The sequence below is a fragment of the Lutra lutra genome, chromosome 8 (assembly GCF_902655055.1).
Source record: "Lutra lutra chromosome 8, mLutLut1.2, whole genome shotgun sequence".
Taxonomy (NCBI): domain Eukaryota; kingdom Metazoa; phylum Chordata; class Mammalia; order Carnivora; family Mustelidae; genus Lutra; species Lutra lutra.
In genome coordinates this window covers 137,718,945-137,862,154 of record NC_062285.1, presented here as the reverse complement: position 1 = coordinate 137,862,154, position 143,210 = coordinate 137,718,945, and the positions used below count along the sequence as shown (strand labels likewise).

General features: G+C 47.0%; 3 protein-coding genes and 1 pseudogene across 3 annotated transcripts in view; all 4 read right to left on the bottom strand.

Annotated features, from left to right (window-relative positions):
- The window catches only part of SREBF2 (sterol regulatory element binding transcription factor 2), a 61,060-nt gene extending 19,566 nt beyond the window's left edge, over nt 1-41,494 (bottom strand). The window contains exons 1-11 of the mRNA XM_047740100.1: nt 41,240-41,494; nt 15,641-16,099; nt 14,513-14,694; nt 13,682-13,828; nt 11,801-12,022; nt 10,709-10,823; nt 10,304-10,485; nt 8,019-8,211; nt 7,217-7,398; nt 4,632-4,911; nt 1,910-2,079 (exon numbers count right to left, since the gene is read on the bottom strand). Of these exons, the coding sequence (XP_047596056.1) occupies nt 1,910-2,079; nt 4,632-4,911; nt 7,217-7,398; nt 8,019-8,211; nt 10,304-10,485; nt 10,709-10,823; nt 11,801-12,022; nt 13,682-13,828; nt 14,513-14,694; nt 15,641-16,099; nt 41,240-41,327 (2,220 nt within the window). The 5' untranslated portion in view covers nt 41,328-41,494. The remainder of the gene's footprint in view (nt 1-1,909; nt 2,080-4,631; nt 4,912-7,216; nt 7,399-8,018; nt 8,212-10,303; nt 10,486-10,708; nt 10,824-11,800; nt 12,023-13,681; nt 13,829-14,512; nt 14,695-15,640; nt 16,100-41,239) is intronic.
- A 3,103-nt stretch (nt 41,495-44,597) lies between these two features.
- CCDC134 (coiled-coil domain containing 134) lies at nt 44,598-59,938 on the bottom strand. Its single transcript, XM_047742230.1, has 7 exons — nt 59,788-59,938; nt 57,957-58,075; nt 56,994-57,115; nt 56,711-56,795; nt 54,514-54,695; nt 54,145-54,216; nt 44,598-47,024 (listed from the first exon to the last, which is right to left on the bottom strand). Exons 2-7 carry the CDS (start codon nt 58,057-58,059, stop codon nt 46,899-46,901), a joined length of 690 nt encoding a protein of 229 aa, XP_047598186.1. The 5' UTR covers nt 58,060-58,075; nt 59,788-59,938; the 3' UTR covers nt 44,598-46,898.
- Nucleotides 59,939-60,977: 1,039 nt separating this feature from the next.
- Nucleotides 60,978-139,709, bottom strand: MEI1 (meiotic double-stranded break formation protein 1). The gene is made up of 31 exons (XM_047742229.1): nt 139,539-139,709; nt 135,750-135,873; nt 134,890-134,940; nt 132,753-132,826; nt 131,290-131,395; nt 130,554-130,757; nt 128,795-128,925; nt 123,495-123,609; nt 122,457-122,573; nt 121,202-121,301; nt 120,945-121,079; nt 117,193-117,307; nt 116,217-116,308; nt 115,221-115,362; nt 112,154-112,265; nt 109,923-109,983; nt 108,818-108,915; nt 105,620-105,788; nt 99,333-99,480; nt 90,968-91,243; nt 84,463-84,628; nt 83,029-83,133; nt 81,227-81,337; nt 80,538-80,698; nt 76,877-76,958; nt 76,515-76,690; nt 64,630-64,711; nt 64,068-64,174; nt 62,220-62,351; nt 61,922-62,031; nt 60,978-61,169 (listed from the first exon to the last, which is right to left on the bottom strand). Exons 1-31 carry the CDS (start codon nt 139,707-139,709, stop codon nt 61,124-61,126), a joined length of 3,819 nt encoding a protein of 1,272 aa, XP_047598185.1. The 3' UTR covers nt 60,978-61,123.
- LOC125107282 (chromobox protein homolog 3-like) lies at nt 94,274-95,031 on the bottom strand (annotated as a pseudogene).
- Nucleotides 139,710-143,210: the final 3,501 nt, after the last annotated feature.

The window sequence follows — 143,210 nt, the reverse complement described above, 5'->3', positions numbered from 1 at the left end:
TTCTGGGGGTAATGGGAAGTTCTACTTCTTCTTTTTTAAAAAGATTTTATTTTATTTTATTTTTTAAGATTTTATTTATTTATTTGACAGACAGAGATCACAAGTAGACAGAGAAGCAGGCAGAGAGAGAGGAAAGGAAACAGGCTCCCCGGCGAGCAGAGAGCCCGATTCGGGGCTCGATCCCAGGACCCTGGGATTATGACCTGAGCCAAAGGCAGAGGCTTAACCCACTGAGCCACCCAAGTGCCCCTAAAAATTTTATTTTTAAGTGATCTCCATACCCAACGTGGGGCTCGAACTCACAACCCTGAGATCAAAAGTTGTGTCTTCCACTGACTGAGCCAGTCAGGGGCCCTGCAAGTCCTACTTGTTGATTGGGGCAGTTGTTACATGGGTGAGTTCACTCTGCGACAATCCAACAAGCTGTACATTAAAATGTATACATTTTTCTATATATGAATTGTTATCTCGATGCAATTAATGTCTTCAAAACACTTTTTGGGGGCAGAGAAGTTAAAAGTGTGATGACATCGGCCCAGAGCACCAGGACAAACAAATGGGACAGGGAAGTGGCCTTAGCCGATGTCTTCTGCTCTCAGCCTCGACTGGCCTTGCCCAGAAATGCCACTTTGCCTTCCGCTAACACTGGGTCAAGAGCAGCGTGCTCTCTGGGCAGCCGAGTGAGCCCCAGCCTTGCACTCACCCATGGTTCTTAAGGCCTGTTCCTTGTCTGGATGCCCTGCCAGCCTGGCTGCTCCCTGAGAACAGGGCGGACACACTGCACAGCACTGCACTTCCACTCCAGCAAACACCTGGTCTGGAGCAGGGCCTCGGTAACATTTGCTGAATGAACATCTTTTTTTTTTTTAAAGATTTTATTTATTTATTTGACAGAGAGAGAGATCACAAGTAGACAGAGAGGCAGGCAGAGAGAGAGAGAGAGAGAGAGAGAAGCAGGCTCCCCGCTGAGCAGAGATCCAGACGTGGGGCTCGATCCCAGGACCATGAGACCACGACCCGAGCCAAAGGCAGAGGCTTAACCCACTGAGCCACCCAGGCACCCCCTGAATGAACATCTTATCTAACTAAGGTCGCTGAAATAGAGTTGAGACACAGAAAGTACATGGGGCTTTCCTGTGTCCTCTGTCACCTAGACAAGGGTGACACATTTCAGGAAACATCAGCGTCCCCAAAGGGCACGTTCCTATTCATCAGCTCATCAGTGTCACGACTGAGCTACAGCAACAAATGGAGATGTGATCGCTCTCTGCTGAACACAGCGCATGTACTCAGCAGCCTACTCAAAGCAGGCACCGAACAAAACGTCTCTTTCTGCTGGAGTAAGAGGAAGCCCGAGGTCAGCAGATGTGGGGAACCAGCTGATAACAAGGACTGTGAACTCCCAAGGCTGGCCCCATGCCGAGCACAATGCTGGCGCCTGATAATAGCTGTTCCTGCCCCGGGTCTGACCTGAGCTCCTTGAAGACGTGCACTGTTTTCCGTTTCTGGACTGAGAGTAATAGAAGATACGCACTAACTACATTTTGTGTGAATAAAAACACCAGGAGACACAACCATAAAAATCTCAGTAATTTTTACGACCACTCGAAGAACAGAAGGGTCATATATTTAACCCCCTAGAATGTGGGTCACTGTCTCACTGAATCCGTCCTATTTCAGGCACTGAAATGTCCTGCTTGTGCTTATAAGGGCCAGGAGGGGTTTTGTTATCTTGTGGGCCTGCTTTGTTTCGTGCCTCAAATTTGTGAAAAGACCCACTGACTCAGTACCTACCCGTCTAGGTAGTCGGCCCCCGAAGGCAGGGCCCACACCTGTTTCTGCATCTTAGCTCCTGGCCGGGAAGGCGCGCCTCGCACTGGTCTGCAGGAGGGAGCTGCAGGGTACTCACCGCCAGGAAGCCTAGCTTGCCCCCACACCGGGTCTTGAGCCCCATGGCGGCCGTCAGATGGATCTCAACCAACGTGCTCGGCGGGATTTTCTCTTCTGCGCATTCGGCCAAGTTCACGGCGCACAAAGCCATGTGTACATCAGAGCAGGCAGACCCTGCAGGAAGCTTCCCTGTGGCAGGCAGAAACAGACGCTGAGTTGACAGATTCCTCCAAACCAAGCTTTTTTTCTGTGTTCTCCAGTGTAATCAGAGCAAGAGCACAAGGACTAGAGAAAGTATTTGAACTCTGTCATTGGATGCTCCCGGCTCGGATGCTAGGCTCTGTGAGCGAGGAGCTGTGTGTTCCTTTCTACCTCACAGGCTATTGGGGCCGAGAGGAAATGCACGTCAAGTGCCTCACATGTGGCCCACGGGCTGTTTACAGGTGGTTATAGGGGCCTCAGAGGTAGGTACTGCGATACTTTCCAGACACAACCATGTTCTGGGAAACATCTTGCGTCTCCAAACATGGAGAAAGGTAATAAAAATTGAAAAAACAAGAAAAAAAAAATGATGTGAATTTATTTTCATTGTAAAAGAACGCATAATATCTAAGTACACCCCTTTTGGAGGAGTAAGTAACAAAATGGCAATGACGTTGGACACATCTTGGGTTAGCAGTGGAAGGCCAGGAAGGCTTCCTACACACTCCGTGTGAGGGCTGCAGTTATGTGGTGTGACCCTGAAGTCAGGGGCAGAAGTGTCCCTGTGTGGGCAATGAGGGCCCATCAAGGCCATGAGGCTGTCACACTGTTGCTCGCTTTGGTCCTTGCTACAGGGCTGGGCGTGGGCCAGGACAAGCCAGCTTTGCTCAGGGAGGCTATGCTTCAGGGGGACCCATGTCAACGGTCCAGACAGTGGCCGAGCCAGGCCCCCTGACCTCGTCAGCCCCACATTCTTCATCCAGGGCCACCCTGCCTCCCCCATCTTTCTATTAGTTCCTACACTTTGTTCTGCATGGACATCAGGTGTTGCTCTCTCCCAGGAGACACCATCTGGCTTTCTCTCTTCAGGGGAGGGAAGGTGGAGGGCAATGACAGGACCAGGTTTTAGTCACTTGTCCTTTCAGTGCCTTGAATAAAGCCAGGCCCACAGAGCACTCAGCAAATGTTCAAGGGAATGAGTGATCCACCCCAGGTGGAATTCTCCAGAACAAGACAGCTGGGAGGACGAAGCCTCTGGAGCAGAGACCTGGGAGGGAGCTGGTTCCATCCCCTGAGCGTACTCTGAGAGGGGAGAGAAGAACAAAGCCGGGTCTGCAGATAGGGACCCGCTGCCAGAACTCTACCATGATCCCAGGTGTTAAAACCCCATGGCTGGCCCCACGGTCTCATCTCCCATTCACTCCACGCCTGGGGCCTGCTAGCTCCCCGTTTCTGGGCCAAAGCTCCCTCACCAGGGCATTTCCACCACCTTCCTGTTACCACACCCCACTGCTGCTTTCTGACCTTCAGCGGTTATCCCCGTAGCAACCTCCCTTCTTGAGCCCTGATTTCGCTCCCCCAGCACCAAACCTCTCAGGCAGCCTTCGCCTGATTCCTGCCCCTGGCCTGCCCATGATATGTGATGTTTTTCTGGGTTCCTTGAGGTTCCCCTTCCAAAGGCCTCTCATCAGCAGCCTCGGCTTTCATTCTCACTAAAGGACAAAGACCAAGCCACCTTCTCGGGCCACAGGTCCAGCTCGCCCACCGCCATGCATCATTTCCCTCCAGTTCTCACAGGCAAGTGTCCAAAACGAAACTCTTCCCTTCTCCCTAGAAAACTGCTCTCCAGCCTTTTCCCCTCACCTTTGCTGGCAGCAACACCATTCCCCCAGACTCTCAAGCAAGAAACCGGGAAACCGTCTTCACCGCTCTTTTCATGACCCTCATGTCCACAGGGCCCCCAATTCTTGTCAACGAGAGCTTCTGCTCTCTCTCCGCCTGTTCTCCCACCCCTCTCATCTCCAGCTGCATCTGCTCTCATCTGGCCTCCATGACGCCAGCCTTCATCCTCTACCTTCTACCTGCCATCAGAGCGAATCTGCTCACTTCAGAATCTGATGGTGTCATCACTGTCTGGCTCCTGTCACCGCTGCCCCCCGCCCCTTGCCCGGCTGGCTCTAAGACCACCAAGCTCTTCTTCTCAAGAGTCATCCCGCTGCCTGGAAGGCACACCCCCTTCCACGTGGCTGGAGAACCATCCTGTCATGCAAAGCTGAGACTTTCCAGAAAGCCTTTCCTGAAACCCTCAATAGTAACCCCCACCCTGCAACTGAAACCGGGGCCTTCTGCTACCTCCACCACCCAAAATCGGAACTCACTTGCAGACCTGCCTGCCAGGTATCAGGGCAGGAGTTTGCCGAATGAAATGGATGACATTTCACTGCATCTACGGTGACATCCGTTTTAAGTCTATTATTAATTTAAGTACCACTAAGGAAAAAACAGAGCCAACTCAGACACACCATCCACTGTGTGAAGGACACGGCCCAAGTGTACAGAGGTTAATGTGAAAACGCATGTGCCTTAAACCGATGAGCTATGGTAACGAGCCACGTCTGCAGCCACAGATGTGGGAGGTCTGTCTGGGTGTTCTAGGAGAGCAGCATGAAAAGGGCTTTGGCCGGGGCAGGGAGCAGGCAAACCAGGCCAGGGTGGGGAGACGGCCTGGGGGCCTGCCAGGCAGGGGCGGCCCCCCTCACCTGTGATGTGCAGCTGGTGCAGCCTGTGGTAGGCCAGGGCCGCGTCCCGGGCGCTGGCCTTCGCTTCGTCCTCGAAGCCCGCCGCGGTGGCCGGAGGGGCGGCCCGCCGGCGCTGGAAGACCTTCCTCAGCAGCCAGCGCACCAGGCGCAGCTTCTGTAGGCTGTAGCGAATCACGTTCCAGGAGAGGCTGCAGGCCAGGTCCAGGCGAGACGTGGGCAGGGCCCGGCCCAGCACCGACAGGCAGGTCTGCAGGTTGGCCGCGGCTGCTGCAAAATCCCCCTGTAAGGCAGCAAGTGGAGCGGGGGGGGGGGGGGGGGGGGGGAATTGTTCACTGCGATCTTGCTGCGGCCTTTTCATTTTGCTTTCTTTTTTTATTTTTTAAAGATGTTCTTATTTATTTTAGAGAGGGGGGCAGGGACAGAGGGAGTGAGTCTTCAGCAGACGCTCTCTGCTGAATGCCGAGAGGCAGGCTCGATGCAGTGTCTTGTCTCACGACCCTGAGCCCATGACCGGAGCCGAAACCGAGGGTCAGACACCTAGCCGACTGCACCACAAAAACTTTTACTTTCCCTTCACTCCCTAGATGATCAGAGTAACACATGATCACTGAAGAGTCTGGGAAAATTCAGAAAGCAATGAAAAGGTAAGAAGAAATCACCTGTAACCTTACCTCCCATGGTTACTGACATTTTCATGTATTTTCTCCTGGCCTTTTTACTAAATTGGGATTATACTGTGGTCTATCCTTGAGCAAACACTATTGAGAATTTCCTACAGTAGCTTTTTTTTTTTTTTTTAAGATTTTTAAAAATTTATTTATTTGACAGACAAAGATCACAAGTAGGCAGAGAGGCAGGCAGAGAGAGGAGGGGAAGCAGGTTCCCTGCTGAGCAGAGAGCCCGATGCGGGGCTCGATCCCAGGACCCTGGGATCATGACCTGAGCCGAAGGCAGAGGCTTTAACCCACTGAGCCACCCAGGCGCCCCTCCCACAGTAGTTTTACACATAAGATGAGAAGATGGATTTAAATGATGATCTTTCAGGCTTATGTGACTTTTTAGGCTTTTCGGTTCTCAAAGTGTGGTTCCTGGGGACCAGCAGCATCAGCCCCTGGGATCTTGCTGGAAATGCAAATCCTTGGTGCTCTAGCCCCACTCTCCCCACACCTGCTGAATCAGAAGCTCTGGGGTTCTGATCACCTCCAGGTAATTCCGTTGCCTGCTTAAGTCTGAGAGCCACCGTCTTAGACAAACACCTGGCTACACGACCAGAACCAAGGATCTCGATAAACTACTCTATGCCAACCTGAGAGGGTCCAATGGAGAGTCTGTGGGCCTGAAGTGAAGGTCTCTCTCTCATGACCAGCAACCAGAAGGAAACCGTCCTCTCCCTTCTCCTGTCCTGCAGTGGGCACAGCTGCACTTCCTTCTGGCATCATCACAGGTAGTGGGATCGATCGGTACAAGGGGAGCACCCCTCTCTGGCTGATGGGCGGGTTCCAGATGCACCTCAACCCTGCCCCCGGCCCCTTCTCACTCCCAGGACCCTCTCACTGTACTTCTGAGCAGCACAGCTCAGACAGAGGCCACCACAGCTCCAGCCTCCCCTACCCCGGAGTCAATGCCAAGTCACTTCCACTTCACGTCCTATCTTCAACATTTCCTGAATCAGTCTTTCCTTTTAATTCCAGGCTCTCACCGCCTCTGATCCAGTCTATCCCAAGAGCCCCTAACTTGCTTCCATGCCCCTTCCCGCAACCCATCCTTCCTGCAGCTGCCAAAATGACAATCATGAAACACAGACCTGAACATGCCTCTAGGATATACATCTTGGAATGCGGTTTTTCTGGGAACAGGCCTGCTTCAGGCGGTCGGCCTCCAACAACCACACCTATAGTCCAGGAGCCACAGCTCTCGGCCTGGCTGGCAGCTCCAGGCACTGCAACCCACCACCACCAGCCCATGGGAGAGTCGGCCCATGGTATACTGCAGCTGAGGACTGTTCCCGCTCTTGTTCCTGAGACGTGACCTTGAACTCTTCCTTCGATGCTGTGAGATGCCCCAGAATCCTTCCCATAAACTTTCAGCTAATCTCCCTGCTCAAAAACCTTCCTGGTTCTCCAGAGAATTGGGGAAAAAAAAGCCCCAGATCAGTTACTAGTCAACGATCTCTCCAATTTGGGCCCAAGATACATGACCAGCTTTAGCCCTCATCTGTCCCAAATGTATCCTATACTCCAGACATACCTGTCTACCTGCTGGTCCCCAAGGAGTCCCATCTACTCATGACCTCTCCACCTGGAAGGTCATCCCTGCCCCAACCGCTCGGCTCAAGCCCCAGGTTCCCTTGCCCAACTCGTCCCTTCTGCCGCAGCTCCCAGAACACTCTCCTCTTCCTCTGTGATAACACACACCACAGGTTATCTTGTGACCGTGGAATCATTCGCACACAGGGGTCCTCTCCTCTGCTGCCCTGTGACCAGCAGGGGCAAGGTCCTTTCCTGCCGCCCACAAGCATCCGCCCCAGCACTTCACACACCAGGGTGCTCGGCAGAAGTCGCTGAGTTATTAGCTGCAGACCTTACCCTGGCGAGGTCCAGATCTGCCTGCTTCCGGTGTCTCCAGAAGGTGACCGAAGGGCGTGAATGGGGCCGGATCACCGGTTCCCCGTGGACCAGCAGCTTCACGAAGACGCTCAGGACGATCACACCATTTACCAGCCATAAGAGGAGTGTTGGCATCATCCAGTCAAACCAGCCTCCAGAACCTGAAGAGGCATGCCTCAGCGGAGCCCACGAGAGCAGTCCGAGGGGACAGCAGGCCCCCCAACTGACCCCCGCATCTAACAGGTTAGAGCCCTCCACCTCATTTTCAGAAGCGTGGAGAACAAGATGGCTTCATTTAGTAACAGTGTCTGAACGCTTTCCATAGGATTAAGACATAACCTTATTCTGCACCCCAGGCAAATTTGGGACAGTTCTGTAGCCTAAATAGGAACCCTGTAGCCCTTGTCACTATGGAGCCAGGAGCCACAGCTAGATAGCAAAGATGACAAAAATCCTTGTTAGTCAAGGTGGGGTGAGACCATCGGTTTTAAGACTTGGGCAAAAATGCCACATCCTCCTTCAAACAGGGACACCTTCCCTCCCCAGATCCCCAAGCCCAATGGTAACAGCAGCGTGGGTTCCTGATTTCTTTTGTTCTTACTGACTGAACTCGGGCTTGCCCTGTTACTTCCAAAATGTGACTTATGCCAATCCCTGGCAGGCCTGGTACAAAAGCCCTCTGGGACCCGGTGCACAAGCCGAGCAGAGTGCACACACGGGGCCTGTCCCCTGCTGCAGCAGCCCACCTGTGCTTGGGGGATACAACGGGCCCTCTACCTACCTGACTCAAGGGACAGGATGCTGCGGCCGGAGCCTGAGTACGGGTGCTGGTCAGAGCCGTGGGCCCCTCCCCACTGCAGCAGGGCGGTCAGGGGGTTGAAGGAGAGGCAGAGGAAGGTGAGGACACACAGCAGAATTCGAGAGCGGTCCACCATGCCCAGTGCTACTGGCGGAGAGTCCGGCTCATCCTTGACCTTCAAAGCAGGGCCGAGAGGTTGGAATGAATACTGTGTGGGGTTTTACAGCATTTTACTTTTATATGTACTGGAGTCAGACTGCGAGATTTAAATTAAAGACTACGAAGTCAGACAGGAAGAGAGCAGGAGGCAAGGAAGAAGCCCACAGCTCTTCGGCTGCTTCTCAAACACTGGCACACTCGTCCTCTTGCCACCTGGGACAAGAACATGTTCTGAAGACCAAAGGCACAGGAGTCCTGCTCATAAAATAGAGCACACAAGAGAATATTTTGCATGGTTCTGTATAATTCCACAACAGGCAAGCTAATCTAATCTAAACAACAGAAAGCAGATCAGTAGTTGTCTGACGCTGGAGAGGGATGCGGGAACTACCAGCCATGGTGTACGAAGGAGCTTTGTGGAGATGGAAATGTTCTATATCTTGATTATAGTGACAGTTACATAAGCGAACTCTTCATACTGTACGCTAGTGCCTTATGCTACTATAAAACAGCTGCTTTATCTAAGCATGTAAATTCAGCATCAACAGGGGCACCTGGGTGGCTCAGTGGGTTAGGCGTCTGCCTTCGGCTCGGGTCATGATCCCTGAGACCTGGAATGGAGCCCCACATCAGGCTCCCTGCTGAGTGGGGAGTCTGCTTCCCCCTCTGCACTTCACCTTGCTCATGCTCTCTCTCTCAAAAAAATAAACAAAAATCTTTAAAAATAAATAAATAAACATCAGTAGAACTAATTACAGACCATACAACTGGGGCGCCTGGGTGGCTCAGACGGTTAAGCATCTGCCTTTGGCTAGGTCATGGTCCCAGGGTCCTGGATTTGAGCTCCACATGGGGCTCTCTGCTAAATGGGGAGCCTGCTTCCCCCTCTCCTTCTGCCCCTCTCTCCCCACCCTACCTGCTTGTGCTCTTTCTCTCAAATAAATAAAATCTTAAAAAAAAAGACCATACAACTTCAGTATGAGTCTATTTACAGGACTTTGCCTACTGTAAAACTGTAACACTGCTTTTTTTCCCCTCCCCGTCTTACAGAGGGAGGAATGGAGGCAGGAGCCCTGCCTGCCTAGGGAGCCGCCCACAGAGAGGCAGGGAGGAAGCCTGGGACCAGGTCTCCTCCAACTCTCAGTGCATACATACCACACCACTCTTTTTCACTATTTATTTTTAAGGATTTTATTTATTTGAGAGAGAGGAGAGAGAGAATGAGCCATGGGGAGGGGCAGAAAGAAAGAGTCTCCCTGTTTAGCAGGGAGCCCGATGAGGGGCTTGATCCCAAGACTCCAAGGTCATGACCTGAGCTGAAAGGCAGATGCTTAACCAACTGAGCCACTAGGTGCCCCTCCTTTTCAACATTTTAAAGCCATCTGAAAATTTCTTCTGATGACAGATGCCTAGCTAATTCAATGTATATGTCACATGGCCTTCTGTTACCAAACAGAATCACATTTATAAAGTACTTCAAGAATAGAGCTTCCTCAGTAAAATTAGGTACATGATACTCCAAACAGTATGACCCAAAACAGGCTAGAAGGGAAGTCTGCACTTTCAAAATGGGAACTTGCCAGTAGACTCCACCAGTTCCGAGGGCTAGTTCATTAGGCTCGAGCCTCTTTTGGCTAATTCCATTAAACCACAATCGCCAGGGGCTTTCTTGGACAATTAATGGCCCTTGGTTGGAATGTTACTTGTCAGGCTGCAAATTGTAATCATTTCCAGAAGAGGACCCAGAGGCAGCCTTGCCCTATACCGACTCAACCACCTCAAACAACAGTCTTGCCAGGTCCGCTCCGAACGAGGGATGTAACGAGGCGCTGCAGGCAGCGCAACAGCTGCTGTGCGTTCCCGTTCTGGATTTGGCCCCTACTCCTCTCAGACGGGCTCCTGCACCAAGGACCACTTAAACTGGACTACACTGAACCAGTTAAGTGGAATTTGTGGGGGACGCAGCAGGACCTAACGTCACAGAATTCTTATTCTCCTTCCCTGGTCCTCTCAACGCCTGGCCTGGCCCCCCCTTGGCAGCGTCTCCACAGTTCAGCTGGGAGAGATGGGAGAGATTCCAGGGATCAGAGGATTTCAAAAGCTCATACCTTTGCATCATCCAACAAAGGGCTTCCTGGCTCTGAGTCGATGGAGTAAGGGGAGAAGCCAGCTTGGGACCCCGAGTCAGAGGCCGGAGGGGACATCAGAAGGACATTCTGATTAAAGTCATCGATCTTCAGCTCCACGTCATTGTCCACCAGGCTGCCTAGGTCGATGCCCTTCAGGAGCTCTGCAAAGAAAACCGCATCTAGCAAATGGTCTGTTTCTCCAGAGCCCCCCCACCCCGCGCTGGTGCCTAGGCCAGGGCTGGGCTGGGGGAGGGGCCCACGGTCCTTTTTCCCATTTCACCCCTGAAGGCGCCTTGTACACGGCCTTGGGCCCTCCGCAGGGCCCAGCACAGGACTTCTACAAGCAGAAGGTCTGATAACCCTTCTTCCGATGAGCACACTCACTGTTTTTTTGATTCGCCAGCTTCAACACCATGTTCTCCTGGCGCAGTTTATGATTGACCTGCTGCAAGTACTTGATGTAGTCGATGGCCTTCCTCAGGACGCCAGACTTGTGCATCTGGGAAGGAAGGTGAGTGAAAACACAGTGAGAGGGCTGAGGCCCAGAGCCTGTGGGTGAAAGCAGGGCTCCGGGCTGCGGTGCCGGCTCGCTCACGGGTTAGCTGTGCGACCCAAGACAAGTCACTCAGGATCTCTGAACCCTGCTTTCCTTGTCCTTAAAATGGGGATAATGATGATATATGAGTCACAGGGGTGCAGTGAGGGCAAAATGAAATAATACTTGTACAGAGAGTAGCCCCCCTCCCCAGTCTGGGGCACAGTGACACTGGAAATACAGATTAGCTAGTACTCCTCTTAGAATAATCCTAGAACCAAAACAAACTTTAAAGAAAGCAAACAACAAAAATACCAGAGCACTGTTGGCTAACTATCTTAAGGAAAGTTCAATTAGCACATTTCCGGTCTATAGGCTAATAAGGAAAAAAAATTGTCTTCCAAAATAGAGATGATGAAGATAAACAGATAACAGGTTAAAAAAAAAATCTATGTGACAGAAGATAAATTCACTGAAATACCTGAAACAATGAACAATCTATTCCCTCTATTTGCTGCTGGTTAAAGACCTAATCTCCATCTTCTCTCGTCCCTAAAAAGGTAGAACTATTGCTAACCACTCGCGAACACAACTAAACCTGTGTCAGCAACGCCACCAGCCGACTCCAAGGTACACCCAGCCCCGCACCTGGCCGCCATCTTGCAGCACAGATCCCTCCGCTTGTGCTACTGGAACCTGTGGTCACTGCAGAGCAAAGGTCCAGGCAGGCTGCTGCCTTACCAACCCCCACCAGTTCCCTTATGTTGGTTAGTATTTTATAATCTTGGATAAAAAAACAAAACCCAAGACGCTTTAGTAAGAAAGCACCTCTAACCATCCTTACGTTCATTCACTTGGACGTGGGTTCTCCTAAATTCCTATGGCAAAGACAGAGAGAGGGGAGGTGATGGCACATGAAATGGTCGCTGCTCGGCACCCACCTTGGCATCTGTCCCCATGACCAGGTCCTTCAACTCGATGATTTTGTCATTGATAGAGGAGCGGTACCGCTTCTCGATGATGTTGTGGGTCGTTCGCCTTTCTCCTTCTTTGGGGGGCTCCAGTTGCTTGACTCCCCCAGGTACCTGCTTAATGGGCACTTTCTCTTGCCCCATCATCACAGGCATTGTGGTCAAAATGGTCCCATTGCTGCCCACCAGAGTCTAGAACAGGCAGAGACACAGGGCAGAATTACCCTGGGGCTAGTTGGAGTAAAGCAATCCCAGAACAGAGACCTGCTGGCCTTGGCCTTGTGCCATTGCCTGGTCTGACACTCTTCGTGGCTGAACCAAATCAGGCCCCACGAAGCCTCAGGAGCCACGGTATCTGAGCTCCTACACCTCCTTCAGAACCACTGTCAACAAATCACACCACAATGGGATTAACGTGGATAAGTATGTTTTAACCTTTGATCTAAGGACACCAGAAACAAATCATAGGATTCCTGTTTTGCTGGCAAACCATGAGCCACCTGTGAACTCACGTACACTGCACCGTATCATTCTGGCCTCAAGGAAAGCCTTCTCCTGGTGCAGGATCTATCTTTTCCTCTCACATGACAGTGAAGTCACTTGCTGTATTTCCTTATATAATTTGGCTATCAAAAAGCACAAGGGCAGAAGGGCTAGAGCCATTCCAGTAAACAGGCCAACTGTAGAGGCTCCCCCTTTTCTCCTCAAATCTGCTCTCTCCCCGTTTCTATTTTTACCAATTTTAGTTTTATTTTCTTCAATAAATGGCCTCAATATCCAAATGGCCAGTGAACTTCATTAACCATTAAAAAATAATTCTCACATAATAAAAAGCACACATTTTAAGTGTATAGCTTGATGCATTTTTTTAAAAAAGATTTTATTTATTTATTTGACAGAGAGAGAGAGATCACAAGTAGGCAAAGAGGCAGGCAGAGAGTGGGGGGGAAGCAGGCTCCCTGCTGAGCAGAGAGCCCGACTCGGGGCTCGACCCCAGGGCCCTGAGATCATGACCTGAGCTGAAGGCAGAGGCTTAACCCACTGAGCCACCCAGGCGCCCCAACTTGATGCATTTTTACGTATGGATATCACGTGTGTAACCAAGACAACCCAGACCAAGACACAGACCATTTCTATCCCCTTAGAAAGCTCGCTGGTACCTCTTCCCAGTCCACCTACCCCTTCCCCCACTTGTGATCGCTGCTCTGACCTCTAACACCACAGCTTAGTTCTGCCTCTTCTCGAACTTCATGTACCGGCATCCCCAGCGTGAGCTCCTCTGGGACAGGCATCTTTTGCTCAACGTACTATTTCTGAGGTTCGGCAGTTGTATGTAGCAATGGTTCATTTTGGACACGTTGTTTCCACTTTTTGGCTTTTATGAATAAAGCTTAGTCTCGAATTCTGATCACCTCTCACTCTCTCGGACTCTTTTGCTACAAGCCGCTGAAGTGGCTGTGACCCTGCAGCCCAAGGACGGGGCCTTCCCTGTCCCTCGCCTTGCAGCCCCTCCTTTCCTGGTGGGCCTGGGCTCCTTCAGAAGCCAAACCCCCATCAGTGGGACCTAGAGGCAGACAGCCCTGGGTGAAGCCGTTACCCAGGAACCAGGGATACTCTGCTACTCCTCTCTCCTCCCTCAGAGTCCCCAGTACTCCCACATTACATGCACTGATGGTACTTCTCAAGGGGGGAAAAAAAACCTAAAAGGGGGCGGTATTTGCAATCTGACACATTCCACAGGGGTTCTGCCCCTGCCCATTCTGTAGAGGTTTTGTTAACATCTCTGGGGCCCAACACCTCCAAGAGAGGAGGGGATGGAGGGGGGAGGGCAGGAAGGCAGGCGGCTCTTACTGGTACTTGAAGGGCAGCTGTCTGGATGGGGGTGGTGAGGGCGGTGAGGGCTGGGTTCTGGACCGCGGCCATGACAGGGCTGCCATCTGTCTTTAGTGTGGTCAAAACAAGGGAATCTGTCTTGATGATCTGAGGCTGTACCAGGACCTGGATGGAGAATGAAGAAAAGGAGAAAGGAAGGCAGTATTATTTTCCTATTTTGCCTTAGCTTCTTACTACACAGACTCCCTCCAGGAAAGAATGAAAAAAAAAATATAACATTTTCCTCAAACCGAGAACACAGCTTGACAGCGGGGTTGAGAGGGAGAAGGAGTAGAGCTGAAGGGTCTTAGGTTTTAAGACTGGAAGGGTTCGAGAAAAGCAATGCCAGGGCCTGGCAGGAGCAGAGTTGGGGGGGCGGAGACAGAGGACAGGAAGGGGGGGTTCTGATTTTGGACAAACTCAGGAAAGCCAGGAACATGGCTGAGAAGCAGAAAGGAAAAAACCTGGATTTTTTTTTTCCCCAAAGATAAGTGACCTTGTTAGTAACTACAGTCCACTATAATAAGTGACTTATAAACATCTTGGCACATCTCCTTCCAGTTTTATGCCCGTTCTGTGTGTCACTAGAATAAACCACCTCCACTGACTGAGTCTGCGCGAGGGCCAGCGTATATCCACAGAGGCGGTCTCAGCCAGGTCTCCACACCCGGCTCAGGGGTGCCTCCCAGGCACCCCAAATGCTGCTCCCTTACATGCTGCTGTTCCTTCGTAGTATGCAGACCACCTCTTCGACCAAAGGCCAGCTCCCAGCCTCTACCTGGGCCTCCCGACTTCTCAGCGGCCACCTACCGGGACCTGCTGCACCTGGGGGGCGGCGACCGTCTGCACCGTGGCCGGGGCGAGTGTCTGCAGTGTGCCGTTGGCCGTCTGTGTCAGCACCCGCTGGGCCTGCACTGTCTGCACCTGCTGCTGGATGGTGACCGGCTGCACCTGGGAGGATGTCACTAGGCTCTGGACTTGAGGCTGAAGAACTTGGGAGAAGAGGAGGGAAAAGTCACACGGAGGAGAAATGCACGGTCACCGCAGCTGCAGCAACAAGTGGGGGGGGGCGCCCCAGAGCGGTCCCGACTCCCCACCTGCTGCTGAAGAAGACGTGCACAGCCGTTTGCAGGCTGGTCTAGATAACAAGAACATTCCATGAGGGCTGCATCAATTTCTGAGGGAACGGGAACAGATTGTTTTATTACTCTGAGTGCTGGGGTGCAGGTGCAGGGAGTTAATCGGCCAATGACCGCACCCAGCAAGGGAATTCAGAATCCAAGGAACCTACAATCGTACCAAGCTTCACTCCTTCTCATGGAAGGAAGAGAAAGCGCACTCTGGGATGACCGACTCCGCTTTGCTGCCTTTCTGCAGCCCCAAAGCCCTCAGCAGCGCACTAGAGAACCGTCAGATCCCTTGAACTTCCAAGTATCCCGCCCAGGGCTCCCGGCCACACGGGCACGGGGTGTAACAGGACACGGAGGGTCACTCGCACGCACTGAGGCCCGCGCGAGGCCTGCTGTGCAGAGCCAGAGCCCGAGCCCCTGCTCTAAGTCACATTCTCTGCGGTGGCTGCTCAGGAGATGTTTGCTGAATGAATGGTTCTCCAGCTCCAGGCGCCAGGATTTGGTGTTTGGGTAAGTCTCTGGACTCATTTCACTCAAGCCTCTAGCCCTAGTTACCAGTGCGGCCCTGTGTCTACTCTGCTCGTTAGACGCTTCCACCAAGGGTCCTCGAAGCAGGCATGACGGATACTAGGGTGTCTGAGGACACATAGAGTGTGAACTATTCCTGTCCTTGCCGCCAGTGACCCCAAACTCATTCAGACTCGGTCATCCCTGAAGAGGGCAGAACCCTTGACCTCAGAAGCGTCTGCAAACTGGCCCAGAAACTTCTGAAGCAACCAGTCACTCTGCTCTCTGACTTCTGAATCACCTTGGAAGCTGGTGGCTGCGTTCTGGTACAGCAAAGGCTGCTGGATGATCCTGGTCTGGGGAGCGGTGCTGAATGTCGGGGTGATCATCACTGTCTGCGGCGGCAGCTGCGCGGGGGGCGGCGGCGGGGGCTGGGGGCGAGGCTGGAGCACAGGAGCGGCCCGAGGCGGGGTGGGCACCGTGCTGGGGGGGACCTTGACTTGCAGGGCTGGCGCCTGGGGGGAGGCGGCCGAGGGAGAGAAGGCGGGTAAAGGGACCTGGCTGAAGGACCGCTGCTGCATGGAGGGGTCCCCCGCTCCGGCCCCCCCATTGCTGCTGCTGCCGCCACTGTTGCTGCCCCCGCTGCCTCCGCCACCGCCGCCGCCACCACCACCACCACCACCGGGGAAGGAGCTACACAGCTGCTCTGAGAACAAGTCAGGGAACTCTCCAACTTGATTGCTGACGAACTGCAGCATCTCTGTGAATAAACAAAAAGGAGTAATTTTATTGCCATACAAAAGATCTATTAACGTCCAAATTTGCTTAAGAAATGGAGGCATGCAAAGCAAAAAGCATTCCTGGGACCAGAGCAGAAGTGGGTCAGGAAACCCTCTTGGACCTCTCAGGAGGCAACGAATGGGCTTAGACGGCCAAGGGACAAAGGCACAGGACTTCCCGTCTCTGAAATTCTCTCCCCACCCTACTTCTAGGCCCTTTCCACCAACTTTCCTGATTATATCAGGCCAAACAGAAGCTCCCTCTGTGCCAGGTGAGTATTGCTTTTAGAGGTTACTGCCCGTCTCATTTCACAACTGGGGACCGTGGGGTGGAAAGCGGGAATTGCTGAGTTCAGCAGCCTCAGGTGTGAGGCCACCTCCAGTCTCAGCACTGCTCCCCCGGACAGAGCCCGAGTGCAGGGGTCAGGAGGGTCTGGCTGCAAAGTCGTGCCAGACCCCAATCCGCTCTCAGCCCAGCAGCATTCCTTGCCCCCGGCCTTCTCTCCAAAAAGGACACAGCCCTGGGCACTGCTGGTACCAGCAGGAACACTCAAGGATGATGAAGCTGATGGCCTCCGAGTTAGGCACTTTAGGGGTGGAGTGGATGGAAACATAACTGGGGGCGCCTGGGTGGCTCAGTGGGTTGGGCCACTGCCTTCGGCTCAGGTCATGATCCCAGGTCCTGGGTTTGAGCCCCACATCGGGCTTTCTGCTCAGCAGGGAGCCTGCTTCCTCCTCTCTCTCTGCCTGCCTCTCTGCCTACTTGTGATTTCTCTCTGTCAAATAAATAAATAAAAATCTTAAAAAAAAAAAAAAAAAGAAACATAACTGAAGCCCAGAACAGGGAAATAACTTGTCCAAGGTCCTCCAGCTCATCAGGACACAGCGAGGATCAGAACCAGTTCTCTGTCTCCCAGGTGAACGTTCTCCCACAGGGCACTCACTGCCGGAAGGCTGGGCCAGAGCCCCCATGCTTTAGCCCCCACTCTGGCCCTCTTCGGGCTGGGCCCTTCTCTCTGAGCAAGGAGTCTGTGGGACCAGAGGGATGTGTCCACCTGGAGACCATGGCCCCCTTCTAGATTATGTTCCAAGTAGCTGGGGCCCTAAGTCCCTAGCCCAAAGGCCTCAAGCCTGCCTCCAGGGCCTCTTCCCCTACTTCATCCTCCCTGAAATTTACCAAAACCCAACTTAATCCACAACTAAAACTCATCTCTCATGACTCCTGCCTCCCCACAGAGCTGGTCCCCATCCGAAGTCTGGGGCCTCGGCTGTGTGCCAGCTATTTTCAGACCTATGGTTCTTCATGTTGCTTCCATGACTTCCCCTTTCCTAATACATTCCCAAGAAGCTACTGCTTGTTCCCAAAGTGTACACCCTCCTCCTTAGCTAAACATTCAAGGAAACACGATGCTCTGACTTAACCACCAAAATACCCCAAACGAAAAAGAAATACCAACTCTTCTCATTCCCCCAAACCTCCACCACCAAGTCCCTCCCACCCTCCCAGGTCCCTAACACTGTGTGTGTGTGTGTGTGTGTGTGTGTGTGTGTGCGCGCGCGCGCGCGCGCACTAATGGGTCTGGGCTATGAAGAGCCTTAGGTCAGGCAAACAGAAAGCTCCTAGGGACTTTCATGGGGCGGCTGAAGCTCAGCAGTTAGTACTTCCAGCGTTTGATCAGTTCAACCCGCTGGCAAAATGGCATCCTGTCAGATGAAGGATTACACTGTGCGGCAGTATTATTTACCAACACCTCAACACTGCTGTGTCCCCCTGACACTCAGCCTGCTGTGTGTGGGAAGGAGAAATGGGCACATTGCCACAAATACTGTTAACTGGGACCCAGCAACTCCTTGTGCGTGATTAAACTAAGAAACGTCCTTAAAATCAGCACAGAATTTCCACAAAACACACTTTACTGCTGACACAGTCCAAGCACAACAAAAGATTTATAAAAACTTTTAAGGAAATGCTTAAGAGAAACCGAAGAATCTGTTGAGCTTTCCAGAATTCCCATAAAGTTCTTACTCTGGGGGATCAACACAGAGGCCGGCTTTGTGAGCCCAAAAAACATCACTCCCTGATTGACTGTTTCAATCCATGGAAAGCTAAGGAGGGCACAAGGCAACAGAGGCCAGAGACTTGGCAGACAGGGCACAGACTTTGGCACCAGCTGGGTCTCAAGGTGCCACCGACACAGCTGTGTGAACGTGAGCAAGTCACCTCTCACACCCTGGTTTCCTCACCAGGGAAGGCTGCCTTAAGAACACGTGGCTTCTTTGTTGTGGGGATTGATACAGTCATTTGTGCAGAGTGCTTGGTGAGAGGCGGACCTTTATAAAGGTCGCCGTTAGTGGTCATTCCGGAGCACCGAGCTCCTGGGCACTTGGCTCCACTTATCTCGCTGGTCGAGTGTTCTCCAAAACCTTTCTTGGAGAAAGACATGGGCTGGCACAGAGAAATAACCAGCAGAGGTCACAAAGCTTGTTCACAAAGCAGGTTAAGAGTGTGTAGGCAGATGGGATGCGGTGGCTTAAATTAAAAAAATAAATCCTTTCCAACCCACACATGACAAGCTCCAGCGGTGTTATCTGCAGCCAGGCGGAGAGGCATGGGGCTGAGCGGCGCAGAGGGGCCCCTTAAGACCAAGCATTTGAAGGAAGAAGTAATGGGAAGAGGCTCCCTGAGCCCCTGCTCCAGCAGGGCACTCTGGGCCTTCCCGGGACCCCATCTGGTCTGCAGTGACAGAGGAGGGGACGCCCTGCCAGCCAGAACGAGGCCAGGAGAACTGGGGCGCGGAAAGCCCACCCTGGGTGCAGTTTTGCTCTAACGCTCCACGCCACGCCCCGTGGGAGAATCCTAATGTCTGTGTTTGCTGCTCTAATCACTGGAGTGCCACAATGACACCGGCTCTCATTTCCGCCGGGGGCCATGAAACCCAGAAAAGAGAGGCGTGGGAGAAGGCACAGGTTTTGTGGGGCTTTGAAAATGAAGTTCCAGATCCTGCACGACAAGCTGCGGTCCCTAGAGTGGAAGGCCAGACTCGGGCCTCCTGGGAGGCCCCTAGGCCTGCAAACCTGAGCTTACCTGGCAGGGTGCTCCCAGCGGTTACCTTCCCCAAACGGGCCACAGTCCCATTTTTTAGCTGCTGCTTAAAGTAAGGGATAAGTCTGCTAAATAAAGTAAGTTGGGCCCCAAGAAACTACACTTGGGTTTTGAGCTCTTTAAAAGCTCAAGTTCATAGCCCAAATCAGAGGCTGTGGCTGTCACCTGTGCACTGCAGCCATCCAGAGCCTCATCCAGAGAGACCCCAAGTTCATGTGCACTTCGCGGAGCTTGCAACCACCAAGCACTTTGCCTGGCGCAGCTAGCGCATTCACCTGAGAGTAAGGTGACCCAAAACCTGGGCAGATTAATTCTGGCCAGGATACAGAGTCTAAAGGCCCAAATGAGGTAACACAGTCTCCAAACTGCATAGTCAGTCAGGCAACAATCCTTCACTGGGCATCTGCTACCTAGCCCAGATAGGCTCTAAGAGACGTCACAAAGGTCATTTATTCTTCTTAGATTTTGTATTTTGTTACTGCCTTGTGTCAGATAATGTTCTAAAATAACTTTCTTTTTTTAAAATCATAAAAGTCACACTATGGAAAAAATTTAGAAAAAAGTTAAAGGAAAAAAAAATCTGCAATTCCACCTCCCTGAGACATCTACTGTCGATGTTTCGATGTGTCCTTCCTAAGAGCAAGGCTTGCTTGCACGCGCAGGTGCACATGTGTAAGGACAGTTTTACAAAAGTGGGATCGCACTGAAGATGCTCTGTTGCACCCTGCCCCCCTTATTCAGTAAGACATGGGAAGTGTTCCGTGTCAGCCATTACGGCTACGACAGCGTTCTCTGGGAGAGTCCCAAGTATGCATCGTAACATGTGGTACTGACACCCTAGAATTTCACCACTTAGTGATGACAAATGGCTATTTTCCATTTTTTAGCATTAACAACTTTTCTTTTCTTTTCTTTTTTAGATTTATTTATGGAGGGGAGAGAGGGATGGAGAATCTCAAGCAGCATGGAGCCCGACGTGGGGCTCGATCTCACAACCCTGAGGTCATGAGCCAAAAGCAGAAGTTGGACGCTTAACCGACTGCGCCGCCCAGGTGCCCCCAGTGTTAACAACTCTTAGAAAAATCTTTTCCCATTGATCTGATGATTGGGATAAACTTCTAGAAATTGATGGCGGGGTCAAAGGACAGGTTTATGTGCTTCAGGGAGGCTATAACAATCTATGCTTTTCCCCACAGCATTTCCCCACATCTGTTTCTGTCATTCAGATGGTGGGGAAAGAATGACATCAAACTGTTTTGGCTTGCACGAATGAGCGCTAAATGAGGCTGGATGTCTCCCTGCCCATTTTACTGGCCATTTGTATTTCTCCCTTTGTAAACTGCCTGCCCTTGACCTTTGTGCATTTTTCTATAGGGCTACTTGTTTCTTTTTACTGATCCGAAAAAATTTCATACACTGTGGGTATAACCTCCTTATATATGTGCAAATGTCTGCCACAATGTTATTCTTTTTTATTGATGTACAGCTGACATACCATCCACTTTATTTTTCTTTAAATTTGTTGAGAAAAAAGAGGGGCACGTGGGTGGCTCAGTCAGTTAAGTTCAGGCTCAGGTCAAGATCTCAGGGTCCTGGGATGAAGCACCACCCCCAAAATCAGGCTCCCTGCTCAGTGGGGAGTTTCTCCTTCTCCTTCTGTTCCCCTGCCTTTCCCTTGCGCCCTGCTCCTGTGTGCTCTTCTCTCTTAATCTCTCTCAAATAAATAAATAAAATCTTTAAAAAGACAAAGTTGCTGAGAAAAAAAAATGGCACGGGGTTAAATTATCATGCCCTAGCCCTATAACTTAAAGTTTTACTTCTCTGGGCCACAGTTTTCTCACCTATAAAACGAGGCTGAAATTACACCCACCTGGCGGGGACGCTGAGAGCGCGCGTGCACGGACTCTAAGGCACAGGGCCTGGCCCTCGGGAATGCCTAGTGCATGCTATTCATGGCAGGGTTTTTTGACAGTTTTGCTTGGACTCTTGTTTTGAAAATCTGAATTTGTTCCAGTGCATTTGGATTTATCAGGGAACAATTTGGGCCTATCGTGAATTCTGTGTTTACTTATGCATGAGAGAAACACTAGAAAATGCAAAAACATTCCCAGCTGAAATGAGCCACACAGGAGTACACGAAATGAGCAAAGGCGCACACCTCAAACATCCGCCAGCTTCGTCAGCTCACTGCACGTGTTACGAACCATAACCATCCACATCGGGACCAGAACTTTCCATTGGACTGTAGACTGCCCTCCGCCCATCACTACACAGGAGCTCGAATACTAACGCCCACTTCCACAAGCAAACCTCAGATCTTTTTTAAGGTAAGGGGTCCTATCTGTTGTGGTATTTCTGTGTTTCTTACCCACTAAGTATCTGTAAAACTGAGCTGTTTTATTAGGTTCTTAGCTTCCAGTCTTTTTATTTTCTTTTTGTTACCGCTGAAGATTTTGAGTGTTGTCACCCAAATCCCACTTCCCTCACACGCTGTGGTTTGCATTACATGATTTTGCTCAGTGTGGGGATTTTTAGGAACGGATACGTTGCATTACAGCAGAACAGCCTATACACAAATGCTAATACTGTGTAATGAAATTATATGGTTTTTGTGTTACAATGAAAAGGTCCCGCATCCCCAAGATTAGGATATTCACCTAAACCTTCTTCATGGAGTGTTGTTTATTTAATCTTGCCCTACATCAGACCTGCCCAACAACATAAGAACACTGAATAAATGTGGTATGTGATGTCTGTAGGCTGCTGGGAATCAGAGGGACCACAACCACTGACTGAGAGGGAGATAAGCACAAAAGTTTATTCCCAACAAGCAAGCTTCTTAAAAAACAAGTATCCTGGGGGAAAAAAGAAAGAAACAAGTATCCTGAATTCAAGCTGATGATCCTATCTTCCCTCCTTCCTTCCTACCTTTCTCTAGGATTTGTTTTTTCTAATAATTAAAAAAGAAAAAATCAAATGCAGACTAGTATAAAACCTGAGTGTCAACAGTGAGATAACTTTTCTTTTCTCCACCATTTTGCTATGTGTAATCCCCGCTGCTTTCTCAGGACCTGAAAAATGAGTTACCCCCCCCCTCAGGTCACCAGAAGAGCAGTTCAGAAGCTGGGCTGTCAACTACACCCTTCTGCGTAGAAACCCTGAAATGCAAGACTGTAAAGAGCATAGGGACAATAGTTAAGAGGCAAACTGGTGCCTAAAACCAATCCAAACACCAGGGGGCCCATTTGCTAAGAAGCTCATAGCACAGGGATAGCATCATGTACTTTGAGGGAATTCTGGGTCACCTTCTTGGGGGACAGGGAGTCCGGAGGAGGGCTGAATGACACCGGATGGCAAACTAGTGACTCAGGCATCCTATGTTTTAGGCGAGGGATGAGTAAACTCTTTTTACTTACAAAGAAACCACAAAGGAAAATTGGGCAGGGAGGTGGAGGTTCTCAAACATTTGTGTTGCATAACACACACTTATGTATCACTGCATATATCAAGTATTACATAATGAGCTAGATGAAAATTAAGAGAAAAAGAAAGCACAAAAGGAAGCGAAGTCATTCTCAAATGGCATTCTTGTCTGCTCTGTTTGGCTCTCTCCCTGTCTGCCCGGCTGGCTGTTAGGGGCAGCCTCAGAGTCCCAGCTGAGCTGGCCAGTCCTGCCTCCTATGTTCGGCACAGCTGGTCCCCAGAGCAGCTCCCAGTTTCAACCAGGACAATGATCTTCAGCACGACCTTCAACTGCTCTTTCTGTTTCTTTCCTCTGCCAGAAGTTTACTATGAACTTCTGGCAGGTCTCCTTTCACGGTATCAGAGTTTCCTTGCTTAATTTCCATACTCCGCCTTGATTTCAACCGCAACCTCCTACCCAGTAACAACTGTCTTCTTCGAGTATCTTGTTGGTCCAACAGTCTTTCAAATCAAATCAAATCTCTAAAACACAAGCGACAAAGCTTCCTACCGATTGCTCCCTCCCACTCCAAGGGATTTCACTTCCCACTCACCTTAGCTCATCATTCACCTGGGGAAAATACCCACACCCTTTTCTGCACATGTCTTTGGCAGGGTTAGGGAACAGAGCCTTCTCTGTGACTCCCATGCCCCACCTTTTCTGCTCTTTACCACCCTCTCTTCCCGTCTGAATTTCACAATTCCATTTCAAAACCACTTAAGGATTACTCTCAACCGGCTTCTCTACCTCAGATCCAGACATCTTTGAGCTCTTGAAACCAGCTGTGATTTATTTGTTTAGAAAAATTATCTGAGGGGAGCCTGGTGGCTCAGCTGGTTAAGCATCCCACTCTTGGTGTCAGCTCAGATCTCAGGGTGGTGAGACTGAGCCCTGCCTCTGCACTGGGCGTGGGGCTTGCTTATAAGTCTCTCTCTCTCTCTCTCTCTGCCGCCCCACTCCCAAACGACACCAGCACACACTCTCTTAAAAAAAAAAAAAAAAGAGAGAGAGAGAAGAAAAAGAAAAAGGGGGGCGGGAAGGAAAATTATCTGAAACTTAAAAATAAGGCAAAAAAAAAATGTCCTTTTAGAGTCATACTAGAGGTAGCCATGTCTATCCTGACTACATCAAGGTCATCTGATGCTCTAGAAACATAAATTTGTCTGACTTTTATTTACCACAGATTAGACCCACATTCTGTAAAGTTAGATGTTCATGTAATAGAAAACTGGTAAGCTGTGAACAATTTTAAAAAAGATAAACTCGAAGGCTTTATTTTTATTGCCCTGTAAGACAGTAACCAGTTTTGCAACTAAATTTGCAATCTTATTCCTGCATCCTTTTTTTAAAAACTACATAAATATCTCCTTTACCTTTTCCTTTGACCCAGCTTTGTCATCCTGATGGTTTTTTCACTAATAATGTTAATAAATCTCTGATATGTGCTGATGATGTCTTAGTATAAGAGTAGGTTTCTCACATATAAACATTTTTAGTTTGCCACATTAAATATAGTAAGTTATATTTTTGAAAATTTTTTTGATATTTTGTAATTCACAAGTGCATGGACAAAATCTTCCACTCCCCTGTACCTCTTCAACCATTAACCACTCTGGCAGTTTAAAAAACTGGCATCAATTCCCTGAAGTGCTCCCCAAAGCAACTTTCACGCAATCTGTCAAAATGGCAACTAGAAGGGACATATCACCTCACAATGGGACAAGATATTTTTGAAATCCAGGTTATCCTGGAAAATCTGGACAAATCTGCAATTTCTGTAAAGCTTCTACTTTTGGTGAAGTGGGTGTGTAAATGCAAAAGGATTTAAGCGTGTTGAGCACCCACTGTGTGCTGGCCTAGAGAGATGATAAAAAAAACTCCTTGACCTCAGTGAGTTAGTGAAAGTGACATAATCACAGCAGCAAGGAGGACACAGGGCAGGTGTAAGTGGAACAGCTTCCTGAGGGAGCTAGACTGAAGGCTGATGGGCACCCAAAGTGAATTCTAGGCCCAGGGAATCTCACAAGCCCAGGCTTGGAAGCATAGAGCTAGCACAGCGGGCTGCTGAAGCGATGGGCAACTGGCAGGACCCCGGGCTGGGCAGGTAGTCAGGGTCAAATCATGTCAGGTTGTATAGCTCATGATAATGAACCTGGTCTTTCTCCTTATCAAAGAAGGAAATGCCGTAGCAAGTAGTCCAACAATGCTCTAGGAAGGGGAGCCTCTCTGGCCCAGTAGTTGCTCCTGCTGGTTTGTACAGGGGAGTCTGCTGGCCTCCCCAGAACCCCACGACATCACGAACACATTAAGTATTCTGAGCACAGACCTAAGACTGAATTCTGACTTGTGAGGATAATATCAAAATAGCTGAAACAAAACTTGGAGAGCTTCATCAACTGATGAAGAGAATCAGAATGCTGATTCAAGAAAAGTTCTGGTTGGGGTGCCTGGGAGGCTCCATGGGTTAAGCCTCTGCCTTCAGCTCAGGTCATGATCTCAGGGTCCTGGGATCGAGCCCCGTATCGGGCTCTCTGCTCAGTGGGGAGCCTGCTTCCCCCTCCATCTCTGCCTACTTGTGATCTCTCTCTCTCAAATAAATAGATAAAATCTTAAAAAAAAAAAAAAAGAAAGAAAAAAGGAAATGTAAAGTTCTGGTTATATACAAGGTTCTAGAAAATGGTCCACACTGGGAAATAGGCCACCTCTGAGGACTATGTGAAGGACGTGTGGCCAAGAATCATAGTAAGGGAGAAAAGCAGGATGTCAAAGCTAAACCAAGAACTAACTAGAAGGCCAAACAGAAAGGGGATTCCCAAGTATATTTCAAAGAGAACTGGCTGAAGAAAACCGGGCTACCAGATTAGCAATGCCGGGCCATGAATCTAGTAATGCAACTGCTGTGCAGCCTTTGGAAAAGAAATCTCCCTGAGACTCAGTTTCCTGTAGATATGTGAATGATCCAAACTCTGATATGTGTATATATCACACACACACACGTATGTGTATACACACATATACACATTTTATAAATATTCAAGTCCATATACGTATGAATATGTCCAGAACATTAAAAAGTATTTGATTCTTTCATAGTGTTTTTTTTAACCATAACAAATATGAAAGGGCATCATCTCCAGGTTAGATTCTAATTTAACCCTTGAATAAAAGCCAGTGGTCACTATTGATTTTTTTTTTTAAAGATTTATTTGAGAAGGAGAGAGTGAGCATGAGTGGGAGGGGCTGAGGGAGAGAAACTTAAGCGGACTCCAAGCTGAGCACAGAGCCCAATGTGGGGCTCGATCTCACCACGCTGAGATCAGGACGCGAGCCAAAACCAAGGGTGGGATGCTTAACTGACTGTGCCACCCAGGCACTAAACCACCATTGATGTTGAAAAACAAAAATAACTCAGTGATGAAGCTAATAAACTTATTTTCTAATCAGAGATCACATTTATGTATTATTTAAAAGTACACAGGTTGTTATGACTAAAATTACTTTCACAGTGATTCTAGGTGGACAACATAATAACAGCTCTCACTGACAGTTACTTAGTACTTTATATAAACCCTAAGACCAGTATTACTCCTTTGCTTATTAATAAATGAGGAAAATAAGATTCAAAGAAATTAAATTACTTGCCTGAGTCCCCTCATAAGATTACAAAGTGGCTGAACCGAGATGTGATTTGAGATCAGATTTTGGTTTATCTGAATCTCTCCTCTATGCATACTATTTTCCCTATAAAACAACATTTCCTGGATTTTACATTTGTGCTCATCACAACTTGGGAGAGAGATGCGAGAGAGACCTGGAGTGACAATAAAGTAAGGAGAATTGAGGGGTGTGGTATAGAGGGGGGTGCTTATGTAATCCACCTCATTATTTCCAATATTAAGTTCAATGTTAATGGAAGATTAATCTCAGGGTAAGCACGCATGTAACTGACTCACTGGGGCAACAGGGGAGAGATATTTTTGCCTGCCTATTTGTATTCTGTGAGCATTCCTTCCTACTCAAATGATTACATTTATTCTCCAAATGAGACTTTCTGCCTTGGTAAGATGCTTTTTCTAGAAGTCTCTCTCTCTTTTGAAAAATACAAAACAAATAAAGACACGTCAGTTAAGACATGCATTCGACAAACATTAACTGAGTTTGTTATGCACCAAACACAAAATTAAAAGCCTTCAAGAGGTACATGTTTTTTTTCTTTTTTTTTTTTAAGATTTTATTTATTTATTTGACAGAGATCACAGGTAGGCAGAGAGGCAAGCAGAGAGAGAGGAGGAAGCAGGCTCCCTGCTGAGCAGAGAGCCCGATGCGGGGCTCGATCCCAGGACTCCGGGATCATGACCCGAGCTGAAGGCAGAGGCTTCAACCCACTGAGCCACCCTGGCGCCCCAAGAATCTTTTGTAGTTGATTTTTACTACTATTTATCTCCTGTTTGTGTGTGAGTACATATTTATACGCAAAGTTTAAACATTTTTTTCCCCACTGGAGAAGAACCCTATTAGCACTGCCCCCCAGTTGTTCTCGCCTGCACGTGCCCACATACCGTGGTATGTGAACCTTCCACTCACCCTGGGAGGTAGCAGTTCAGCTACTCTTTGAAAAAAGAGTTAGGGGGCGCCTGGGTGGCTCAGTGGGTTAAGCTGCTGCCTTCTGCTCAGGTCATGATCTCAGAGTCCTGGGATCAAGCCCCGAATCGGGCTCTGTGCTCAGCAGGGAGCCTGCTTCCTCCTCTCTCTCTCTCTCTCTCTCTCTGCCTGCCTCTCTGCCTGCTTGTGATCTCTGTCTGTCAAATAAATAAATAAATAAATCTTTAAAAAAAAAAAAAAAGAGTTAGTGTGTGTAAAGTGCGGAGAATGGTGCGACATAAAAGTTTGTGAAAAGTGGTGGTGGTTACACAGGAAGAAATAAGTTCAAGTCCAAGGAGAGGATGGCCTGCACATGGTCACAGGCAGGTGGCTGAGCGAGTGGCAGTCTCCCCTTCCTCTTCCCAAGCCTGTGCTCTTCTCACAAGTGCCCTGCCCCAGAAGTCCCCGAAAACCACCGTGCGGGCCTTCCTCTCCGGAATTTCCTCCCTGCGCACGCCCAGCCTCCGGCCCGGGCTCAGAATCCTGCAGTTAGCAACCAGGTTCGACACCATGCAAGCGCCCCACCGTGGGTCCCAGGCAGTCCTCACTCAACACCGAGTTAGAGGCATCAGACTGCTGGCACCCCACTTTTGAAAGGCTGTTCCTCTTATTCCACCTATTACTTTTCAACGCCTGCTCTTAGGAAGAGGTTAAGAAGAGACTTTGAGAACCATTAAGAAGAAAAAACCTGAGCCAATTAGTGGCAGCGCTAATAAAAATAGTATCTAATTGTTAACATTTACTAAACTCTTACTAGTTGTCCGCAGTTGTGTTAAGCACTTTGCACAGATTCCCTCAGTTAATCTCCACAACACTTTGACACCATTATCACCTCCACTTCACAGACAAGGTAAATGAGGCACAGAGAGGTTAAGCTGCTTGTCCAACGTCACCGAGTCAGGTGGTGGAGCTGGAATCTGAGGTCAAGTTCTCAGCCACCACGCCGCACAGATGCGTTGGTTCTATTACTGAAGGGAGTTCACCAGACAGACCCCCCCCCCCGCAGCCGGCAGATGCTCCGTAAGTGCCTCACTCAGGAATGAGAGCCAACACCCCCCACTGAGAAGGGGAAGGACTGTCAGCTCTGGTCTTCCTGCATTTCCGCCTAGTCACCTGCTCTTCTCTGCACCGCAAGGCAGGGCTTTCCCTCTCCTGGAGAGACTGAAAGGTGAGCAAGATGGAGAGTGAGACTCCCAGGAACCCATCCCGCACCGTCCTGTTCTGGAAGACAAGGGCATCACACTTCACAGCGCCAAATGACCAGTGGCCACAAAATCAGGCGCAAGCAGAACCACCCTCCCGACTCTCCCAGGTGCAGAGTCTCCGTAGCAGGGGATCTCAACCCTGCTCAGTCCTAAAGCCAGCCAGGCAGAGGTGAAAGACCCCAGTAACCCACCATCCCATCCTTCCGCTCACGGCCACCCTCAAAGCTCCCTAAGACTAAGGACAAAACAAATACTTGGAAAGCAGGTTATTAAGTCATGCTACCAACACCACCTCCCATCCCCCACCCCCGCACCTGCACCACACCTGTGGGTTGCCCTGCTAGGCGCTGGAGGCCACTGAGCACCTCGCCTGGGACCCGGCCCAGAGCCAGGACTCAAAAGGGCTGGTTCCCCTCCCACCCCCTAGTCTCACAGCGAAGACGGAGAAAGCCAACCAACTCCCATCCGGTGGGATAAGGGCAAGAATGACCAAGCGCCGCACAAAGAAAGGGCCGTCAGGGAGTAGAGACAGGACTGATCCGTGCTGGAAGGCAGTGGACGAAGGGTTTTAAGAATCAGAGAGAAGGAAGGTTATTGCGGGCAAAGGAAACGGGCTGAACAAAACCACAGCACCAGGGAACGCCCTGCAAGCAGCTGCAATGGAGAGAGTATGAACAGCAGGGACAGATGCTGCTGCTTACAATCAAGCTGGGAAAGGCCTCAAGGGCACCCTAAGGCATTTGGCTCTTCTTGTGGAGGCCAAGGGAGGCACAGAAAATGTAGTGGACATTTGCCACTTTTGTTGTTCGTCTGTCATCTGGCTGCTCCTCCCCCCAGCACCCTGATATTCCTTGTGGAGAATCCCCACTGGGTGGTCTTGGTGGGAGGTCAGGCTTCCTGCCAGTCAGCCTGGATTCACGAAGACCCCCAACCAGGGGCATGGCTCTTGCCACGGAAAGCAGCAGGGTCCTCCCCCAGCAGCCCCTGGGCTCGCCTCAGCTGAGCTCTGCGGCGGAGCATCCCTTGGTTCTGGCCAGTTTTCCAAGCTTGGCTCTGTAGCTTTTCTGGTCAGTCCATGTGCCACTGCCCTCCCAGTAAACTCTTCCGTTCATGCTAGCCAGAGGCAGTTTCCGCTGCTTATCACCAAGACTCCGGCCAGATTGAGAGCACACAGACGCAGCAGAGCGAGAGACCCGATCAAAACCGCCTTTGAGAAAGATAACGAACAACAGTTATCAGGATGGTAGCCTGCCAACCCCACACGCCCAAGCGCTTTTCGCTTTTCGAAAGGGCTGTTCCCTGAGCCTGGAACGTGACTCCTCTCTCCCTCCCCCTTAGCTGTAAGAGCCCAGCTCGCAAGGTGCCTCCACAAGAAACCTTCTCTGATCCCACCACTCCACTCCTTAGGTGCCCCTCCTGGATGCCACCCCAGAACTGTGGGTTCTCAGACACTTCGCCGTTTGAGGACCTCAGTCCTCTACTGTACTCTGGCCACGTTGAATCACATGTTCCCAGAACACGCCAAATTATTCCCAACTCTGCTCCGATTCTGTCAAAAATGAACACCCTGACACTTTTCCTTCCTAAAGTTCTATTCACTCATCCTTCACATCTTGGCTCAAATGCTAAAGTCCCTGTGAAGATATCGCTAATTCCCTTCGCCAGTGCTCAAAAAAACCTTGGAGTTTGTCTCTCGGCCACGGCCTCTGCTGCATTTCACTTTGTAAATCCGGCTGTTCGGAGGTCAGCTCCCTGAAAGGGGACAGTTTCCTTCATATCCAATACCCCAAAGAATCTAACACTGCTGTGAATATAGTGGATACTCATTCGTGCTGAACTGGTCTGAACAAGTTTTAAAAAAGTTGTTATTTAGGGGCGCCTGGGTGGCTCAGTGGGTTAAGCCGCTGCCTTCGGCTCAGGTCATGATCTCGGAGTCCTGGGATCGAGCCCCGCATCGGGCTCTCTGCTCTCTCGGGGAGCCTGCTTCCTCCTCTCTCTCTGCCTGCCTCTCTGCCTGCTTGTGATCTCTCTGTCAAGTTTAAAAAAAAAAAAAAGTTGTTATTTATTTATTTGACAGACAGAGATCACAAGTAGGCAGAGAGGCAGGCAGAGAGAGAGGAAGGGAAGCAGGCTCCCTGCTGAGCAGAGAGCCCGATGCGGGGCTCGATCCCAGGACCCTGGAATTGACCTGAGCTGAAAGCAGAGGCTTTAACCCACTGAGCCACCCAGGCGCCCCTAAAAAGTTGTTTCAAAATTTTTAAAGACTTCTGACCAGAGCAGGGTCTCCTAAGACAGGCTTCCTGAGTCAGGATACCTCCCACCTCATTCCCACAGGGAAGGAAAGAGTATGGGCACCCACGTTAGAAGGCCCAAATTCAACTCCCGACTCCCATCAGCATGGGAAACCTTGGGCAATTCATTTTATCTGTTTCAGTGTCTCACCTGCAAAATGGGAATAAAAAGCAAGCATCTACCTCACAGCACTGTCAGGAAGACAAATGTACCCAATGGACTTTTGTAAATTACAAGGCTTCACCATAAATTTCACACTTAGCCAGAAGCATGGTCTCCCCCCGTTGCTGTGGGACGGTAAAGGCCCCAGGCGAGCGAACATCAGTTTAACAAGGCAGCTCTACATCTGGTCCACAGCCGGATTTTCACCACTGGTCCAAACCAGACTCTGAACCCAACAGACCAGTTCCACCTGCCAGATCCGGAAGCCAGATTATAAGGGACATTCTGACACATATTCTTTAGCAATTCCAAAGGGCCTAAGTGCTGCAGAAAGGGCTGTGCTTTTCCACTTTTCAAGCCAGTCAATGGTTTAGGATTTCTAAACACAGGTTCCCCAGGGAGCCTTACCTGGAGGCCCCAGTCTCTGGGATCCTGCTACTCTTTAAAAAATTCCACAATGGCCCCCCCCCCCCCTCAAATCCACAATGTCAACCAAGTTTAACCCTTGAATCCTGTGGTGCGAAAATGGAACATTTTACCCTGTACTCTATGACTGCTCCTTTGTGTCCCGCCCACCACACCTACAAAAGCCCTTTCAAAAGGAAGAAATAAACATTTCAAAACTGTATTACAAAAAAAGCCCTTTGGTCCTAAGAGTCAACTTGAGAAGTGAAGTTCCTCTTTCATTCTCAGATACAGTCAAAAGGGCATGTCAGTTCCTGTCCTCTTCCTTTTATGTGCTTTGTTCACTTCTTGCGACACCTGTGACGTAGACATCTCCAGTCCCTACCTTATAGCAGAAACTAAGGCTCAGAGAAGTGCTGCAGGACCCGGGGGAAGTCACTTGAAGTTCAAGTCCACAGCAGACCCCTCATGATAAACACATGTCCCTACATGTGTCCCTGAGCAGAGGATCCAGGGTCTCTCTGGCCTTCGTCCACCACACCAGCTTGTGTTTGCAACCAGGAAGTTCACTGACATCAGACAGAGATGTAGCACAAGATACAGGAAAAGTACACAGGTTTTGGAGTTAGACATGTCTGGAGTGAGGTCACCATTCTCTCACTTACAAACTGTGTAATCTGGGCCTCAGTTTCTTGTCTGTAGCACACCACAGAACTGGGAGGAAGGATTAAAAGCAAAACCACATTAGGAGGCAATGTAGGGCAAGGGCCCAACACACTAGCTTGCTTACCCCACCAGTGCTGTAACCAGACCCCGGCATAACACAGGTCCTGTAAAGACCTCAACTGCATGCCTGCCTAGACACAGCGACTGCAAAACCTGGTGAAGGACAGAAAAGTAAAGGCCACCGTGGGGACAGTCAATAACTAATACAGAAAAAGATGAGTCACATTATCCTAGAGAACACCAATGACTTTTAAAGTTCAAAGGAAGGTAATATGAGAACGGAGCTATTCAGAACAAAGGGTACTCCCTAAAATGTCCGCTGATTTTGGTGAAAAGTAGTCTTAAGAGAATTACAGCGAAAGCAAGCAACTTCCAGAACACCGTTTATAGTGATGGAAAGCCCCCAAAATGTTTTCTAAGAGGACACACTTAAATTTCAGGGCTCCATGGGCTGCCACCGTGAAGCTACATTAAAGAGAGCCCAGACAGAGGAGAGAGTCCCAGCGAAACAACGTAAAACAAGAAATCATTTTACAAGTGCCTCAAAGTGGAAAGCTGAAAATAAGGAACTGCTCCACATTAAGGAGCATTTTTTAATAGGAGGCTCCATGCTAGGCATGGAGTCCAACACGGGGGCCCAAACCCAGAACCCTGAGATCAAGACCCGAGCTGAGACCAAGTGTCGGACGCTCAACAGACTGAGGCACCCAGGCACCCCAAGGAGCAATTTTAAAAGAAAAGAGAGCAAGCAAACCCGATGAAGGATCACTCCAAGAGACCGAAAGTGGCAGAGTTCACAAGCACGAGGGTCCTGGACAAGCCAAGGGAACATCTGAGACCCAGGAGGTGATCATTCAGAAAGCTGGTCACTACCCACAGACTGTCCAGTGGTCTCGAATACAGAAAAGTCAAGTGAGGCACGGCGAGGCTGGGACAAAGGGGTCTACATGTGTGTATTACCGGGAGTGGAGGGAGTGGCATGAGCTTTGAAATGGCACGTTTGGCAAAGGCAGGCGGAATAAAGGGACCAGAGTTCTAGACTCTGCCAGGACACTGAGGGGAATCAGGCCCTCTTCCACACACTGGTAGTGGTGTAAATTGGTATATCCACTGTGGACAGCAGCTTCCTTGGATTTCTCAAAACTGCAAACACACGGGCCAGAACAATGTTAGTTCCTGCCCCTTCCTTTTATACGTTTGATACCCTTGGGTTCTGTGGCATCCAATGTAGATATTCCCATCCCCACCTGGACCCAGCAATCCCCACTTTCCATCATTTATCCTACACTTACACCTGCACATGTGTGAAATTATGAATTTATAAAGCTAGTTACTGGAGCACTGTTTTGGGTTTTATTATTTTTTTATTATTATTATTTTTTAAAGATTTTATTTATTTATTTGTCATAGAGAGAGAAGCGAGAGTGAGCACAGGCAGACAGAGTGGCAGGCAGAGGCAGAGGGAGAAGCAGACTCCCTGCCAAGCAAGGAGCCCAATGTGGGACTCGATCCCAGGACGCTGGGATCATGACCTGAGCCGAAGGCAGCTGCTTAACCAACTGAGCCACCCAGGCGTCCCTTATTATTATTTTAAGTAAGTTCCACACCCCACGTGGAGCTCAACTCAGAGCCTGATCTCAAAACCCTCAGATCAAGACCCATGAGATCGAGAGTTGAATGCTTAATCGATAGAGCCACCCAGGTGCCCCAGCATTGTTCTTAATAGCAGGACTGGAAAAAACTCTCAAATGTCCATCAAAAAGGGATTGGATGAATGCGTTGCACGGCACCTGTGCCATGGAAAATCACACAGCAGTGAAGACTGGAAAGATCCCCAACACACACAGTTAAGTGAAAAGGCAAAGGTGCAGAAGAACAGAGCTTGTCGCACGCTACCTATTTGTGCAGAAATTAAAAAGGCAGCAAATATTAAAATCCACATTTATCTCTTATATTTGCATTAAGGAAGTTCTGAAGAAGGTAAAAGAAACTACAAAATGAATTACTTGCAAGGAATTTGAGCCGGTGGGTGCTAAGCAGATGGGGGCAGGCCTGGGAGCATGACTTTTCACAGTCCCCTCTCACATTTTTGTATTTCGCCATGTGAACATACTGCCTTTTTGAAGAAATAACGATCTTTTCCAAGTAAGTGACAGTCAGCACAGTAATCACAGTAATGTTTAGTACTGGAGAGTTTCCAAACTGGAAGGGCCATGGAGGGTAGTGTGTAGCAGCTCTAACCCACCTAGTGATGTAAGGTCCTTGTTGGGAAACAGGCACCAACAGACTGACTGAAATAACTTGCTCCTACCTGTTCAGAACAATAGCGTTTATGTTGATGGAAAGATGCAAATGACCCAAACGTCCCACGGGGGGGGGGGGGGGGGGGGGGGGGGTGGATGTGCAAAGGCCTGCCTATTTGGGTGGATTACACTGGACTATATGGCTATCCCATGTCAACTCTTTCAACACCTAGGAACCCATATGTGAAAATGTAACAATTTGTGCACACATTAATAAAGTTCAGCCAGAATCCAGAAGATACAGTGTGAGAGTCAGAAAGCCCTTTTTGAATCAAGTTGTTCAAGAACTTTTTAAATTATGAACTGGAGAAGAGAAAAGATCCAGTGGATATAGACACAAAAATATATATTTTTAAATGCCAATACATGAGCTGAGTAGGAGAACGACAGAAAAGACTCTTCAATAACAGGTCCAAGGCCTGGGTGTGAATGCAGAACAGTGTTTGTCAAGGGCACAGCCGAAGAGATCCAGGGAGGAGAAACCCAAGGAGATTGGTTCAGTGGTCTGAGCAATCCCAAAAAACTTTTATGTCCCAAGAAATGGACTAGATGAGATCAGGAGTTAAAATCAGGTAGAAAGCAAATAAGCTGTGAGCAACAGTAGCTCTTTCAACCCAAACATGAGCAACAGTGATATATAGTCAAGTGTCAAAACAAAGTGTATGTCCTGAAAAAGATCTGCACATGGGTAAAAAGCAGATCTGCACTTCACCTCACTGAGCAGTTTCCCCAACCATGACTCACTGGAGAACTGTGCAGTCGGTTTCCACCCCTCCAGGCACCTCAGCCTCCCAGGACTGCCTTGGCCACACCCTCCCCACACGCCAGCCTGGCTCATCAGGTCAGCCACTCCAAACTCCCCATTGATGGGGACACCTGGCTGGGGGCCCACACAACACCCTGAGTTTGAAGGGCCAGCCTTCGTGAGACACACCTTTACAGAGCACCTGTTCCGTGCTAGGTAGTGTCCCGGTCTCTGCCAGAGATGGCACGGACTGCAGGGAGAGACAGCAGAGGACAAGGCGGTGCTACCCAAAGGCTCAGGAATTGGAAGTTCCTCAGCAGGCTCGGAGTGGGGAGGAGGTCTGCATGAAGGCAGGTGTCTGACACAGTGAGCCCTCCAGAGCCCCCCAAGTAGGTACAGTGACTGACAGTTCAGTCACATCAGTGTATGTCACCAAGAACTCAGAACACCAAGGATAAAGATCCTACAACCTTCCAGAAGTGAAAACAGGTGGCACAAAAGGATCAGGAAGCAAATGGTGTCCAAGTTCTCAACTACCAGAGGTCAGGCGACAATTAGGCAAGGCCTTCAAACTTCTGATATAAAACTAGGTGCAAGCTGAAATTCTAAACTCGCCCAAACTATCAAATTGGCGTGAGGTTAGAATAAAGATATTTTAAGACACACAAGGTCCCCTCACCGTTAATTTACCTCTAATGTACCCTTTCCCAGGAAGCTACCAGAGGATGAGCTCCATCAAAACTAGGGAGTAAAAAAAAACAACTAGGGGCACCTGGGTGGCTCAGTGGGTTAAGCCGCTGCCTTCGGCTCAGGTCATGATCTCAGGTCCTGGGATCGAGTCCCGCATCGGGCTCTCTGCTCAGCAAGAAGCCTGCTTCCCTCTCTCTCTCTGCCTGCCTCTCTGTATACTTGTGATCTCTCTCTGTCAAATAAATAAATAAAATCTTTAAAAAAACAACAACAACAACAACAACTAGGGAACAGGGGCTTCAATATCACCCCCCAGGGTAATGGCTAAAGTAATCCCATGATAAGTGTGGGATGGTAGAGCTAGACAAACATCAGATGGGGCAAAACAGAAGGAGGGCTTCAGAAGAGACGGTGACAAGGGGGATAAAAGCAACTAACACGCCACTGAGAGTTTCTGTTCCAAGAATTAGGACTGAATTAACTGCCAGGACATGGAAAGTAAGCAAGTAAGTAACTAGTGCTATTATAAGCCCAGGGAAAAATACAAACCCAAGAGAAATTAAAACCTCCACCCAAACTAAAGCTTGCACACAAATGTTCCTAGCTGCTTCATCTGTAACAGCCGAAAAGTGGAAACAGCCCAGATGTCCATCAACTGACTGATAGATACATGAAACATGATGTCTCCACACGAGGCAACACGGTGCTGCAACACAGATGAACCTCGCCATCAGGCCAAGTGAAGGAAGCCACTCGTTGTAGGATTCCATTTGGGCGAAGTGTTCAGAACAGGGCAAATCCACAAAGACAGAAAGTAAATGAGCTCACTGAAAAGTTTCTTCGACCTCCTCCAAAGGAAGCAGCTGTCTCTAATTGCCATCACCCACGCACTCCTGACTTCTTTCTGGCTTATCTAGACTTGGACCCCTTCATCTGACGGCTCTGTCTAATGTCGACCTTCTAATTGCCGAATCCCATGACTTCTTTCGTGAACTTGTCATCCCTGATGTCCTCTGCACCACTTCCCCCATCATCCACTAACCACTCCCTGAAAAGCTCTCCTTCCCTTAGTTTTTATTACACTTTCCTCACCTGACTGGACCTCCCAGTTCTACCTTCCCTCACCTCCAGCCTCAACTCCAGTGACTACTCCTCAATCTCTATCTCCAGTTTGACCTTCTCCTGAGTTCTGGCCTCTGATCTCCTAGTGGATTTCCCAGCCACCAGCACCTCAATTTCTGCCCAGTTAAGGCAAATGTTTATCATCTCCCCAAACTAGCTCTTCCTGCTGGCTTCTGAACTTGCCCAATGCCCCCAGGATGGAAGCTGGGATGGGATCTTAGAACTCCACCTCTGCTCTGCCTTCAGGATGAGGTCTTTGCTGAAGCCCCATCCTGTTATGTCCAACAACTTGCATAATGGCCACTTCCTATCCCAACCCCATCGCCCTCTTTATCATTTCATACCCGGAGGCCTGCAGCTCCCCCTAACTGGTCTCCCTGACTCCAATCTTCTTTGCCCATCACCACACTTAAATTTTCCTAAAATCTGCATTTGACGGGTCGTCACCCTACTCACTCAGCAATTCTCTCTCCACATTCCACAATACATATGCATCAGGTATGAAGTTTGTCCGGTTTGGCTGCAACTCACCTTTCAGAACTTATCTTCTACCTTTTCCTTACACACACCATAGAGTCCAAGAACTCACCAGTAACCCTTTATCTCCAAGGCAGCTTGATCCTTCTCTGCCATGTGCTTGTCTTGCTGATGTTGCCACCCACCCTTCTGGGCCTCATGAGAAGAACACCTCCATCACTGTGCCTTTCCTGATCCCAGTGGAAAAATATCTCAGCTTTTTGCGTTTCCAGAAGACCTGCTTTATCACAATACATGAGGCACTTTCTCATAACACAGCTATCTGCCATCAAAGAAAGTGCTCTAGATAATCTATCATCAGGGGCCTGGGACCTGGGACAACAGAGCATCCTGCAGTGAAACAAGCCCTGGAGATCAAGTAACACAACAGATTTCTTTGTTGGCCCTACAGTATGTTTCTTTAAAAAACAAACAAAACCCACTTTAAGCCAACATTTAAAAATGTGGATATATCACAAAAAAATCCCAACTTGGGCATCCCTTAAAAAAGAGAGGACAGATCTCTCCACCAAGAGGCCTCCCTTGCCTACCCCGTCTAAATTAGTCTGCCCTGGTTATTCTCTATAACATGCGTTTGTTTGTTTATTTACTTTTTTATTTATTTATCAAAGTGAGAGAGAGAGAGAGAGAGAGCGCGCGGGCGCGGCAGGCAGAGCAAGAAGCAGACTCCCTGCTGAGCAGGAAGCCTGACGCAGGACTCGATCCCAGGACTCTGGGATCATGACCTGAGCTGAAAGCAGACACTTAACCAACTGAGCCACCCAGGCGCCCCTATTTTTTTTTTTTTAAGATTTTATTTATTTATTTGACAGACACAGATCACAAGTAGGCAGGCAGAGAGGGGGAAGCAGGCTCCTCGCTGAACAGAGTCCGATGTGGGGCTGGATCCTAGGACCCCAGGACCATGACCTGAGCTGAAGGCAGAGGCTTTAACCCACCGAGCCACGCAGGCGCCCCTATTTTGTTTTCATGTGTCCTGCCAGAAGTGTTCATTTCAGTTATTTGCTCAGCTTGTTTCCTCCCTCAAGAATTTAAGTTCCCTGAGAGAGAAGAGATCGAGTATGTCTTGTTCAAAGCGACCCTCGGCACTCTGTCCATCACAGGGGTACTGGGAAGCCACCGAAGAGATGTGCTGAATAAATGAATGCATGTGGCCTCCTTGGGCTCACATCCTTGAAGGGCCCTCATGGATTACAGCAAGAATGATGTTGCCCAGTGAAGCACTCTTGCCCTCCTGGACTTCCTGGAGACAGGCATGAGAGCTCCAGGTTGCAAATACCAACACCCCCCCCCCCCCCCCACCACCACACACACAGAGTTAAGTGTATTTTTCATATCCAGTCTCTTCCCTATCTGACTGGCTCCTAGAAGCAACTGATCCAACCCAACCCCAGGGGATGTGTCTAGTACAGCTTAGAATCCTCCCTAGCCCAAGGTCACTAAACTCATTCAGGCATTCCACAAATACTTAGCTCTAAGTGCAAGAAACATAGCCGAAGGAAACAGAACGACCAGGCCCTCATGGAGCTGACATTCTGGGGAATGGATGTGTAAGAATACAGGGATATTTGTAGCTGTTTTAGATCACTGGCCTTCAGCCCACCCAACCCTTCTTGCGCTCCAAGACCCCAATGAAAGGCTACCTCCTTGGAGTCGTCTTCCTGGTGTGGCAGTCTTTACCAAGCTCCTTCAATGTTGATTTTCACTTACTGTAAGCCATTCTGTACTCAGCATTACAGTTTTATTGTTATTCATCTTAAGTTCCATGAGGCCATAAAATTCTCTTTCCTATCTTTCATATTCCCTACAGCTCAGAGACCAGAGCTGGCACTTGAATGCTTGCTGACCATTATAAGACAGGGAGTCAGTCATTTTTTCCCCAATCTGGTATGGGGACCTGTGAATCCATTAAACCACTGTGGTCGTTTCCAGAATATATATTTTACTCAGAAATCTACAGGGGAAAGGCTAATACCTAACCACTAGGAAATTTAACACATTACAAATTAAGATAAACAGAAATCAGTTATGGAATGAGAAGGCAAAATGCACAGGACTTTCTTCATGGGAGCTTGCTGATGGGCAGCCTTAGTTAGATGTACTTCTTACTGGCTAGGTAACCTTGGGTAAGTTAATGAACCATGTTGAACCTCTGTTTCAGGATCTCAAAGGTGATGAGAGCAGTATAACAGACGTTATCTACCTGATGAAACTGTTAAGGATTGAGAACATTAATGTGTAGGAGCGCTTAACATGGTGCCTGCCACATAAATGCTCAAAATGTGTTAGCTACCCTTGTTGAGTTTCAAGAACCTCTCTTCTCCATTTGTTAACACATCTCTTTACCTAGGAGCACGTAGTGGAAAAATCTGCGGTTAGACCTGGTGCTTCAATTAAGGGTCTTAGCTCACGGCCAGGAAGACCAGAAACAGAAGTCAAGGACAAGCCAAGGGGTTAAATGTCACAGAAGCAAATCCTTTTCAATTAGCTGCTGCCACTTATCTCTTCCCCTGGAAGAGAAACTTCTGCTGCCTCAGTGTCTTCATCTGTACAATGGGGATGGAGCCGCCGTTTCTGCCTGCAAGACCGTAATGAAATTCTGGACATGACTGTACTTTATAAACTCAAGAGCACAATGCACTTGAGTTAGTGGTTAAGAGCATGGGTTCTGGGCAATCTAAGGTGAGTGACCTTAGACAAGCAAACATCTGGCCTCAGTCTCCCATGGGACTGTAGTGAGGAGTAAGTGAAACAGTACAAAGAGTCTGGGGACGAGAACATCAAAAGAGCCCAACTCCTGAGAGTTACTATTATGGTTATTAACCTGTTCATTGGACTCCTCACCCCGAAGGGTCAGGTGAAAGCCTGATACAGTGACACAAACACTAGCCCAGGAAATGGGCTCTGAAACCAGCTGGTTGACCTTGGGCAAGTAGCTGACCCTCTCCAAACTTTGGGTTCCCATGGTCGTAAAAATGAGAACACTGTAAGGGAAAATCCCTGGGCTCCTACCAGCTCTTCCACTTCGCTATAAAGGTCGCCTGAACAAAGGCTACCCGCTCCCCAGCCTGTCCCCCGAAGGGCCACAACTCAAAATTCTCGCTGTTCAATTCCCTTTGCAGCGCGACAGCAGGAGCGCCCGGGTCTCCATCCCGGGGAGAAGCGCCCACACGCCGCCGCCACCGCTCGCTTCATCAGCAACTTGCTTCTGCAGCCGCTCCCTGCCCAAAGTTTCCCTGAGCGCCAGGAGACCTGGCCGCGGGTCAACGCTGGGAAGACCAGAGATGAGAGCGCAGAACCTGGGGACCTGGTTTCGGGGATCCCACAGCCGCCCCAGCAGACGGGCGGGGAGTGACAGGTGTGATGCGGAGCTCAAGCGACGGGAGAGCGGGACCCGGGCGGCGCGTGTAGGCGCGCGAGGGAGGCGGCGGCCGTCCGCTCTCCTCAGGCCGCTCCCTCGGGACACTTGCGACGCCCCCGCCTCCGCGCTCGGGCCCCACGACCCCCACTCTGCTTCCGGACACGCAGCGCCGCAGAACCGAAAGCCAGGCGGGGGCCCAAACCCGGAGCGCTCCAAAGGGATGGGTTCCGCCGGGCGGACCGCGCGTGCTGATTCTTCCCGCGCTAGCCAGGGCCGCGGGGGGTGGGCGCACGCGCACCCGCGCGCTGCCGTAACCCCTTCCTCCCCGCGCGCCCCCGCACTCCCACCCACCCACCCACCACTCACCGTCGATGTCCCCCAGGGTCAGCTCGTCGCCCAGCTCTGTGAGCGTCTCCATGGTCTCCAGACCGCCCAGCTCTCCGCTCTCGTCCATCGCCCGGCTCGGCACGGAGGCCCCCCGAACCGTCCCGCTCAGGGAGACGCGGGGGCGGTGCCGCCGCCACCGCCCATGACACCCGACAGCCTCCTCCCGGTACCGCCTCACCGGCCGGTGCCAGCCGCCGCCATGTTTGCGCCGCGCGGGAGGGGCGGGGCGGGATTCCCCCGCCCCAACCCGCGCCCCCTGCGGCCCCGCCCACAGGCCGCGCGCCCCCTTGTTTGTTGTCAATGGGACCAGGCTCTTCGTGGCCAATCGGCTCGCGAAGCGGCGCGTGGGGTGATGGCGCGTCAACGATCAGCAGCTTAGATTTGCATAGCGAGGCCCCACCCCTCGCGGGCTCCTAGCAAATGCGAAAAGAAGCCTCTGGGTCCTCGGCCCAACCTTCCTCCCCAGGCTTAAAGGCGCCGCTCACTTTTCCGTTGGGTCTGCCTCTACAAGCTATTCCATCCACCGGCTGGGGGTTGAAGGGTTAACACTCTCCGCCCCCGCTTGCAGGTCGCCCCCGGAGCTGGCTCTGAGCACATTACGTCATCTTCCCAGCTGCTCCCCCGCCCAGCCTGCCTGAGAGAACGGGTAGAATCAAACCTGGCCCCCCAACACTGCTGCCCGGAGGGGTCTGGATCATTCAAGTCGCGTTCCTCGCAAGCCCCTTACAAAGGCGGAAATGGAGGCTCGGCGCGGGCCGCGGACCGCAGTTTACAACCTCCACGCCTTTGCACCTGTCGCAGCCACGCGCCAACTCCGGCGGCCCTCGCGGGGGTAGCTCAGAAACGCCTGCAGACGTTCAGCAGCAGTGCTAGTGCCCGGGACCACAGGCCCCCCGGCCCCCCGGGGCGTGACCCGGGCAGGAGCGTTTTCACGGTGCCGCAGAGATTCTGACGCGCAGCCCGCCCGCCCGCAGATTCCCGCTCCTTCAAGCACCTCCTTGCCCCATCTTGCAGCTGGTCGCGATGTAAACACATGTGCAGACTAACAGGAGAGCATCCGACGGAATAAAAGTATGAGCGCTCAAACAAGTGCGCAAATATTAAGTTCAAAGACGCTCATCACACAGTCCTCCCCGTAACTGGGACGAGCTGGGAAGCCTCATAAAGGAGGATGAACAGTACATCCACACAGTGGGATACCATGGCATCAGCCAAGATTGGCACGTAAATGTCTCCCTATGGACAACTCTCACAGTATACTGTTAAAAAGGAAAAATAGGTTTCCTAAGAGATTGCTGGTGCTCTGGGGTCAAGAGGTGAGCACACAGACCCTGGGGGGCAAACACACGGACCCACTTAAGCAGTGTGACTTTGGGCTGCCTACTTAACTGCTCTAAGCCTCAGTTTTGAAATCTCTAAAATGCGGGGAAAATAGGGCCCTCTCAGTTTGGAAGATTAAATGAAATCATTTGCACATTCGTTTCATAGTATTTATTGAACATTTCTGACAGGCAAAAAAGAGGCAATTCCTGCCCTCTGGGAGCTTCCAGTAGTGACGAGAACAGACATTAAACAAATGTGAAAAGCAGACAACAGTACAAGTAATCAAGGGAAAGTACTGGGTGTGAGGCAACTAACGAAGGATTCAGACATTTAAGATAAAATCTAAAATTCTTAAGAATCACATCTGGTGTAGCCAGGGCAACAGATGATACGGACAAAGGCCCTGAGGCAGGAGGAGCTGCTGCCCCCACTGAGCACTTGGCATAAGGCCTGACATATACAGAATGTGCCCATACACGAGAGCTATGGTAACTGAAGACACAGGGATCTCTGTATTCACATTAAGGGCTAAAAGGCTAGAGGCCCAACAGCCGAGAGCCCATCATGATTACCGAGTGGTTGGATTTAGGGTGAATTTTATTTCTTCTTGGTATTTCAGTACTGTTTAAATTACTTCTTATAATGAACATGTATAACATAGGAAAAAACAGTGACTTATTTTGGGGGGGGAAAAGGACAATGTTTCTTCACTGTTCACATGCAGACTATACAAATTAATCTCACCCTGAAATGGAAAACCAGACCCTGCTGCTCTGCTTGGGACTAAGCATGGACTTGGGCAGTGCCACCTTCGACAAGGCCTCTCACAGGGCCCCCCCAACACTGAGAGGTGACTGTCTGCCCGCCTACCGTAACTCACTTCCGTCCAGTGCTCTCCCGACCCAGAGCCTCAATAAGCTGCTGCAAAGGGCTGAATGAGCAGCAGGAGGTCAGGTGAGTGGGCATAGCACCTGTCACTCTGCGCTGTCCCCACAGCTCCTCTCTGAACCTGCCCAGGGGCTGCGGTGCTATTAAAATGGCCGAAGGAGGCACAAATGAAGGGTCAGTAGAAACTGCAGAAGAGGGGCACCTGGGTGGCTCAGTGGGTTAAAGCTTCTGCCTTCGGCTCAGGTTGTGATCCCAGGGTCCTGGGATCGAGCCCCGCGTCGGGCTCTCTGCTCACCAGGGAGCCTGCTTCCCATCTCTCTCTCTCTCTCTGCCTGCCTCTCTGCCTACCTGGGATCTCTGTCTGTCAAATAAATAAATAAATAATCTTTTAAAAAAAATTATAGAAACTGCAGAAGAAAGCCGACTACACCACACCCATCCTTAGCAAAACACTGGCATTCTCCCTGTGACGCTGGGTCCCAACTCACTGAACAATGCTTCCAGTTGGCACTGTGCCCTGGGTGGGAGAACAGAGTCCGACTCTCAGGGATGGAGCAGCCTTAGGCAAGTCACTCCTCAGGACCTGGGTTCTTCACCTGGAAAGGGACGGACCAGGCAACCATATATCCAGAGATCTACCACAGACGGGGCAATCACTACAGGGCAGAGAAGTGAACTTTGAATATGCTTTCTCATTTACTACCCTCAATGCTTCCCTTTTTAGGCCTCTGCTCAGAGTGCCTGTCACTTTCTCCCTCCTCCCCCAATCTTTCAGGATGTAGTTGTCACTTCCTCCAGGATTAGGCAAGAATGTGTACCCCACAGTTTGACAGAGAGATTAGGCTTGGGGATGGAAAACAAGTTTGCTTTTGGGTAAGCTGAAACATGAGGACAGAGTGTTATCAGTGGCAAGAGGGCAAGTACCATCAGCTTTGGGGTCTCAGAGGATACAGCTCCCAAAAAGAAAAGAGCAGAGAGGAGAGACTAAGCTTAAAAAAAAAAAAATGCTTTGGGGGTACCTAGATGGCTCAGTCAGTTTAGCATCTGCCTTTGGCTCAGGTCATGATCTTGGGGTCCTGGGATGGAGTCCCTGCATTAGGGTCCCTGATCAGCGGGAAGTCTGCTTCTCCTCTGCCCCTCCCTCTGCTCATGCTCTTATGCTCTCTCACAAATAAATAAAATCTTTAAAAAAAAAAAAAGCTTCACTTAAGGGGCAGGTGAGGAAAGAGGAAGAATCAGGAAGAGACAGAGCAGACTCAGACTGAGGACAGAGAACCAGGACAGCATGGCAGCCCAGAAGCCTGGAAGGATCATCTCGAAGAGGTTCCAACAACATCTCTCTGGGAGCAGTGACAAGACAGCAAGAGGAAGATGTGGGGCTGGGATAAGGAGGGACAAGGGCTGTGGACCAGGGAGATTTTGCCCGTGGGGTCATCTAGTAATGTCTGGAGACTGCTACTAGCATCTGGTAGGCAGAAGCTAAGAATGCTACTAATATCCTTCAACACACAGAACACCCATCCTCATATACACTACAAAGAATTATCTGGCCAGAAATGTAAATAGTGCCACTGTTGAAAAACCCTGCCTCTGAGGATACAGGGGGCTCCCAGACCCTCCAGGGGGGCCTCAGATTAGACTTGGAAGCTCAGCAAACAGGAACAATATCCAAGAACACGCTGAAAACACCACTAAAGATGTCATTGTTGCCACCACTGGGCACCCCTGGCGTTAGTCTAGTCTCGTCACTAGAACCAACCCATCCCCTGCCCCACTGCTCCCTCTGGTCGCAGCGGCCTCCACCTCCATCAGCACAACTCCCACGCAGGCTGGTACATCTGGTTGATGGCACATTGCCCACAGGACCCAACCCTGGTGCAAGGAAGAAGGACAAGTGCCCTGGGGCCTTTACACCTCCTGACAAGGAAGTGGGAAGGCTCTGCCTGCAGTTAAGACTTGAGGCAGAGTTTCCAGAACTAGTAACCACAACAATGGCATCAAAGGGAAAGAGAAAGGGAGAACAGAGTTGTTCCGTTTCTTTCTTTGAACGTGTCAGATGGGAAAACTTGGGCCCATCTGAGGATGGAGAGGAAGGAATTAACCAAGATGGAGAGCCTAGAAGGAGAGTGGCGCCAGATGGGACAGAGGTGAAGATGGGTTAAGATGGCGCCCCTCTCTTTTGTTGTGCCTACAGAGATGCTCAGCAAACCTAAAGGATGATAGAAAAACCATCAGAGAACATCTGTCCCTGAGAAGCTGGGCCCCAGCCTCAGAGAAGCAGTTTAGGGCAGGACAAAGGGTTCAGACGTTGTCAAGTTCATTTTGCTAATGAAGCCACAGCGCAGAGAAGGGCTGCGCCAGGGTCACTTAGCAAGCAAGTCTGAGAGACTGAGATAAGACTCCTGTCCCTCTTGAACTCTGTCAGTGTTGGGGTGCTGGAGGGTTCTGGGATGGTCATGTGTCTCTCCCCTTTTAAGACGCCGACCTAGCTTGGCAAGTCAGAGAGACTGAATTGGAATTCCCACCAGAGCCTCTCCTTCCTCTGCCTGGGAGGGACATGATTAAAGGGTAGCTGCCCATTCAGGGCCTAATTCCCTGCTCTGTGTCCCCTGGTCTCTGCCATGGGGAGCCCTCTGACCAATCCAGCCTGGAGCAGCCCAGCCATGACAAAGCACAGCCTCCTGCAGAGCTACAGCCTGTCCCCGACATCCCCTCCCCATAGCCCAAGGGCCTCCTAGACACATTGATTCTACCCTGCACCTGTTCATGGACTGTCCCTAATATCTGATGACAGAGATCATGTTGCTCTAAGGTCCCTGGCTAAACCCCGGGACGCTTCTTCATGAAGGACAGTGCTTTGAAGGGTAGAGGAGACCTAAGCCAAGCCCCTGCTTCACTGTTTTGCCAGGCCCCTGCCCCATGAAAGGGTTCCCAGCTCCCTGGGGCCCAAACCAGCATCCATTAGCCCAGAGGATTTGCTGGCTTTTACTGTGTCTTTGCAGAGGGCTGGAACCTGTGCCCGGCAGCTCAGTGCCACGGTGGGACCGGCAGCAGGCACGGCACTTCTACAAGTGGCTCAGAGCCCGATGCTGCTGCTTCCTCATGAAGGGCGGCAGCCAGCTGGCCAGTGGTCCTGACCCAAAGGGAGAGTCCAGCTCGGGATCCTTCCAGCCTCCCCCGGCATCTCGAGATGGTTTGATCTGCAGCATGGCATCCTCTGAAGAGCCCCCTGGCACCCTCTCCAGGGAGGCCTCTGGAAGGAAATCCAGCCCTCTGTGGCCCAGTCACTTTTGTCAGGGCGCAGAGCTGGCTCCACCAGGGCTGAGCAAACGCCACCTCCCTGTTCACATGGGCCAGCTCTCACCCAATTGATGCCTCTGTCTCTTCCTCCAGACTGGTCTCCTCCTGAGCCCTGGGCTGCTCCTGGCTATAACTCCGACTGGGATCTTGAGATCCGTGGGCCCTTTCGGATCTCTTTCCGCTTCTCCTCTTTCTTCCTGCGTTTCTCCTCCTCCCTCAGGGCCTTCTGGAAAGGGTCGGTGCTAGAAATGAACTGAGAGAACAGAGCAGTCTGGTTTAGTCTACCAGCAGCGAAGAGTTTGCGCCGAGCCAGGCTGCCATGGGCTTGTGGCAGCAGGAAGATGGCCTAGACACAAACTCTGCCCTCAGGGAGCCCGCAGACAAGGAGACAGTTCAATGAGCCTGGGGAAAGCTGCTCAGAGGGTCTCGAAGCATAACCAGGAGCTCCCCAAGCGGACAGGGTGAGGGAAGAAAAGGACGTTCCAGGCAGAGGGGCAGGTGCTGAGGTGTGAACCTACCTGGGGCTCCTCCTCTCGGGGTTAGGGGGCTGAGTGCCCCAGACAACCACAGACACCCCCTCCCCCACCACACCCCTGAAGGGGGGGAAGGCAGCCAGCGAGAGCAGGAGACCACGGACGTCCCACTGCTGGGGAACAAGCTGCAGAGAAGCCTAGGCAACGGGAGTACAGCCACAGGAAGCAGCGCGCCAGACGTCACACTGGCAGAGCCTGGAAAGGGGGTGGAAAAGAAGATGGTAGTGCCCAGGCTCACGGCTTCCGGGGTGCATGGATGGTGGTCCTGGCAAGGAGAGAGGAAGCCAGGGCAAGCCAGGGTGGGAGGAGGACTTCAGTGGAGGCACTGTGCTCTCCCCAGACCCGCTCATCTGAAGCCCTGGCTTCTGTTAGGTGTGTCAGTTACCGCTCAAACCGGCATCTCCGTATCTAAAGGCCGCTAGGATGTCCCCGATGTGCCCCAGACTTGCCATGACTCCATCTCCCCAAAACCCAGTCCTCTTCCAGTGTCCCTGTCCTCACAAACAGCAGGGCTCCACACCCCCACCTCTCTCCTTCTGCACAGAGTCCTTGGCCAAGGCCCAGCTCATGGTACCTCCTAGGTTTCTCTCAAACTCATCTACTTCCCTCCATCTCTCCTATTGCTAACCCCATCGCCAGAGGACAGAGGCACTGACCAGACAATGTCCACGAGCTCCCACCTCCACACCCACCAACCCAGCTGCTTCTGTGTCCACGCTGCTCTTGGAGGCAAGGCTGACCCTTCCCCTGGGAGCCAGATCCTCTCCCCTGCCTTACTTGCTCCTGGCCCTGCACCATCAACTCCTCCCGGCTAACGCGCTGTCCCCATCAACATGCCTAGTCTCTCCCACCAGATGAAAACTTCCCCTGGAATCCACGCCCCCTCCAGCTACTCTCCCACTGGTCTGTTCCCCTTGAAAAGAAAGCTCCTCGAAGGTAGTTAGCACTTGCTGTGCCCACCTCCTTGCCTCTCATTCTCTTGAATCTGATCTTTGTCCCGACCACTCCACCAAAACAGCCTGTATTAGGATTTCTAATGCTCCTGGCCATGGTCCTAAATCCAGGGGCCGGTTCTTAGGCCTCATGCTCCTCAGCCTTCCAGCAGATTCTACAAGCCGCTCACTCCCTCTTTGCTACGCTCTCCTCACGGGGTCTCCAGGAAACGATCCTCTCCTGGGTTGCTACTCTCACGCTGACTGTCATTCTGGGACTTCTTTGCTGGTTTCTCCCCGTCCTCCCACCTCTACCTGCAGGCACATCCCAGACCTCAGCCCTCTGGTCACTGCTCTATCTGCCCTGGGGTGATGGGACAGGACCTGTGCCGTGGCTCTCTGTACCTTCCTTCACAGCATGACTCGCATTTGTAGCCCGAGCTTCAACCCCCAATCTAGGGTCGAATTTCCAATCGCCTCCTTGACATCTTCATTCAGATGCTCACCGGGTCCAGAAACAAAGTTCTGATCTGCAATCCAGGCCTCAACCAGGTCCCACCACAGTCTGCCCATTTTAGAAAACAGCAGCCCCATCTTCCATGCGTGCAGGCCGAAAGGCTTCTAGTCCTTCTTAATGAGTCTCTCATGCCACATCTGCTTCCTTAGCAAATCTTATTGGCTCTGTCTTCTAAACAACCAGAATCTCGCCATCCTCACTGTTGTCACCCTGGTTTAAGCCACCCTTAACTCCCACATGCACAAGCACAGTAGCCTCATGAGTGTCCTTGTTCCCACCCTGGTCCCCTAAACTACTCCCCACACAACAGTCAGGCTGATCCCTTAAAGGGGGTTAGTCAGAGCCCATTACTCCACTCTCCATGTGTCTCAGAGGAAATGCCAAAGCCCCTGAGAAGAACCCCCCCCTGCAAAGGGTCTTGTGATCTGGGCTACTCTGACCTTATCTTCTCACATCCTCCCCTCCCCCAAATAGGCTTCCAACTCAGGACCTTTGCACTTGCTGCTCTTTTGCTTGGAATGTTCTTCCCCCAGACACACGGCTGGCTCCCTCGCCTTGTTCGGGTCTTTTCAGTAAGACCTTCTGTGTCTGAGTCACGTGAAGTAGCAATTGTATCTCCACGGACCTTATCCCTGAATCCTTACCCATATTCCTCTGCTTTTTTTCACCACCTACTATATTATACGTTTTTATTGACTCTGTCCCAGGAGAGCAGGGCTAGTTGGTGGCTTCTCTAGTGGCTGGGATTTAGGAGATGCTCATGGAATGATAAATGCACATGCTAGGCCTCTGAGCCTTTGTGCATGCAACTAACTAGTCCCTCTGCCTGGAAGGTCCTCCCCAGGCTGGTCCACCCCTCAAGTCTTATTTATCCCAGAGTCTTATATTTATCTCCACCGCCCACCTGCTGCGGCAGGGTCAGGTTCCCTGTTAGGGGTTCCACAGCTCACCATGCTTCCCTCCTCCCCTAGTGTGGTGATCACGCAAGATCAGGACTGTTTCCCTGCTGCCTTCCCCAACAGACCATAAGCACAGGAAGAGCAGGGAGAGGGCCAGCCCTGTCTGGACAGGGGCAGCGGGGTTGTTGCAGTGATGGGTACGTGAGCAGCAGGCGAGGATTCCCACAGTACTCCCTGGCATGGCAAGTGCATGCGGGGAGCTGCTGCTGCTGGGACAGGTCCACGCTGGAGGCCAAACAGTGAGTCAAAGCTTGAGACCGTCCCCAGCCAATGACAAGTAAGGCACAGATGTTGCTGCTATGGTTATTTCCAAGCACAGCACACTAGGACATCTATCCTAGAACCCGTTCCCTCTGGTTCATGGTCTCACCCTCCTCCTGTGCCAGAGGTATTCATGACCTATGGGGCAAGGAGAGCTGGTGTCACAGCTATAAAGCTTCTCTGCGGGTGCCCCTCCCTGGGAAAGGCAATCTGCCATGACCTTGAGTGTCCTTGCATATTCTTGCTGGGTATGCCCTGACTGTTCTTACACCGGCCGTTTATCAGGGTTGCCATGGAAGCAGGCAAGCTCGAGGGACGTTACGTGATGGGGTGATAGCAGCAACCCTGGTAGGGAAACCCCCATCTCCCATTCTGCTGCCTGAAGCAAAGCCACTGGTTCAAGGGGGCCCTTGACTCAGAGGTTCCCCTAAATACTCATGCTGGGTCCAATGATGGTTCACCTAAATTAAGAGCTAATGGTGCCGTCCAGAAGAGTTAACATAGCGGGCCTCACTGCTAGTCTTTGAAAGGACTGCTTCTAAGGTGGGACCTTGGCTAGTGTCTGGAAACTTGGATTTGGCGGGGGACGCTCCCACCGCCCTAATTAATGAGTGGCTCACTGAGCCTACTTTGTAAACAATGTGGTTTATGCTGAACACCTACTTTCCTCCTGGGAGTCTGGAATTCTGGAATGCACTGGGCAGAGGTTGCTTAAGTGACCAGCTCCCAATAAAAACTCTGGGCACTGAGTCTTTTTTATTTTTTCTTTAAAGATCTTATTTATTTATTTATTTGAAAGAGAGAGAGCACAAGCAGGGGGAGCAGCAGAGGGAGAAGGAGAAGCTCCTTGCTCCCTGCTGAGCAAGAAGCCCTACACTGGGCTCAATCCCAGGACCCTGGAATCATGACCTTAACTGACTGAACCACCCAGGCACCCCGAACTGAGTCTTTAATGAGCCTCCCTGACAGACAATTTCTCACGTGTCACACATATGCTCCTGGGGAACTCCACTGGGAGAGGGCTCGTGGAGGCTGGCACCTGGTTTCCCTCAAACTTCACCCTGTGAGTCTCTTCCCTCTCCCGATTTTGCATTGTATCCTTTCGCGGTAATAAATTACAGCCACGAACACAACCACACACTCAGTCCTCATCAAACCTGGGGATGCTTTCAGGAACCCTAGACACTGGTATCTACTGGCCATCCAGTCCCAGTGACAATGCTGGAAGACTAACTGCCATCAGGGCCAGTCAGATATTGATCCAAATTTGAAGCCACCACCCTCGCTTAGATGACACTCTGAACACCACGCACAGTGTATTTCTACCGACTGTCATTAGCATCCTAGTAGTCTGGCCTGCCACTTAGAAGACAACAGACGGGCAGATCAAAGACAACCATTCCTCTCTGGGGCCACAAACCATGGAAACAAACTGTGGTGGACGGTTTAACAGTCCAGCTCAGTTGGTCAGATGTCCATCCTAAGGCCCACTCTCTGATGAGACCAACCAGAATGAAAACACTGAGCAAGACTCCGCTGCCCAGTTGTACTGGATTGTGCTGGAAGCGGCAGCAAATCTGCCACTGTGGACGGGCACAGGGCAGGGGGCTCTGTATTTCTGGCTTTACTACCTAGAGGTGCTGGTTGGGAAGGCAGGACCTGAGATCATTAGGATAACGACCACTCGGTTGAGTATGCTCCTTCCAAGACCCTCTACAGTGGCCCATGTGGCCCAAGATGGAAGATATAATGTGTCTCTGATTGTTTTGTAAAAATGCCCTTGTCCCATTCATAGCTGACCCTTCTAAATAAAACAAAGGTCCAGGTGAGAGTAGCAGATGACTGGAAAAAAAGTGGAATTACAGGTCCTGGGATGTGACACCCTGATTTTGTGCAACAATCTTAGCATCTGGGGAGGGAACAATTACTCCTCTTGGTCTCTTAGATCCAGCACCGCCACCTGGCAAACAACCCTAGGTTCTGCCCAAGCTGAGAGGCAGCTGCAGTTGACAATCTAGTCAGCTGTTGGGTGTCTCACTCTCAACGCTGTGATAGGAAAACTCACAGGGACATGGTCAGTAGTGAACTACTCTAATGCGCCTGCCTGATGCCATCAAAGGCAACTCCCAAAGGGACCCTGTGCAGACACGCTCAGCAGCACAGCCTGTTTTAATCTGACAGATACAAATGCATCTGCTTCTCCTGACGCCTGAGTGACCTTCCATTATGCCAAGTAGGGCAACTGAGGCTGCAGCTCCGTAGGGACGTTGACCTCGGGGCTCAGACCAATAATATAATGGTGACTCAAATCAAGTAGTAACGTGTGGGAGACAGTGGGCCATGAAATGTCTCTTTACTGGGGCACTTGGGTGGCTCAGTCGGTTAAGGAACCAACTCTCGATTTCCGCTTAGGACATGATCTCAGGGGTGTGAGATGGAGCCCAGAGCCCCATCTCAGGCTCCATGCTGGGTGTGGAGCCTCCTCAAGATTCTCTCTCTCTCGGGGCGTCTGGGTGGCTCAGTGGGTTAAGCTCCTTCCTTCGGCTCAGGTCATGATTTCAGGGGCCTGGGATCAAGCCCCACATTGGGCTCTCTGCTCAGCAGGAAGCCTGCTTCCCCCTCTCTCTCTGGCTGCCTCTCTGCCTACTTGTGATCTCTGTCAAAAAAATAAATAAAATCTTTAAAAAAAAAAAAGATTCTCTCTCTCTCCCTCTGCCCACCCCGCCCCCTGCCCACTAGCATAAGCATGTGCACACACTCTAAAATAAAGAAAAAAAGAATGTCCCTTTACTGGGGACAAGGACTGCTCTGGGTCCATCTACTGCTCCTTGTAACTACTGACAATAACATCAAAGATCAGCAGGTCAGTCTAAACTCTTGCGTGGATGGTAATGGGTAACTGACTGGCCTGGCCTCAGACCACATTCTGATTATCTAAGGTAAGCCCCACTGGCCGGCTCAGGACTTCTCATAGCTGGCTGAGTCTGCGACGCTGGGGGGTTGAGATCAACACAGTAGACTGGCTTCATCCCGCTGCTTAGTGTCCTGCTGATGGCAGCCTTAACCAAATGGCAGTATGCGACAAACTGAACATATGTGATGCTAGCCTCTACCTACGAGATCAACCAGAACTGAACCACATGGTCATGCGGAAATTTAAGGTAAGCCAAGAGGGCTGAGGGGTGAACTATGGGGGAGGCAATCAACCAAGGCCCTGAGCATCCCTGCATATTCTCACTGGGTTCCCCAAGAAAGCAGAGCCCTGATCACTCGGTCTGGGCCTTCTGTCAGGACGGCTTGCAGAGAACAACCTGGAAGGGTGACATGATGACTTCCCCCAAAGAGCAGGTCTGCTTCTATTCATTCTGAAGGCCGTGACCCTGAATATCCCAAACTCGGTATTCTTCAGCTTCATGCAAACCCACCACATGCATGGTATCTGCCTGGGCCCCTGGGTCACCCCTGGGTGACTTGGGGAACAAGGGGAACCCACATGACCAGGCCAACAGTCTACATATTGCTTTTGCCGCAATGAACTCTGATGTCTCTGACCTGTCAGCATCCATGAAGCAGGAGCAGCTAAAATCCTAGACCCTCATGGACCCTGACACTCCTTCCTGCACCAGAGGAGAGCCTGTGATTTGACAAGTCCAGTCCTCCAGCCTTTCCTGCCCCTGCTGCCCTGCCCTGTCACCTCTGATTCCCTCCTCCCTCTATGTGTCCCCATCTGTGACCCCACCCTGCAGCCTGCAGCCCTCAAAGCCCACCTCAGCCCCCTAGGATGAAAGCATATGCAGGAATGTGAGACAGAAGCCAGGCTGAGCACTCAGAGGCTCAAGGGCAGAGAAACAGGGCCTGACCTCCCCGGTGTCCACTTGATGTTGGATGCCTAGTGTACATATGGATGGTGTGTTAACAGCTTCTGACTGCCCCCCACAGCTGGGGTCCATACCCCATGAAAAGATAAGGAGCCTGACGCTAGGACAGGGGCAGCAGCTTGCCCAAAGGTACCAAGGAACGAGTGATGGTACGTGTATCCAGACCCAAACATGTCTGGCTCCAAGTCGAAAGCCCTCATGCTCCATTCAAGGTGCCCCAGCCCCTACATGACCTGGCTGCCCATGACCCCGCAGAGGCAGAGTAGACATGACCATCGGTTCCAGCAGCTTACCTCTGGGCGGTCTACTTTAAATGGGTTCTGGAAGTCAGAGTCTTTCTCGCTGATCCCCAGCTCCTGGGCCATCTGTGGATGAGGAAGAGTTAGTCATCCTCTGCCTTCTCCTGACTCCTTATCCACGGCCACTCCCTCCACGGTGGGACCCAGGCCCAAGGCTTAGGCAGATGTGGAACAGATGATGACCCCTAGGGACCCAGGTCAGCATAGAACCCCTTGAGACGGGATCTCAGGGTGCCCTGGGCCTCATCACAGAAAACACGACCCGGGGCTGACATTCGCGTGCCACTGAAGGCAGATGCGAGGTTCACGGTACACCACCAGGCAGAGGGCCCCTGCGCTTCCTCTGCCGCAGCCAGTCCTTACCAGGCTAAGGATGGGCGCATGGGGGCCCTGGTCAAACACGCCCGACTGGTTGCAGAAGCTGATGCCCCAGCGGATGAGGAGGTTCCAGTTGGAATTGTGGTCAAAGTAGTGGTGCACAATCCTCGGGAAGCGCAGCACCACATCACCGAAGAAGGCCGTGTTCTCCACTACTTGCGAGAAAGCTGGTGAGAGGATCCTGATGAGTGGCCTGGGCAGACGTCCTTCTCCTGCCTGCCTGGCCACCCCAGCCACCCCTCAGAGAACCGAAGCCCACTAAGCCTACTCATCAGAGAAGGGAACTGTGCCCGCTCTCTGCAGGGGCTGACCACGTGTGCAATGCCTGCTAATGGCTTTATGTCCACCAGTGACCACCAGGTCACTGAATCCTCAACACTACCTCCAGGGAGACGTGGCTGCTGTTCCCTCTGTACACGGGAAACTGAGGCTCAGATGGTGGGTGAGTGGCAAAACTGGGCTGCAAACCCAGGTCTGACTCCAAGGGCCATGCTCTGTCCCCTGTAACTCATTTGTTGTGGGGACCAGAGAGGTGGGTGCCATTTTGCACATGAAGACCCATGTGTCGTGTGAGGCTTGGCTGGGTCTGACTTCCCCGACCTGGTCTCCAAATACCCAGAGCCAGGCCCCAGTGTTAACACGACTGCACTGCATGTGAAGGGCAGGTCTACTAGGATCACTGGGGAACACATGAGGGGCTTTTTGCTCTTTTTTTTAAATCTTCCCAATTTTATATTATTTTTATTTTTTAAAAAGATTTTTATTTATTTATTTGAGAGAGAGAGAGAGAGAAAGAGAGCATGCATGCAAATGAGCTCAGGGTACAGGCAGAGGGAGGAGAAGCAGACTCCCCACTAAGCACAGAGCCCGATGCGGGACTCGATCCTAGGACCCTGAGATCATGACCTGGGCCCAAGGCAGATGCTTAACCATCTGAGCCAACTAGGCGCCCCTTTATTTTATTCCAAATGCCTCTTGAGATTTATATTAAAATAACTTTAGACTTCCATCATACATCATAAAATTCCTACACTTGGCTTCCCCTAATGTCATCATCTTACGTAACCATTGTACAGCTATCTAAACAAGGGAATTAACATCAATACTAATCATTAGACCTTATCTGAATTTCACCAGTTTTCCCACTAATGTCCTTCCTCTGGTCAATAGATCAGTTCAGACTAAGTCAGTGTGTCCATCATGGAGGAAGGTCCCCCCCCACCTAGGCTACCATGAAATAGAACACTCCCAGCCCCCACTGAAGTTCCTGTTTGAGCCATCCCTGCAGATAAGGCCCAGGCAGCTCTCACCAGCATCAGCCAGGACACACAGAGAGATAAGCAGACTCCTCCAAAGATATGCCAGGTTGGGTCCAGGTTTCTGGTGAACAGAAACCTCTGGGTTTCAGAACAGCCTTAAACCTCAAAGAACTCAGGAGTTAGCTTGGTTTACAGGTTTACAAGAGCAAACCCCTTGTTCTCTTTTTATCTGGAAAACGGGGGCAATAGCACCTTCCTCAGAGTTAGAGCGGAGACTCGAGATGGTGTTTGTAAAGTGCCCACCAACTGATATATAAACGCTATTTCCATCCTCTCTCAGACAGTGTAATCTAACAAGTTTTATTATTAGATTACGACCGGTTAACACGGGGGAGGGGGAATTACCCCAGGAGAACAATTCTTAGAAGAGGGGATGAAGGGACACAGGACATTATTTTACTTATCTATTCCTCCCATCCTGTCTCAAAAAGGATTTAAGGGAGTTGGGGCTTTCAAACAGTAGTAAAGAGCACTCTGAATTGCCCCCTCTGGCCATTCTCTTCAATAGAATTTAGGTTTTTTTCTCCTATAAACAGGAACAACCCTTGCCTTCTCTACTGCAAGGGTCAGGATGGTAGAAAAGGCAAGAATCCCTGGGGGGGGGTCATAGGCAGAGGCTTCTCCCTGTTTCCCTTGCCCCCAGCACAAGACAGCGCAAAGAACCATATCCAGAAACTGGCTCTGAAGCCCAGAAATGACCAGAGAAATATGGTTTAAGTATCCATACACCCAAGGGGACCCCTTGGAAGGTGTTCTAAGCAGATACTTCCAGAGAAAAAAAGCGTGAGAATAGGAGGGAAGGAGCAGCTAGAGAAGGTCAAGGTGGTGGGGAGGAGGGAGGAGTAAGATTGGGAAGACCATACCATCCTTCAGTTTCTCGTCCTGGGGGAAGGGCCCATCTGGGAGCACATCTGCAGCAATGAGCACTGTCCGCGAGTCCTCCAGCACCTGAGGGAACCCCACCCAGGCTGAGTGGCTTTGCAGAACCCTTCACACATGGCCCTAGTTATTTAAACCCTATTTCAAATCTTTTGTGCATGTAGTCCCCCTTCACTGAACACCATGCCCTTAGGGAACTCCTACCCATCCTTCAGTGCCCAGATCAAAGATTGGGCCTGCTGTGAGCTGCCCCATGCCCACACGCACCTTAAAGAGCCCCTTGAGCATGACGTCAAGAATCTTGTACTGCTGGTGGACATCGTTTAGCTGTGCCAGGTTTTTTAGTGCCAAGAGCTGTTCTCGCCGTTTCACCTCAAACATCTTCTTGTCTGAGCAGCATGAAGTTAAGGGGCTGGCACCCATACTCCTGCCTGGACGATCCAGTGGTCCCCGTCCAGAGGCCCCATTCCCGACCGGAAAGTGTCTGCAAGGGCCGGAGATGCCCACGGCTGAAACACTCCCCCCTTGTCCCCCACCGCCAGGGAAGAGACAAACTGGGAGGCATAGGCATCCATTTCATGTAAGATTCTATATCTGACACCCTGAACACAACCCTTACGACCTGGCTCCCCGCCACCCTCCCCAGGGTCTTCCTGCCACCTGCTGCAACCATTCACTATTTCCAGAACCTCCTCTCTGCTTACACTGTACACTTCACCTGGGATGCCACTGCCCCCAACCCCTCCATGAATTTGTACTCTCAAGACCCAGTTCAAAAGCCACACCGTGTTTCTCCCTGCCCCTCTTCCCCAACCATGGTTCATAAAAGTACTGACTGAAGAGAAGCGCGTGAGGTCTGTGAGTTCCTCAAAGCCAAGAACTGACTGGTCCTGACTCTTCTTTGTGTCTCTGAGGTCTGGCCCCAGAGCAGGTAGCTGAGGATGCCAGGGCCTAAGTCTCCACCTAGGGTCTCCCCCATAAGATGCAAAGCACACGCACAATCCTCAGAAGAGGTATGCCTTGCCTTTTCCATTCAACATACGGGGAAACTGAGGTTTAGAAGAGAATTGACTTGATCAAGTGTTGGTTAGAACACCTCAACTTTTCTTCCGTTCCCATAGACTGGGTCTGCTCCCACCCTGAAATCCAAGCGTTTGTGGGTCCAGAAAGACTGTTTATAGACAACCTCAGAAAGAGCTTATTAATACTACCTCCCACGGCAAAGGATACAGATCTCCAGGCTCGGGTCCAGGGAGGTCTTCATGGTGCCTGTGACTCCCGTCCCAGACAGCAGCAGGACAAAGAAGAAGGCCAGGAACTGAAGAAGATCCATATCCAAGATCCTAGGACTAGGAAAGTTAACCCAGAGAGAGGTAAGATCCAGAGCTTGGTTTTATAAAATAAAGAGTGCAGGTGAACAGCAACTTCCTGACATGCCATGGCCTCCAGATACCAGGAACCCAGCTTTGGGAAGCCCTGGAGCATTAGTCTCAGCCCGGGGCCTGTGACCACCAGACACTCCATAAACACTGTGGGATGGTAGGAGGGATATACAGATATACAGATACTATTGGCAACTTAGGAACGCTTAAGGCACAGGGGTCAGTGTCTAGAGCTCTGGGCTGGAGCCCTGGCTCAGCCTCTGACTGTGGGCCCAGGGGCAAATTGCTCAGCCTGAGCCTCAGCTTTTTCACCTGTAAAACAGAGGTTTCTCCCTACTGTAGGGAGAAAGGACTGGGTGAGGCATTGTGCCTGGGGAAGGGGGGTCCGGTCATTATCATTCCCTTTCAATATACCCCATCCTGGGCCCCAGGAAGATGTCAGGTTACGGAAGCCCAGGTAGTCAGGGGAGATGTGAAAACTTTCAGTTTCCCTCCCTCTCTGACTTCTGTCATCAAAACAGAAAGGGGCCACCTGTTGGCTCTGTCAGTGGGCATGCAACTCTTGATCTTGAGGCTGTAAGTTCGAGCCCCACACTGGGTGTAGAGATTACTTAAAAATAAATTCTTAAAAAAAAAAAGAATGGAAGAAGGGATTTGGGGCAGGTAAGGAGAGTGCACAGTCTTGGGTAAGAAGGCTGCCTGCCACTCACTCACTGTGGAACCACAGGCACCACAAGCCACACCTGTTCCTACTCAAGCACTATTCCCTAATTAATTTTTAAATTCCACATTCAAGGCACTGTTTGAGACCTGGGAATACACTGGTGTCTAAGACAAACAAAAATCACTGTATTCATGGTACTTGTGTCCCCAGTAGGGGAAAGGGACAATCAATAAACCTGTAAAACAAAAGGGTAAGGGAGCTGACAGGGTGGAATATGAAACACAGTGGTCAGGGGACAGCTGCCCAATTTTACCAATGTGGAAACCAAGGCACAGAAAAGTGAGGTGATTGTCCAAAGACACTCAGCTATTCCCAGGCTAATGAGATTCTAGATAAGCAAAGGCTACCTCAAAGCCGCCACTGTACTAGCAGGACACCTGCTCCAGGGGAAAGACGCTCAGTGATTGACAGAGCCTGCAGAGGTCCTTCAGAGAACCGTCCCGCTGCCTGAGGATGAGACAACTGAAGCTTCCAGGGCGGGAAGGAGTAGTCCAAGTTCGCCCAGGACCACCTGCCTTCCAACGTCACGCTCTAGACTCAAGAGAACGACCCGGGCGGGCTAGGGCAGAACTTGAAGCCCGGGGGAATCAGACAGCCGGTAACGACCGAAGCAGGAGAGAAGCGGGAAAGGGAAACCGAAAAAGCAGACCGCGTGGAGACGGACCCTGCCTCTGAATCCCGCTCCCCGCCCCATGCGTTCCCAGCGATCTTTCGGGCTGGGTACGAGGCTCTGAACCCATTCTGTAAGGGGGACATGGCGGTAGCGGGCTCGCGGACCCGGCTTGCTGACCCGAGCCTTTGGGGTTCCCAGAGGAGACAACGAGTCCTTCCGACGAGAAGACTCCGGGGCCGCGAATCTCATCCGCTAGCCCCAGCAGCAGGTTCGGGGGCCCTTGGTCCCTGCCCCCCAGCCCCACTAGGAGCCCGCCCTCCCTGGACCCCCGGCCCCACCTACCAGGCAGGTCAGTGCGGTCAGAGGCGTGCGGATAGGACGTTGGTGTGCAGCCCGGCTCTGGGGTCCACCGGGCGAACAGCAGAGGCGCGGAACCTCACAGTAGGCGCCAGCAGCAGCGCAGGAACCTCCGAGCGCGCGCCCGCCAATGAGCGCGGGCCGCGACGGCCGCTCCGCTGACCTCACTTCCGGCCCCGCCCCGCCCGGACCCCAGCGCGGCAAACCCGAGTCTTGTCCCGCCCACCTTGTGACCGGGTTGCGACTGTCGCCCTGTCACGGTCAGATTGGAGGAAGTTAAACTTGCGTGGGGTCTGGGCCCGACTCAAAGGGCGCGCCAGCGGAGTGGGACCCTGACCGAAACTTTTCATAAGCTGACAGTATCTTTTAAACTGTAGTTGACGCAATCAGTTTGGCGGGTCACCACTAGCACTTTTTTTTTTTTTTTTTTTTTTTAAGACAACTGCAGTGCGGAGTTGGTGCATCCCCTGCTCGCCTCTCCAGTCCACCAGCTTCTAAACCTAGTTCGTCGGGGGCCTCCCTATCCGTTCATTAGGACGGAGTTCAGACCAGGGTCCGTACAGCCAAACCCGAGGAGCTGGGTGGGCTGCCCAGTTACGGGCACCCAGGTCGGGGAGGGGGCACAGGGGGCTCGGCAAGCGGACAAGGAGCCAGAGGCGCGGTGGGCTGAGCTGGGAACAGGAAGCAGGCACATTTGTAGAGAGCAGACAAAACAACTGCACACGCGGTAATCAAATACTAACTCTGGGGAAGGCGCACGGAAAAAACACAAGGGACCTGCTCTAGCCAGGGAACAGCTGGGCTGGGCTAGCGAGGCACAGGATTTGAGCTGCTCAGCTTCCTCGCCTGGAAATTGCACCTCTCTCCACCTTCATGTGAGGTGAGGGAGCAGGTAAAGTGCCTCTTGGAGCACTTGGATCACACGGGTACCACACACATGGCTTTTCTCTCCACTTCCAGCCCCGTGGATGGCCTTGCTGGTTTTTTTCTGGGTACAACTGAGGCAGCTGGCTGGTGCTCTTTACATGTTACCAGAACAAATCTCAGCCCCCCGTCCCTGAGGAGGCCATCCATTCCTCACAGAAGCAGTCCACTGTCTGAGTGACAGTGTTACAGCTCCAGGGAGCCAAGACAAGTCACGCCCGAAACGTTTTTGGAGAGCCCAGAGAGACATGTGAGTGTATCATTTTATTTCCTGACTCCATTTCAACAATGGAGTTAATGGCTACAGTTGTCATCCATTTCCCCAATAATTTCCCCAACAATCCTTTCTCTTCACCAGGTCTTAGTTCTCTGTTTCTGGGCCTTCAAGTTAGGAAGATCAGTCTCTGATGTGGGACAGGGATACAGCCACTCCTCCCAGGCAACTGGCAGCAAAACATGAGAGGAAAACAGCAGAAAGGTGGAGCCAGCCATAGGAGAACTACACTTCCAGTGCTCAGAGGTGCCGTAGGAAGACTGGCTGGGTTCTAAAGCTGGGACCCAAACACCAGGGTAGCTAGTTGCTATTCAACAGGGAACGGTTTCAGGCACAGGGGAAGGAGAGCCAGGGAGGTAGCCAGCAGGGAAGGGGACTGAACCAGATTGAACACCCAGACGTAAGTGTCTCTGGGGCACCCCAACCACCCCCAGAGGGCCTCCAGCCACTGCCCACAGCCCCAGGCTTTCTCAGGGACACCACCCCCCGCCCCCACTGGGCTGAGGGAAGCACCTGTATCTGCTGGATTTGCGCAACTTTCTCCAAAGCTCTTGGGGAAGGACTGGCTCCTTCCTGAGTTTGGTAATGTGGCTTTGGAGGCAGACAAATGGGGGTCAGATCCTGATGCTATTACTGTGTGATCCTGGGCACATCATTTAACCTCTCTGGTCTAAGTTACACCTATGTTAACACCCTAGCTTCTGTGAGGATTAGACATGGTGCAAGTAATGTGCGTGGCCCTTGGTAGGAACTTAAAAAGAATAAGCCGTTGTCATTGCTATCACTATTATTCTCACTGAAGCAGATGCTTTAAAGGACAGGGCTGTAGACAGTGTCACCCCTCTGAAGCATGATGCCATAGCCTCCCATAGCCTGAGTGACCTTGCCCAGGCCAAGGCTCCCAGATGCAAGAAAGGATACAGCATGTCCAGGGTTGGCTGGGTGGAGGAGCTACTCAGGGGAAGGTCCTCTAGGGAGGCCTGCAGGGTCTGGGCCGTGGTGTGATCAGCCAGGAGGCCCATGCTCTGGACCTGGGGAAAGAAGACGACAGGGAAGACAGTCCTTCTCAGCAGCCACTCCACACAGGCCCTCTCAACCCTCCACCCTCTGACTCTGACCTCCCCTCAGCTGCTGTGGCCAGAACCACCATCCTCCGCACAGAAGACGGCGTGGAGGGTCTAGCCTTACAGTGGCTACACAGCATCCCCTCCCCACCCACCTGCAGGAAGAAGCCACGCAGAGCCTGGCGTGTGTTGTTCGACAGGGTAGAGAGGTCAGCCAGAGCCACGGCTTGCAGAACATGACCCACCTCCTCGTGAGAAAGGACACTGCTGCTCTGGAACCGCACAAGCTAGGCCAGGGAGAGAAGCCCCAAACACACGGGGATATTTGCTGTGCCTCTGCTGTGTCTGGCCCTGGGCTGGGGGCACAGATCTGAAGCCCAGAGAACCCTGCCTTCAGAACCTCAGAGTTGGTGGGCAGAGGTGGGGTTGTGTCATAGAAGAAGGGTGTAAACTAGGCACACTGTGAAACACTCAGAGAGTTGGCCCTGCTGACCTCTTCAGTACCCTTCCCCTCACTCCTTGGCCCTGCACGAAACACACATGGCCAAAAAGGACTATGTGTGGTTACCCAAACACACCACCATGTGTTCATTTACCTGCTATTTTCACTTCACTGCCTGGAACACTTTTCCTCCTCTTTGCCTATTAATCCTTCAAACCTCAGCTAAAATGTTACCTTCCTGCTGAATGTTTCCATTTCATTAAAACAGGAGAGGCATTAATTGAGTGCTTACTGCATCCTTATTCACCTCTCCTTCCTGGCTTTGGCAGAAGCAATTACAGTCAACCTTTGAACAACACGAGAGTGAACTGCACAGGTCCACTTAGACACAAATTTTTTCGATAAATACAGTATTATAAAAGTATTTTCTTTTTATGATTTTCTTAGTAACATTTTCTAGCTTCTTTTATTGTAAAAATCAGTATTTAGTACACATAACACACAAAATATGTGTTAACTGACAGTTTATGTTATCAGTAAGGCTTCTAGTCAACAATGGGCTATTAGTAGTTAAGTTTTGGGGAGTCAAAAGTTAATATGCAGATTTCCAACTGTAAGGGGGTCAGCACCCCTAACCCCCACGTTATTCAGTGGTCAGCTGTGCTCGTCTCCGTGTTCCCACACCAACCACTGCCTTATTCACTGATTCACTTCACTACCATTCACAGGCTCACGGCTTTGTTCTTTACTCAGTGGGCACTTACTGTGTGCCAGGCACTTAGCATATCTTCTGCTGAGCCACTAATAACATCATGGTTTGTTTTTTTTTTTTAAAGATTTTACTTATTTATTTAAGAGAGATCACAAGTAGGCAGAGAGGCAAGCAGAGAGAGAGAGAGACGGGGAGGCAGGCTCCCTGCTGAGCAGAGAGCCCAATGTGGGGCCCAATCCCAGGACCCTGGGATCATGACCTGAGCCGAAGGCAGAGGCTTAACCCACTGAGCCAACCCAGCTGCCCCATAACATCATGTTTTAACTATTAGTTTCCTTTTCTATTTTCTTCTCTAGACTGGGGGACCCTTAAAAGGGCAGAGCATTTGGCTCGGTGACATCTTTGGTCCCTAGCACAGGATCTGGATGTGGCAGACAAGCCTTGGCCAATGTTTCATGTGCAAATGAATTAGAAAGAGCATCTGGGGGGCGCCTGCGTTCAGCTGGGGTTGTGATCCCAGGATCCTGGGATTGGGTCCCATGTCGGGTTCCCTGCTCAGTGGGGAGCCTGCTTCTCCCTCTCCCTCTGCCTGCCTCTCCGCCTACTTGTGCTCTCTCCATATATAGCTGTCAAGTAAATAAATAAAAATCTTAAAAAAAAAAAAAAAGAAAGAGTATCTGGGTCTTTTGGGGTGAGAAGATGTGGGCGCTTAGAGGAATTCTCTGAGCAGCTCTTATAGACGGTGAAGGCCACCCAGCCCCTCTGCTTTCTACCCCTCTACCTGGCCTCTTCAGGACCACACAGCTCATAACAACCTTCACAGCACAGGACCATCCATTCTGCACTTACCAGGGTCATGAACCTCAAGATCTCAGGTCTGAGGAAGGAACTCTCTCCAGCATCCAGGAGGGTAAACAGCAAAAACCGATTCCAAGGCTGGGAGGCCACATGGAATGCTACAGGAAACACCAGTCACCCTGGGTTGTTACTGCTGCTTTTCTGTAGGCCTTGGAACATTGCTGAAGAGGACTTTCTCTTATTGTCTCAAAAAGGGGCTGCTCAGCTAGCGGCAGGGCCTGGGACAAATTGGCCACTGGAAGTTTCTTTCTTCCCTGGGCTTCTAGCCACCTATGCTGCCTGGCTCAGGGAGACCACATATCCCACTATTGTGGGAAGCAGGAGGAAGGGCTGTGCCACTTCAGAGCTTTGTGACCTTGGTTGGGCAGGTTACTTGACCTCTCTGGACTGCAGTGTCATCTGTATAATGGACATTATAATGTCCTTGCATGTTATAAAAAGAATTAAACAAAATGAGTGTGTATCAAAAAACAGAGGTTGGGAATCTGGGACGGAAGGGTGGCAGGGACTGGCCACCCCTATGGGAACATCAAAGAATGGGGAAGGTTTCTACCAATGTCTGGGCTCCGGGCATGCAGGTAGTCAAGCAAGGCTTCCAGGCAGCCAACACAGGCATAGGACAACAGAGGGTCCTTCTGCAAACAAACAAACAAATAAAACCCCTTCATGTCAGGTTTTGCCACCAATGAGTTTTGGTGCCAACCAAGAAAAGAAATTTTGGTTTTCAGAACAATTTGTATTTCAGAATTTCGGATTTGGGATTGTAACCATGTAGATAATCAAGAAATATCTGTTGCTTTTACCTCTAACTCACACATAGAGCCAAGTGCTTATACTGATGATTTACCTATATTCTATCTACATTTAAGAGACCTTCTCAGGGGCGCCTGGGTGGCTCAGTGGGTTAAAGCCTCTGCCTTCGGCTCAGGTCATGATCCCAGGGTCCTGGGATCGAGCCCCGCATCGGGCTCTCTGCTCAGCAGAGAGTCTGCTTCCTCCTATCTCTCTCTGCCTGCTTCTCTGCCTATTTGTGATCTCTGTCAAATAAATAAATAAAATCTTTAAAAAAAAAAAAAAAGAGACCTTTTCAGAAAAGGAGCAGTGCCTGGGTGGCTCAGATGGTTAAGTATCTGCCTTTGGCTCAGGTCATTATCTCAGGGTTCTGGAATCAAGGCCCACATTGGGCTCCCAGCTCAGGAGGGAGTTTACTTCTCTCTTTCCCTCTGTGCACCCCCTTCCCACCCCACTCCTGCTTTTGCTCTCTCAAATAAATAACTAAAATCTTTTTTAAAAGAAGAGAGGAAGACTTTCAGAAAAGGAGTTAAACCCTGGGCTCCACTAAGAGATTCACAGATTACAGACTCTGTAAGAACCTCACAGTTTATCTAAACCAATAGGTTTCCACCTTTTTTTTTAAAAGCAGAACATTACATCGAACAAAATTTTATGCTCTAATAAGCATACCAAATGATCTCACTATCATCAGTCATTAGAGAAATGCAAATGAAAACCACCATGTGGTACCATTACAACAGTTACCAACAGCTAAAATTAAAAAGACTGACAATACCATGTTGGCCAGAATGTGGAGCAACTGGAACTCTCATACACTTTTGATGGGAAAGTAAAATAGTGAAGTCATTTTGGAAAAGTTTGATGGTTTCTTATAAACATATACTTACCATACATGGTAGGTAGAATTTTAAGACTCTCTCATGACCTCTGCTCCCAAATGTTACTCCTGTGATTATGCTACAGTATATGGCAAAAGGGGGATTGATTGGGCCCAAACTCGTCTACCAGCCCTTGAAAAGCAGTTTTTTCTGGCTGGTGGCAGAACCAGAGAGCCTGGGGTCTGAGGAGGACTCAGCATGTATGGGTGGTTTGAAGACAGAGGGGCTGGCTAAGGAGGAACGTGAACAACCTTAAAGAGCTGGGAGAGGCCCCAGAGGAAGAGCTGGATTTTTCCCCCCAGATCCCCCAGATAAGCACCCAGCCTGGCCAACACCTTGATTTCAGCCTTGTGAGACCCTGAACGAAGGACTTGGTTGAACCCACCCAGACTTCTGATGGAGAGAACTGTGGGATAGTACAGTGCGGTGCTAAGCCATTACATTTGTGGTAACTTGTTACACACTTAGAAACTGAATATGTTGTTTGACCCAGCAATTCCACTCCTAGATATGTACCCACAAAAAATAAAATCCTATGTCCACAGAAAGACTTGTACTTCAGAATTAACAACAATTTTACACATAATAGCCAAAAATCTGGAAATTCCAAATCAATAGGTAAATGGGTAAACAGCTGTGGTATGGCCATATGATAGAAGACTGCTCACTAATAAAAAGAAATTTAGTACTGACACACATGACTCTCAAAAGCATTAAGCTAAGTGACAGAAGCTAAACACCCAAGACCACATTTTGTACAATTTCATTTGTATGAATTCTAGAAAGTTCAGTGACAGAATTCAGAAAATTCAGTGACAGAAAGCTGGTTAGTATTTACTGAGGGACAGGGATAAGGAGAAGAGATTGGCTACAAACGGCAGAAGGGAACTTTCTGGGGTGAGGGAAATGTTCTTGATCATGGTTGTGGTAGTGTTTATAAAACTATTTGTCAAAAGTCACTGAACTGAAAAAAAAAAGTCATTGAACTGTACACTTAGAATCAGTGAATTTTATTGCATGTAAGTTATATCTCAAAAAAACTGATCTTTTAAAATCTTTTACTTTTTTTATTTTTATTTCTTTATTTGTCAGAGAGCCAGAGAGAGAGAGATCAAGCAGGGGCAGAGGGAGAGGGAGGGGAAGAAGCAGACTCCCCTCTGAGCAAGGGTTCCCAGGACCCCGGGATCATAACCAGAGCCAAAGACAACCACTTAACCAACTGAGCCACCCAGGTGTCCCAAATAAAATGTTTTTTAAAAATAAACATTTTAAATTACAAAAAAAAAGAATATGGGACAGACTTAGACTTGGCATCCTTGCTTAGTCACTTATCATCTAGTGTCCCTAGCCAAGATCACTTACTCTTGCTGAGTGCAACTAAAAAAAATTACTGGGTTGCTGAGAGGGTTGGATGAGAATGGATATACGGTGTTCAGCCAGTGCTTGGCACAGAGTAAACAATAATGGGTGAGAGCAGCCTCATGAAATGCACAACAGAGGAAACATCCCCCCTCTTTAACAACTCCTGGGTTTTCTCCTAGAGCCCCTAAGGCCTCCAAGGCACACAGCTTGAAGTGTTTGAGCTAATCCACTCACCTATTTTAGCGCTAAGATAATGAGGTCCAGGGGGAAGCAATACTTGACTGGAAGACACCGGTACATATCAGTAAATGGCAGGTCTAGAACAAAATCCTAGGCTTTGTACCCTTTCTCCTCCAATCTAAAATTAACTCTTGGGGCACCTGGGTGGCTCAGTCAGTTAAGTATCTGCCTTCAGCTCAGGTCATGATCCCAGGCAATTGAGTCCCTTGTTGGGCTGCCTCCTCGGTAGGGAGCCTGCTTCTCCCTCTGCCCCTCCCCCTGCTCATGCTCCCTTTCCTTCTGTCTCAAATAGATAAATAAAATCTTTTTAAAAAATAAAATTAACTCTTAACCAGTGGGAATTTCTAGCCTCTTCCCAGGTATGCAAGATCACATAGCCACAGGCCAGCACACTTTGGCTTCCCCACCTGGTGAAGAGCTGTGGCCCCAGTGCCACTCTCTGACCCCATGCCCATATTACCTAACATACCCAGTGAGGACTGGCTGAATGGTGTGTGGGGAGCCGGGGCCACTGGGCATTAGGAAAGCCAGGTACTACTACTCAGGTAACAATGGCTTCTATTCACAAGAGGCACTTCTTGAGACACCGAAAGAACATGGATTTTGTAGCCAAAAAGACTTAGGCTTGAATTCTGACCTAAAAGTGTGTGACCTCAGGTAAGTTACTTAATATCTCTGGACTCTGTTTCCTTGCCTATAAAACTGAGATGAGGGGCACCTGCGTGGCTCAGCATCCAGCTCTTGATCTCAGCCCTGCACTGGGCTCCACGCTGAGCATGAAGCCTACTTAAAAAACAAAATGAACAAAACAAAACAAAAACCCAAAAAAACAAAAAAAACTAATACCTTATAGAGGAATTGTAATGAATAAACAACATATGTCCAGTGCTTACACAGAGTAGGCACTCAGTCGATGTTCTCCCCACCTTCCACTCTCCGAGAACATTAACCTGACATGAACCTCTGCTCTAGTAGGAATGATCCTCAAGATCAAAACCTCACATCTGGGACGCCTGGGTGGCTCAGTGGGTTAAGCCTCTGCCTTCGGCTCAGGTCATGATCCCAGGGTCCTGGGATCGGGTCCCGCATCGGGCTCCTTGCTCTGCAGGGAGCCTGCTTCTCCCTCTACCACTCTGTCTGCCTGTGTTCTCTCTCTCTCTCTCTGACAAACAAATAAATAAAATCTTAAAAAAAAAAAAAACAAAACCTCACATCTTGTAAAATTAGCTCACTGATTTCCAAACTGATAACAACACTCCATGCCCACCCCAATCACAAAGCCGAGTTTGAGCACAAGGATAACTGTCTCTTCCCTGCTCACACCCACTCTTACCCTTTCCCAAGCCTCCACAGAGATGTAGCAGCTGGACTGGAGTCCAGCAGATGTTCTTGCTGGAGACCCCCAGCCACAAGACACTCTTTTCGATTCCTCCCAAGGTGGCCTGCTCTACTGTTGGTCCAGGCCAGGAGAAAAGGCCCCTGCCTGTCTTCCTGCAGCTCCTCCTGCTGGCCAAGGTCTCCATCTCCAAAGAAAACCGGAATAAACCTACTTTATTTCTACTCCGGAGACCTTCAGAGATTTGTAGTTCTGAGCTTCCTCTGAGAACTAAGCAGAAGGAAAGTTTGCCCTGGCTTTGCCCTACTCCAGTGCCATGCAAATCACACCAATGACAACAGCCCTTCTTCGGACCCTTCCACTGCTACTAACGTGCCCTCTTTCCCCCACGTAACCCAGCGTGATGAACCCTGGACACTGTGTCCATCCTCACTGCAACCAACATATCTCTCCTGTGCTCCATTCCTGGGGGAATGGAAGCTGTTCTAAGAGGCCCAAATCACTTACTGCTGAAAGAGTCCTTTTGTTTTGCAGATAGAGAAATTGAGAATCAGTAAGAGATTGAATTGACTTGCTAAACCCTTCAGAGTTAGGAGCTGGGCAGGGGCTCAATGCAGATCTCTGTGATTCTGGCCAATGCACCTTCCACTGCACTTCACTGGCCCGCCTCGGTCAGACAGCAGCAGATGCTCCACACGGGGCCCAGCACTCCATCAGCGGTGTTGATGCTACGTGGCTGCTTTGGCCCAGAGACGTCAAGAAGGACCAGCACTCAGCATACTAGCTTATGCAGTATTGTCATTCTTTCCCCTTTGATACCGCTTTCTAAAATAACAGCTTTAATGAGATCTAATCCATAAACCATAAAATTAATTCTTTTAAGGGTACAGATCAGCATTTAGTATATTCACAGAGTTGTGCAGCTATAGAATTCCAGAGTATTTTCATCATCCCAAGGAGAAACCTCATTACTCATTAGCAGTTATTCCCAATTCCCTGCCCCCCTAACCCCGGTCCTAGGCAACCACTAATCTACTTCCTGTCTCTACAGATTTGCCTATCTTGGACATTTCATCTAAATGAAATCATATCATACATTGTTTTTATGTCTGATTTCTTTCACTGAGCATGTTTTCAAGGTTCATCTATATTGTAGCATGTGACTACCTCATTACTTTTTATGGCCAGACAGTATTCATTTGTATATACAATTTATCCATTCATCAGCCGGCGAACATTGGGGTTCTTTGTACTTTGGAACTACTATGAAGAGTACTGCTATGAACAACTGTATACAAGCATCTGTGTAGATAAACGCTTTCAATTTTCTTGGGCATAATACCTGGGAGTAGAATTGTTGGGTCATATGGTAATTCCACATTTAGCTTTTTGAAGCACTTCCAGGCTGTATTCCAAAGCAGCTGTGTCATTTTGCGTTCCCATCAACAACCTGTGAGGGTTCCATTTACTCTGCATTCTCACAACATTTGATATTATCTATCTTTTGTTTTTAGCTATACCAGTGGGTGTGAAATGGACCTCACTGTCATTTACTTGAGTCACAGCAATAATCTCTTGCTCAACAGTCCCCTTGCCTTCAGGCTTTCCCCTCCCACCCCTCTTCCCTACTGGGGTTGCCAGTGATCAAAAACTCAATCTGATATCAGATAAAGGACTGGTATCCAAAATCTATAAAGAACTTATCATGGGTGCCTTGGTGGCTCAGTGGGTTAAGCCTCTGCCTTCGGCTCAGGTCATGATCTCAGGGTCCTGGGATGGAGCCCTGCATCAGGCTCTCTGCTCAGGGGGGAGCCTGCTTTCTCCTCTCAGCCTGCCTCTCCACCTACTTGTGATCTCTGTCAAATAAATAAGTAAAATCTTAAAAAAAAAAAAAAAGAACTTATCAAACTCAATACCCACAGAACAAATAATTCAATCAAGAAATGGGCAGAAGACATGAACAGACATTTCTGCAAAGAAGACATCCAAATGGCCAACAGACACATGAAAAAGTGCTCAACATCACTCAGCATCAGGGAAATACAAATCAAAACCACAGTGAGTTACCTCCTCACACGAGTCAGAATGGCTGAAATTAAGAAGTCAGGAAACAACAGTTGTTGGTGAGGATGCGGAGAAAGGGGAACCCTCCTACACTGTTGGTGGGAATGCAAGATGGTGCAGACACTCTGGAAAACAGTATGGAGGTTCCTCAAAAAATTGAAAATAGAGCTACACTACAACCCAGCAATTGCACTACTGGGTATTTATCCTAAAGATACAAATGTAGTGATCTGAAGGGGCATATGCACCCCAATGTTTATAGCAGCAATGTCCACAATAGCCAAACTATGGAAAGAGCTTAAAAGTCCATCAACAGATGAATGGATGCCTGGGTGGCTCAGTCGTTAAACATCTGCCTTCGGCTTGGGTCATGATCCCAGGGTCCTGGGATGGAGTCCTGCATCAGGCTCCCTGCCCGGCAGGAAGCCTGCTTCTCCCTCCCTCCCCCACTCCCCCTGTTTGTGTTTTCTTTCTCTCTCTCTCTCTCTCTCTGTCAAATAAATAAAATCTTAAAAAACAAGGTGTGGTATATATATATACAATGGAATATTATGCAGCCATCAAAACCCCCCAAATCTTGCCATTTGCAACAACATGGATGGAACTAGAGGAAATAAGTCAATCAGAAAAAGACAATTACCATATGATCTCTCTGATATGAGGAAATTGAGAAACAAGACAGAGGCTCATAGGGGAAGGGAGGGAAATACGAAACAAGAAAAAATCAGAGAGGGAAATAAACCACAAGAGACTTTTAATCTGAGGAAACAAACTGAGGGTTGCTAGAGGGGAGGAGGTAGGAGGGATGAGGGTGGCTGAGTGATGGACATCGGGGAGCTTACGTGCTACGGTAAGTGCTATGAATTGTGTAAGACTGATGAATCACAGACTTGTACCCCTGAAACAAATAATACATTATATGTTAATAAAACCCATGGATAAGAGCTCAGATAGGAAAACCTGGATTTCAGTCTCATAGACCTGGAGTACAGAAACCAGCTGACTTCACCTATAATAATCATCTACAAAATTATATAGTAAATTCACGTTAGTTAAAAAAAACAAATGTGGTAAAGAGGTTTCATTCCATGATATTAAAAAAAGTAACAAAATTACTTTATTTCTTAACTTTGTATATAACACATGTGTCATATGAATTTCTTTAAAGATTTTCAATAAAAGAACAAGTAGTAAAATGAAAAGAAAAAAAACAAAACAAAACAAAAAAAAAACCTCAATCTGATAGAAGCCCTTCATGGCTCCCCTCAACACTTCTTGGCCTGGCACATAAGGTACTGACTGGTGTCGTCTGTGCCCAGCTCCTCAGTGTCATCTTCTAATTCTTGCCAACCCCCCCCCACCGACCACTGCACACTTCTATATTACATGCTTTTGCTCATGCTGTCTTCCCTGCCTGCAATGCCCTTCCCTCTACCTCTGCCTAGACACTGTTTAAGTCTGAATTCAATGTCACCTTCTCTGTGAGGCTCCCTATGACCTCCGCAAGCAGCAGAAGCTTTTGCCTAAAAGTTTTACAGAAGAAGACAGAAATGCAGACCACTGGCCATATAATAAAATATGATAAATGTAACCCTTATTACAGGGGTGAATAAACCATTCCAGGAGCTCAGGAGAGAGAGAGAGAGAGAGAGAATGAGACCTCCTGGATTGCTTGGAGAGACCTTGGATTTCTATGGAATAATGTTTGCTGAATGTATAAATGATTGAACAAATGAAGAACTATTTTTATTTATTTTTTTTAAAGATTTTATTTATTTATTTGACAGAGAGAAATCACAAGTAAGCAGAGAGGCAGGCAGAGAGAGAGGAGGAAGCAGGCTCCCTGCTGAGCAGAAAGCCCAATGTGGGGCTCGAACCCAGGACCTGGGATCATGACCTGAGCCGAAGGCAGCGGCTTAACCCACTGAGCCACCCAGGCGCCCCTGAAGAACTATTTTTAAACAGCAAACCTATGGAAGGGTCCAAAGGAGGTTTAGCTCCAGCCCTGGAGGAAGGGGAAGGACAGAGAAAAAAAATGACTCTTCCATATACTCCCTTGGGTCAAGGGCAGTGACAGAAAGGTCATTATGGCTGAAAACAATAGGGCAGGGAATTTCTCAGGAATGTGCAAGTGAGAGAAAGGAGAAAGGGGCTTCTTGGTCCTGTTCACCAGGCTGTAACAGGGACAGTGACTGTGAGGCTGAGCAACTCCCCACACAGACCCAGCAGCCTCTTCATGAGGAATTCATGAGTTACTCCAGTTGGTTCACCTTCCCCGGGACTGCTGAGGAGAGTCAAAAACTTCCAGAGAGATAAACAGTATATTATTCTACTTATATGAGGTCCTAGAATAGTTAAATAGTCAAATAGAGACAGAAAGCAGAATGGTGGTTGTCAAGGGATGGGGAGAGGGAGCAGTGGGGAGTTACTGTTTGATGTGGACAGTTTCAGTTTGACAAGATGAAGAAGTTTTGGAGAAAGAAGGTGGTAGTGTTTGTACAACAAAGTAAATGTACTTACTACCACAGAACTGTAACCAAAAAATAATTAAAATGGTTAATTTTGTTATGTAATATTTTACCATGATTAAAAAAGAAAAAGACTGCCAGAGGCATAGAAGAGTGTCACAGGCTGATGACATCCAGGCTCTTGGGCAGGAGAGCTGAATGGTAATGGTGCTACAGGAAGTCACTGACCCCCTTGTGTTTAGGCTACTGGTTTGAGGAAAGTTTTTCATCACTCAAGGCCTGGTTCGAATGCAACCTCTCCTGTAGAGACTTTCTTGATTCAAATAATAGGTCATTTTGGCATTAATTGTAATTATTAGTATTTCCTACTATCTGAGTGCTTAAATGGCTAGAACCATAACATATTCATTTCTGTGTCCTCATTCACTCATTCAACGAACATCACATACCAATTTGGTGCCAGGCTTTATGCTGGATGTTGAGTATAAGGGAGTAATTTTTCTCTTATGTTCTGAATGTTAAAATAGGAACTTTGGCCTTTTCAAAAACATTGGAGAGAAAGCATTTGCCTTTCCTCTCACATTTAACTGGCTCCTCCTCACCAAAGGAGAGATTTATCTGATAGGTAAAATGTTAGCTTAACATTTAATGTGCCAGCAGGACAGGATCAAGGTATTAAAGGTCATGTTCCCATGAACTTAAACTCTTAAGATCATGGCCAGGTGGCAAACTGTCCATAATGTAAACATAATTTCCCTGCTTATGGGCTTCTGGTATGGCCTGGGGGGAAAAGAGGGTGGTTCAAAAGCTCTCTTTGAGGGGCACCTGGGTGGCTCAGTGGGTTAAGCCTCTGCCTTCGGCTCCGGTCATGATCTCAGGGTCCTGGAATCAAGCCCCACATCAGGCTCTCTGCTCAGCAGGGAGCCTCCCCCCCCAACCCCACCCCCCACCTGCGTCCCTGCCTACTTGTGATCTCTGTCAAATAAATAAATAAAGGGGCGCTTGGGTGGCTCAGTGGGTTAAAGTCTCTGCCTTCAGATCAGGTCATGATCCCAGGGTCCTGGGATTGAGCCCCGCATCAGGCTCTCTGCTCAGCGGGGAGCCTGCTTCCCCCTCTCTCTCTGCCTGCCTCTCTGCCTACTTGTGATCTCTGTCTATCAAGTAAATAAATAAAATCTTTAAATAAATAAATAAATAAAATCTTCTAAAAAATAAAAAAATCTCTCTTTTAAAAACATTAATTGGGGGTTGGGGGGGTGGGGTTATGGACATTGGGGAGGGTATGTGCTATGGTGAGTGCTGTGAAATGTGTAAACCTGGCAATTCACAGACATGTACCCCTAGGGATAAAAATATATTATATGTTTAAAAAAAATAAAATTTATTAAAAACATTAATTAATTAACTAATTAATTAATTAAAAGGAAAAAAGCTCTTTTGGATAGATATAAAGCAAGTATACTAAAATGCTAATGGTAGAATCTAGGTGGTGGGTGTATGCTGTTTTGGTTAGACTTGGACTCCCACAAAAAGTCTTTCACCTTTGCTGTATATGGAAAAACTCCAGGCCAAAAAAATGCCCAGTATGATCTGAAGTCCCAGCTACATTCTCCTAAAGAAATAAAGCTGATGTTTTGGTTCTCATCTGATTTCTGATTTTTTTGAACGCACAAGGAGAACAAGACACAAAGATTAGTCAGACATAGTTCCTACCTTTAAGGAGCTCACAGCCTGGGAAAGACTGATATGAAAATGGGGACTTACAGCAGAGAGAGCTAAGTGCCTTGTGCATAGATATGCTGGCAGGACAAGTCTCAGCAACCACAGAGCCAGCACAGGGCGACTCCTGGAGCATCCTCTATCTCCTTACATTTCCAACTTTCCCCATACTGTGTAGAGGTCCAGTGGGGACCAATCCTCGAATATAATCTCCCACAATCAATAGCCATATCATATATGTGCAATAACCAAATAGAGTCTACTCAAATCAAGGCCCCCTTCCTACCCCCAGAAGTCTCTGCAACTCGTCTCACTCATTTGCTGGCTCCCTGCACCTCCCTCCTCTTGTCCCATGAATGACTTGCCATCAGATCACACTGGATCTGACTGTCTCCCTTAGACAAGCTCCAAAGGGCAAGGAAAGAGAGTCCAAGTCTAACTAAAACAGCATAAACATATAGGGCTTCAGTCACTTTATGGTGGCCGGCTCTTATTTGAAAATAATACACACGAACCTTCTTAGAAGAAAGTCCTGGGGAATCAACGGTGGGAGACAGGTCACGAGGCCAGGGACAGGGAATGAGTCCATACCAGAGAACAAAATGGTGCTGCCATCAAGATAAATGCCATTTCTGATAACCCCCTGCCCTTGGGGAAGAAAGACAAGTCATGTGGTCTTTCCAGCCCAGTTCAATCACCTCCTTCAGGAAACCTTCTCTGACAGCTAGCTCTGCACTAACCCTATACCAGCCTATTAGTTATACCTGGGACTCCCACAGTGCAGTTGTCCCTTTAGCCCCAAACTGACCACATGGTGTTATCACCTCTTGTCTATATGGCAGCCCACAACCAAATGCTCACTCCTCAAAGGCAGACACGTGACATATCTCCATGCCCCAACTACTCTTCCCAGCATTCGAAAGCTGGATAAACAATGATCTCCAAAAGTCCTCTGAGCTGTGAAACATAAAACCCTATGAGGTAGATATCTACTGTTTCGGCTTACATCATATTCACTCCTCCTTTTTCTGTGAACAGTTTTCTTTGCAGAACCATCCCTCTTTTATGTTCACTCTACACGAGTTATGGAGAGCTGACCATATGCCCCAGCCTCCAGGAGGGGGCACTGGCCCAAGCCAGGTCAACCAGAGCATCAGATGGCCCAGCCACAGTGACTGGCACATTACCCCAGCCAGGCTAATGAGACTCCGTTCTGGCCACTGCTGGGAAATAGAAAGTCTCTTGTTGCTGGAAAGGTGCTGCTATTGGTCATCTTACCATCCCATGAGAACAAAGCTGAGAGAAATGCAGAACCAAGACATGGACACAGAGTTCTGATAACATTGTCTGAGCCCATGGGATCCAGGTGGGCCTGAAGCCAGTGCTGAGCCCTGGCCTTCTCAGTTATGAGCCATTTTGAGTTTCATTTCTGTCACTATAACTTTAAAAGTCCCAATTAATCCACCCCCCAATCCTGGAGGAAATACCAGGTTCCTGACAAGCAGCTACCTCTTCCTACAGTTGTTCTGGGAGAAGCAGGCTCCACTGACAGGGTCCCGTTCAGCAAGGGCCTTACCTGCACCAAGAGGTTCTGCAGTCCAATGACCAGGGACAACACCTGTGATATTCTCAGTGGAGCCAGGACAGTGTTCTCAGAGGCCGGTGGTGGCTGGGCCCCTGAAGGCACCAGGGCCACAAGGGCAGAGGAAAAGTTTTGCTGCAGGGCTGTCCGCAGGAAGCATAAGATGGCAGCTGAAAGCAAGAACCCCCTTATACTCAGTTCCTTCCTCCTTTCTCACCTCCCACCTAGCTCTGTCACAGGGGGAAGACAGTGGAGATAATAATAGGGTGACCACAGGCTGGTCTGGGGAGAGTGGTCCCATCTCACAGTCTAAGGGAAAAGCACTTCCTTTCCTGTAGAGTACCCTGGGGCCATACCTGAGAGCAGCACAGCCTTTTCCTTTGGAAAGCTGAGGACCTTCAATACTTGGTCCAGTTCCACGGACAGTTTCTGGTGAACCTGGTAGGGCAGAGGTAAGTGGACACCTCCCACATTCTGGAAGCTTGAGCAGAAAATAACCTGTCCCAATAGCTCCTCTGTACCCACACATACCTACTGCATCCAGAGGGACAGAGGAGACCACAGTCTTGTAAGCCCACCAGCCCTGGATTCAGGAATGTGGAGGCAAATTAGCCTGTACATAGAGGACCCTTCTTCTCCCAAATCTCCCCCATCGCCAATGAACTCTTCCACCAGGAAACCTTCCTGGCCTCATGTGTGACTCAGTCTCCACTCCAGCCCACCATCCAACTTAGATCTAGAGCCAGACAGCCCAGAATCAAAACCCTGGCTCTGCCACTAGCTATCCAAGTGGCCAAGGGGAATTCACTGCCCCTCTCCCAGCCTGCCTCACTTTCTTCACGTATGAAATGGGAACAATGACGCCTGCTTTCACTCCTTCCAGAACAATTATGAAGAACAGCTGAGGCTCAGCATTGGGGAACGTGTCTTTAAAGCCAAAGCACTGTCCAAACTGAGGGGTTAGTTGGGAGTCATGGGTTCAAAGCTGAGTCTGCTCTGCTCGCCTCACCCAGAACACACGCTGCTACGAGGCAGGAATTACTTCTCTGCCTTCTCTACTTCTTCTACTTCTCTGGATCTATCACAGTCTGACACAAAGCAGTTCGTCAAAAATGCTTGGCTGGTGGAATCAGCAGGTTCTAGGTGGAAGAACCAATCTGTACAAAGGTATTGAGATGACATACTAATGCAAGATGCTAATAGAGGAAACTGTATAGGAGTTATTCGGGAACTCTGTGATATCAGCTCAATCTTTCAGTACAGCTAAAACTACCTTTAAAATAAAGGCTATTGGGACACCTGGGTGGCTTAGTCAGCTAAGCGGCTGCCTTCTGCTAAGGTCATGATCCCAAGGTTCTAGGATCGAGTCCCACATTGGGCTCCTTGGTCAGCAGAAGAGCCTGCTTCTCCCTCTGCTTGCTGTTCCCCCTGCTTGTGTGCTCTTGCTCTCTTTCTCTGAAAATAAATAAATAGTGCTTGCTTTGGCAGCATACATACTGAAAATATAAATAAATAAAATGTTAAAAAATAAATAAAATAGGAGCGCCTAGGTGTCTCAGATGGTTGAGCACCTGCCTTCAGCTCAGGTCATGATCTCCAGATCTTGAAATCAAGCCCCACATCCGGCTCCCACCTCAGCAGAAAGTCTGCTTCTCCCTTTCCTTCTGCCTCAACCCCTGCTTGTGCTCTCCCTCTCTCCTGAATGAATAAAATGTTTAAAAAAGAAATAAATTAATAAAATAAAATAAAGGCTATTAGGGGTGCCTGGGTGACTCAGGTAATGATCTCAGGGTCCTGATATCGAGCCCAGCTTTGGGCTCCCTGCTCAGTGGGGAGCCTGCTTCTCCCTCTGCTTCTCCCCCTCCCCCTCCATACTTATTTGCTTGTGCTCTCTCTAGTTCCCTCCCTTTCAAAAAAAAAATAAATAAAATCTTTAAAAAAATAAAGGCAATTAAGAATCAATCACTCAGGGGCGCCTGGGTGGCTCAGTGGGTTAAGCCTCTGCCTTCGGCACAGGTCATGATCTCAGGGTCCTGGGATCGAGCCTCACATTGGGCTCTCTGCTCGGTGGGGAGCCTGCTCCCCCCCCCCCCGCCCCGCCACCGCCTGCCTCTCTACTTGTGATCTCTCTCTGTCAAATAAATAAATAAAATCTTAAAAAAAAAAAAAAGAATCAATCACTCAAGGGCGTCTGGGTGGCTCAGTCATTAAGCGTCTGCCTTTCGCTCAGGTCATGATCCCAGGGTCCTGGGATCGAGCCCTGTGTCAGGCTCTCTGCTTGGTGGGAAGCCTGCTTCTCTCTCTCCCACTCCCCCTGCTTGTGTTCCCCTCTCTCGCTGTGTCCCTTTCTGTCAAATAAATAAAATCTTTAAAAATAAAAGAATCAAGGGGCGCCTGGGTGGCTCAGTGGGTTAAGCCGCTGCCTTCGGCTCAGGTCATGATCCCAGGTCCTGGGTTCAAGCCCCACATCAGGCTTTCTGCTCGGCAGGGAGCCTGCTTCCTCCTCTCTCTCTGCCTGCCTCTCTGCCTACTTGTGATTTCTCTCTGTCAAATAAATAAATAAAATCTTTAAAAAAAATAAAAAATAAAAAAATAAAAGAATCAATCACTCAATCAAACCATCAACCGTATGGAGATATGAAAGAGCAAAGCTGATTTGGAGAGGAGCTAACAGTTGGTCAGAGGGCAGAGGAGGGCAGAATGCAGAAAGTAAGGCTGCAGAAGGATCAAGGTGAGCAGGGTCTCAGCGGCCATGTGGAGCATGCAGACAGACTGGCTGCAGGGACGGGAGATATGGAGCAAGGGAAAGACCAGGGACCAGGAGACTGAATAGGCCACTTCAGAGGTGAGGACGAACCATTAAGGCAGTGGAGAGGACTCAGAGTGGAGGTGGTTAGTAGGTAACTGGCTGGGTATGAGCTGAAGACCAGAGAGCCAGGGACACGGTGCAGGTTCCCACACAGGCAGGAGACTGCAGGGGTAAGGTGGGCCCAACAGCCTCACACAGAAAAGCAGAAAATGTTCCTGTCCCCAATCAATGCTGTGGGCAACAACCAGAAGACTTATTATAGTACAGATCTGCCACAGCCTGATGCCACTTTAGAGGACAAACTTTATTTTGTTGTTGTTTTTTGGGTTTTTTTTGGAGGCCAAACTTTAAAAATGACTTCACTTCTACACAAATGAGCATATGCCCAGCACTTCAATGGCACACGGCTGGGCACAGGGCAAAGACACCTCAAAGGCTAGAGGATGGTTTCTATCCACCAGCAGCAGTCAGGCTTAGGAAGGAGACACAGGAATGTGGAGCAGCCCACATAGGAGTTCACGCACAGCACTCTGATGACAAGGTCCCATACAAGGGGGTGAGGAGGGACTGAGAAGGAAGAGGTGCTTTGTGGATATGTCCACTGTTCCCCTGTTCCCTGCATGACCTTTCCCAACAATCACAATGACAGCTTGCATGTGTCTGGCATTTCACGGCTTACCCCTAGCACTGTAAGGTCACAGGCTGGCTTCTGCCTTCCTGTCCAATGTGACAGGCCACTCCCTACATTCTAGTCACATGGTATCTCACCAGTCTCCAAATATGTACACATGTCCAAAATTTGTGCAGCTTCGTGTCTTTTTTTCAAATTGTTCTCTTTACCTGGAATGCCTTTCCCTACTATATTTGCCTGGTACAATCTTACCTTTCAAACCTTTGCTTAGAGACTACAATACAAAGTTTCCCAAGTGTGGGGTACATGCTGTATTTATTTCTTATTCCTCTGTGCCTAGAATACAGCCCGGCATAGAAGGTTATCCATGTATGATAAATTAATATAAACCAACCTGACAACAACCATGGACATTTTCTTCCCCATTCTGTAGGCAAGGACACTGAAGCTCAGAGATTAAATATCTTGCCAAGGTTACTCAGCTAATAAGCCACAGAGCGGGAACCAGAACTCAGGAACTTTGTCACTCCTCTGTGGGCCACCCCATGCCCCAGAGCCACACGGGCTAGTGACTCACCTGCAGACTGCCATCGTGCTGCTGAGCAGAGAAGGAGGCAGTGAGCAGCCAGGCAGAACAAAGGAGTGTGGTGCTGGGAGAGGCCCCCTTGGTCCAGGTGAGTACCAGAGTCTTCTCCAGAAGCTCAATCAGGGCCGTGCTACTAAGGAGCACTGCAGCAGCTGGAGACGGTTGGCAGGGTAAGGGCTATGAGTTACTCAGGAGCCCCTGCTCGGGCTGCCGGCATCGTGGTTAGCACCTGACGGGGACTTCACGCACACATGGTGAATGAACAAAAGGATTAGCTTTAGGCTCTACGGGTTCCAGCTTCATTCTAGAACCACAGGTTATCAGAACCAGAAAGGATCTTATGACCATCTGACCCAGCGACATCCTCCCCACATGTATATATAGTTTTTAAGATTTTATTTATTTATTTGACAGAGAGAGATACAGCATGAGAGAGAACACAAGCAGGGGGAGTGGGAGAGGGAGAAGCAGGCTTCCCACGGAGCAGGGAGCCCGACGTGGGGCTCGATCCCAGGACTCTGGGATCATGACCTGAGCCAAAGGCAGACACTTAACGACTGAGCACCCCAAGAGCCCCTCCCGATATATATTTTCACAAGCGGAAAAAAACTACGGGCAGCAAAGGCCACAGACACTGCCCAGCACCCCTCCTATTCATTGCCTCGCTGGGGCCTCAGCACCTCTTTTCTGACTGCTTGGTGTAGTCTGATGAAGGCTCCAGTACAGGAAGTTGAAGGCGGGCTGCAGGATGTCCACGTCAGCGGGGCCGCATTTCCCACACAGCTTGCTCACTGCAAGAGTCCCCAGGCCCCATCATGTCGCCCTTCATGGGTTCAATGCACACCAGCACTCACAATTCTCACAAATAATGGCCTTTAACTGGCTAATTTCAGATGTCAGTCTGTCAGTCTTGGGGACCAAGCTCAAACTAAGTGTCCTTAGTAATACAGCCAAGGAAGAGAAACACAGTGACAAAAGTGAAGGCAAGCAGCCCACAGCTGCAGCTCAGGACAGACTACACAAGTTTATGTGATCTAAAGGCATCCTGTAACAGCACTAATGCCAGAGAAGACTCCAGGTTGGAGAGTCTGCAGAGGTCATCTAGGCCAGCCTGCCACACCTAGCAGGAAAAGATCCAGCCTCTGAAATCTTCCAGCAATGGGGCACTCACCACCTTTCCAGTGGACTCCATCAACATCAGTGTGAAGTTCCCTGAATTTGCGATATTCTCTCTCACATCACCCTCATCTGGCTAACTCCTTAACTCCTACTCAGCAATTGAGATTCAGCTCAAAGTTCACCTCCTCCATGAAGCCCTCTGTAACTTCTCATGGCAAGATTAGATGTCTATTGCTCCCCCAGCCCTCATCAGAGTAGTTACTACACTGTAGAGCAGACATCTACAGAACATATCCCTTTCCTCCTGGGATTCGGCACTCTGCTCCCTGACCTACACCACCTCAATGTGAAACCTACCTAAGTCTCCGTTCACTGTCTTGGCGGCCACATCACACTTGACTTTTAAGTGGCTTGTGGTCAACCAGATAAGCAGCCCTCTCCTCACCCATCTTCTACTCGAAATGCTCTCAAATAAAAGGATTATATATAAATGTATATTACACTTCACACGTATGTTTCAGGTCATTATTATCCTCTCCAGAGGCCCTTCTGACAGCGGTTTGATTTTGTCACAGGCGGTCTTCCTCCCAGCTGAGTGTTACACTTGACCTGATAGGCTGGGAGGACCAGCACCAGGCCAGGCCTGAAGGCCCTTTTTAAGTCTGACACTGATCTCATGAGGACGCCTGGGCTCCAGGCAGGGAAAGAACCATCTTCACCTGTGGCCAGAGCACCTGACAGTCCGCAGCACCTGACTAAAGACACACCATTTTTCCTATTGATTTCAGTATTTCCTCAATAAATCTTCCTAAGGATACTGCCTATGAAGTGTCAACTGCATTAATCAGCAATGAAAGGTCCTGATGAGGTCTGGGTACAGGTGAAAGAGGCCTAGGGAACTGTGACGAGGATCATGAGATCCTGAGTCAGTTGCGGAGTGCGGTGGAGAAATGAGCTTGTGCCCAGAACAGGGAGTCTGCACAGAGCCGCACTGGAGGTCTACTGTGTGCCCAGCATTTGAGTATTCCACATCTAGCTCTCCCTTATCGTAACCCTACATCAGCTAAGTACTACTGTTTTACTTGTGAGGAACCGAAAGCCAGGTGATTGCCCAAGGTTGCAGAACTAGCGACTGAGAACAAACCAAGGTATTCCTGACTCCAGAGCTGTGCCTGTCATACAATGTTCTGTTTGTTTCTTTTCCCAAACACTCCCACAGTACAATTAAAGAAAGATCTAAAAGGTCCCACAGCAGGAAGCTCACAGGAACAGTGACCCACTAGCTTCTTCCAAAAGGCTGAATGATGGAATAAAGGAGCATGCCCAGCCCTGGGCCCTCAGGCACTGTCCCAAGCCCAGGCACCTTGGTGAAGAAGCTTCATGGCCATGCTGTCCAGTTCTTGCTCTGATGTGTTCTTCAGCTGCACTAAAGAAAGGAGGCTCAGGAGCAATGGCAGGTTCCCTGAGGCTGTGAGGAACAAAAGGGCTGGTCAGGACACCTAATACTCAGATCACCTCAAGGTCAAACAGACGCCCTACCCCCCTGTAAACGTTTGCTGGGATTCACTCCTACCTCCTGCCTTCTTCCTTCAGTACAGGGGCAACTGACAAATTGGGTGCCAACTCTGGGCTGGGTACCAGAAATTTAATATTTTACTTAATCCCCCTTGTGAAATAGGGACTATTTCTATTTTGCAGTTAAGAAAACAGGCTCAGGGGCACCTGGGTGGCTCAGTGGGTTAAAGCCTCTGCCTTTGGCTCAGGTCATGGTCTCAGGGTCCAGCCCCGCATCTGGGCTCTCTGCTCAGCGGGGAGCCTGCTTTCTCCTCTCTCTCTGCCTGCCTCTCTGCCTACTAGTGATCTGTCAAATAAATAAATAAAATCTTTAAATTATAAAAAAAAAGAAAGAAAGAAAAGAAAACAGCTCAGAGAGGCTGAGTGACTTCTCCAAGCTCTGACAGCCAGTTAGTGGCAGGGTCAAGACTTGAAGTTAAATCTGAGTTCAATGCTCACATTTTTTCAACTATGTTTCCATGAAATCTCATGGCTCTTAAACATTATTATCAGTTAGATGTGACTTATCCTTCCCTGCCAAGGAAGGACTCAGGTCCTCTAGACTCTCTTAAATCTACCTGAAAACTTTCATCCTCAGTCAGGACTGATCAAATGAACTACAGTTCTCCTCCCACTTCCTCTTAATTGCTTGGAAATTTTAAATTTCAGCTTTTTAAAAATAGGAAAAGATAAAGCAATGCCAACCTTTTCAGTGTCTTTAAACTGCACCAAACATCAAACTTCCTGGACTCCAGGGACTCCGGGGAGTCCCATTCCAGATTTGGAAACTATCCTTCTGGATCTCCCTAGCAGCTTCTAACACATTTCAGATCCACCCCCTTCCAAGCCCTTGCAGGCTGCTGCTGCCTTCCTGGCCTCCCCCATTATTTCCTGCTTTCTTCTTCCCAAATGGGGGCTACCATTCTTATGACAAACAGCTGTGAACACATGCCATGCTGGGTGGGGACATGCATGCATAGACTGAACACATCCACTTATGCTAAACACACAGAAACATTAAACATAAACACATGCGCTCCATACACACACACACACATCAAGTATGCTGCGTGCTTAGTCTCTGATGAGAGGAAGGAGGTAAAGTTTAGCTTGATCCCACACTGGCCTGACTTTTATTTTCCAGAGAAAACTCTGACTCTCTCCTGGAGCAGATCTCATCAGGGCACAGATGCCCACTCCTGAGTTAAAGGTCAAAACACGCCCCTGACAGCTCCAGACTAACCTCCTGAGGGAGAGGCCCCATGTTCCATCAACAGTCGCTGTAGGATCAACAGGAAGTGGCCTCGGATGAGACCACTCACTTCGACATCCTCATTCTTCCTCAAAAAGGTCCTTAGGACAATCAGTACTTTGCGGGCTGTGTCCACTGGGCTGGAATAGATGAGATCCTGAGCAGGAGAAAAGGAAGCCAGAGCTCAGAAGACATCACAGTTGGGGACAGGTAGATAGGAAAAAGAGAGGAACTGGAGAAGGACCCAGGATGATGGTGTCACAGAACCTGGGGAAGGGAGCACTGCCTTACTTGTCACCTATTATGTACTAATCGATTGAAAAGGTCCGTCCCAAATAGGAAGAAACTGAGACTCAGAGCGATTATGTGGTATGCCAAAGGTCACACAAGCCAGTAAGTGGCACAGCTAAGATTTGAATCTCCTACTTCCAAGCCCAAAGTTGTTTCTACTTTCCAGGATGCCTCTCTCTGAAAAGGTAAGTTTTAGGGTCAAGAAGAGGTTATTTCAGACAAGGGACCTGAATGTGCCTTAAGGGAGGAAAAGAGATGGGGATGGAGATGTCACAGGGCAGGAAAAGGATGGGTTAGGACAGATTCAGGGCACAGGAAGGGAAGCGAGGACCAGGTCAGGCCCCTTCTCTTCCACGGCATCTGCTATTTCTGCCCCAAGCTGTAAAGGCCTTGGGTTCAGAAGGTAGGAAAGGACATCACTTTTTATTTGCTTTCAGAGTTATTTTAATGAGTATATGTTACAGGCAAAGCCAGTCAGAAGCCACACCAGAGACCATCTTACTGATAGCTCCTGACACCTACCAGCTCAAACAAGCCAATTCCTTTGGACAGGCTAACATGCTCAGTGCTATGCAGCCAAGGTCACTCACGAACTCCCTTTCCAGGGAGGACAGCTGACACACAGAGAGATATGGCTACAGGGCACCCAGCCAGACAACTCCAGATGTGCTGATCACTGGGTGACACAGGGCATCTGGGCTTGGCTCTTCACAAACGCCCACAGCTTCCAGAGAAACAACGATAAATCAACAGCGATTGCTCAACTATGGACTAATAACATCAGGTCCTGCGATGTGTTCAAACTGCAGCTGTATGTTTGTTGATGGATTATCTGTATCTTCAAAACTCTTCTAGGTAGGTGTCACCTTAATTTTTCAAATGAGGCAACAGGCAGATTAAGTAGCCTGCCTGTTGAGACATCGGTGGCACTATAAAATCTACTACGCTGTGAGTTAAGGAAAAACAGGCATGAGTTCAGCTTCATCTTTGTCACCTTATACAGGGACTCAGAAATCTTCTCTGGAAGGAGATGATCACAGAATAGGAGGGTTAGGGAGACTCTCAGTTCATTTATATGAACCGTTTTACTTTACAGGGTATGAGGCTAAAGCCTGGAGCGGGTATGATTTGCCCAAGGTCAATTCCCTGATCCTGCTCCTTCATCAGCACTTGGCTGCCTAGCTAGAGAGCTGGTCCCTCAGGACCCTGAGTTAAATTTTAACAGTCCAAAAGGAAGAAGGCTACACAGCCTTCTGTGGCTATGATGAATGCCAGGGAGGGAGAGTGCACCCCACTGTGTGGGTCAGTGCAGAAGGCTCTGGATGGAACACAGTCCACTCTGCAGTCTCTCCTGCCCAGAGCTGTCCAAAAATTTCTGAGTGGGATCAAGGAGGGTGATATGGGTAAGGAGGAAACAAACAGAGCTTCTGTGACATCATTGTTTTTCACATTTAAACCTACATGAAAGACCACCCGTTGATAAGAGTGGCAATTAACAGCTTTGTTTTCAGCTGTTAATTACCCATATCAAAAACAGAAATTGGTACCAACACATATTTTTAGACACTTTTCCCCTCCTGTGGCTAGAAGCTGGGGAGAAATGGTAAGAATTATATGTATAAACAGACAGCAAAGTTGTTCCTTGCTATTCTTTTTCACCACTGATGTTTCCAGGATCTAATTTAGTGGAAAGCTCATTAACTTGTAGGCTCCAATCACAGTCATGACCTTTATTAGTTATATGACCTTGAGCAATTTAATAAGCTGTTCTGAGATTACCATTCTCTCTCTGATTCAATGATAAGCCTAACTGTGTACAGGATAACAAGAGTGTTTCCCTACATATTCTTTCCACATATTATTCCCATATATTTATCCACATGTTATCTCCAATTTATACACAAGGAAACTGAAGCTCAGAAAAGTCTTCATCTTCCTGGGTCCCTATGTAGCATCTAGCCCTTGGGATAGATTTTTCTTTTTGAACTCTAGGCCAGCAAACACAAGGCTCCTTCCTCCCTGCCCAGGAAGGAGGGGTAGTGAGGGTGATTCACATCCAAGGACAGTAACTGGGTCACCACAATAAAGGGCGGAGTGCCTGCCCCAGCCTACCTGAGACATGGTCTCTCTAAGAATTTGGTCTTAGGATGCCTGGGTGGCTCAGTGGTTTAAGTCCCTGCCTTCAGCTCAGGTCAAGATCCCAGGGTCCTGGGATTGAGTTCCGCATTGGCTCCTTGCTCAGCAGGGAGCCTGCTTCTCTCTGCGTCTGCCTGCCTCTCTGCCTGCTTGTGTGTGCACTCTCTCTCTCTCTCTCTGACAAATAAATAAATAAAATCTTAAACAACAACAAAAAAAAAGAATTTGGTCTCTTGAGATTCATTTTCTCTTTAGCTTATTTCCTTTAAGTACTTACACTCCTTAAAGCTAGTGACGCAGGGTAGTCTTCCTCTAAGGAGGGATCGCCACCCTAGAAGGACCCAGACTGAGAAAGAAAACTTGGGGGAGGAAGATAATGAGCTCCATTTTAGACAGAAATGTCAAACAGATGATTCGCTACATGGGTCTGGAGCTCAGGAGAAAGGTCACAGATGGAGACAGAGATTTGGGTCATCGGCATGTAGCAGGAGGCAACCAAATCCATGAGAATTATTGACACAGACCAGAAAGAAGACACTGAGTAAAAAGAGAACCTAGGACAAAACTTCAAGGCACATCAACTTTCAAGCATTAGCTAGAAAGAAAACTTTTTATGAAAGAGACTGGAAGAAGCATCAAGAGAGGTAAGGGAATGGGAGCCTGGGTGGCTCAGGTGGTTGAGCGACTGCCTTAGGCTCAGGTCATGATCCTGGAGTCCTGGGATCGAGTCCCGCATCAGGCTACCAGCTCCACGGGGAGTCAGCTTCTCCCTCTGACCTTCTCTTCGCTCATGCTCTCTCTCACCGTCTCTCTCTTCTCTCAAATAAATAAATAAATAATGTTTAAAAAAAAAAAAAGACAGAGGTAAGGGAAAAATTAAGAGAGCTGGTATTGCCAAAAGCAAGAGTGTGTCAATAAAAAGTGGACAATCATGAAATAATAACAGGTCGTGTAAGATGAGAACCAAAAAGTCCACTGTAATTAGTCACAAGAACGTTGCTGCTGATCCTGCTAAGAACAGTTTTAAGTAGCAATGTGGGCAAAAGCCAGTGGGTGAAGGAATAAGTAAGAGATGACAGTTTTGAGAGCAGAAACCACTTCTAGGGGTTTGGCTGTAAAGGGAAGGACATGAACACGAAAGGGTTCGGAAGGGAAGGACCAGTGAGCATCTGGGTCCCGGCAGAAGACAACCGGAGCAATCAGAAGTACGCCTACAGGGCTTAGACTCTACCACTCCCATAGCCCAGTGTCATGACCTGAGGTTTCTTCCTAGCTTCACCGCTCTTTGATTCTCCCTCCCAGGGATACTTCAGAAGTCTCTATAAGGGGACAGATGAAACAAGCGTCTGTGATTTCCTCAGCGGCAAGGGAACAACCATATCCGAATGGCTAGTGCCTATTAAGTACCAAATAAATGTATGATAAAAGAAAAAGTGAACAACTAAACTCAAGGCCTCTAAAAACTGCTCCTCCCTATCCTTCTTCAACCTCAACTCCTGTGACATACCCTCCATGCTCCAAAACCTCACCCGACCACTCAATGTCCTTGAATCACAGTAAGAACTTGCATGCTGCTGTGCTGGCCTGGCAGGACCCTCCCCCAACACTGTCACTTGTCAAATCCTTTGCAATATATGACATCTTTCCGCCCCCCACCCCACCCCCCGCCACCCAGGTACTCTGCCTCACCTTTACTGCCACTGTTAGGACAGGTCCTACTGGTTTGTTGTGTCCAATTCTCTCCCTGGCCTATGGGGCAGGCTCTAGGTCCAGTTCTTCCCTGTATCCTGCTGCTCAAATAAAGAGCTCTCCTGTTAGATGGAACACTGGTTCAGGGTTGTTTTCTCTCTTGTTCTGAGAGTTAGCTCAGTTAACTGGGAAGAACATTACACAGGGAGTCAAAATCTGGGTTTTAATTTCAACTTTTGTGACCTATGGGAAATTTCCCTAAACCTATCTCTTTGTTTAAAAAGAAAAAAGTGGGGCGCCTGGGTGGCTCAGTGGGTTAAGCCGCTGCCTTCGGCTCAGGTCATGATCCCAGGTCCTGGGTTCGAGCCCCACATCGGGCTTTCTGCTCAGCAGGGAGCCTGCCTCCTCCCCTCTCTCTCTGCCTGCCTCTCTGCTTACTTGTGATTTCTCTCTGTCAAGTAAATAAATAAAATCTTTAAAATAAATAAATAAATAAATAAATAAATAAATAAAATAAAAAGAAAAAAGTATCATAAATGTCTCTATCAGAAGATCTGCTTTTTTTTGAGAGAGAGAGAGAGAGAGAGGCTTCTATCCAGAACCCTGATTCAACGGGTCAGCAAATATTTTTAAGTACCTACTCTGTGTGAGAAACTATCCCTGAATGGTTCATCGCAAAGAAAATCCAGTATCTTCGCTCCATCCATTGCTACTCTTCCTGGCACCCATCTTGCCTTCCTCCTCTATAACTAATGCTTTATTTTTAGCCCATTCTTTCTCTTTTCCTCCTCTTCCAAGGAAGAATTTGAGCCAAAGCATGAATGTGGTCCCTATCAAGCCAACACATGTGGCCTCACAAGATGAGAGGTTTCAGGGATGGAAGATGAAGACTGAAGTCTGAGTGGGGAGCATGTGCATGCATGTGTGACTATGGACAGAAGTACTTACCTAAGGAAGCGAGGTCTACAACGTGAAGGTGTTCTTTTCACCACAGTCACTCTAATAAAGTCAGTCCAATAAAAAACTCAATAAATCATGTTTGTTGGTGATTAAGAACATCAAAGGAATCCCCACTCTTCCCTAACGGGCTGTCATTCTTCCTGGACTAGGGAAGGGCAAAATTGGTGAGCTGGCATTGAAAGCAGTGGTTTTAAACTAAATGTCTCCCATGCTGCAGTCAGTTTGGCACCTGCCACTAGTAATCACTCACTGAATACAAAGTGTCAAAGGGGGGCGCCTGGGTGGCTCAGTTGTTAAGCATCTGCCTTTGGCTCAGGTCACGATCCCAGGGTCCTGGGACGGAGCCCTGCATCGGGCTCCCTGCTCAAGACCCACATCGGGCTCCCTGCTCAGCAGGAAGCCTGCTTCTCCCTCTCCCCTACTTGTGTTCCCTCTCTCACTGTCTCTCTCTCGGTCAAATAAATAAATAAAAATAAATAAATAAATAAAATCTTTAAAAAAAGTGTCAAATGGAGCAGATGACTTTCTTTTTTAAATAAATAAATTCTAGCGGTTACCCCTATAATAAAACTATGTCACTCTCATTAATTTATTTTCCAACATGCTTTCTTGAGTGGATGAAGAAAATGGAGCTAAAGCTAGTGTATTAGAAATTGCAGATGAGGGACGCCTGGGTGGTTCAGTGGGTTAAGGCCTCTGCCTTTGGCTCGGGTCATGATCCCAGGGTCCTGGGATCGAGCCCCACATCGGGCTCTCTGCTCAGCAGGGAGCCTGCTTCCTCCTCTCTCTCTGCCTGCCTCTCTGCCTACTTGTGATCTCTATCTGTCAAATGAAGAAATAAAATCTTAAAAAAAAAAAAAAAAAGAAATTGCAGATGATAGGCAGCTAGATGACTTATCTGATATACCTGATAGGAATTACAGGAATGTCTTAATTCATTAAAAAAAAAAAAGCACTGGAATTTCTGACAACTTGGGATTACTTGGGGTTTGCCCAAGGGAGTGTGTTGCGCATATAATGTTATCTTGTGAGTCATGGTAAAAAAAAAAAAAAAAAAAAAAGTGCACGGTCCCTCTATAATCAGCCATCTCCATTAACATGCCCCAGGGGTCTCCTCTGACATTAAGCCCTTGTTTAATGTCGAGAAGACAGGGAGGTGAGAGGGAATGGTGACTGGGGTCAGTATTTCACAGTTCTAGCCCATGAGGAGTACAGAGGGACAGATCTCTCAGTGAGCAAACTTCCATTAGACTTAGAAAAGAGTATGGATTCATAGAAAACAGGCACCTGCCTGCCAGTTCACATGGAAACGTCGATAAATCCAGAGGCGGACACAAACATCGGCAGTTGCCTCCTGACCCCAGTAATCCAGCTCCCGGAGAGAGACAAAGAACCCACCACTCAGCAAGTGGTCACCTACTAGCAAGATGAGCAGGATGCTGGGGCTGCTTCTGAGCATGTGGAACAGGGCTGTTAAGCTGGCAGGAAGCGGGGACTGTCCAGCAGAGGGGACATCATCCAGCTCCTCATAGCTGCTCTCTTCCCAGGAGAACCAAAGTTCCAGGACGCGGTGACCAAACCTACTCATCAGCTCTGGATATGACAGGAAGAATCTGAGCAGGAGGGGGTGGTGGGTATAAACCAGGTGCAGGTCTGGGATGTCCTCTAAAAATTTTCTGATGGCACTGACCACAGCCTGGAGACAAAGAAAAAAAAAGAAAGAAAGAAGAGAAAGGGACTAAATCAATCTTGCAGAGGACCCAAGACAGCCCAACAAACATAGCCAAGACGTAACTGGGAAAAAGGTTCTTGGCATTTCAGTACTCCAGGAGAAAGAAAACTCATTGTGCTCACCTTGTAACAGTGGTTCTCAAATTAGAGTGATTTTGTTCCCCAGGAGATTTTTGGAAATGTTTACATTTTTTATTTTCTTACTCTTTTTTTTTTTAATTTTATTTATTTATTTGACAGATAGAAATCGCAAGTAGGCAGAGAGGCAGGCAGAGAGAGGAGGAAGCAGACTCCCCACAGAGCAGAGAGCCTGATGCGGGGCTCGATTCCAGGACCCTGAGATCATGACCTGAGCTGAAGGCAGAGGCTTTAACCCGCTGAGCCACCCAGGCGCCCCCATTTTTTATTTTCTTGATTTAGGGAGTGCTACTGGCATCTAGTGGGAGAGAACAGCGATGCGGCTAAATATCCCACAATGCACGGGACGGCCTCCAACAGAAAAGAATTATGTTGTACAAAATGTTAATAGCGCCAGGGTTGACAAACCCAGCTCTATAATGACACTTACTGCGCCGTGTTGTAATTACCAGTGTAGGTGTCTACCTCCACACTAGACTTGAGCTGCTTGAGGAAACAGACTGATGCAGATTAACCCGTGCCCCTGGCATAGGACCTGGCACAGAGGGGGCAAAGGGCATGTGTGTTGAATCATATATTAACCCTCAAAAGCCTACCTCCTCCCATTGTACATATAGCAAAGTTTAATCCTTAATATGCAATTCTAAGAGTTTTATACTTCATAGTTTGGGCTGTTTCATTTAGGTCCTTGATCCATTTTGAATTAATTTTGTATATACTATGAGATAAGGGTCCAACTTCACACTTCTGCATGTGGACATCCAATTGTTCTTTTTTTTTTTTCTTTTTAGATTTTTTTTTTTAAAGATTTTTTATTTATTTATTTGACAAAGAGAGATCACAGGTAGATGGAGAGGCAGGCAGAGAGAGAGAGAGAGGGAAGCAGGCTTCTTGCTGAGCAGAGAGCCCGATGTGGGACTCGATCCCAGGACCCTGAGATCGTGACCTGAGCCGAAGGCAGCGGCTTAACCCACTGAGCCACCCAGGCGCCCCAATTGTTCTAGCACTGTTTGTGAAAAAGACTATTCTTTCTCCCACTAAATTGCCTTGGCATCCTTATAAAAAATATGTGGGTTTCTTTTTGGACTGTCAATTCTATTCCATTGATCTAGATGACTATCTTTATGTCAGAAACACAGTCTTGATTATTCTGGTTTTTTAAAAAGGAATATAAAACTCTTGACTACTTACCAGTATTCACAGCAAAGTAACAATATATGGTTGGATGACATTCTGATTACTACAAAGTTATTGTTTTTCCTGGCTTCTGCAGAACCAGTAACCCAAATACTGAGAAGACTGAGCCTGCATGCAAGGAATGAGTTGCAGTAAAGAAACAACACGCAGGTCAAGAATCTAGATTACAGAATTCTATCAACTCATTTATTCCAGAAGATCCTAAACTGCCAACATCTTTAACCATCTGATTATGATTATGTTTCCATGAATGAGGTCTAGACATTCCATGAATCATGACCTTTTGTCTGATACAGCACAGGGATTTCAACTTCTTGAAAAGGAATGGTTCCCTAGAAGGAAACTTTAAATGTCCATTTAACTAAGTTTTGCTTACCTAATTAAAATACACCAGCACTTATCTAGTTTTCTCATTTGGGTGAGGAGGTTGTGATAAAATTTTCCTTTCAGGGATGCCAGGGTGGCTCAGTTCGTTGGGCAGCTGCCTTCAGCTTGGGTCATGATCCCAGCGTCCTGGGATCGAGTCCCAAATCGGGCTCCTTGCTCGGCGGGGAGCCTGCTTCTCCCTCTGCCTCCACTACTACTCTGCCTGCCTGTGCTCTCTCTCTCTCTCTCTGACAAATAAATAAAATCTTAAAAAAAAAATTTTCCTTTCAGAGGTTTTGTAAATAAGCTTGCATATCTATAACTATAGAGATGGATATGAATTCTGATATGGCTGCTTTTACATTGTCCAATTTAAATTGCTTCCATTATATTTAAATTACCCAAAAAATTATAAAATTTGAAAGGTTAAGGTTTCAGAAGAATTTTCAATCTAACTTTGATTTATTTCTTAGGGTGCTGAAAATGATGGCATCCCAGAAACATGGGCTTACCCACGGTTATGAAATGCTGTTTTTGTTTTGGTAAATGTGAAAGAATGAATTGAAGGAAGGAAGGAAGAAAGCTAGTTGGCTGGGAGAGAGAGAGAGGGAGGGAAGGAAACTATTTATCTATGTAATTTTATGTATACACCCCAAAAACCCCCAAGTAAACAAAAAACCCAGAATGGTCCTTGGGCATATGGGGGTTAAACATAAATTCTGATTGAGTAACAACTATGAAGACTTACCCAACATTTAGAAAAGGTGTTCTTTCCTTGTTTGTTTTTTTTTTTTTAAAGATTTTATTTATTTATTTGACAATAAAGAGAGAGAGAGAGGGAAACACAAGCAGGGGGAGTTGGAGAGGGAAGAGCAGGCTCCCAGTGGAACAGGGAGCCCTACGTGGGGCTCAATCCCAAGACCCTGGGATCATGACCTGAGCTGAAGGCAGCTGCCCAACAAGTGAGCCACCCAGGTGTCTCTAGAAAAGGTGTTCTTGAATGCAGGGGAATAATATACCATGGTCTCAAATATTATTTTCTGATGCAGGGAGCAACTACAGAAAGCTTATATTTGTTCAAAGTAACCAATGCTAGTAGATGCAAAAGAACCCCAGCAACTCCCCCAATACTACTTCAAAAAGAACCTATCAAACTGGTTTTTCATTAGAATGTTATTTCTTCACACTAATAAATAAAAAACCCAAGGCCCATCTATACACACATACATACACATACACACACTTAAGTATATATATAAAAACATATATAAAAAAGCAACGCAACCCCTCAAAATTATTGAGCTTCATTTTCTGGACAAGAATGCCAAGTTAGTCTCTCTTCACAAAAAGCAATTACAGTTTGAGAACACTTCATATTTGCCTATTTTGCCAGCACCAAGTCTGCCTCATCTGAATCTCTACATTTCATGAGACCCATGAATTCTCCACTGCTGTCCGTAGCACTGACTCTTCAGCCTGATCAAGACCTCTGGCAAAGCCTCTTGTTATCAGCAGCATCTCTTTCCTCCTCTGATTTGCTGTTGTCGGATTTGCTGTCAGATAAAGATTTTTTTTTTGTACCATCTTTTTCTTAACTGGCTTCTTGAGAACTAAGAAATACTTCCATTAACTCAGGACAATCTAACTTTCCTTCAGGTTCCCAAGTACTGTCTATAAATCCCTTCCACTTCAGGAAATACTGCACTTTTTTTTTTTTTTAAAGATTTCACTTATTTATTTGACAGACAGAGATCACAAGTAGGCAGAGAGGCAGGCAGAGAGAGAGAGGTGGAGGCAGGCTCCCTGCGGAGCAGAGAGCCCGACGCGGGGCTCGATCCCAGGACCCTGGGATCATGACCTGAGCCGAAGGCAGAGGCTCAACCCACTGAGCCACCCAGGCGCCCCAAGGAAATACTGCACTTTCCCATTCACTACACATTGGTCCAGTATTTTATCCACCACAAACTCTTCAGGCTTTCCCTCTTCTAATTTTTCAGTCTTTTCATTCTGTTTCTTTCTCATTTTTTGTAATGTAGTCTTAGCGGAGGCCATTTTTTTATGTGGACTTGAAGAGCTATTTTTCATCACCTCAGAGCTGCTCTGGGTCCTGGATATCCAGCATCTCCCTTGATGCCTCTAGTTTGAAATGAAGGAGTGTGAACTCTTCAACTTTATTCTTCTTTTCAAGACTGTTTGGTTATTTTGGGTCCCTTGCATTTCCATATGAATTTTAGGAAGGAAGGAAAGAAGGAAAGGGCAACTGGGATTTTGATTGGAACTGTGTTGAATCTACAGATCAATTTGGGGACTATTGCCATTTGAACACTATTAAGTCTTTTCCCCCCAGTTTTACTGAAATATAGTTGCTATATAACATTGTGTAAGTTTAAAGTACACGATGTAATGATTTGATAAATGTATATACTGTAAAATGATCACAAGGTTGGCTAACATCCATCACCTCACACAGTTACAAAGTCTTTTTCCTTGTGTTCAGAACTTTTAAGCTCTACTTTCCCAGCAATTTCCAAATACCCAAAAAAGAATCATCAGCTTTAGTCAGTATGTTGTATGTTGTATCCATGAACTTTTTTTTAATCTTCTAACTGGCTATTAAGTCTTCTGATTCATGAAAACAGGATGTCTTTCTATTCATTTAGGTCTTCTTTAATTTCAATGATGTTTTATAATGTTCAGCAGTCAGAAGTATATTTCTTTTGTTAAATTTATTCCAATGTATTTTATTTCTTGATGCTACTATAAATGGAGTTGTTTTCTTAATTTCATTTTTGAGCATTATTGTTAAAGACTTAAGTCTACCTTTTGAGCTTCTCTCCAGTCTGTCTCCTAAATGACTCAGCTAAGGCACACTACACCTGACTTTCTTCCTTGAAGAACTGTCCATTTTGTATCTTAATTCTCTCCTCAATGAAGCCTCTCCTGATGTCATAGTCAGATACAATCTCTTTCTCTGTGTGTTTTCATACCTCTCGAGCAGTCAGTCCTCCAGCTCCAGGAGAGCATTCATTGTTGTTATTACCTGCCTGTAGAGGACCTTTTTGTTTCTCCTGCCAAACTGTGCTGAGAGCAGGGAGCATGTTTGATTCACCCCAACCCTGACAGGAGGCCAGATGGCATGTGACACATGTCAAATGGTCAATTCATATTGGGGAGTTATTATTTAATAGGTATAGAGTTTCAGTTTTACAAGATGAAAAGAGTTCTGGACATGACTAGTGGTGGTAGTTGCCTAAAACTAATGTACTTAATGCCACTGAACTGTACACCAAAAATGGTTAAGATGATACATCTTATTTGGGTGTTTTACCACAACAAAAAATACTGAATGAATAATATATAAAAACAGAAAAACAGAATTGAGTTAAAAGTCAAGCTGTGATTATATATTACCATTTATATATTTATATATGATTTTTAAACATGCAAAACATGTTATATGTCATTTATGGATTCATACCCTAGAGGGAAAGCCTAGAGTTTCATGGGCTCCTTTGAAGTTTCCATGCCACCACTGGTAGATATGGAGAGAGGTCCTGAAATTCTATCTTACCACCAATATTAGTCCTGAAACTATCAGACTTTTCCTATCATGTTCTTTCCTCCTGTTTACATTAGTCACCTCAGGAAGCCCAGAACTTCCAGATCATCCCATATGGCTCAAAACATGCCCTTTTCTATTCCCATCTCCCACTCATTCCCAGTTCCGAAACCCTTTCCACAGAGCCCTTCAGAACTCACTCAGTTATCAGCAAATTCCTTGTCCTGTGCCTCTTTGAATGTTCCCTTCACCTGCTTTGATCTTCTTCCAAAAACCTGTCTTCCCTACAATCTCTCAATCAAGGCTATATTTGCTCCCACTTCCCTGGTTCCCAAAACATGGCCTCAAAGTTCTCCTTCTCCCTTCTAATCTCCTCCACTTGCCTCAGCCAGTCATGCCCATGCATGGTCATGCCCCGAGGCCTTATCATTACCAAGAACTGCGTGTTCCTCAATAATCCCAGTTCCAGAACACCACTTTACCACCACCGCCCCCTCTCTCTCCAGATCACTCCCTCTCGTATTTCAGTACAACTCTTTGGCCCTCATCAGAACCAAAATCTTTGGAAACATCCTTTTATTTTCTCTGATTCTTACACCTCACACTGATCCACCAAGATTCTATTGGCTCCATTTCAAAATATATCTGAAGTTAATACTCTTCACCACCTCCTCTACTATCTCTTGTCCGTATTATTGCTGTAACCTCCTAACTGGCTTCCGCACTTCCGCCTTGTACCCTTCTGGTCTATCGTCCTAGAAGCCAGAGTCACCTTTTTTAATTCAGCCATGAATCAAACCATAATACACAATACACAATATTGTTGTATAAAAACAACTATATGAGATCACCAAAGAAATAAATTTAAAGAGAAAAGAAAAGCATCAAAGACTGAGCCCTGGGGCATGACAACACTTGGAGGTCAGGGAGATAAGAGAAAATCAGCAAAAGGCACTGAGACAGAACCACCAGAGAGGTAGGAGGAAATCAGGAGTACACAGCATTCTAGATGCCAAATAAAGGCAATGTTTCAAAGAAAACAGATGCTGTTGATAGGTCAAGTAAGATAATGACAAATATTGATTACTGGCTTTATGTATCTGTTACTGGTGACCTTGATAAGTGCATTTCCAGAGATGTGGTAAAGTTGAAAGCCTAACTGGGGTAGGCTCAAAAGCAAATGGGAAAGCAGGAAGTATATACAAGCTTAAAGCATCTTGTCATAGTAGAAAACCCAAACTCTGCCAAAGAGTACTAGGGTTGTGTCAAAAGGACTCAGGATCTACCCTGAATAGGCTTCCACTGATCAAAGACAGGACAATTGGAGCTTCAAAAGGGTAATAACTACAGTGGATTGAAACACATCAAATATTTTAAAATCCATGAATTCATAATGACACTAAAAAAAAAAAATCTCGGGGCACCTGGGTGGCTCAGTGGGTTAAGCCACTGCCTTCGGCTCAGGTCATGATCTCAGGGTCCTGGGATCGAGCCCCACATCGGGCTCTCTGCTCAGCAGGGAGCCTGCTTCCTCCTCTCTCTCTGCCTGCCTCTCTGCCTGCTTGTGATCTCTGTCAAATAAATAAATAAAATCTTTAAAAATATATATATAAAAAAAAATCTCTTTGGTCCCTTTTGTGGAATGCTAGAAAATCAGTTCATTTCTTGTAAACTGTAATTAAAAGAACCAAACATTCAACCTTTGCTTCCTATAAAATCTACCATTCAGAGTAACTGAGTAGTTGATAAAGGAAGTTTCCTTGCATGCAAGTATGCCAGTTAATAAACAAAGACTGAATGACAGAATTAAGGTGTTATTTTTTTGAAACCCTTAATGAATTAACAGTAGGCAATGATCACAAGTGGCTTCAAATATCACCAAAAAAGAGACAGTGGAATATTGTATATCTAGGTCTATCTTACTTGAAAACTTATGCACTTCAACTACAACCTTCTGCTTCCATTCAAATTAAACCAGGTCTGTTTACATCATGTTTGCCCCAACAGGAATAAAAAAAGGGGTGCCTCGATGTCTCAGTTGGAGAAGCATGTGGCTCTTGATCTCAGGATCGTGTTCGAGACCCATGTTGGTGTAGAGATTGCTTAAATAAATTTTTAAAAACCCTTTAAAGAAAAAGGAGGCGAAACATTAGCCAGTGAAGAAAGAGTATCCTTAGGTTGAGGCCGAAGTGTCCATCTCTAAGAAGGAGAAGCAATCTTCAGTGAAAGAGGTAGAAGATTAGCGATCAATCAGATATAGTCCTCGATCCATAAGAATTTATAAAGAATCTGGAAAGAGAAAACTTGTATACATACAACAAAGCGATCCAAAATCAGCCTGATTAACAATGTTCTGGGTCCCAGAAACCCACTTTGTTTGGTAAACTGTTAACAGAAGGATCTACCTCACACTGCTCTCCTCCTTCTCAAACCAGAGATGGTACTAAGATAAGTGTCTTGGGAGTTGATCAAGTCTAAATTGGAGTCCCCGCTCTCCCATCAATTAATTATGTGACCTGGAGAAAGTTACTTTAACCTAAGACTTGATTTTCTTACCTGTAAAAAGTGGAAATAATAATCTTTATCTCTCAGGACTGTTGAGAGAATTCACTAAATCTCAATGTGTCAGCCTCCTCCCACTCCCCATTCCACCAAGATTCTCCCTCTCCCTCTCTTCCTCTCTATCTCTCTCTCTCTGCCACCTGCCTTCTTTCTCTATATCATGGTCTCTCAAGGAGCCATGATGTATGGCATGCAGCAGGAGGAGGAAGGGCCCCAAGCATTTTGTCCATACCTCATCTAGGGCACGGTCTTTGTCCCAGCAGATTGCAAGCAGATAGATGGAGGCTCTGAAGACCACCAGTGGAGGGCGCTCACCCTGGTCCTGCAGAGACAGGAGGAAGCTTTGCACAGCCACAAATAATTCTGCCTCTGAGACAAACCTGTCGACCAAGGAGAGTCTAAGTGAGAAAGACAGAGATGGCTATCCTGCCTTGTCACGTCCTGTCTTGCCACATCCTCCCTCTGCCTTCTGTCCTTCTGCCCCAGCCTGTCCATGGCCTAATGACACCTTGCACAAAGAACATGCTATGTATACTTACAAAACATAGTCATACATGCATAGCACAAGATTCTATGCTTCGTACAAAGCCCTGCCAGGGGCCAGAAACTCCTCACTCACAACTAGAAGATGAAGTGTCTGGGTGCCTGGGTGGCTCAGTGGGTTAAGCCTCTGCCTTCAGCTTGGGTCATGATGTCAGGGTCCTGGGATCGAGCCCCACATCGGGCTCTCTGCTCAGCGGAGAGCCTGCTTCCCCCTCTCTCTCTGCCTGCCTCTCTGCCTACTTGTGATTTCTCTCTCTGTGTGTCAAATAAATAAATAAATAAAATCTTTAAAAAAAGAAAAAAAAGAAGATGAAGCGTCTGCCAGCTAGAATAGCACTATTAAAGAGAAGGATGCTACTTCTGTGGTTTAGCAATCCATTTTTTGGCCAACAGTCCACTCCTCTTTATCATTAAACTGGTATGTTCAGTGGGTTAGTTTCTGGGGAAGGGAATTCGTCTACGCTTGTACATGCAAGGGTAATAGGGGTGAGAAGGGGAATGACTTTTTTTAGTAAAATACAAAAGGCATATACCCTATTATATCTTTTCAATTTTCCACCATGGGTATCTCTCACCTATCAGATTAAGTTCTTAAAAAAATTAAACATTTTAAAATGGGTAATACTAAACACAACATAATGTCCTGGAACAGAAAAGGGACAGTAGATGAAAAACTAGTGAAATTCAACAAGAATGCCAAGACCATTCAATGGGGGAAAGGACAAGCTTTTCAATAAATGGTCCTGGCGGGGAGCCTGGGTGGCTCAGTTGGCTAAGCAGCTGCCTTCAGCTCAGATCATGATCCCAGGGTCCGGGATTGAGCCCCACATTGGACCCCCTGCTCAGCGGGGAGCCTGCTTCTCTCTCTCCCTCTGGCTGCTGCTCTGCCTACTTGTGCTCTCTCTATACATACATATCTGTCAAATAAATAAATAAAAATCTTTAAAAAAAAAAAAAAGAAAAGAAATGGTCCTGGCAAAATTGTATATACAAAAGAATGACTGGGACCCCTCACCTAACATGATCTAAAAGAATACAGACCCCCAATGGGTCCAGAGCTAAAATTATAAAACTCTTGAAAGAAAACATAAAGCAAAAACTTCACAACATCAGATTTGGTAATTATTTTTTTTGATATGACATGAAAGGCACAGATAATAACACGAAAAACAGACAAATTGACTGATGAAGGTTTTTAACTTCCATGTATCAAAAGATACTGTCAACAGAGTAAAAAGGCAACCCACAGAATGGGAGAAAATATTTACAAATCATGTATCTAATGAGAAATTAATATCCAGAGTAAATAGAAAACTCTTAAAACTCAATAACAACAATAAAACTTGCTGATTCAAAAATGGGCAAAGGATTTGAACAGACATTTCCCCACAGAAGACATACAGATGTCCAATAAGCACATGGGAAGATACTCAACATCACTAATCACTAGGGAAAAGCAAATCAAAACTATGAGGTGATAACCTCACATCCATTAGGATGGCCACCATCAAAAAGCAGAAAATAATAAGTTGATGAGAATGTGGAAAAACTGGAACCCTTGTGCATCATTGGTGGGAATATGAAAAAGTACAGCTGCTATGAAAAAGAGCATGTCATCTCCTCAAAAAATTACAACTAGAACTGTCAGATGCTCCAACAATCTGGGTACATACAAAGAAGAATTGAAAACAGGGTCTCAAATTGATATTTTACACCCATGTTCACAGCAGCATTATTCACAACAGCCAAAATGCAGAAGCAATCCGAGTGTCCACTGATGGACAAATCTGTAAGCAAAGTGTGGTATATACATACGACGGAGCATTATTCAGCATAAAAAGGGAAGGAAATTCTGACATGCTACAGGATGGATGAATCTTGAGGACACACATTAAGTGAAATAAGCCAGTCACAGAAAGATATATGCTGTGTGACTCTACTTACAGGAAGCACTTAGAGTAGTTAAAACCATTGGGACAGAAAGTAGCATAGTGGTTTCCAAGGGTTGGTAAGGGGAAATGGAGAGTTATTCAATAGGTACAGAATTTTACTTCTGCAAGAAGAATAGAGTTCTGGAGATGAATGGTGGTGATGATAGACCAACAATATCAATGCACTTAGTAACCCTGCACAGTACACTAAAAATGGCTAAGACATAAATTTTATGTTTGTGTATTTTACCACTATAAAAAATTGGGAAAAAATACTAATGTACCAAGGTTGGTGTCTTAGTTTGATAAATGTACCATAGTTATGTTAACAGTAGGAGAAAATTAGTGAAGAATTCTCTGTATTCTTTACAACTTTTGTATAAATCTATAATTACCCCAAAGTAAAATTTTCATTTAAGAAATATAAATAAGGGGAGCCTGGGTGGCTCAGTGGGTTAAGCCGCTGCCTTCGGCTCAGGTCATGATCTCAGGGTCCTGGGATCGAGCCCCGCATCCAGCTCTCTGCTCAGCAGGGAGCCTGCTTCCTCCTCTCTCTCTGCCTGCCTCTCTGCCTGCTTGTGATCTCTGTCAAATAAATAAATAAAATCTTTAAAAAAAAAAAGAAATATAAATAAAATGGATGATAGGTATAATTTACACATTGTACAACTACTAAAAGTATGAGGCAGACCTATTAATAAATACATGAGCTAACATGAAGAGACCTCCAAGATCTATTGTTAGGTTGAAGGGCCAATTGAGGGGCGCCTGGGTGGCTCAGTGGGTTAAGCCTCTGCCTTAGGCTCAGGTCATGATCTCAGGGTCCTGGGATCAAGCCCCGCATCGGGCTCTCTGCTTAGCAGGGAGCCTGCCTCCTCCTCTCTCTCTACCTGCCTCTCTGCCTACCTGTGATCTCTGTCAAATAAATAAAATCTTCTAAAAAAAATAAATAAAGGGCCAATTAAAGACCTTATGTAATATCCCATTCTGTATACTGGGAAAAAAGAAGCATATGTGTGTTTCTTGATACATAGACAAGTTCACAAGTTCACTATTAGGGCACCTAATAGTAGTTAATGCTGGCAACTATTTTACTTGCATATTTACATGAATTTTTAAAAAAACATTCAAAGAATCACATGGGCAATAATCAATTTTATGGTATTGCCATAAAAACAGACACATAGGCCAATGGAACAGAACAGAGAGCAGAAATATATATATATTTATATATAAATATAAATATATATGATATATATATATATTTATATATATATATGCATATATAGTCAATTAAATTATAACAAAGTTACCAAGAATATACAATGGGGAAAGTACAGTCTCTTCAATAAATGTTGTTGGGAAAATTGCACAGCCACATGCAAAAATAAATAAATAAATAAAATTGGACCACTCTCTTATACCATACACGAAAACTGACCAACATGGATTAAAGACATAAATTAAGACCTGAAACCATAAAATTTCTACAAGAAAACATAGGTAGTAAGCTACTTGACATCAGTTTGGGGGATGATTATTTTAGCGCTTCTACCAAAACCAAAAATAAACAAATGGGGCTCTTTCAAACTAAAAAGCTTCAGCAAAGCAAAGGAAACTATCAACAAAATGAAAAGGCAACTTATTGAATGGGAGAAAAATCTTTGCAAATCATATATCTGATAAAAAGTTAATATCTAGGGGTGCCTGGGTGACTCAGCGGGTTGAGCCTCTGCCTTCTGCTCAGGTCATGATCTCAGGTTCCTGGGATTGAGCCCTACATCGAGCTCTCTGCTCGCCGGGGAGCCTGCTTCCCCCTCTCTCTCTCTGCCTGCCTCTCTGCCTACTTGTAATCTCTGTCTGTCAAGTAAATAAATAAATAAATCTTTAAAAAAAGTTAATATCCGGGACGCCTGGGTGGCTCAGTTGGTTAAGCAGCTGCCTTCGGCTCAGGTCATGATCCCAGCGTCCTGGGATCGAGTCCCACATCGGGCTCCTTGCTCGGCGGGGAGCCTGCTTCTCCCTCTGCCTCTGCCTGCCATTCTGTCTGCCTGTGCTTGCTCTCTCTCCCTCTCTCTCTGATAAATAAATAAAAAATCTTTAAAAAAAAAAAAGTTAATATCCAAATATACAAAGAACTCATACAACTCAATAGCAAAGAATAAAATTTAAAAAAAGTCCAATTTAAAAACGCGTAGAGGATCTGAATACATATTTTTCCAAAGAAAACATGCAGATGGCCAATAGGTACATGAAAAGATGCTCAACATCACTAATCAGCAAGGAAATAAAAATCACTCAAAACCACAATGAGGTATCACCTTATACCTGTTAAATGGCAATTACCAAAAAGACAAGAAAAAAACAAGTGTTGGCAAGGATGAGGAGAAATGGGAACACATGAGCACTGTTGGTAGGAATGTAAATTGGTGCACTCACTATGGAAAAGAGAAAGGAGTTTCCTCAAAAAATTAAAAATAGAACTACCATATGATCCAGCAATTCTACTTCTGAACTCAAAAAGATATCCACACCTCAATGTTCATTGCAGCACTATTTACAATGGCCAATACATGGAAAAAACCTGCATGTCCATTGGTGGATGAACAGATAAAGAAAACGTGATACGTACATACAGTGGAATACTATTCAGCCAAAAAAAGGGGAATCCTGCCATTTATAACAACATGGATTGACCTTAGGGCATTAGGCTAAGTGAAATAAGTCAGAGAGAAAGAAAAATACTTTATGATCTTACTTATATGGGGAATCTTAAAAAAAAAAACAACAACTAAACTCTCGGATACTAATAACACATGAGGCGGGACATTGTTACCTACGGGGTGAATGCTTAATAGGTATGAGGTTTTACTCTGGAGTGATGGAAATGTTTTGGAACAAGAGAGGTGGTGGTTGCACAACTGCAAATATACTAAATGCTACTGAACTGTTAACTTTAAATGATTAATTTTGTGTTGTGTGAATTTTACCTCAATACAATTATTTTTTAAGCTTAAGGAACAGTCTTTTGATTTTGAAATTTTAATCAATTGTACAGTAATTTGTTTACTGTTTTTTTTTAAAGAGATGGAGGTGGGGGGCAAAGGGAGAGGGAGAGAGAATCTTAAGCAGGCTCCATGCCTAGCACAGAGCCCAGTGCAGAACTCGATCTCAGGACCCTGAGATCATGACCTGAGCTGAAACCAAGAGTTGGACGCTTAATGGGCTGTGCCACCCTGGCGCCCCTTAAACTGCACAGTAATTTTTAAAAAGATTTTACTTATTTATTTGAGAGAGAGAGAGCTAGTGCAAACAGCAGGGAGGAGAGGGGTGAGGAGAGGTACAAGAGGAAGGGGAAAGGGCGGGTAGAGGGAGAGGAGGAGCAGAAAGAAAGAGAGAAGCAGGTTCCCCACTGGGCAGGGAGCCTACTCCAGGGACCCAGAGCTCAATCCCAAGACCCTGGGATCATGACCTGAGCTGAAGGCAGACACTTAACTGACTGAGCTACCCAGGCACTCCTGTTTAGTAATTCTTTTTTTTTTCCCTTAAAGATTCCATTCATTTATTTGACAGAGATAACAAGTAGGCAGAGAGGCAGGCAGAGAGAGAGGAAGGGAAGCAGGCTCCCCACCGAGCAGAAAACCCAACTCGGGGCTCGATCCCAGGACCCCAGGACCATGACCTGAGCCGAAGGCAGAGGCTTTAACCCACTGAGCCACCCAGGCTCCTCCTGTTTAGTAATTCTTAAAACCAAAGCAAACCACTATTTTTTTTTCTATGCACAAACAATACTTTTTAAGGATACCAAAAAATTCTAATTAGCACTCTAAGCCTCTTCTCTCTACACTGTAACTACCCTCCTGCCTTAACCCTCCTCCAATATATGAGCCCCTCAAGAATAAAACCCATTTCTCACTTATCTCTGTGTCCCCAGTGCCCAACACCAGGCTTGGAGTAGACGCCTCTGTGAATATTTATCAAACTAAACTGGGCTACAGATGTGGGTCCCAGGATCCACTGCCAGCCACTGGCATCGAACACTGACCTATCCTCATGGATGTAGGCCAGGTAGAAGAGGAGCAGGGTGCTGTACTGTCTCTGGCGAGCAGATCCCTCCACATACTGGTGATCTGACAGGAAGGCGAGGCTTTCAGGGCTCCTGCTGCTTATCTGGGGCAGCCCCTGCTGCAGGAAGGCAGATGCTGCAGAGAGTTCTGGAGAGGAAAGAGGCAGGAGAAAGCCACACAGAAAACACAGAAGAGCAGGTAATCAGCACATAAATACGTGCCTACATGAAGGGTACTGCACAGGGTAGCAGGGTTCATGCAGGATAAAACGAAATCAGAGTTTCCTATTCCTTTATAAAGCTTTCAACCTGCCAGGAGAGACTAAAGATGTGAAGATGAACTAAAGATGTTCTTCCACTAAACATGTGGAAGAACATGGATACAATCCTTGATTCATTCATTCATTGACAAATGTTGATTGAGTGACTACACTAGGCCAGGCTGTGAAACACAGGCTCTATCTCCCGGAGCTGGTAGCTGAGAAAAGACAGATAATGAGACAGACAGTTAACAGGACATGCGATCAAGTGTCCCATTCAAGCGTGACTCATACCACCTGGGGTGGGGAGGACAAGCTCAAAAAGGAGGGAATTGGAACGCCTGGGTGGCTCAGTTGGTTAAGCAGCTGCCTTCGGCTCAGGTCATGATCCCAGCGTCCTGGGATCGAGTCCCGCATCAGGCTCCTTGCTCATCAGGGAGCCTGCTTCTCCCTCTGCCTCTGCCTGCCATTCTGTCTGCCTGTGCTTGCTCTCTCTCCCTCTCTCTCTGACAAATAAATAAATAAAATCTTTAGAAAAAAAAAAAAGGAGGGAACTGTGGAAGGTATGCAGAAAACAGGCAGAAAAGTGAGGGCCGAGAATCCTAGGCATGGGAAGAAAGGGGTTCAGGGGCCCAGAGGCTTAAGAGGACATGCTCAGGGTGCGGCAAGGAATTCCGTCTGACCAAACCAGCGATGAACAGATGTGGAGTGTCAAGAGTTCCAAAATGATGTGACATAATTTGTAGTTTGAATGCTGAGTCAAGAATTTAGATTTTATCCTGAGAATAGATCTCCTATGGAATCTCTATTTCAGAAAAGAAAGTGTATTTAATACCAAGAGTATAAAGAAAAAGACTTCAGAGCTTAAACTTGAATAAAGTCAACTTTATAGAAAATTCACTATATTACCCTTATTTTTTACATTGCACCATGGATCAGAGGAACCTTCATCACTGTCTGACAGTGTCCCACAGACTGATCTTCAGGGACCACCAGCTGAAGGCTGGGGTGTTAGGATGGTAAGACTTGATTTTTGGACAGATCTTTCCAGCAGTGGATGGAGACCAGTTGGAGGATGAGAAACTAAAAGCAGGAGGCCAAGTCAGAAGTCAAATGAAGGGTCTGTCCTGCCAGTACAGTGGACTTAGGGCCAAGTGGAGGATGAGAATGGAGAATATGCACAGCAGAGCCAGGTCAGTTCTCCTAATTCTAAGTTTAGTGATTTTTGTACCAAAGCACACTACAATCATTATTGTAAAAATGAAACTAATATGCTAGAGTTCCACACATCGACCCACCCTTTCTCCTAATATATAAAAGAAAGAAGCAATCTGCATGTTAGTAAGGTCTGCTGTTCTTCCTGGTACTCCGAGATTTGACAAGGCCTCATTGTCTAAGGAGGCAGATATGTGGGGCTCCTCCTATTCCCCCAAAAGAGGATGCTGTCAGCAGCAGTGGGGCTAGCACAGTGAGCAAAAGAGGTGCTGTGACGTGGCTACCAATGTAAACTTAGGCGTCAACCATGGCAGAAGGGGTTGTGCTAGTGTCTCTGAAGGCCAGACCACACCTAATAGGCAAAGAGCAGGACACCACATGGAGAGGAGTGGCTGCTACAGTGAGAGACTTGGGAACCAAGCCATGCTGGAAGGAATGAAAATGTTCACCCGAGATTCGGTCTCTCTCAGCACAGTGCTGGAGAAAAAGGAAAAGAAGGAGTGAGGGGCGCCTGGGTGGCTCAGTGGGTTAAGCCGCTGCCTTCGGCTCGGGTCATGATCTCAGGGTCCTGGGATCGAGCCCCGCATCGGGCTCTCTGCTCAGCAGGGAGCCTGCCTCCTCCTCTCTCTCTGCCTGCCTCTCTGCCTGCTTGTGATCTCTCTGTCAAATAAATAAATAAAATCTTTAAAAAAAAAAAAAAGAAAGAAAAGAAAAGAAGGAGTGAGGTTTGGGAAGTGGAGGGACATGATACATCTTCATAAATGTAAAAAGAGGAAACATGGCCAGTACCACAAAGAAGGTATCATAGTTGCTGAATGAATAAGACAATGATTAAATTGTTTTCTATTAAACCAAAAGAAGTCTAGGATAGAGGAACTCCATGGGGGCAGAGAACATGTTGTAATTATCACCATATCCACAGCAGCACTGAGGCCTCCCTGGCATGTAGCAGAAGCTCAGTGACTTTCAGCAGAGGGAAAAACTTCAGCTCTCAGCCCTCCATCTGCTGTTCCTCCGGCCTAGACTCTCCATGAGCCTCCTTTATCTTACGCAGACCTCTGCTAACATGCCACCTACTCACAGAGGCCTTCCCTGACCACCTATCCAACATGTATTTTCTCCCTCCACCATCCTCTATCCTTTTGTCCAGTTTTATTGTTTTCATAGAACCTATTCATTTTTGACATTGAATCTATGTGTTTATTGTCTACCTCTCTCATTCCATGAGGACAAGATGTTGGAACTCTATCACCAGCACCTGGAAAGAGCCTGGCACACAGTAGATGCTCAAGAAATATTTCATGAATGAAGAAACAAAGAAATGGAACAGACCATTCCAAGTATTTTGAGCAGAAATCTCTGGAGGTAACAAGTAGAGAGCGAAAGTTCTGCTGTAAGGGATGTTACAGAGGAGATGGCCTGGATGAGGAACTGGACTTGATAAGCTCTGGAGTCCTTCTCAGCCCTTAGAGTCTAAGGGTCCAGGAAGCTTGGATTCTCTTGTTTTCTGATTCTATTATCTCATCTCAAGTGTTAGTCTCTAGTCCTACCATTCCATGATTCCGTGGTTCCTCTGGCCGCTTCTAGCAAAGAGGTCATAATTACTGTGATATTAACTCACTACCCAGCCAATCAACAAAGGCATCCAGACTGTAAAAAGATCACCTTGGACATGAGGAGTGGTCAAGCCGCAGCATCTTACCTTCTTCGGAAGGTGGTCCTGTCTTCTCTGGAGCTGAGAGAAGGTTGAGGCTCATGCAGTAGAGGAAATTGGAACATACCTGATTTAGGGCTGAGTGACTTAGAGGGTGGAAAGGAAGAGAGAACAAGAGAGGACATTGTGACTTTGGCTGGGACAGCATTATCCTTGCCATATACTGGGGCACCACTGCCTTGTGCCAAAGCCCAATGAAATTCTAACCACGGCTCTGGAAGAATAATTCTGGACATAGCTGTGAATAATTAGTATGGAACCTGTTGCCACAGCTATAACGTAGACACATGGGCACTGACTAAAATTCAGAGTTGAAAAAATAAGTCAGGGAAGGCTACTGAACTCCGACTTAACAAAACATAGCAACAAAAACAAGTGCTCCTACACCAGGAAAGAGCTTGGGAGTACTAGGGGGGAAAGGAAGCTATTGAACCCAAGACAGGTAATTAAGATCTCCTTAATTACACACATCCAAAATTGTGACTTTGAATCCAGATCGATCCTTGTATTTGTATCCACTCCTGAAAGTTGGGTGCTCTATTCAGAGATATGCAAGGAGACCTAGACATCGCACTGTGGTCGCCTTGCAGGTTGTAGGCAGTAACAAATGGGATCTGCCAAGTAAATGCAGAGACAGGTGGCAAATCATAAATGGGAAGGAAGAAAAGGCTACTGTAGAAACGCTAACAAGAGAGACTAAAGTCTCTATTTTGAACCAAGAGAGTTTCTCCTCTGGAAATGCTGGGCTGGCAGCAACGAGGACATGACTCTCTGCGGACACTTCTTTCATACCCTTAAGGGCTTCCAGTTCCCCATTTGTAAAATGAGGGGTTAGACAAATGATCACCAAGAGCCTTTCCAGTTTTGACGTAACAGGTGCCCATCCACATGTCACATGGAATGAATGTCTCAGCAGAACCGGACTAAATAAAAGCTAGAGAAGCACGTCAGGTTCATACCACCAGCTGCTGAGCAATTCTGACACTGTGTCAATCCCCTCACAGTCCAATGACTAAACCAGGCAGATATTCCCACTTGTCCAGTCAAGGACACTGGCCCCTTGGCCACCAATTTTGCCTGAGACCAGACATACCTCAGGCTGCTGCAGAATCTGGCCTTCAGTTCCAGGGTTAGTCGTATGAAAGATGAGGAAGCTTGGGAGAAGAGGGAAGCAAGCAGAGAGCAGTTTAAACTAGATTTATTACATCGTCAGCCCTGCCCATACCAATCACATCCTCTACTGCCTCCCCAAATCAAAACCTCTCCCAGTGAGACTTCTCTCAATAAAAATCAGCACCATCCACCTAGATGGCAGCCACAAGCCAAGGCATTACCCTGAGCTGTTCCCTCTCCTTTCTGCCCCACATCCAACTGTCACACACACCCCAACACCACCTTTGTTCCTATCATCAACCTGAGTTAATACAAGAGTTTAAATTATTTCCTACAGTCTTGCATCCCTCTAACTCATGGTTCATACCAAATCAAAAAGGATCGTTCTAAAACAGAAAGCTGGGCCTATCACTCCTCTTTTTTAAAACTCAAAGTTCCTAAGATAAAGTCCAAATTTCTCACATGGCCAACAAAGCCCTCCATGACTGAGCCCTGGCTACTCCTCTGTGGTAGACCTTCCACTATATGCTATGTGACAGGAAGAAAGGGCAGGGCTTTAAATGATAATGATAAGAGGTAAGCATTGCATAAAAATTGAGGAAGCAGGGGCGCCTGGGTGGCTCAGTGGGTTAAGCCGCTGCCTTCGGCTCAGGTCATGATCTCAGGGTCCTGGGATCGAGTCCCACATCGGGCTCTCTGCTCAGCAAGAAGCCTGCTTCCCTCTCTCTCTCTCTCTCTGCCTGCCTCTCCGTCTACTTGTGATCTCTCTCTGTCAAATAAATAAATAAAATCTTTAAAAAAAAAAATTGAGGAAGCAAAAAAAAAAAAAAAAATCAGAAAGCAGGCTCCAGAGCCAGATTCCCTGAGGTTGAATCCTGGGTACACCACTTCTAGTGCAATCTTGGGCAAATTATTCAACCTCTCTGAGTTTCAGTATGCTTCTTCAGAGAATGAAGATAATCATAGCACACACTTTCTAGAGTTTTTCTGAGAACTAAATGAATTAATATGTATAAAGCACTTAAAACAGTATGTGACAGACGTTCCTGGGTGGCTCAGTCAGTTGAGCATCTGACTCTTGATTTCAGTTCAGATCATGATTTCAAGGTCCTGGGATCAAAACCTGCAGGCTCTCTGCTCAGCGGGGAGTCTGCTTGTCTCCCTCTCCCTCCACCCCTCCTCCCCTCCTCCTGTTCACATGTGCTCTAAAATAAATAAATAAATAAATCTTAAGACGGGGGGGAACCAGTATCCAGGGCATCTGGGTGGCTGAGTCAGTGAAGCATCTGCCTTCAGCACAGGTCATGATCCCAGGGTCCTTGGGATCAAGCCCAGCAAGAGGCTCCCTGCTAAGCAGGGAGCCCGCTTCTTCTTCTGCCTCTCCTCCTGGCTTAGGCTCTCTCAATCACTCTCTATCTCTACCAAACACGCAAACAAACAGTGTCTGACAATAGTAAGAGTGTAATAAGTGTTAGTTGTCATTAGTTATTAATTATTACTCCCTTTCTCTCTACTCCCTTTCTGCTTTGGGCTGTTTTCCCCTTCCCATTCTCACCATCACTAATACTAAGGAAAATAAAGGAGACTCTAACTCTGACTCCTGGGCTTATTCAGCAGATTGAAGTATTTACAGGTAACAACTGGACAAGTGAGAAAGGAAGCTTTACACTTGAGAGGGAAAAAATGACTGGTGAGAGAAAAAATAAATAGATGCAAGAAAGCCTGGAAAAGCCTGAGGGAATCAAGAACCCCTGGGGTTCAATTATAAGAAGGCAGTTCAGTGTACAACTAGACAGCAGCTTTCACACAGAGTGCTAGCTCCCCCCCAGAAGGTATCTGGAAGTCTATGGGACATTTTTCAGGTGTCACAATGACTGGGGGTACTTCTGACATTCAGCACTCAGGCGTCAGAGATGCTAAACATCTTGAGAAGTCTGAGGGAATATCAAGTATGAAAAACAACGTGGAAAGATGTGTGTTGTGGGATTGGAACTGGAACCTCCTTGATATTCTTAGAGAAATAGCAATAAATCCGAGAACTTACTTTAAGTACCTTCGGTTATTGGATAGTATTGCCTTCCACTCAACACTGGGCAGAATATAGATATTGACTCTGAGTGATCACATAAACCTCCTGCCCACAGGTTATGCTCTCTTTGAATACTCTGGCACCCGCCTCCCTCCCAACTTCCACACTTCCCTGATGCCTACCGAGCTTCTTGGAGAACTTCTCCTTCATGTGGGGAGCGATGACAAAGAGACTGTGCAGAATCGAGAGGAAAACTTCCATCAGGTTTGGGTGGGTGGCCTGCTCTGAGTGCCTCTGCAAAGAACCAGGAGGAAGAACACAGCCCACCAGGACTGAGCCTCTGAAGAAAAAAGCATCAGCAAAACTGGCATCAAATCTAGCAACAATAAACTAACCCTTTTCACTTGAAGGGCACAAGAAAAGCTAGGGAGCCTGAAATCACAAGCCTGCATCCAAGGATTGTATCTACCACTTAATAAGTTGTATGAGACGCATTACCTCTCTGGGTCTCTCCGTACCAAAAGGAATAAAACAGTAATAACAACAAGACCTAGCTCCCAGAAACAAATAAGATCTGATGTGTAAAAAAGTACTTTCGAAACTATAATGCAGAGTGATGCTGAAGTTTCTTTCTTTTTTTCTTTGTTTTTTAAATAGGCTCCACACCCAATGTAGGGCTTGAACTCATGACCTAAGATCAAGAGCCACATGCTCTACTGACTGAGCCAGCCAGGCACCCTTCCCTGACACTCAAGTTTTTATGACTATAGCCATCAGTAATAATCATATAGTTTGCAAACTATCTTCACATTTATTTTTTTAAGATTTTATTTATTTAGGGGCGCCTGGGTGGCTCAGTGGGTTAAAGCCTCTGCCTTCGGCTCAGGTCGTGATCCCAGGGTCCTGGGATCGAGCCCCACGTAGGGCTCTCTGCTCTGCGGGAAGCCTGCTTCCTCCCCCCTCTCTCTCTCTGCCTGCCTCTCTGCCTACTTGTGATGTCTCTCTCTCTCTGTCAAATAAATAAAATCTTAAAAAAAAAAAAAGATTTTATTTATTTATTTGATAGACAGAGATCACAAGATCGGCAAGATCCCTTGCCGAGCAGGGAGCCCGATGCGGGACTCCATCCCTGGACTGCGGGATCACGACCCGAGCCAAAGGCAGTCGCCCAACCAACTGAGCCACCATAAATGCCCCACATTTATTTTTCATGTGACCTCTGTGAATACCCCAGTCATGAGGCAGCCCGATAGAGCAGACAGAGCTCTGGATTAAGAGTAGACAAACCGGGGGACACCTGGGTGGCTCAGTTGGTTAAGCAGCTGCCTTCGGCTCAGGTCATGATCCCAGCGTCCTGGGATCGAGTCCCACATCGGGCTCCTTGCTTGGCAGTGAGCCTGCTTCTCCCTTTGCCTCTGCCTGCCACTCTGTCTGCCTGTGCTCACTCTCGCTTCTCTCTCTATGACAAATAAATAAATAAAATCTTTAAAAAAAAAAAAAAAAGAGTAGACAAACCGGGATGCCTAGGTGGCTCAGTTGGTTGAGCAGCTGCCTTCGGCTCGGGTCATGGTCCCAGCCTGCCTGTGCTCGCTTTCTCGCTCTCCCTCTCTCTGACAAATAAATAAATAAAATCTTTAAAAAAAAAAAAAAAAGAGTAGACAAACCTGGGTTCCAAATTAAGCTCTGCACAAAGTCACTTCGTGCCCAGGGGTTAGTTAACCCTGCCCCTCTCAGTGTCTCAGTTTCCTGCCTGTAAAAGATGGGGTCTCAGAGACATGGTTCTTATAGATACATTTCCTTTGGTTTTTAAACCAAAAAAATTTTTTTAAGATTTTATTTATTTATATCACAGAGAGAGAGATCACAAGTAAGCAGAGAGGCAGGCAGAGAGAGAGAGGAGAAAGCAGGCTCCCCACCGAGCAGAGAGCCCAAAGTGGGGCTCGAGTCCAGGACCCCGAGATCATGACCTGAGCTGAAGGCAGAGGCTTAACCCACTGAGCCACCCAGGCGCTCCACAAAAAATGTTTTTATTTAGAAATGTAATACATGCTCATTAAAGAAAAATGATCAAATATAGAAAATTAGAAAGCAAGAATAATATAATTCTATCAATCACTTCAAAAAAATTTTTAAATCTTAAAAAAAAAATACCCCAAGCCTCCAAACGCCAAAGTGTGGTATTTAGAGTCTATCCAGTTCCAGATCTGACTCAACACTTTGTAAGTCTAGGAAGAGGGCAGAGCAGATGAGGAACCAACGTGAACTGCCCAAGTGTTACTGCTTAGTGAGTGCCAATCAGAACGTGCTTGCAGTCCACGGCTCCTGACGGTGACCCACCTGAAGACCCCCGCATGCGGGCTCAAAGGCTTCTTCCAAGAGGTCTCTGCCTCCAGAACCAGAGGATGCCTCCCTGCTGCCACCTACTGTTCCCAGTAGGTGTACAAAAGTGCCCTGACTAAACGGCACTCTGCAGGCTCACCTCAAAGAAGACAGGACTCACCCCAAGTCAACCAGGCAGTCAGACACTCTGGACCCAGCTCTTCCTACCACCTCCATCTCAAGTCAGCTCAAAACGAAGCTCTTTCGGACCAGGTCTCTCTTCGGAGTGGCCAAATTTCATTTACAGAATACGTGTGTGTTCCTTGGTGAAGCCTGAATCACAGACCCTCACCACTGTTCTTCACTCATCCTAAGGACACCTGGGTTCGAATCTCAGCACTGTCGTGCACTTGCTTTACGACTATTGAAATGTGACAACCCCATCTTTAAATTGAGGTGGTTATAGCACCCATCTCACACAGTCACTGGGACGACCAAATTAGGTAATGAATACGAAGCATTTATCACTCCATAAACACTGCTTATTTATTATATTACTACTGCTTTCTACTTTTTCTTGAGAGCCATCTGTTAATGTTCATCTGTTAATGAAATACCACACTTTGGGGTTTCGGGGCTTGGGGTTTATTTTTTAAGATTAAAAAAAATTTTTGAAGTCATTTCTACACCCAATATAGGGCTCAAACCCACAACCCCAAGGCCAAGAATCGCACACTCCACCGCCTGAGCCAGCCAAGTGCCCCTACACTTTGTTTTTAAAACCAAAGGAAAAGTGTCTGAAGAACAACAGCACTAAGACCTTCAGAAGGTCTAGTTGAGTACGTGCAACCTTGTGTCTCTCAGCCTGGCTCAGTCTCACATCCCTCTCCTACCCAAACTTCATGCTATCTGTGGCTCAGGGGAACCTACCATCACCATGGGGATACAAAGGGAGTCACAGGCAGTGAGAAGAAATTCCGAGAAGGCCTCCAAAGTGTCTTCCTTCTCGGCACTGGGAGCTGTGAATGGGTTCTCCTGGGCTGAAGGCTCGCTCTGGAATTCCACAGCCAACCTAAGAAATCAACATGTGAGTGTATCCACTACTACCTATGCAACATAAAGGTCAGAGGCATCCTCCCAGAGCTCAGGGTTCTGGGAAAGTATCCCCATCATCAGATCTAGAGAAAATTCAAGAGGCCTCAATGACAGAGCACCTGGCCCTTGGCCACCCGTCCAGCTATGTTGCTCCCCACCCCTTCTCCCATAGTACAGGACTCTCCTGACCTATCACATGTACCTCCCTGAACACACCATGCCACTTGTTGTTTCACATCTCTTTGCCTTTACGGATGCTGCTCTCTCTGCCAGGAAAGCCTTCCCCAGATTTGTGACAACCTAATGAATCCTACATATATACACAAAACTGCCTCTTCCCCAAGAAACTATAAGCTCCTTGGGGGCAGGAGTCAATCTGACCTTATCTGTCTACTCCCACTGTCTAGCCACAGGCCGGACACAGAGTAGACTCAACAGACACTTGTTACTATAAATTAAATTAGTCCAACAAGCATACAGCAAACACCTATTGGGCAAAGTTATTTGGGAAGAGTAACAAAGTTGAATGAGACAGAACCTCATTGTATGGCAACAAAAACTTCACCAGGAGGGAATCTTTAGAGACCTCCTACTCTAGCTCCTCTTCCTCAAACCTTCTCTACACACCCCTGCGCACGCGCGCACACACACACACACACACACACATACACACACACACATCCCCAACCTCTGCCCCTGCCAAGCTGCTCTCATTGTGCAGCAAAGCATCAGAAACCAAGTGTTGCTTCTAGAACTTCATCCTCAGTCTGATTCTTCTCCACCTCCACCCTCCGTAATACTGCCTCAGACCACAGAAGGTCAGTCCCTCACCTGCAGGCATTTCTAAATCCCTCCAGAGTGCTCAGAAGGAACTTTCCCCTTCGAAGAATGGCCTTCTCTGAATCTCTGCTGGAGGCATGGCCCTGAAGTGAGAAGGAGAGGGGAGCATCTATTAGTTAAGTACCTACACTGTGTCCCAAACTGTGCTTGGAGGACCACAGACCTCTTCCTCCCCCACTGGAGTCTGGCGTTCCCATACACCTAACACTTTCCAGGGGATCTTGGTTATATTTTCACAAATCTAGTCATCTAATAGCTCTTAAAAAATGGCAAAAGGGGGAACATTAACTATCTGTCTCCCTGTGAACCACAGGACTGGCTCTGTTCTATTATATTTCTGTGACAGCAGAAAGCTGTCACAAGCTGGTGCACATTAGCCTAACTGGCTGTAATGCCCATATTAGTTGCTCCAAAACACACAAAAATCCCACCCCATCAGGTGTGATAAGCTTAATTTCCAAAGTTAATTTTGAAAGACATAACCAGCATTCACATTACCCATATCCTTTCTGATATTTTAAGTGGTGTGCCATTAAAAGCCAACAATTTCAACACATTGCACATTGGTCAGATACTTTCCAAGATTCTAGCGAACCCAGCCTTAAATAATTTTGTGAGCATGTTTACCGTAACTGCTTAGATGATATAAAAGATAAACTGGTATAGTATAGTAGATCTGGGTACAAACACCCTGGGATTTACTATCCAAACTCAGATACTCGCTACTTTTGGACCTTAGAGAAAAAGTATTTGACCCTATGGCTTCAGTTTCCAAATCTGCAAAGATGAGGAGAGCAATCATGAAGCTTCATAGCTCTGCCATTAGGGGAGAAAAATAACACCTCATTATAGATGTTTTTGCATGAGAAAAACTTATAAAGAGGCATACAAAGGTAAGGGAATTATCTTCTTAAAACACCTCATAGCATGATCTCCAGAAGAAACGGGCTGCATGCAGCGTACTGACCAGGGGCCTCCTGTTCAGCGGGGTCTGGGAAAAATCAGCACAGCGGCTCAGCATGGCTTCAAGCAAGGCCCGCAATTCCCTGTACTGTACAGGTGGGATGCTCTGGTGGTCCTTCCTGCAGCCAGAGAGACAAAGGCAAGCTTAGGGTAAGGTAAGAGGATTCCAAGATACCCTCATGTTCTTAGGCAATGGGAGACTGTGATGGATCAGAACATGGGTGTAGGACCTGATCTGATAAAAATCCTTGCTCCAACACTTGTCTAGCTGCGTGACTCTATGCATAGTCCTTGCCTTCCCTAGTCCTCAGCTTTGTCATCTATTAAATGAGAGGTAATAGCAGTTTCCTCACAGAATTATTTTAAGGATCAAATTAGATAATGTATGCCAACCAGTTATGACAATGCTTAATAGATAGTAAGCCCTTGTAAATGACAGCTGGGACTATCACTGGTGTTATTAAGGAGACAGAGGGCTTTCTCATGGAGGAGGACCTCCCGGTGAAAGAAGTACTATCTAGAAATGAAGGTGCATGAAGACATGAAATGGCTACTACCCCCAAATTAGTAGTAAGCTCTCTTGGGGAAGAAAGATCAAATTTGCTGTTACCTTGGTAAGGAAAACCACGACCAACAGGGAAATATCAGGACTCAGACTTTATTTCAGAATAGAGAAGAACTTCCTAAGAGTCAAATTCTAGAGAGGTAAAGGGGAAATTCTAGGTGGAGCAAGCTCCCCATTCTTAGAAATTATAAGCAAAGACTAGAAACTAGTTTTGGAGATTTAATCATTCTGAGTGTGGTGTAAATGTGGAAAGTAACACTTAGGGTCCATCTGAACTTTCATATTCCATGGATTCAGAGAGGCAAGAGTCATAGATTAGCCTAACTGTGAGCTCCAAGAGGCCAGAGACCAGCTATATCTTTTCATTTTACCTGAACAGAACTAGATGCATTATAAACTGATGATAATGTAAAAAGATGTTAAATGAATGAATAACCACTCGACAGGGTATAAAGTAGCTGTATTTGTTTCCTAGGAATGCTATAACAAATTATCACAAAACACATGGCTTAAAACGACAGAAATTTACTTTCTCATAGTTTTGGGAGATAGAAGTCTGAAATCAAGGTGTTGGCTCCCTCTAAAGGCTCTAGGGAAGAAACTTGTCCTGCCTCATTGTTACTGGTGGTTGCCAGCAATCCTTGTCATTCCTTGCCTCATAGCTGCATCATTCCACTTTCTGCCTCTTCTTCACAAGGCCATCTTCCCTGTGTCTATTACACTGTATGTCCAAATCCCCCTCTCCTTATAAGGGCACCAGTCTTTGGATTTACCAGCCAACACTGTATGACCTCATTTTAATTCAGTTGTCTCTACAATGGCCCTATTTCCAGATAAGGTCACATTCACAGGTTATAGGTGGGCATGAATTTTAGAGGGATGCTATTCAATCCAGTGCAGTAACTTAGGGGAAACCTATATCAACCCTCATCCCTGGGCCTTTTTTGAACACTGAGAGTAATCTGTTGAGCCTTCTAACAGGCACTCAGTTCACTGTATATAGTTAAGCTTTGATTTCCCCTTTCCTTCTTCATTTCTAGAAGCTCTAAACTTTCTGTCCTACAGTGATTGTCAAGTCTTGGGTCCACCATCTTTAAATTCTTTTCAGCAGTTCTCATTCCTCATTCCTCCTTCCAGCTGGGCTTCCCAGAGACCCAGTGAACCACTATACTTCAGAGGGACCACTTCAGTAAATATTCTGGGAAATTAACATGAAAAATAAAATCATCTAAAGATTAATAACCAGCCCTCTACTTAGCACTCTCCACAATTCTGACCCAACCTACTTTCCCAGCTTCTTCATGTATTACTCTCCTTCACACAACCTGCTGGCCAGACTAGCTACTGTACCCTAAGTAATCCCTACACTTTCCCACTCACAAACCTAAATCTCTCTCATCCCTCTTAGCACAGCTCGAACATCACCCACCTCCTGCCTCAAAGGTGCTACCAGTCCCCCAAAGCACTGGCCTCCTGGGAGACTTCCAGTTCTACCTGTGCACCTCTAATTGACATTGCTCTGCCTCTGTGATTTGATACCCTGTCAGTTTACTCATCTCCCCCTCACTGGGATTCATGTCCCAGATTCAGAGATTCAGATCCGAGGAAAGAGGAGGAAAAGAGACAGACTGAAGTCATTGTAATGTAAATGTTATTTGATGTTTCCATTTTTAGACTCCACCTACAGTCAAATCACAAAGACTTAAATACGGTTACAGAAGAGACTATAAATATTAACAACCTTTACCATGTAAAATTAAAGGTATAGCTGACTAATACTGAGAAGGAGAAGGTAGGGAGGAGAAAGGAAAAGTTGGATCCTAATATACTCAGCTAATCAAGGAGGAAGTCAAAGATACTACTTGAAGTGGAGGGAACAAGAAATATAAGTTTTAAGTATACCATTTAAAGATTTGAAGACATTAAATATTAATTAGCAAAAATGCCAAGGAAATATAGAGAAGACAAAATAATAGGATCTAAATCTTGGTCTTTCTTACTGGTGACTCAATGAATAATGTCCTAAATTGATAAAGTGACAGCATTATAAGCACATTGTTTAGGTGCAGGGAGATAATCACCAGAACTAAAACCAAAATGAGTTACAGTTCGTTTTCTTTAGAAACTGGGAGAGGGAACTGTTCTTTTTCATTATAAACCTATATATTTTATTTTTTATTATTTGAATATATTACTTTGTTAGATTTTTGGAAAGGAAAACATGGAAATAAAGTAAAAGTTATTTCATAAATAAATATAAGTTTTCTCCATTACTTTTTTTCAAGATATCAAGCATCTTGCTAAGGAATACTTTACCATCCTGACCCTAGGATCACTTAGTCTTACCATCTGTTTTGACATCCTTCATTCATATGCTTTTAGGAGTGAGGCATACAGTAGTGAGCAAACTGACATGGTCCCTGATCACTTGGACATTATATTATAGTGGGGACAGACACAAAACAAATGAATAAACAAGAACTATTCAAATGTTTGGTAGGTGCTATAACAGCCTAATAGGTCAGTTAGGGAAAGATGCTCTGAATGTGACCTGAATGATGGGAAGAAGCCAGTGGTGCAAAGATTTTAAGGAAGAGCATTTCAGGCAGAAAGAACAATTTGTAGAAAGGAAATAGGGGGAAATTCTGGACTAAAACAGAAGACTGAAATGTTTAAAAAATTACATCCATGGAATAAACAGAATAAAATGTTATTTGAAAACATGCAAGTGGGGCACCTGGGGGGCTCAGTCAATGGAACATGCGATTCTTGATCTCAGTATTATGAGGTTCAGCCCCACATTGGATGTAAAGCTTACTTTAAAAATTAAAAAAAAAAAAAAACATGCAGGGAATTGGGAAGAACTCTTCCAAATTAAAAATATGAAAGCAAAAATAACACACACAGTAGAAGTGTTGAAAGATAAAGTCAAGAAAATTTCCCAGAAACTACTACATAATGACAAAAATATGCAAAATTGTCAGAAAACAAAGAAAATTAGAGGACCAGTCCAGATCCAACATTTGAACAGCAGTTCCAAAAACACAAAAGAGTAAATAGAGTATTGGAAAGACAAAATTGAGGAAAATTTCCCTGACCTACAGGACAAGTACTGCCTGGAAGCTTCCCTGGCTTGACCTGGCCCACGGGGCATACAGAGGTGGAAAGTTCAGTCTGCCTGGGTCTCTCACCTCAGAAAGGCAGAAATGGCCTTCACTGCCTCAGCAGCCACCTCCAGCACAGGGCTGCTTACTGCTTCTTGGAGAGCATGGCCAGCATCTCTACACATGGCTGAGCTTGTAAACAGCTTAATCTCCTCTGGCTGCCTAAGAAATGGTAAATGATCAATGAATAAGTTAATGCCTATCATGGACACAGCCAGGAACAAACACTTCTTTCCTTCTCCAGTCTGGCCCCTACAGGCCTGACACCCCATCACTTTGCTCACCGAGTCAGGATCTCGGCAAAAAGCAGCAGGCCCTGCTTATGCAGCTCTGTGTTGTTCATCCGGAGGCTTCCCTGTAGGCTCCTCACCACTGACTCGATCCCTGTCTCAAAATGACATGACAGAGGCCAGGGATCAGTGCTTGGGGGCTACTTCACTGCCTGCCCAGGAGAAGTGAGAGGCTTTGGACAGCACATATTTGCTGGTGGCCCCTCATGGAGGGGCCCTGACACGACTGAACGGAGGGGATGGGACTGTGAGATTTTCAAGGGCAGGCCATTCTCTGATTCATCTCTGTCTCCCTGAAACTCAGCACAAGCCATAGCACAGGCCCTGGTACTTGAAGTATTTAGTAAATGTCTACTGACTGAGTTGTGCCTTTTCCACTAGACACACTCACATCCCTTCTCAAAGAATTGGGTCAGACCTCCACTCCTCCCGGAAGCCTTCCCTAATTCATTCAGGCAGACCTATGGACTTCCAGTGAGCTCCCACACCTCCTATACTTCCCTTTGGCAGACCCCTAATTGGCTCGTTTGCATTTCTCTCCCCTTCCAGAGGACAGGGACCACATTCTAGGTATCACTAAATCTCTAAGTCCCAGCCTGGTGCCTGGCACAGAACAGGAACATAGAATACAAAATGAATGACCGAATGTGTCCAGTCTAAAAATCCAGACATGATGTAAAAAGTCCCAGACAAAAAAAATAACACCAGGAAGGAAGAAGGGACAGTTTCAAAAAACTATGAAAGAATGAATCAGCTAAACTTAGGGACTTACTTTATGGACACATATCTGGGGGACAGGAAAAGACTGAATCCAAGGCTGAGTAAAGTTATTCTTAAGGTACAGGAGGAATTCATTCAGGGGCTAATAGGAGTACTTTTCTCTTGCCAAACAAATAGACTTCTTCTAATCAGCGATGGGAACTGTCTGGATGTCCCTGCTTGCATATGGAATCTGGTAATGAGTTTGGGCTGATAGAAATGACTAGACCCAGCACTCCTTCCAAGGTGTAAGCTAGTCCCCCATCCTTCTCACTGCTACTCACCTTCAAAGTACTGACCACCCTGGGGGTGTGTGGGGTGGCTCAGTTAGTTAAACATCATCTGACTCTTAATCTCAGCTCAGGTCTTGATCTCCGGGTTATGAGTTCAAGTCCTGCACTGGACTCCATACTGGGCATGGAGCCTACTTAAAAAAAAAAAGTGCTGACCACCACCCTACCAGAGCTAGTGTAGGACTCCCACTACCAACCATACACCGTGTGGCACTTGGAAAAGAAGAGTGGCTCTTCTGCCAGGAGTATCAAGCAGTTGTAGCTGGACCAGACAAGCACTTCGCTGGAAGAGGAAAGGTGCTCAAAGAGGAACTCTGGCCGGGAGAGGGGAGAAAACAATAAATGACAGTCATGTGACCACAATCCCTTCACTAAAGCTAGGGGCTTGGACTACTCAGCATCTCACACCTATTACATCTGTTCACACACTCCCTCCATGAGATGTGATCATGAATTCACAGGTAAACCTGGAAAATAACCTCAGGATTATGGTCTAATGTCATCTTTTTAACAGGTGAGGAAACTGAGACCCAGAAAGAACTATAGTTAATGGCAAAGGTTTGACTGGAACTCGGGTCTCTTAAAACCCAGAGTGGGTGGGGCGCCTGGGTGGCTCAGTGGGTTAAGCCTCTGCCTTCGGCTCAGGTCATGATCCCAGGGTCTTGGAATCCAGCCCTGCATCAGGCTCTCTGCTCAGCAGGGAGCCTGCTTTCCCCTCTCTCTCTCTCTGCCTGCCTCTCTGCCTGCTTGTGATCTCTGTCAAATAAATAAATAAAATCTTTAAAAAAAAACAAAAAACAAAAACCAACCCAGGGTGGGTAACAGCATGATGCAGAGAGAAGTTTTTAGAGCCAGAGAGGCTTGACTGCATAGCCTTCTCTGCCAGTGACTAGCCTTTTAAGTTTACACCAGTTATTTCCCTTCTCTGATCCTCAATTTCCTTATCCATGAAACAGCCAAGTTGAGGACCTAAATGCGGCATCTTTCCATCACCCCACACTAGGTATTACCCCTAGATGGTAAAGGTCATTATAAGGAATCTGTAGCAAGAGGATTCACTTAATGAGGCCTTATTCTCAGAGTCTATCCTGTACAACTGAGCTTGCCATCAACCTCTCTCTCCAGTACGCATTATCAAAAAAACCCCAATAGGACAGCTGCTGCTGCTGTGACTCCAGGGTCTTCAGTCAGAACCCTGGGGTCCTCAGAAGAGAAGATTAGAAGGAGCTCCCTACCTGGGATGTCGGCATGGATGAAGGCTGGGGCGTGCTTCAGCGGGGAGTGGACCAGTACTGCCGTCATACAGTGGGCACTGGCCACCTGCAGAGTCTCATCTCTAGAGAGGAGAAGCTGAAGAAACAGGCGACAAAAAGTGCTATCGTGCCAGAGGACCCATGAAGCATCAGGCACACGGGTGGTGCTCGGGGAGAGCTACAGATTAGGAAAGGGGTCTCTATGAAGAACAGCGGGTGGGAAACAGAACAAAAGAACATAATGGCATCAGAGAACACCAAAGCCATCACCAAGAAGGGTTTGGGCCTTCACTGACAAAAGTATTTTCACAGCCCTCATCTGGTTTTGATGCTTACAACAAGCCTGAAAGGTAACAAGGGACCGTACTACTGTGAGTCTCACTTTGCGGAGTGTGCTGAAAAGAACTAACAATGCAGGCATGAGGCTGTTATCCTTAGACATGGCTGTCCGCAAAGTTCATCACTGACTGGATTTGGGAAGCTGGATCTCAGGAGAGCTCCCGCCACACCCAGAACCAGTAAGAGTGACTCTGTGACTACTCTCTGTACAAACAATGGAGTCTACATGCTGAATACTTGCCATCCTTCTGTGAGTCTGGAATTTTGGTATGTGCTAGGTAGAGGGGGCCAAGGTGACTAGTCAGCCCCCAACAGAATTTTTGGCCACTGAGACTCCAATGAGCCTCCCTGCCAGGCACCATCTTACATGTGTTGCCACAATTCATTGCTGAAGGAAGAAAGTGCATCCTTGTCTGACTCCACTGGGAGAGGACTCAGAATCCTGTACCTAGTTTTCCTGAACTTTACCACATATGCCTTTTCCCTTTGCTGATTTTGCTTTGTATCCATTTTGCTTTGATTTGCATCTGTATTAAATAAGATCCATGAGTATGACTATCAGGATTATGACTATCTCTTGAGTCCTCCTAGCAATCATTGAACCTAGGGGTAGTCTTGGAGACTCTCAACCCACAGAAGGAATTAAAGCTCATGGAGGTTAAGTCACTCGCTCCAGGCCACACAGTTAATAAGTGGCAAAGCTAAGGCAGAAACCCAGGTCAGCCACATCCAAATCTAGGAGTCTTCCTACAGGAGAGATGCCTCCTCCACTAAAGTTTTAGATTAGATTATTTCTCTACTCAAAATATTTCAGTGTTGGGGCACCTGGGTGGCTCAGTGGGTTAAGCCTCTGCCTTCGGCTCAGGTCATGGTCTCAGGGTCCTGGGATCGAGTCCCGCATGGGGCTCGCTGCTCAGCAGGGAGTCTGCTTCTTCCTCCTCTCTCTCTCTCTGCCTGCCTCTCTGCCTACTTGTGATCTCTCTCTCTCTCTGTGTCAAATAAATAACTAAAATCTTTAAAAAAATATTTCAGTGAATTTCCATTATACTCTGAGTAACATCCAAACTCCTACTGGACACCATACCTATTAGGAGTCCCATGACACTTTCAGAAATCAAGGAAAGGGGACACCTGGGTGCCTCGGTCAGTTAAGCATCCGACTTGGTTTTGGCTCAGGTCATGATCTCATGGGATGGGACTGAGCCCCACACTGGCCTCTGCATTCAATGTACAGTCTGCTGCAGATTCTCTCTCCCTCTCCCTCCCGGGCACTTGCTCTCTAATAAATAGAGAAAATCTTTTAAAAAAAAAAAAAAAACCTTCTTTAAAAAAAATCAGGGAAAGCGTTAATGCAACTGCAGACTTCAAGTGTAGGAGAAACTGGCCTCCTATGGGAAAATGGTGAGTAGAACATATAACATGAGACAAAAGAGAGTATGTCTGGTTTTAGAGCTTCAGAAGAAAAGGACCAAGTCATGCTCATACCTGGTAGAGACCCATCTGAGGGCTGTAAGCTTAAATAAACCCATCTCAGTCATGTCAGACTTAAAAAAGAACACAACTGACCAGCTTTGCTATTAGTATGTGAAAGAGTTTCTAAATAGTCTTAATCTTTATCTTGTTCTCTTTTATATAAGAAATGACATGTATTTCAAGATGCTATTGATGTAAGGCAAACCATTATTTTATATGCCACTAAAAGAAAAAGAGCTATAATTAAACTATGACACACTATTGATGGTAAAATGTCTTCCAATTTCAGAGCTGCTAAAATGTGAAAAAAAATCTTAGAAAAATGCTCTCCAACTCTTAAGTAAAACAATGATTCTTGGTTTAAAGTGCATATTCCTTATTATGTTGAGAAAAAAAAAAAAACACTCCAGTCCTACTTTTCTATCATACACAAACTTAACTATGAAAATTTATCTTTAAAAAAAAAAATCCTAGGGGGCGCCTGAGTGGCTCAGTGGGTTAAGCCTCTGCCTTTGGCTCAGGTTGTGATCTTAGGGTCTTGGGATTGAGCCCCTCATCGGACTCTCTGCTCAGCAGGGAGCCTGTTTCCTCCCCTCTCTCTGCCTGCCTCTCTGCCTACTTGTGATCTCTCTCTCTCTCTGTCAAATAAATAAATAAAATCTTTTTAAAAAATAAATAAAGGGGCGCCTGGGTGTCTCAGTGGGTTAAGGCCTCTGCCTTCGGCTCAGGTCATGATCCTAGGGTCCTGGGTTCGAGCCCCATGTTGGGCTCTCTGCTCAGTGGAGAGCCTCCTTCCTCTTCTCTCTCTCTCTGCCTGCCTCTCTGCCTACTTGTAATCTGTCTGTCAAATAAATAAATAAAATCTTAAAAATAAATAAATAAATAAATCCTATGGGCATCTGGGTGGAGAGGGAGAGGGAGAAACAGACACCCCACTGAGCAGGGAGCCTGACACAGGGCTTGATCCCAAGACCCTGGGACCATAACCTGAGCCAAAGGCAGACGCTCAACCATGGGAGCCACTTAGCCTGATGCGTGGCTCAATCCCAGGACCCTGGGATCATGACCTGAGCCGAAGGCAGAGGCTTTAACCCACTGAGCCACCCAGGCGCTCTGACAATATATTTCTAAGGACCTGAATTTTGGAAGAATAAGTTGATTATTAGCCAAAGCAGGAAGGAGTAGCATTAGACTCTGACAAAAATACCAGAACAGATGTAAAAGAATACATGTCAGTCTCCTCTTTATTTAAAATTTTGGTATTTTGTTCATTATGAATTTTTTGCATTGATTTTTTTTAAATACTGCACTGAAATACTATCTATCTTGATTGCTGAGTTTTTCAGCATCCCTTTAAATTTTACACCTGAGGCAAGTGCCTCACTTATCTCACCGTAGCCACAACCTCGCTGGTTGCTGTAGTAAAATATGTTGATCATCCAAAATTGTCAAGAGAAGAACAGTCTCCATATGTGAATGGAGGACAGCACCCCTAAACCAAGATTCCTATCTCTACAAAGTCCTGTCCCCTAGAGAAGTGCTCTAATCTCTGTCCCTGCCACCACTGTGCTTTGTTGGTGTACTGTGAGGACATTAAGAGCTTGTGCCCTGCTGAGCCTGAGATCAAACGTTTTAACTAGATGTTACCTTGGACTCCCTGATGGCAGCAACAAAATGAGCACAGAAAAGAACCCAATATGAGATCTTCTGGTTCAGAGACATAGGACTTGCTCTTCAGAGTTCACAGGCCCTGAGTGGACCTTTCTAGAGGCATCCCAGAGAAACAAGGAGGAGAAATTTACACTGGCTCTTTTTTTTTTTAAGATTTTATTTATTTATTTGACAGAGAGAGATCACAAGTAGGCAGAGAGGCAGGCAGAGAGAGAGGGAGAAGCAGGGTCCCCACTGAGCAGAGAGCCTAATGCGGGGCTCGATCCCAGGATCCTGGGATCACAACCTGAGCCGAAGGCAGAGGCCTAACCCACTGAGCCACCCAGGTGCCCCTACACTGGCTTTTTAATACCTACCTTATCTATCCCCAAATGCCCTTCCCCACTTCCGATCAGAGCTCCTCCTCCTTCCTGCAGAAGGAGTCCCACAATCTGGTCATTCAGTGATATCCCCACAATCAGATGAGGATAAGTAGTTCTGCCAAGCCCTGTGCTGAGCACTGCAGAGAGATACAGCCAAATCAGGTTCTGCCTTAAAGAAACTCCCAGTAGAACAACCACAATACGGTGAAGTAAGTGCTGTGACATAAGGCACATTCTACCTAAAGGAACCAAGAGGACAAGGGAACCCTACAGGCCTTAAAGAATCAATACCAAGGACAGGGGAAAGGTTTTAAGGCAAAGGGGAAGAGCATCTACACAGGCACAGAAACAGGATGTCCTGACACATGCAAGGCCAGGGAGAAGTTACATATGGCTAGAGCACTGGGTTGTATGGGGTGGAAGAGACAGATTAATAAGGCTGAAGAAAGGCAGGGTCCAGAGAAAGAGGGCTCTAGCAAGTTGTTTTATCCCTAAAATAACCGAGATAGCTTTGTTTCTGTTGATGCCTGTATTCTGCATTATCAGTCAGCCTAGATGTTAAGAAGATGTGTATATAAGGACTCACAACTGAAATAAAACCTACAGTTGACCCCTGAGCAATATGGGTTTGAACTGCACAGGCCACTTACACATGGATTTTTTTCAATACATACAGTACAGTACTATAAATATTTTCTCCTCCTTATGAATTTCTTTTTTTTAAAGATTTTATGTATTTGACAGAGACAGAGAGATCACAAGCAGGCAGAGAGGTAGGCAGAGAGAGAGGGAGAAGCAGGCTCCCCGCTGAGCAGAGAGCCCGATGTGGGGCTCCATCCCAGGAACCTGAGATCATGACCCAAGCTGAAGGCAGAGGCTTAACCCACTGAGCCACCCAGGCGCCCCTCCTTATGAATTACTTTTTTTTTTTTATAAACATATATTTTTATCCCCAGGGGTACAGGTCTATGAATGCCAGGTTTACACACTTCACAGCACTCACCATAGCACATACCCTCCCCAATGTCCATAACCCCACCCCCCTCTCCCAACCCCCCTCCCTCCTTATGAATTTCTTAATAACATTTTCTTTCCTCTAGCTTACCTTATTGTAAAAATAAAGAATATAATAGATATAACATACAAAATATGTGTTAACTGATTGTTATCAGTAAGGGTTCTGGTCAACAGCAGACTATTAGTAGTTAAGTTTTGGGGGAGTTGAAAGTTATATGTGGATTTTCAACTGCATGGAAGGGTAGTCAGTGCCCCACCCCTGCGTTAAGGGTCAACTGTACATCCAGTACTCTAATAGCATATTGCTTGGGCCAGCAAGAAAACACCTTGGAAACCTTAGATAGTAGTAATACAAGGGCCAGGAGCCATTTGGGTTCCCTTATTATTGAATCTAGAGACCAGGAATAACAGGACAATCACCTTTTTGAGCACCAAAGGCAATGAGGTCTTTCCTGGCGGCCCCTCAACACCCTCAGTACTTTCAGCCAGCACAGACTTGTTCATGATCACGGACACAAAGAGATCATACTTCAGCAGCTGCCTCAGCAAACCTAGAAAATGAAAGTTTTGGGAGGTGAGGCAAGAGGAGTATAGGTACCAGAGTACACCCAAGGAGCCCCTCAGACATCTTCTGGAAACTTCTTCATGTCTCCTTAAACATTCCTAAGTATTTTGTGGGTTGTTTGTTGTTGTTGTTGTTGTTTTTAAGATTTTACTTATTTGAGAGAGGACAAGTGGTAGGGGCCGGGGAGGCAGAGGGAGAGGGAGAAGCAAACTCCCCATTGAGCACAGAGCCTGTAGGCTCCTAGGACCCTGAGATCATGACCCAAGACAATGCCAGACCCTTAACATACTGAATCACCCAGGTGCCTCAGTACTTTGTTATTTTTAATGCTGTTATAAATGGGATTGTTTTAACTTCTTTTTCAGATAATTAACTATTAGCATTTAGAAAAACTGATTTTATATCCTGTGACTTTACTAAATTCATTTATTAGTTTTTAACAGTCTTTTGGTGAAGTTTTTAGGGTTTCTATATATAAAATGATGGCATCTGCAGAGATAGTTATATATCTTCCTTCCTAATTTTGATGCCTTTTATTTCTTTTTCTTGCCTCATTGTTCTGGCAAGGACCTCTAACCCAATGTTGAACAGAATCCCACACTTTTATATACCACCACCATGACAACACTTACCACACTGGGCTCTAACTGTCCACATCTGTTTTCTATACTAGACTATGAGCTGCTTCAGAACAGATCTCGGGTTTGGTCATCTTTATGACCCTAGAGCCTGGCCCAGGGCCTGGGCCAAAATGAACAGTCACCATGTGTGACTGGACTGTTCATAACAGAGCTCTTGGCCTAAACTGTGAAAAGAAACTATTGTCATTTAGACTGTGTTTTTCCTGTAGATACTGCTTTGGAACAGGCCCTCGCCCAGTCTCCAATCATAGTGGCCATGTGCTCTGTTCAAAAAGTGAAAGCTCCCTACTCAGAAGCATTTGATAGATCTTGTGTACATATGTAAGGAAGCAGCAGGAGAAGAGGCTGAATGGGTACACTGGGGCTCCTAAGGAGCCTCAAATAACAAGAAGAAATACCTAAACATCACCCTGGAGGCCAGAGATACCATAGAAGATTTTTCAAATAGGAAAACGCGAGCTATGCAGTGTGAAGAATAACTTGGCAGCAAAAAACAGGACACACCAGGACAGGCAGTAAAAACCTGAGGTAGAAAATTGTTGTGCCTCTTTCTTCTTTTCCTTCCAAAGGCAACATTCTTTTTTTCTTTTTTTAAGATTCTATTTATGCATTTGAGAGAGGGAGTGTGAGGGAGCTAGAATGAGTGGGGGGAGGGGCAGAGGGAGAGGAAGAAGCAGACTCTCCACTGAGCAGGGAGCCAACATGGAGCCAATCCCAGGACCCTGAGATCATGACCTGAGCAGAAGGCAGATGGTTAATCAACTGAGTTACCCATGCGCCCAAAGGCAAAAATTTTTAAGATGCCACACCAACTCTAGTCATCTGTCACAGTCTGTGCATCTTATGGTCCAAACCCATGACTTCTACCCTTTGCAAGGCACCAAACTTCCCCACCACTAAAGAGCCAACATCTCAAGTCCTCAAGCAAAACCTCAAAAGCTTTCTCTCTTTTCTCTCCAAACCTACATCTTACCCAAACAGTTGATCTGTAGCTCCTTTGTCTGGGCACCATCCAGGGTAGAAAGGAAGAGAGGACACAGCTTCTCCCGGAAATGGCCCGAAAGTATCTCAGCAGCCACTGGTGAGGAGTACAGCTTCCCATAGAGGTAACAGACAGAAGCTTGCACCCCCTCATTGGGGTACACTAAACCTCTCAACAGATGCTCCATCAGGTCACCTGTCCATAAAACAGTATGAAACTGCTGTATGTCAACTGTGTGCCAGCTGTATGTCAACTGCTGTATGACACTCCAGACTACTGTGCCCAGTAGGGTAGTAATAGCAATCCCCTATAATCGCCCATAATAAATGATTTCTGGGCACTTAATTAGAAAGGAAAACCAAAGCTTATAGAAGTGCAGTGACTTACCCTGGGGTAAACAATCTATGAGGTATTTATTTGCTTTTTACTGATAGAAAAAAATACTTCTATATTGCAGAACTAATTCCTCCTTTCACCCAAAGGAAGGTTCAAAATAAGTAATTAGTTTGTACTAACATAGTGAATCAAAATGGCTCAAGATCAGAGTCAAGAAATACTTTTTTCGACTTGGCCAACATAGAGTACATTTTGCAGATGGGAAAATTAAATCCTAGAGAAGGAAAGTAATGATTTCCCAGGTGTATATATACTGAATGGACCACCCAGATGGAAGTGTGATCAAACCAGGTAAAAGGGTAATAGCGGCTCCTCCCCAGAGGTCACTTACTGTGCTCCATCACAAGTTTGTCTGCCAAGGGAGGGATGGCATCCACCAACTTGCCGAGAAGGGTCAGGGTGGCCAGGCTGCCTCTCATGGAGGGCATGTTACACAGCTATAGAAAGTGAACACATTCCACTCCATAAATTAGGATCAGGACAGATCTCCCACCAAAATGTATCTTGATCTATCTAAACCAAAGCCTATACTGTATGTGTCTCTCAACACAATCAGTAATCAGCCTCTTTAACTAAGTGTCTATCTCCCTGGAGAAAGGCTCTGAGTCAAGATTCCTCTCTGACTGCTTAGTATCTAGCTCAGTACATGACAGTTAAACTGAATTAAAATTAGCATATTTTGTCTCCTATAGAGCCAGAAACTGGGGGGTGAGAGTTGGGAACATCATAAGGACAGAATTCTGGCTAAGTGCAAAAAAAAAAAAAAAAGTAAAAATTAAAATTAAATTTAGTTTAATTTAAATATATATATATATATATATATATATATATATATATATATATAATCATTATCATAACAATTATTGAACACTATTTGCCAGTCCCTATGCTTAATGGTTTATAGGCAGAGTTGATAGTATATATTTCCCTTTTCTAGTGACTAACTATAACATCTTAAGTAAGACTCTTAATTACTCTGGTAGGAAATAATAATAGTACCAACTTCATAGGGTTGTTAGGACTAAATGAGATACTGCACGTAAACCGCCTAACACAGTGCAGGCATATGGAAAGTGCTCAAAAGGATTAAATGGCACTGTCATAATGATAAGTATTGATATATATAATTATAAATTCAACCTGATATATTAATCATATGCAGAGTAATCATAATGATATGATAATTTAGTATAATTTATGATTGCATGTTGCTCTTGGTATTAAAATAAACATCTGTCTTCCTTTCGTAAAAAATAAAAAGTGATTCTGATATTATTCCTAAATCTTAAACACAATGCAAAAACTACTTATTAAATTGGTATCTTTGACTACCTTGAAGAAGGCAGGTTAAATATACCTACTCAGTGCCTGCCTTAGATGCTGATAAAAGCAAATGACTTCAGTATAAAATACTGTATACAATTCAAACCAAATAAAAACACCAAGCAAGCCAAGACATAGTAAACATATTTCCTTAAATTAATCAAGAAAATCTATGTTGTACTTGGACATGGAGAATAGCCATGGGGTGATTATGTCAGAAAGATGGGACTTCAATGCACAAAGGCAGCGTTTGGAAGACTGAAAGGGGAAGGAGGGAAGCTACAAACAGTAGCAGACCAGGATCAGAAGGCCCAAGCCTGAGCTCTGGCTCTACCACTGACTCACTGATCACACAGATCCCTTTCTCTATGTATTCCAACCTCCCCAACTATCTACCCAAAGAGGGTTGTACCCAGCTCTGATTTCTGAGGATTCTGAGGGGTACTCAAGAAGCCACAGATATTCACTGACCTCTTTGTGGCACTCATCCAGCAGGCAATGAATGATCTGCTCTAACTTCAGCTGAGTTGTAAGCTGGATAAGGACTGAGCAGACACAGTAGCATTAGTAACCAGAAGACAACCCCTGGCCCACACGTTGCCTTTCATAGCTCTTCTACTCAAAGTCATTTGTTTGTGTTACCAGTATAGTCTTTTCTATCTCCCCAATTAAACTGTGTGTATATCTAAACCAAAGGATTCCTGGCTTCTTCATCATTTTATATAAGTGGTTCACAATTAGGCTGCACATTAGAATTACTTAGGAAGTTTCCAAAAATATATTAATGCCCAACTCCCAGTCTAGACAAATTAAATCAGAATCTCTAGAGAAAGAGCCTAAGCATTTGGATATTTTTTAAGCTACCCAGGTGAGTCTATTGTGAAGCTTAGGTTGAAAACTGCTATTTTATACTCTCCCTACTTTTTTCCTCCTCACAATTTGCTCCTTTATATACTAGAAAACAGAATTATGGCAGACTCAATAGTACAGATTTCCCTTTTCTAGCAACTAACTATAGCATCTTAAGTAAGACTCTTAATTCCTCTGGTGGGAAATAATAATAGTATCAACTTCATAGGGTTGTTAGGACTAAATGAGCTACTGCACGTAAACCACCTATAATTGCCTATAATGTTATCTCTCAACCCCAAACCCATCTTTCTATACAGAGGAGCAGTGAAGAAGAGGCTGGCTCTGCAAGTCTGGGCAAAGCTACAAATTAGATTTAGAGGCTACTGCAGAAAGGCTCTGCCATTTCCAAGGTAAAGAAACATTCTAGGATAATAGAAACAGGAAGAAGGTAGGCAGCAAACAGGAAACAATGAGGAAGGAGCAAATCCTTCTTCTCTCTCTGGCTTTGCAGTCTCTAGTGCCTACCACCTCAGTATAGTTCTTGGGTTCTGAGGAAGATCTGCAAGTTACCCTGGCACCAATCAGAAGTGGATGGCTTTAGAATTATAGCCCCACCCAAGAGTGGTTGAATGGTGAAGGGAAATCTCCCCATTCCTGCCAGTGGTCAGAACCTCAAGTGGTATACTTGTCCACATTATCTAGACCGAGAGATGGACAGAGGGATATACAGATCATATTAACTTGTGATCTGTTACAGCTGCTAACTGCGAGGCTGGATGGTCAGACACCCAGGAGCAGTAAGCAGCATCCCCTCCTCAGAGTAAATTTATGTTTTAGTAATTCCAACCTCCTTTTGTTTCCCCAGCCCTAAGGGTGGGAGTTGCTTTATGATATTGCTACCTCTGTGAAAACTTGGGTGTTCTCTTTTTGCCTTCAGTTACCCAGCTAATAATTTTTATATTAAAGTTTTCCCTGTTTATTTTTTAGAAGACTTTATTTATTTATTTATTTGAGAGAGAGAGTACAAGCAGGGGGAGCAGCTGGCAGAGGGAGAGGGGGAAGCAGGCTCCTGCTGAAAAAGGAGCCCGAGGCGGGGCCCAATCCCAGGACCCTGGGGTCATGACCTGAGCCAAAGGCAGATGCTTAACCGACTGAGCCACCCAGGAGCCCCTAAGTTTTCCCTGTTTAAATAACTCGTGTGGTTTCTGTTTCTTGACTAGCCTCTAACTGATACAATTCTTGCTCTTTCTGCAAGAATCCTCCTATCCCAATTCTCTTGTCTTCTTTCTCCTCAAGCCCTTTAAAGTTTATTTTAGTATTTCCACCCCCAACATGAAGCTAGAACTCAAGACCCCAAGATCAAGAGTCATATGCTCTTCTGATTGAGCCAGACAGGCACACCACTCCTCCAACCCTTTCTACACTTCCACAACTCTTACTGTCGCCTATGTGCAGGCAACTTTTAACCAACAAATGTGGATGGAATGAAAACAGAATTTGTACATGCCTTTCTAACAGTGTTTTTCAGCTCTCATTATTGCCATCCAATCTCTCCTCCAGATTGTAAACTCTTAGAGGGCAGGAACCATGCCTTACCCATCTATGTATCCCTGGTTTCTGACACAGACTGACAATTGACTTTTCCTGATATGTCTCTAAAATGAAGCAGTTATTTCATCAAGATCTCAGACAACCAGAGCTGCAATCGAGGTTAATATCCTCAGCTTCAAACGCTAGGTACACGGTTTCACCTCACCTTCAATACAGCGCTCTGTTACACTCCCATCTTCCACATTGCATAACAGCCCTTGGAGCCGAGAGAGAAGAGATGGGGATGGTAAATAGTTAAAAGAGAAACAAACCCACAGAGGCAAGCTATAAATTCTAGACTAATAGCAGCTTTAAGCAATGTCCCAGATAAATGCTATCCTCAACACCAAACACCTAGACTTTCAGTGACCCACTCTGGCTTTAAAAGGATAAAAACAGTCATTGTGGCACAGCATAAAAACTAAGTGTTCTGGGGTCTATAATAGACCTGTGGTAAAATTCCAGTTCTGCCCGTTGTTAACCATGTCTTCCTTTGGCCTTGGGGACCATCTTCTCTCCCTTAAAAAACTGTCTTGGCAGTTAAAAGCCTGAAAAGCCTCTAGCAGAGAAAAGAACCCAATATGAATTAGCTCCCCTCCTCCCTGAAAGGGCTCTTTCCATAGGACATTATAATTACATTAAAAGAAGGGACCTTTTAATCCATCTCAGGCACAGAAGAGGGAAAGTAATTCAATCAGGGTCACACCAGGTCAATGGAGTCTAGCCTGGACCTTCTGACCCTATTGAGGGGCAGAGTGGACTTTTTGAAGATCACACATTTCCCATACTCATATTCACACTTTTACAACCCTCTTGGCTATAGCAAAGCCAGTTACCATCCAATGCATCATGTGTCTTAGAAAGGGGATCATTTCTTCATAATATGACAAAATAATTTACTAATACATTAAACTGATAAATGGCAAAAAACCTAAATTGTCTTTCCAAGACCACTTCTCCAAACCCCAAAACAAATATGCATGCTATACATACAAAATTCATGCCAAGTTCCCCTTCTAATCTCACCGAAAAGCACGCTTATGAAGTGAATACAGATTCTCTGATCCTGAGCCACCAGCTGCATGACCAGCGAGGCATGCCTCAAGAGAGCATCTCGGAAGCAGGACAGCACATGCTTCTTGCGCACCAGCTAGGGACAGATGAAAAAAAAAATTCAGTAACAACCAAGCCTCAGCCATTCTGAACCCAAACAACTGTAATTTCTAAATATAATTGCAAAATGATACCAAAGGGTTCATCTAAACAGTAGTAAGGTCATATATCCCTAAAGGGGTAGGAAAAAGGGCATCGACTACACATAGGAATCCATGTGTTCATACAGAGGATTAAAATGAGCTAAGGTTCCCACCACCCTGTATTTACAGAGCACTTTACTATTCACAAATCACTCTTCTGCCTACTAGCTCATTGAAACCTGACAAGTTGGTGAAGCAAGCAAAAATAGGCATTACTGTCACCGTTTTATAGATGAGGAAACAGAAGCCCAGGACTCAAATGTCTCCAAGGAGGCCTTATGCAAGGTCAGTGCCCTTTCCACTTCAACGGTCCAGGAGAGTGATTCTGGAGACCCTGCATAAGCCTCAAAGAGGTCGGTAGAGAAACGCATCCTTCCATTCAACATGGACATAAATCCTCACACTCAATTCACCTCCCTGTACAGGGAGCTGGATAGTAGCTGTGTAAAGTGCTCAAGATAGTAGCAAAAGTTAGGAAAAGAAAGGGAGTATGCCCCGAGGATAGAGCAGGAACATGGATACAACTGACAGCATCCCCCCTTTCAATTGGTGAGAGCCGAAGCTAAAAAAAAAAAAAAAAAAAAAAAAGTGCATTCAGTAAGAAGTAAAGTGCAGGGTTGCCTGGGTGGCTCAGTGGATTAAAGCCTCTGCCTTCGGCTCAGGTCATGATCCCAGGGTTCTGGGATTAAGCCCCAAATCGGGCTCTCTGCTCAGCATGGAGCCTGCTTCCTCCTCTCTCTGCCTGCCTCTCTGCCTACTTGTGATCTGTCTGTCAAATAAATAAAATCTTAAAAAAAAAAAAGAATAAGTAAAGTGCATTTTCTTGGTGCCTCTAACCTGTGCTATTGCAAATCTCATGTATTCCTTCACCAGTTCCTCCTACATAATTCATTAAGCTAGTGATCTAAAAATCTTGAGGACTCTCTTTTATCTGTGGAATTAAGTCCACACTCTAGCTTGGATTCAAACGCTTCGAGGAACTCATCTTAACCTGGCTTTTCTTTTTTTTTTTTTTTTTTAAGATTTTTTTATTTATTTATTTGACAGAGAGAAATCACAAGTAGGCAGAGAGGCAGGCAGAGAGAGAGGAGGAAGCAGGCTCCCTGCTGAGCAGAGAGCCCGATTTGGGGCTTGAACCCAGGACCTGGGATCATGACCTGAGCCGAAGGCAGCGGCTTAACCCACTGAGCCACCCAGGCGCCCCTTAACCTGGCTTTTCAATCCCACTTCCCTCAACTTTCCTTTCGAACACTCTGATTACCTCCCTGAACTCATCCTTGCTAATACCTGCCTCCTGGGATAAGCTCCCCCCATTGCCTCTGGTCCAAATCTCACTCATCTTCTCCATCCTAATTCAAATGCTTCCTCCTCTAAAAAACCTTTTTCCCGGGGCACTTGGGTGGTTCAGTGGGTTAATCCTCTGCCTTCGGCTCAGGTCCTGATCTCAGGGTCCTGGGATTGAGCCCCGCATTGGGCTCTCCGCTCAGCGGGGAGCCTGCTTCCCCATCTCTCTCTGCCTGCCTCTCTGCCTACTTGTGACCTCTCTCTCTCTCTCTCTGTCAAATAAATAAATAAAATATTTTAAAGCAAAAACAACAACAACAACCAAAAACCCTTTTTCCCAGTTTCCCTCCTTATCCCAACAGCTCTTGACCATAAATATATCTAGCTACTAAAATCCTAGTAATTTTTAGCCTTCTCGTATTCTCCTCTATTAATCCTCTTATTTATCTCTTTATGTCTGACTCGCTATCAAGAAATGGCAGCCTCAGAACTCCTGGTCTCAATGAAATCTCAAATCTCAAATATTCTCAGCTAGAGCTATCAGTTCTCAGTGGGTAGCCTGGGAACCCCAAAGGGTGCCCAGAATCCTTAAAGAGTATCCAAAAGATCAAAATTATTTTCATATAATACTAAGATGCAGTTTGTTCTTTTCACTCTTATTCTCTCACAAGCGTACAGTGAAATTTTTCAAAGATTACATGGCAAGTAATACACAACAGATTAAGTGCAGAAATATATGAGAATCCAGCTATCTTCTATGAAGCTAGACATCAAAGACACTTGCAAAAATGAGCCATTCCTTTCACTACGTTTTTGTTTTGGAAAATATCATTATTTTTACTTAAATTACTTATGCTACAGAACTGTACACTTAAAACGGTAGATTTTATGTCATGTGTATTTTGCCGCAATAAAACCAATTATGCTGGGGTGCCTGGGTGGCTCAGTGGGTTAAGCCGCTGCCTTCGGCTCAGGTCATGATCTCAGGGTCCTGGGATCGAGTCCCACATCGGGCTCTCTGCTCAGCAAGAAGCCTGCTTCCCTCTCTCTCTCTCTCTCTGCCTTCCTCTCCTTCTACTTGTGATCTCTCTCTGTCAAACAAATAAATAAAATCTTTAAAAAAAAAAAAAAACCAATTATGCTAATACGTAATGGACTTAGCAGTATTTTTAAATTAGTATTTTGAAATTGTTTTTACTTCTAATACAGTAAATATCAGTGGATACAACCCACATAAACAAAAGCTCTCTGGGGTGCCTGGTGGCTCGGTGGGTTAAGCTTCTACCTTCGGCTCAGGTCACAGTGTCCTGGGATGGAGCCCCAAATCGGGCTCTCTGCTCAGCAGGAAGCCTGCTTCCCCCTCTCTCTCTACCTACTTGTGATCTTTCTCTCTCTGTGTCAAATAAATAAATAAAATCTTCCAAAAAATTGTTTTTACTTCTAATACTGTAAATATCAGCAGATACAACCCACATAAACAAAAGCTCTTTGGGGTCCTCAACACACTTTAAAAGTGTAAAGGCATCCTGAGAATAAGACAACAACTTGAGAACCACTGATCTAGCCCACCCCCCTTCCCTCCAAGGGACGAATCCCCCTCTCATGAATCTGAGAGAAAAGTGATCTCCCAAACTTTTCTTGGATGCCTCCATGGACCAAAAAAACTCACTACAGAGGTGGGCAGGCAGTGAGGGGAAAAGCCCATTTTTCAGCCAGCTCTGCTTAGTAGAAAGTTCTTCCCCTTCACCCCACTCTGCCTGGCTGTAACTTATCATTGTCACCTCTGCCATCACAGAGACCAAGGCAGCCCCCACATTTACACCCTAAGACATGGGAAGGGAATGAGGAGCTTCCACTGCGCGTGCACCTGGTCCGTGGGCTGAGCCGAGGCTAAATCCCAGAGACATGGCGACCGCAATTAAGGGCAGGGCAGCTACAGAGAAAGGAAGGGAAGGCCGGCATGCGAGCCAGCGCGTCCTGGAGGGGCGGCGGGCTTAGCGGACAGGAATAGGCCCAGTGAGGTCCAGAGCCAGGCGCAGGGGCTAGTCTGGAAAGCGGCCCTCTGCTCCGAGCAGGACGGCCTGCAGGGTAAACTGAGGCTGGGATAGTACAGCAAAGAAGGCAGCTCCGGCCTAGCAAGGGAGCAGGCCCGCTTACGGGGTCAAGTTAACGAAGCGGCTGGGCCCGGTGTAGGGAAGGTGCGTCAGGTTCTAGGGAGTCGGTCTGGTGAGGTAAGGCTGTTTGGTGAGGGAAATGCCGGAGCCTCTGTTCCTACCGATACGCAAGGCTCCGGCAGCAGCTCCACCATGCAGGCCAGACAGAAGCGTGGGGGCACGGGCAGCAGCCAGCACGGGTCATGCCTGTAATGGGCCCTCTCGAAGAGCAGCGTCGTGTCCTCGTCCCTCCCAGGCCCAGGAAGGCCTACCGCCGCGTCCCTCACAGACATATCTCCACCACCTTTTCCCGCGCAGCGTGTGCGCAAGCGCACTTGAAAGAGCCCCTTTCCCTTCGCTGGGGAGGGAGGAGCAACGCGCGTGCGCAACTCGCAACTCGAGGGCTACGCAATCTTCACGCGAGCAATCTCGCGCGAGCAGCGGCCTTTGAGAGCGTGTGGTAGGTGCGAGGACTCGCGAGCGTCCCGCAAAGGACAAAGCAGTTTGCTCGTCGAGTTCGTAGGCGTTTGCCTTCATCGCGCTATAGGTTGAAAAATATTTATAAAGAAGCTTCATTAGCCTTGCGAAAGGAAGGAAAGGAAGTAATCTTTCTACTATTAAAAACGTAAACGATCTCAGGGATCTAAAAGCTGTTAGTATTTTTTTAACTCTACGTGACCCCTTTCTCGAAGAGTCTAAGACGTTTCCCTTAAGATGTCCTTTCACAGACGGCTGCACGGCACTTGAGACTTTGTGAGCGCGCAAGAAACACTGCAGAAGGAAAAATCGTTCATCGTTGCATGTATTAGCAGTAACAGTCTATCCATCTACAAGGATTTATTTAGCATCTGAGTGTCCAGCAACTGGCTAATGGTGAAGGAGGTAAGCTCACGAGGTGTTTTCTACATTCAGAAGCAGTGTCACTGCGTGCAAAAAAATTATTCCATAGCAAAATAGTTCAGAAAATAAGGATTTATTGTCCAATGTAGCGTTATGAAATAATGTTTGAGAAAAGTAGGTATTAACATGGAATAGTTCTCGTTAAAATTCTGCGCACAAAAGATGCAGAATTATATATAAAGTATGTAAAATAAGTAAACAACATTTGTTCATCATATTTTAAATACATTATAGCAGTAGTACATACTCAGTGAAGACAAAGAAAAATAATATTTTGGTATATTTTCTTTTAGTCTACACATTTTTAAATGTTTTTTGAAGAGATTTTATTTATTTATTTGACACAGAGAGAGATCACAAGTAGGCAAAGAGGTAGGCAGAGAAAGAGGGGGAAGCAGGCTCCCCGTGGAGCAGAGAGCCCAATGCGATGTGGGGCTCAATCCCAGGACCCTGAGATCATGACCTGAGCCAAAGGCAGAGGCCTTAACCCACTGAGCCACTCAGGAGCCCCAAGTCTACACATTTTTACAACAGTATCATACAAAGTTTGTGAACTGCTTCCTCCAGAGAAAAAGATATATACGTTTTCCATATCATTAAATATTATCCTGTATATTTTTAAAATGTCAACAAACTATGTATTCTTTTTGACAGTGTTTTGAGCTAGAAACTGGGCTAGGAGCTGGAGGATTCAAAAGTGAACAAGACAATTCTCGTCCTCAAGTTTAGTCAAGGAAGCAGATGATCAATTATTGCAATACAGTGTTAGTTATCTATTTCTGTATAACAAATGACCCCATGTCATGGGTTGAATGGTGACCTTCAAAAATAGATCTCCGTATCTGCTCTGGACTGAGTTGTGTCCTCCAAATTCAGATGTTGAAACCCTAACCCCCGATGTGACTGTATTTGGAAAGAGAGCCTTTAAGAGGTATTTAAAGTTAAAAGACATTGTAAGGGTGGGACTCTGGTCCCACAGGATTGGTGACCTTATAAGAAGAGGGAGAGGGGCACCTGGCTGTCTCAGTCATTAGAGCATGTGAACTTTGGTCTCAGGGCTGTGAGTTCGAGCCCCACATTGGGTGTAAAGATTACTTAAAAATAAAATTTTTCTTTTAAAAGAGAGAGATCTCTCACCTCTTTCAGTTTACATGTGCCAAGGAAAGGCCATGTGAAGACGCAGTGAGAAAGCAACCATCTGCAAACCAGGAAGAAAATTCTTACACTAGAAACCGAATCAACCAGAACCTTGATCTTGGACTTCTACCCTCCAGAGTTGTGAGAAAATACATTTCTGTTGTTTAAACCACCCAGTCTCTAGTATTTTGTTACAGCAGCCAGCGCAGATTTATGAAACACCCTAATCCTCAGAATTTGTAAATGTCACCTTGTTTGGAAAAGTATCTTCACAGTTGTGATTAAGTCAAGGATCTTGAGAGATCATCCTGGAGTATAGAGTGGGCCCTAAATCCAATGACAAGTGTCTTGAGAAGAGACCCACAAAGGAAAAGGAAGAGGCAGCTTCTTTCCAGCTTCTGCAACCACCAGAAGCTGGAAAGAAGCAAGAAGTGATTGCCCTCAAGGCCTTCGGAGGGCATTCTGACATCTTGATTTCAAACTTCTGGCCCCCAGAAGTTGTTTTAGGCCATCAGGTTTGTGGTAACTCGTTACAATAGCCATAGAAAACTAATAAGCCCCCAAAACTTAGCAGCTTAAAGTAAGAAACCTGGATGATCTCATGGTTTATGTGCACCAGCAATCCAGGAACAGCTTAACTAAGTGACCCTGGTTCAAAGTCTCTCACAAGGTTGTAGTCATCTCACAACGTTGTAGTCATCTCTAAGGCTGAAGGATCTGCTTCTAAGCTCGCTCGCATGCTTGGTGGCAGGATTCAGCTCCTCGAAGGCTAAGTGAGGACCTCCCTTTCTTGACAACTGTTTTCCAGTGTTCTCCTCGGTGCTTTGCCATATGTGCCTTTCCATAGGGCAGTTCACAACATGGAGGGTGAGTTCCCTCAGGGAGCAAGCAAGGGAACAAGAGCAATGCCCAAGATGGAGCTACAGACTTTATAACCTTTTCTCCGAAGTGACATTCCATCATGTCTGCTGTATCCTAGCTGTCAGAAGTGTCCCACTAGATCCAATCCACACTCAAGGAGAGAATATACAAGGGCAAGGATACTGGGAGATAGGGAGCATTGGGAACCTTCTTAGAAAGCCTGCCTATCACAATGTAAGTGCTGTAGTAGAGGTAGGCATGAATTGCTATAAGAAACACCATACAGGGGGCACCTGGGTGGCTCAGTGGGTTAAAGCCTCTGCCTTCGACTCAGGTCATGATCCCAGGGTCCTGGGATCGAGTCCCGCATCGGGCTCTCTGCTCGGTGGGGAGCCTGCTTCCTCCTCTCTCTCTGCCTGCCTCTCTGCCTACTTGCGATCTCTGTCTGTCAAATAAATAAAATCTTAAAAAAAAAAAAAGAGAAACACCATACAGGTAGCAATGTGTAGCAAGAAAACCATCAACACAGTAACTGGGTAATAAGATTATGGATTATTTTTCCTTTTCTGAATTTTTTAAACTTCCTTCAATGAGCATGTATCTCATTTATTCCTATTCATTTTACAATGAATAGGAAAACTAAATGAAAGGTAAGAAAAGAAGGGAGGGAAAAAAAGAAGGGAGGGAGGATAAAGGAGAGGGAAGGAGAAAACCTGGATTAAATTCTCAACTCCAGCTTTCATGGATATAGGATATAGGATCCACTTCCACATGTTGAAGCTGTCTATAGAAGTATCATAAGACATGTCTTTTGGCTCAGAAGCTTCAGGCTTGATTAAAACAAATAATCACCAGGATGTCCCATTGGTGAGACAAGCAAAGCAACAAGTAATTAT

Excerpts from the sequence above, each read along its gene's own strand:
- CCDC134 (XM_047742230.1), bottom strand. The coding sequence starts at position 58,059 with ATGGATCTTCTTCAGTTCCTGGCCTTCTTCTTTGTCCTGCTGCTGTCT. Across the intron at positions 57,116-57,956 it reads GGACCCGAGCCTGGAGATCT|ACAAGAAGATGTTTGAGGTG; the intron begins GTATCCTTTGCC and ends CATGCTGCTCAG. Across the intron at positions 54,696-56,710 it reads GGACGAGAAACTGAAGGATG|CTTTCTCGCAAGTAGTGGAG; the intron begins GTATGGTCTTCC and ends TCCTCTCACCAG.
- MEI1 (XM_047742229.1), bottom strand. The coding sequence starts at position 139,709 with ATGTCTGTGAGGGACGCGGCGGTAGGCCTTCCTGGGCCTGGGAGGGAC. Across the intron at positions 121,302-122,456 it reads CAAGTGCCACACGGTGTATG|GGATCGAGTCAGTGGTGAGG; the intron begins GTTGGTAGTGGG and ends ATTTTGAGACAG. Across the intron at positions 116,309-117,192 it reads CGCTGAACAGGAGGCCCCTG|GGCCATGCCTCCAGCAGAGA; the intron begins GTCAGTACGCTG and ends TTCTCACTTCAG.